The 144,179-nt window shown below is 47.0% G+C and overlaps 1 protein-coding gene across 3 annotated transcripts; it reads right to left on the reverse strand.

The window, feature by feature from the left end:
• Positions 1-21,742: 21,742 nt before the first annotated feature.
• On the reverse strand, positions 21,743-105,318 carry HUNK (hormonally up-regulated Neu-associated kinase). 3 transcript variants are annotated; one of them, XM_075593896.1, is made up of 11 exons: positions 105,187-105,318; positions 88,184-88,427; positions 49,424-49,716; positions 46,175-46,230; positions 44,765-44,900; positions 37,079-37,206; positions 35,499-35,634; positions 28,054-28,222; positions 27,789-27,869; positions 26,178-26,346; positions 21,743-25,137 (listed from the first exon to the last, which is right to left on the reverse strand). In XM_075593896.1, the coding sequence occupies exons 1-11, from the start codon at positions 105,288-105,290 to the stop codon at positions 24,464-24,466; spliced, it is 2,190 nt and encodes a 729-aa protein (XP_075450011.1). In that variant the 5' UTR covers positions 105,291-105,318; the 3' UTR covers positions 21,743-24,463. The 3 variants fall into 3 exon arrangements, with proteins under 3 accessions (XP_075450011.1, XP_075450009.1, XP_075450012.1); XM_075593894.1 differs by having other exon boundaries at positions 21,744-25,137; positions 27,789-27,872; XM_075593897.1 differs by lacking the exon at positions 105,187-105,318 and adding an exon at positions 89,893-89,982 and having other exon boundaries at positions 21,745-25,137; positions 27,789-27,872.
• Positions 105,319-144,179: the final 38,861 nt, after the last annotated feature.

Consider the following 144,179-nt stretch of genomic DNA (forward strand, 5'->3'; position numbering starts at 1 on the left):
GTTCCAGTGGCTCCGAGAGACGAGGATGACCGCCACCGTGAGACCTGAGAGGCGGATGAGCCTGACAATCTTGGAGGTGCTCAGAGGCCTATCCAGGGATTCTCCAGTGTCATGGAAGTACCTTCCGGTGCCGGTGTCCCTGCGGATGACGACAATGCCACACCCGTGCAACGACCGGATGTCGACGTGCTGCCGGTGAGGGATCTGGAGCTGTACCAGGACCCCGCGACACCTGCCAGAGATGATGTCATAAAACTTGCGACCATTGGAGCGGAGGAGAAGACTTCGATTCCCGCTCTGGTGAGAACTGCTACCCCTTCAGAAAAAGGAGCTGCCTTTATGCAGTCATTAAAGGAGCGCCTAACACGTAAGAAAGCTATGCCTCCGGTGTGGCCTGAAGTCCCTACTCCCACTTTTCTGAACCAGTATAAGGACTATGTAATGGCTCCTAAACCCACACTCAAACCTGTGGTAGAACCACATATTATCAGTATCACACTGGTGTCCGGTCCGGGGAGGGGACAGATACAAGACTCTGACCAAGACTTTGTTACCTCAGCCCTGAGGGCACAGGCCCTTTTTAAGCCGGCTATGCCTTCACAGGACTACCTGGATTGGGACTTTGGGGATGGGAATTATGAAAGTGATGAGGATGTGTGTAGTGTGACCAGTGGGGTTAGTCATTATGCGATGTCCATAATGTCAGACACATCTGGATTTTCCTCCGCTACCTCCTGTGCTGGGTCTACCTCAGCAAAGCCAGATCCAACACTTCCATGGTGGACCCCTCAGTTTCAAGGGTATGTGCCGTACATGGACCGCACCCGTTTTCTGTTAGAAACAGAGGACATAATAGATTATTGGTGGGCGGTAGGAAAGTTCAGCCCAGAGGAGGCCGCAGAGGCCATGAGACGCAGAGAGCAAGAGATAAGGTTGGGCATAGTGCAGCCCAAGGGAGTGGCCTTAGATGCTTACGAACCCGTGGTGCGGGAACCATTGTTCTGGGTTCAGCCAGGCCAGGCTCAAGGCCGCAGGTTAACTAAAAACAGCCGAGCTGAGTGGCATGTAGTACAAAAGTATCGACATTCGCACGGGTTCGAGTATCCGTATGTCCTTATGGAACCGTTGATGAGGGAGATTGACGAGAATCGGGAGTGGTGGCTGAGAGACCTATGTTATAGAACACAGTAGGAGCACCTTTCATAATTTGGAGGAAAGGGTAGCTTATTTAGTGAGGGTCTGGAAAGTGGGGAGGTCAGTATACATGGACCGGGGTGGAGTAAATGTCTGAACAGCACCCTAAGAGGGTGCTGATGATTCCTAAGCTCTAGTACGTAAACCAGACCCAGAGCACTATTATTGATGAGGTGCTACATGTTGGGAGGGACCCATGTTTCAGATAAAGCTGTAATGGGCTGTGTTCACAGGAGTATTATCATGTATATCTAATGTGATAATCATTATGTGAATGTTATGCTGTTATGTTCAGGTTATCTTTAAGGATGGTACCCCAAAATTTCTTCAAACTCACGAAATACCAGTTCTTTTAGAGTTTAGATCCTGGATTTGGGAGCCAGATGAAGAAAATCCCCTTCTCTCCTCTTACCGTGACCCTTCTCGTCGTCCGTGCCAGCGTCTGACGTCACTTTCGTGGCTCCGGTCCTCTCACACTTGTAGAGTTTATCCGTTTAAAACCATAACGATGTCTTTTTGTACCATGAGGCTGCTTTCCTTTCTTCTTTTTGTCCTTATGTGCGCTGATTTCTTTTGAAAGTATCATCTATTGGACTGGGAACAGCTCTTTTTCATGAAGCACTCATATTGTGTAGTTTAGGTTATTTATATCCCTGGGTTAGCGCTTGTCATTTTTTGTCTATTCAATTTTGTTTTAAAGAAGCTTTTAAAATGATCAGCTTCTGCTACATTTGTGGAAAATCTCCAATTTATATAGTTTCCCAATCCCATCTCTCTCTTCAAACCAAACATAAAGTTATCCATATGTAGCCATGTAACCTCTTGGCTACTAATCTGCCCTACCTAACACATAAGCCCTGGTACCAGCGCAGGCAGTGTTAGGGTTAAATCTATGCCCTTGCTGTTGCGGCAGTAAACAACTCCCTTGAGTGACAGGGGGTGGGCCTAACGCCTGTGTACTGCCCTATCAGGGGCTCAGACCTAGGACCCTCCCCCGGGTACATAAAGGGCTGCAGACCCTAAATTTAGTAGGGTTCTGTGCTGAGAGTTGGAAGTGTGGAGCCAGGGCTCTGGCCACCTTCCTTCCCTTCCCGCAGGGGAGTGGGATACTACCCCTTACTCCACCAGGGAGTAAGGGAGCAGAGGAGGACCTTTGGGGCCTCAAGCTCCTTGGATTGATTCCAGGGACCAGAGAGAGAACAGTGTAAAAGAGTGACAGTGGCGCTCCCTGTCCATACTACATAGGTTAAACCAATAGTCGTGATCTGTCTAAAAGATCAAAACATAAAATCTCGTTAATAAAAAGTAAAAATAAATAAAATACAATGGAATAACCAGATGATAATATCAATTATACTGGCCCTTGATACAATCTGCAGCTCAACCTGGAGAGGGTCATCCCTTGATCATCGTATCAATTTCTACTACCAGAGAACCGAGTGTACATGTTGGTCTGCTGTATGAAGAATAAAGAACCATCCTCTGTTTTATACTCCTGCCTGAGACTGCAGTTTATCAGGGGAAGCACCGGGGAGTTGTTCTGCAGGAACTGCACCCAGCTCTGTTGGGGCCTGCTGGAGATGGAGGCAATGCACCAAGTAAAGAACTGAGAAGAACCCTAAAGTCTGTCCTGTTAGTCCCCATTTAACACCGGCGGACACTCAGTATCCTGTAAGCCTAGCAGGTGAGCAACACCAGGTAACTGTGAAATCTCCCAGAGGGTGGGGGACACCTGTTACGCGTACTGAACAACAAGTGCATGATCTGACAGCAGCATATTATCTATCTTGGCTCCTAGGATTCCATGAAATCTTAGCATCAGTCATTGTGTCATTTATCCTGGACAACATTGGCTTTTGATAGAAAAGTACAGCAGGGCCCCGCTCATATGGCGGGTTCCGTTCCAGGCTGCTGCTGTAAAGCAGAAATCGCCGTAAAGCGGGGCCCTACTGTACTGTATTTTACCTTTGAAAACTGAGATGCAGAGCTGTAAACCGGCTGTTTCCCTGACAAATGGCATCTGACAAGGAGTTGCGCACGCACTAAAAGTGCTGTTTGGTGACAGCCGGATACTCAGCTGCTGTGCACATCATGCCGAAAATCGCCGGAAAAACGGAACAAGCGCCGAACCCAATGAAAATGGGTATACATTGGGAAACGCTGCATGAGCGGAACACTGTAAAGCGGAGCGCTGTAAAGCGGGGCCCTTCTGTATAGGCTAATTCTTCTGGCCACATTGCCCTCCATTCATCCCCCAGATGTAAATATTTTTTCAACCATGCATTTCCCACTGGGTGCTTTTTTTCTTTTGTTGTTGCTTGTTCTCTTTTTGTTGACATTGTCTATTACTGTATGTTAGCGTCACCTCCCAGTATGAATGAACCTTCTGAGAAATTATTGATATTTTCTATTAGCTTTAGAACACAATATTCTGAGTATTCATTGGGGGCGTAAATATTATAGAGACTTAATTGTTCCTGTTCTATTTTAACATTCCGTATTATGAATCCCTCTTGGGGGTCTGCATGCTCAGGTCTTCTAGTTGAAAGACTTTTTTGATCAATACAGCTACACCTCTAGATTTGCTATTGTATGAGGAGTACTTAATCTTTCACCCATCTGGTTTACATTTTTCATGTTCTTTATTTACTAAATGTGTTTCTTGCAGAAATGCCACATTTGTTTTAAATGTTCCTAAATAACTTAATATGTTGCTTCTCTTAATTGGGGAATGAATACTCCCCCTATGTTTCGTGTGATCAATTTTAACAATGTCATGTTACTATTCTAGCTTGATTTGAGCTTTTAGCAGATACATTTTCCCCATTTCTTCCTCTCCCTTTCGTGGACATTTCTCCCCTTTGTTCCTGCACAGTTATATGTTTTGATGCACTGTTTTTATTTTCAGATTACCCGTTTTTTCCCCCCAGTTTTTTTACGTATGTCTTTTTTGGTTGGTATGCCTTAACATTTATAACCAGAAATAACAAACTCAAAATATACATATTCATAGTAGACATATCTACTTAACAGATAACACAAGCTTAGAAAAGAAGAGAGGGGATGGCTCAGTGAGTAAAGACACTGACTGGCACTGAGAGTTTGAAGCAGGGGAACCTGGTTCAATTCCTGGTGTTGGCTCCTTGTGACCTTGGGCAAGTCACTTTATCTCCCTGTGCCACAGGCACCAAAAAACATAGATTGTAAGCTCCACAGGGCAGGGACCTCAGCCTGCAAAATGTCTCTGTAAAGTGCTACGTATAACTAGCAGCACTATACAAAAACATGCTATTATTATCATTATTAAGATAGGTAGAACCAATGCCCCAGCAATGAAAAAAAAACAGATAACGCACACGTTTTCTTTTCAGATTAACCTACAGCAATAGCCGTCTCTTCTAACATATTTTTGCTCTTGAGAATTCTGATTTCACTCAAGCGCCTACTGGTTAGGGCAGTGGTTCTTAATGTTTTTGAACCTACAGACCCCTATATCATCAAGTTTTTAACTACAGACTCCCACACTATTATATTTTCATTAAAAAAGTGTGAAGAATGAGTGAAAAAAATATGAACTCAGAATAGTATAGCATAGCCTCCCGGCCGCTATGTCTTTTCCTGGGCCCTATCAATGTAAGCCCTATTAGGTGCGAGCAGTGGATGGGATAATTCCTTCCGAAGGCCTTGTGTGCTTTTGCAGACTTGGATAAGTAACGTATCCAAGGGCGGGCCTTAGCAACAGCCAGAGAGTGCCAACCTGAGGGGTGGGTACTGATTGGACCACGCACTGGATGTGAGGGCCTATCAGTATCCAGATCTAGCTTGTTATGAGTCAGAGTTACAGCCACTCCCCAAAGGATATAAAGATTGGCACTCTCCTAAATTCTGGGTCTCTTGTCATTTTCTCTCCTCCCTCTGTGGAGTGAGCAACCTCTGCCCTCCATCTCATAAGGAGAGAGTTTAACAGGCCTGACCAGGGCCTAAAGCCTGAGTCAGGGCAATGCCATAAGGGAAGAATGTAACTGCTCTGTTATGTGATCTGCGTGCAATAAAGACCCTGAAAAATAAAGGAGTGTAATTCACTGTCTTATGCTGTGAGAAGAAGAGGTGTCAGTATGGGCCATCCCTGCCATCACAGAGGATTCATGCTGACTGGAGGCGCTGCACCAAGCAAGAACGAATGTAACCTGTGAACCTGCCCTGTTTCTCCCCACAACATCGTGGAGCACTCAGTCATCCTGTTTACCAACAGGTACAGCCCAACACCTGAAGTAGTAGCTAGAAGAGCAGACGCACCTCAATCTCACTTAAGGGGGGGGTACAAGGCCTACATTTGGAGGCCCAGCTGAGATAGTGAACTACTCACAGGACAGGTTTTGCAGCTGCAGGATTTTGGGACTTATTGTGTGTGCAACAGAAACTGTTTCATGCTCCCTCACTGAGAAAGAAAGAAAGGAAGGGGGGGGGGGGGGGATTTCTCCTTGAGGCTACACCAGGGAGGTGGTTACCCAGGCCCTTGAAAAGAAAATATGTTGGGGCGACCCCCTAGGCTTCGTGCCAGGGAGTGTGGGCAACCTCATATCAGCGAAATATTAATCTGTGGGGCGATTCCTTGAGGCTGCACCAAGGAGCGTGGACACCCACATTCAATCCTAAAAATATGATTTGGGGCTACTACCTGAGGCTTCACCAGGGAGGAGTGGGTACCCTCCTGTAACCCGAAGAAATATAAGCAGCAAAGGGACAGGGCCTCTGAGGCATCACCAGGGACCCCTGTGCACCCACGCTATAATGAACTATTGCAGAAAAGAATGAGGCGTTCCCTGATGCTTTCCCCAGGGCGCGTGGTCCTCATATAATTGCACAAGAAAAGATGTTCTATTTTGTGTGGCTCCTTAAGAGCAGGAGTTTCTGTCGGCGCAGTACGGCGGATCCCCCTCGCAGCGGGCCCGGACACCTTTGTGGGGTGGCTCTTGTCCCTGCAGCATCCGCCAGTGGGGACCTGGCCTTAGAGTTCTCTTCTTCTAAGGGAGCTCTTCCAGTGGAGCACAGGACACGATCTGTAATGCAGGGAAATGAACAGGATGATTCCTCTCCCCTTCCAGGTTAAGGGAGACCGCGGTTATGTGACCACTCTGAGGAGCGGCTACATGATCGCCCGATGGCGGTTTGTCCTCCGGCTCCAAAAAGGTTAAATATTTCATGAGAATATACTTGTAGGTAAGAAGGTCCCTGCTCCAAGGATGATGATAGAACAATGTTAGTTTTACAATATTTCAGTATAGAATAGCTACTAATGCCAAGGTGTATTATTTACAGTACAACAAATATATATACTGTATGCCCTACGTTAGGGGTGGCCAGCTCCAGTCCTCAAGGGCCACCAACAGGTCAAGTTTTCAGGCTACGCCTGCTTCAGCGCTGGTGGCTTAATCAGTTGCTCAATCATTGATTGAGCCACCTGTGCAGGAGCAGGGATATCCTTAAAATCATACCTGCCTGTGGCCCTTGAGAACTGAGTTGGCCACTCCTGCTCTTCGGACATCCTGTTCTTGTGTCTTAGGATAATTCCTTCTCAGTGAGTTTTGTAACATATCACTGTCTACCATCATAATAGTTACTACCTAGGCTTGCAACAGCAAAGACTTTCAAACTGTCCCAGGTTTCTAATCCAAACAGCATTGCAAAGAGCTATTCACTATACCGGTACTGAAATAATTCCAGTAGACCGATGTGAAAATGTGTGGCCCGGTTTTGCCCAGCTGTGGAATGAACATGAGAGAAAAGCTGCCACTAACAGAACGCTCCTTCATTATTCTGTGAACATGCTTCCATTGATAAGTGATGACATTAAATTGAACCAGCTCCCAACCATGCAATTAATTATATGTACTGTCCCGTCAGGATATAAGCAACACATGCTATTACCACGCTCTCTGAACATTGTTTAGGTAGGGCATCAGTTCATGTTACCTGATGAATATTGACATGCTACCATTGTACAAAGTTCTAGTAGCTATATATTTCTCCAGAAGAACTGGAGGTCCGTTGTAGGCTATAATACCCTTTATTGGACCGGTCAGAGCTTTCTTCATAGATGATTGTTCAAGTGCCTTTAAAAATGTTTTGTGCCATCTTTCAAGAGCTGTGTAATAGGGCAGGCGTGAGCTTATACGGGTCCATGTTAAACTGGACAAGAAGCAAAAGGTGACACTGTGCGCTCATTTGTATATCCTTACCCAGAATCCCTGGCTGCAGTGGAAGCATTGCATGCTAAGAGATAATGGGGAAAGGCAGGGTTGCAGACCTGAGATGTTAATGTGCTCACAAGTAGTATTTTTATTTGCCATATTTCAAGGAATTTAAAACCTATTAAACATTGGCACAAAGTTCTTTTGACCCAATATTAGGAAGGATCGGGCCCATGCTCTCAAACAGAAAGTGAGAGAGCCATTTCATAATAAATTAATTTTTGTAAAGGAAGTGGAACTGTAGGAATGTAAATATGAAAGTCACGGTACTCCTAGTACATCACACCCTGACCTCTCTTCATGGGTGTGATTGTCTTTTGCAGCGCAGCTTTTCAAAATCGTACAATACTATCGTTAGTTACAGCTCCACATTAGAGACAGTTAACTCCACCACACACAGTACTGTCATATATGACTACAGTCTCTAAGCAACTTCAGCCACTGGTTTCCATATATTATAAGCCTTTATTTATAATGGGGTCCAGAGCTTTGCTCCCAGATATGTCTCTTCTGAAACCACTTAGCTGAAGAAGCGACTTAGTGGAAGTGTCACTGTCAGTTCAACTCCCAGTGTCAACTTTATTTATAAAATATTTGACAAGGACGTAATACATTGAGAGTTACCTCTCGTTTTCAAGTATGTCCTGGGCACCGAGTTATGATGACAAATACATGGTTTCTTTGGCTTTGGGGGCAAGTCTCGTTCTCCTTGTGCTACAGGCATCAGCAAAATATATGTATGAATGTATTTATTTATATAGCGACATTAATGTACATAGAGCTTCACAGCAGTAATACACTTGACAATCATATAAATAACAAATAATATAAATAACACAAAGGGAAGAAGTGCTTCAGACATAAAAGTAACATTTAGGAAAAGGAGTCTGTGCTCCGAAATCTTACAATCTAATTGGTAGGAAGAACGTACAGAGACAGTAGGAGGGCATTCTGGTAAGTGCGTCTGCAAGGGGCCAAGCTTTATGTATCAGGTATATAGTATTAGCCACAAAGCTACGCATATGCTTCGTTAAGCAGGTGTGTTTTAAGGTGGGTCTTAAAGGTGGATAGAGAGGGTGTTAGTCAGGTATTGAGGGGAAGGGCATTCCAGAGGTGTGGGGCAGTTGGTGAGAAAGGTTTAAGGCGGGTGAGGGCTTTTGATACAAAAGGGGCAGAGAGAAAACATCCTTGAGCGGAACACGAGACTCGGGATGGTGCATAGCAAGAAATTGGAGCTGAGATGTAAGGAGGAGCAGAAGAGTATAAAGCTTTAAAAGTGAGGAGGAGAATTGAGTGCGAGATGCGGGATTTGATAGGAAGCCAGGAGAGGGATTACAGCAGGGGAGACGCTGGGACAGATTTAGGAAAGAGTAGAATGATTCTGGCAGCAGCATTTAGGATAGATTGTAGGGGAGACAGGTGAGAGGCAGGAAGGCCGGACAGCAGGAGGTTACAGTAATCGATACAGGAGAGAATGAGGGCCTGTGTCAGAGTTTTAGCAGTGGAGCAACAGAGGAAAGGGAGTATCTTTGTAATATTGTGGAGGAAAAAGCAACTGGCTTTAGAAACATTTTGAATGGGAGAGGAGAATGTGAGAGAGGAGTTGAGTGTGACCCCTAGGCAGCGTGCTTGCGCTACTGAGTGTATGACAGAACTTGCACAAGTAATGTGGAAGGAGGTAGTGGGGCCAGGTTTGGGATGAAATATGAGGAGCTCCGTTTTTGCCATGTTGAGTTTAAGTCAGCGGAGGGCCATCCAGGATGATATCGCCGAGAGACATTCAGAAATTTTGGTTTGTACAGCAGGTGTATGGTTGGGGGTTGGAAAGTAAATATGTGTGTCATCAGCATAGAGGTGATATTTGAACCCAAGAGATGTGATTAAGTCACCTACTGTAGAGAGAGTGTGTACAGAGAAAAGAGGAGAGGTCCCAGGACAGAGCCCTGGGGTACCCCCATAGAGAGATCGATAGAGGTGGAGGAGGTGTTAGCAGAAGAGACACTGAAAGTACGATGGGATAGGTAAGAGGAGATCCAGGATACAGCTTTGTTACGAATACCAAGAGTATGGAGAATGTGAAGGAGAAGAGGGTGGTCCATAGTATCAAATGCTGCAGAGAGGTCAAGTAATATGAGCAGAGTGTAATGACCTCTGCTTTTGGCAGCATGGAGAATACAAGATGGAGAGTTCAAGGTGTTTAGAGGCAAAAGGCAGGAGGGAGACAGTACAATAGTTAGAAAGACAGGTAGGGTCAAGCTTGCTGTTGCTGAGTAGTGGTATGACTGTTTCATGTTTGAAGGAGGCAAAGGTATCCGAGTAGAAGGAAGAGTTAAAAATATGTGTGAGCGTAGGGATTATAGTAGGAGCAAGAGGTTTTAGGAGATGGGAGGGAATGGGGTCAAGAGGTAAAGTGGTACAGGGAGAATAGGAGGCCAGCAGTGACACATCCTCCTCTGTGACAGCGGAAAAAAAGACCAGGAAGGCAGGAGGAGTGTTAAGAAGATGTAGGGGTTGTCCTGACGTATGGATTCCACCTTTTCCTTGAAATAGTCAGCAAAGTCCTGAGGTGAGATGGAGGAAGAAGAGGCCGCTGAGGGTGGTCTGAGTAGGGAGTCAAAGACAGAGAAGAGTCGGTGTGGGTTAGACTCGTGTGTGCTGATTAGTAAATTAAAGTAGGTTTGTTTAGCCTGAGAGAGGGCAGATTAGATTGGAAGCTCTTTGGGGCAGGGACTCATTATGCCTGCAAAATTCCTTATAGAGGGCTGTGTACATTGCCAGCGCTATGTAAGAAATACTATACAAGAAATGGTATTATTATTATTAATATTAGAACCTTGCCATTTTTAAACGATCCCAGGGTCCACCACAAACCCTGATAAAAAATAAATCATGTTTCCTACTGTAGGTAGCGGCCTTGCTTTGCAATTTTTCAGTACGGGATATAATACATGCATTTTATTCTTGTACTGTACATTACAAGATCTTACTAATAGCCAAAACAGATGTCAGCGTAAAACAGGAGTCGAGTGTTACTCTGGGGAGAAATTACTGTGTGAAACTAAGCCATGAAAAGAAACTGTATGCCCCAGCTTTTACAGTCATGCAATATTTGAGCGAGCAATGTGTTGGAAAATATTAGGAGCCCCTAATGAAGTCAGATTTGCATTTTAACAGGTACCGTATGTCAAAGGCAGTCAAGTGCAAGCATACTAAATCTGCTCTGACAGTAACAGCAAAATTGGCTGATGCCCCCAGGTGCAAGAAGATGTGAAAGTTTAACTCAAGTAGACAGACAATATCTCTCTCTATAGGTGATAAAAACAGCTCTAAAGTAATCTCCACGCACAGGAATGAGGAGCTGGAGAGAAGTTGAATCATTATTCCAGCGTAGTCATAACAACTTGCCGATTTGTGTATTATTTAGATCCGGAGCTGTTACTGGCGATACATTTAGGAGCCTTAAATTGTCATCAGTCTCCAAATACAGGTACAATGAAAATGTGTCAAAAAATATAGTTTAAAGGTGCAATCTCTCTAAAATTGTTTATGAGAAAGACACATGAACGCAAAGTACTTTAAAGATATTCAACACATTTATTTATTTCATTTCTCTTTATAACTCATATTATCAAGATTGCATCAAAACCATTATTTATTCAGGCAGGAATGGTGGCCATTTTGTTCTCTCGATAAATAAAAAGAATATCCCTGACACGCTACATCATAAAAGAAAGCTAAGAATTACTACACAGAACTTATTGTTACATAGACATGTAACTGTAACATGGTTAGTCTACTCTGTCAGTCATTCTGTGGGCTTTTGACCCCCCTCATGCTCCTCTCTGAGTGACAGAAGTGTGGTGGTGACACATGGCCTGAGTATAGACTATCAGGTATAGGTACAGACCTTGAGCCCTCCCGTTCTGGTTCCTCGGTGAGGCAGTGCTAAATTTAGTTCTCTTCCCTTCCACCCTTCCAAACGAGTGGAGGTGTGGGGCCTGTCTCTTCTCCCTGTGGGAGAGAAAGGCCAGCCAGGCCCTCATGGCTGGCTGGCTCAGGAAGATCTAAGGCTCCACACTATGAGAGCCAGCACCATACAGAGGTGGGATCCTCTGATGACCCTATGCACCGCTGTAAGTAAGATCCACAGGGACTGCTGAATAAAGACCACTTTGCTTTCATCATTCTTCTGTCTGAGTGTCAGTCCCTGGGCAGGAGGAAAGAAGTGTGCTTTAGTGGGGACTGATCTCCAGGCTCCCTAGAGCCCACTACAGCTGGAAACGCTAAGCACCCTGAGGAACATCAGAAGACATCCAAAAGCCTGTCCTGGTCTCTTTAACTTCGCAGATGACTCAGCTCTCCTGACCCTCACAGGAATGTGCACCACAAACACCTGTAGCCACAGCAAGTATCTCCTATAGGGTGGGGGTACATGTGCTACATAACATTAACATAAATATGTTTTCGACACTTGTGTAAAAGTACGTTTTTGATATGCCTTACTTTCTTGTCAGTAGTCAGAGGCAGCCATCTTTGATTTCATTTCTGACCCTAGTACTGTAGGTTGAAGTGCATTGAGATTAGGTGCTGATCCGTTTGGCGTCTGGTTCTACTGATACCGAACAACCCTGTTTATTCCCTAAAGCTGCCCTACTTCATTACCTATTGTTTTAAATTGTCGTGCTGTTCTAGAAGAAGCAGAGGCCAAAAAGATTAGTACTGAATCACAATTCACAGACCCAATCCCTGTATTGCAAATGAGATCAGCAATGGCTGCCCCCTTGAACTTTGAGAAGAAAATGCAAATATCTCAACCGTTTGATTGAAATTGAAATTTCACGTTGAATTTACAGACACCTTTAAAATGATCTATTATCTCATTTTTATTATTATTTATTTATCAGAGCTTACATTCTATAAGGACGGGACAGTGGAGACATAAGGTGAAGGTGTTGTGTGTTCCGAAAGCTGCCTCCTATAAAGCAAGAAGGCGGATACTTCTAGATTTATAGTAGATAATGGGTATTATGGTAGGAGGCAGGAGTTACGATTGAAGATTTCAGGTGAATAATGCATAAAATTCCTTGAACTGAGTTTACCGAGTCTCATGTTCCAGGTCAGGGAATTTAATAGGTGGGGCGCAGGAGGAGGAGATGATGGGCAGAGCTTAGAGGGTATGTGAGGGAGTATTTGGAGGGGGGTTCTGGGATATAGAGGCCACACTGTGAGAACCAGAATGTTACATTTGATTTTAGATGGTATTGGTAGCCAATGTAGGGACTACAGAGGAGGCAGAGAATGAGCGATCTGTGGGAAAATGGTTCTGGAAGTAGCATTTAGAATGGATTTGAAGGGGGATTGACGGTAGACCAACAAGGATGAGATTACAGTAGTCAAGGCTGGATATTAGGAGAAAATGGAGTAGGATTTTGGTTGACTCAGTGGTGAGTAAAATGGTTAATTCTGGCAATATTACAGAAGTGGAAGCAGCATGATTTGGTTAGTGACTGTATGTGTATGATAAAGGCGAGGGAGCAATCGAAGATGACGCCCGGACATCGGGCTTGGGGTGTTGTACCTATGGTGGACTTAATAATGTTTGTAGTCCATGTCAATTTAGGGACAGAATTGGTGGGGAGAAGGTGAGAAGTTTTCTCTTGGTTGTATTGAGTTTGAGGTATCGGTGGGAAACGATGAAGGAATGGTTAGAAAGATAGGAAGTCAACCAAGAGGAAGTTGTCTAACGAAGGCTAATAGAGTGAAGCGTACGGAGGAAGATAGAATGATCTACAGTGTCAATGGCAGAGGAGAGGTCTAGTACAATGAGTCATGAGAATTTCCCCTTGGATTTTGCTGTAAATAGTTTTTTGAGGAGTGAGTTAGCAGACTGTTGTATTCAAGTAATTCTAGCTGTTTGGAGGCAAGAGGGAGATTGCGTATTTGTTCTGTTTTGCCCTGTTGTGTGTGTGCTTTCTGTGGCTAGCCTGTGGGGTTGAGAATGACAGAGAGGGGGGTGGGGTTGAGAATGACAGGGGGAGGTGAGAAATACAGGGAGGGGGGTGAGAATGACAGGATGGGGGGGTGAGAATGACAGGATGGGGGGGGCTGAGAATGACAGGATGGGGGGGGGGTGAGAATTACAGGATTGGGGGGAGGGGCTGAGAATGACAGGATGGGGGGGGGTGAGAATGACAGGATTGGGGGGGGGGTGAGAATGACAGGATTGGGGGGAGGGGCTGAGAATGACAGGATGGGGGGGTGAGAATGACAGGATTGGGGGAGGGCTGAGAATGACAGGATGGGGGGGTGAGAATGACAGGGGGAGGTGAGAAATACAGGGAGGGGGGTGAGAATGACAGGATGGGGGGGTGAGAATGACAGGATGGGGGGGGGGCTGAGAATGACAGGATGGGGAAAGATGAGAATGACAGGAAGAGGGGAGTGAGAATGACAGGGGAGGTGAGAGTGACAGAGAGGGGGGAGGTGAGAATGACAGGGTGGGAAGGGGTGAGAATGACAGTGGGAGGTGAGAATAACAGGGAGGGGGTGAAAATAACAGGATGGGGGGGCTGAGAATGACAGAATGGGGGGTGAGAATGACAGGTGTTGGGTGGGTGAGACAATGAGGCTTAGGGTGTGAGAGGATGAGGGGAGGGTGTAAGAGGGGGGTGAGAGGATGAAGAGGGGTGCAATAATCGTGGAATTTGTGCGAGAGAAGCATTAAGAGGAGTATTAAGATCAGTATTGCTCACCATGGGTCTGTATGACTTGAGGTATGTTATTTATACAGTACATTATTTTTTCAAAATTTCACCCCAAGTATGCACCAATTTGCACCATTTCATATTGTATTTCATAAGACACCCAGCCTCCTCCCCACAATTTTCGGACAAAATAGAATATGAAATAGTGCAAATTGGTTCATATTTGGAGTGACATTTTCAAAAACGATGTAGCGGTCAGATCATTTATAAATAATATATCTCGCAACTGACTTTTCTTGAGCGAGTTGCACCTTTCACCATTGTATACAGTATTTTTTTTAGAAGCCACCTGGCAACCCTAGTCATGTGTATGGGTGGGGGGGGAGAGTAATATGCATATGGAGGAGGGGGGGGTATTATGTGCATAGAGGAGAGGAGGGCTTAAGCGTATTGGGGAAGAGAGAAGTAGGGTGTGGTAGGGTGGTGGCATGAGGGAGAGAGAGGTGGGGGCGTGAGGGAGAGAGAAGTGGGGGAGAAAGAGATGGGAGAGTAGAGTGGGGGTGTGGGAGAGAGGACAGAGAGGTGGGAGATCATGAGACTGGTGAATGGGGGTGTGAAAGATAATGAAAGGGGTCTCGCATAGCTGCCAACACTTGGTGGGTGGGAGTAAAGGGGGCCCCAGTGTAACCTCTAGTCTTGGGCCCTGGATAGGGCAGCAGTGTAGAAGAAAAAAATGCTCCTTCTTTAGAGTTAGGGCTTGATTATACCAGATGCCGAGCGGCAGCGCAATCCGGTGATGTCACCCTCACGCTGCTGCCGAGCGGCATCTGATCATGCAGGAGAGACCGCATTGGCTGAACCGCTCCGGTGACACGACCGTCGCCAGTGAAAAATAAATTTGGAAGTCTCTCCCACAGCTGTCCGCTGTGCAGTACGGCGCACTACGACCGTCGCCATCAGTATGAGCACTTTAATTGTATTTATGCTAGTTGTTTTGGTGCCGCGGCGCTGCTCCATGCGATGCCGCATGCATTTTTCGGTATAATCACGGCCTTAGACTTCCTCCGGTGACGTTCTGCAGTGCAGGAGCATTCCTGGAATTAGCGAGTTGTGCTAACGTGCAAGGGTTGGGCCTAGGAGAATGAGAGGCGGCAGCTTGGTAAAGGGTAGACGAGAGGGTACTTTTGTAAGTAGATGTTGCTAGCTCCGGGCAGGACGAGGTAGATGAGAGAGAGGAGAGGGGCTAGAGAGTTGGTGTTTAACCAAGTCAACGCAAACCAATTCCTTCTTATGAGATAAAGAAAATAATACATTTTTTTTAATGCGCCCAGACAAATCTAGCATTTCCAGACAGTAATCTCTGGAGTGCTAAACACAAGAAATAAAGAAAAATAATCTATGCAGATTATTATGCTATTTCATAAAGCAGCATAGATTACATACTTACAAAGTTTAACCGCTTCAGTGCTTGAGGGGCCTGCCATGCATTGCATAGCGCTTGACATCAAACAGGTTACTAATAAGGAAAGAGGTGAGTCAAAAATGATATCATGTGTCAGCAACCTCTCTAATATTAAGCAATTACCTAAAATTAAAGACCCAGTCCTAATCGGTATTGAGGTTTTTAGGGCTTAAAGTTAAGGTGTGTCCTCCATTGAGGGATAGCTCTAATAATTATTCAGAACATTGCATCAATATTACACAGCGCTAGTATAGCAGCAGTAGGTGTACAGGTTCTGGGAAGTACAAAGTGTATCGATAAGTGCCGGCATGTCATGTGCAGGTTTAATGCATGAGAGGTTAGGATGTAGCATTCAATAACCATCATCATCCTAATAATTATTATTAGGATTATTCGCATTTATTTACAAGCATATACTACAGAGCAGAACATGAGAGAAGCTGTGACGACATTAGCAATAAAATAACCTATCCTGGTATAGTGAGTAAGAAGGACTCTGCTTCAAGGAACTGACAATCTAAAAATACGACTTTTTTTTTATTTACAAACTATTGGGCCCGTTAACGTGTTCCATTGTTTCCCAAAGATGGAAAAGCAACGAAAGAGGAAATCTCTTGTGGCTTTTCCTTTGTGACAAACAGCAGGCACTGTCTGGGGTACTTAACACTCCGGGCACAAAGATTCTACTGTACTTAATTCATCACAAACCGACAGGTTAAATTAAAAAAAATAGGATACAATTTAATACGGTTCTCTCCTTGTCTTGTTTTTATTCTTACAATCAGCCACACGAAGCTGCTGATTGAGCCACCTGTGCTGAAACAGGAATATCCGTACAACCTAACCTGCTGGTGGCCCTTGACGACTGGAGTTGGCCATCCCTGCAGTAAGCCCCGGGGGTGCTCAAGTTCGGACCAGGTTTTCATGGCAATACATACCTAAGCAAGTTATCTTAGTGACAATTGGGGTTGGGTTAACTAATGAAGTGTGTTAATTTGTGAAATCTTAAAAAAAACATGGCCTGTTGGTAGCATTTGAGCACTAAACCAACAGAGGCCGCACTGGTGACTGTAAAATGAATAGCATGTAACAACTCACACAAAATAAACATTTCAAATGCAAAAATTAAGAAATAGCTCATTATGATTAAAATATATTATATCTTGAATCTGAATATTAATGAGGACTGATGCTGCAGAGATGGAGTTCCATGTAGCAGCTCCCATCAGTGTCATCTGCCCCCTTATATTTACACCCCTGATGAAGAACCCGAGAGGCTGGAAAGCTTGTGACATATCAACTACTTGTTGGTCTAATAAAAAGTATCGTACCCCCTACGCCCTCTCCCTCCCTTGTTACTATGTGGAAGAAAGGGCCAACACGGCGACCCACCCTTCTTTGCTTGTATTTGTTATCTTTTATGTGTATGGCGTGAACATATGCCACGGTGCAGTACAATGTGGGAGGGAGGACAATAACATTGAATGATAAGAGAGTACTTATGTGTGAGGACAAGCAGAGACCTTTTCATTCTGCGACAACACAAATGTTTTTTTGGTGTCGGCTCAATTCGAGCACTTTAGCTGCTTATCTTCATCAGACTAAGGCCTGGGACATAGTGGTTTAATCAGTGCGGAGGCGCGCTGAGGCTCAGGGAAAGCAGTGCTTTCCCTGGCCTTACACAGCGCGCCGTCCGTGGGCGTGTCGGGGGGTGGGTCTGGGGGCGGGCCAGTGACGTCACGGAGCTGGTTCGCCCTCATTGGGCGAACCGCTCACGTGACCGGCCCTGCGCTCTGGCGAGCGCCAAATTTGAAACCTTCGTGAGACACACGCTTCCCCAAGCGTGCGGACGCGTGCGCGAGCCCCTGCTAAAGCCGCTCTCATTGTGGCTGCAGGGGCTCAGTGCCGAGTGTGAGCGCGGCTCAGTCTTGCTCACACCACTATGTCCCAGGCCTAAGGCTGCGTCCCCGCTGGCACAGTGCGCGCTCATGCTTGGAGAGTGCTCCAAGCATGAGCGCCGGGTGTCCTGCATGTGCACGCGTGGGGGAGGGTGGCATTGCGGGTAGTTGAGCGTGCGGGTAAGTATAGTTTTTGTTTACTTAAGTGCCGGTGAGCGTGTGTGCCCGCGCACAAGCGCCGCACGCACAGCGTGAGCGTGGACTTACATATAGCTATATATGTAAATAACCGCCGCAAGCGCCGCCCGCTCAGCGCTAGCGGGGACGCAGCCTAATGATGGTTTCATTACGATACACAAAAAGGACAAAACAAGAAACAGCAATTCACCTCTTTTGACTCGTTTCACACAAATACATGAGCCTTTTCAGTGCCCGGGAGCCAGATCCCCCACAATCAGGAAAGGGGAGTGAAGGGAGCACTTACTTCTGTTTTGGTCAGGCCGTCCATAACTGTGTCTGGTTGGAGCCACTACCAGCTTCACGTTGCAAAGCCAGTATAACCAGCCTGATGAGACCCAAAAGATGGAAAGTGCTGTCTGTGAGGAGGGTTACTGGCTCTGCACTTCTTTACCCAGGCTGTGCTGAAAAGCTGTGTAATGCGACGGGCATAAGCTTATAGGGCTCCATGTTAAAATGGACCAGAAGTAAAAGGCGACACTGTGTGCTCATTTACATGTCATTACCCAGAATCCCTGGCTGCAGTGGAAGCATTGTATGCCAAGAAATAATGGGGAAAGGCAGGGCTTCAGACCCCTCTGAGACGTGAATGTGTCCACACGTGGGATGTTTATTTGCTGTACACTGTATGCGGGTGGGGGGGTTGCCACTTCATTAACTCCCCATAAATTATACTGCATAAGTAAAAAGTTTGATAACAATAAAATATATATTTTTTAAGGCGTCGATCATTTAACGTGTCACTGTCCTTAGCTCACTTTCATTCTAGGTGGGACTGCCCCTTTAACAGTATGACAGCTGGTACAGTGCAGGAGCAAAGTATCACATGTCTCCTCTGAATTGCCTTTGAGAGAGAGGTAAGGTTTGCATTACATAAATGAAATGCGGGTTTCATTGTACATTACACAGAGCAGAGAAGGTTGCCAACTAAACTTTAATGCTCTCCTCTCTCTGTAAACTAAACGGCTATAAATCGCACAACACCGTGAGAAAGAAGTACCCTAATAAAAGAGGAATGATAGGACATTAACGGAACACAGTCGAAAATGAATGATGGCATCTGTGTAATGAGAAAGGCCAGATCGCTGCACGTCTGTCTGCACAAACCTTACAGGGGCTGCACATGTGAACCGCCGACCCAGCACCTTGAATTCATCATTCACAACAGATTGTGACATTTCAGGAAAATTACAAGGTTGTGGATGAACATTTCGTGGAGAAACTAACTGATTGAAGAACCGTGCCAGATTACACAAATATAATAAGAAGCCAGCCAGCAGACAGATGATGTCTCAGTTAAATTACAATGACCAGGCAATCCTCAGTGTTCTTTCAGTAAGTATGTTAACAGAGCTGATTGAAGAGTAATGTTACTCAAGCCCAGGCTGCAGATCCGTGTGGCCCGTTTCCACTTTGAAGAGCACCAATTCTGTGTCTAATTTTGCTTTCCTGACACCACTAAACAAAAAAAAATGACATAATGAAAATGCTAAAATATATAGTGATTAGGGTTGCCAGGTGGCGTCTCCAAAAGTACTGGACTAAATGGTGAAAGGTGCGTCAGGTCACTATGTCCAGGCAGGAAAATACCGGACACATACATGTCCAGTATTACAGTACCGCTCATTTTTTACTGGACAGAGTATCCAAATACAGGACAGTCCAGTTCAATACCAGACACCTGGCAACCCTAATAGTGATACGGACCATCTCCATGGTATACACTGGTAAATCCTACAGGATTAGTTGGTCCCTCCCATGGGTCCTGACCCCAGTTGGCAGGTTCATGTAAATAATAGGTCTTGAGCATTCCTGTCAACAGTCTGGGTGTCTGGGAGCTTTAAAGGGGCAATCCCTCCTACGACCAAAGCGTATTAATGGAAGTGACATGTTTAAGGGTTTCCGATTGTTTGTTTCTTAACCACAATCTAACATCTATAGTGGTTTGTTTTTTTTAAAGTGGAAACAAGCACAACCTCCACGAATGGAGCTTATTTGTAAACGCATCAAAGTCAATGATAATGGAAAAACTGGTGTATTCTCAATGGGTCCTCGGACAAGTTCAGTAACCCCTGGAAGTTGGAACCCATGGATGACCCAACTATTCCTAATCATTAAATATATTAGTGATCAAATATTAAACCAATGACACAATAATTGTATATACTGTAAGACGCTGTATATATGCCTAGTTAATGTGAATCCTTGGTGTATTTTCATGAATTATAGAACAATGTCTTGACATGTTTGTATCACCATACCCCTTCCCCTTAGTTATATCCTACTCCCTTTTCCCTGAAACCCACAGTAAGGCCCTGCTTTTCGGCGATCCACTGATACGGCGGTACCGAGAAGGGGGCCGCCATGTCTGCGCACGCGCAGAACGGGGAAGTCAGAGGTCGCGAAGTCAGAGGTCGCGCCAGTTCCGGCGATTTTCGCTTTGCGGCGGGCCCTTAGAACGGAACCCGCTGCATGCCCGGGGCCCTCCTGTTTTTGAAAAATACGCAACAAACAGTAAAAAAAATTGGGAGAGTTGGGACTTGAGGAGGTGGGGTGCAGTTTGGTTGGATTTCCTCTAACTACTCCCTTTTGTCAGTGTGTTCATCAGGAATTTCCGTGCTTCACTCTTTCATGTTTGGCAATGTGAGTTTAAAGACTTGAAACTACTCCCCGCGGCGAAGTACAGCGCTGACGCTGCCGCATCTCAGGGAGACAACCGAATTTGTAATTTCGTGTGGCAGCAGCGTCACGTGCCAGCCAATGAATGAAAGCTCCTTTTTTTTCTCTAAAAAGAAGAGGACGTCTTCCCCTGTCTCGCCTGCGATCAGTTCATTCAGTCGGCTGGGAATATTCACACATCGCCCAGCAGACAGAAGCGCGCCACCACAACGTGGGGTAGCAGGCAGAGTGAGCTCAGCCTAAGCCGCTGCTTTCTGGGTGTGAAACGCACGAGTCCTCGTTGTCCAATCGTGTATGGCGATTTAAATATATTGCGAAGCTGATCTCCTGAACCCAAATATTCTGCAGCAATGCAGTGCGACCTCACTTTGGAAGTATGCGTATCCCTTACCCTTGCTTAGGCACAATTGCTCTGGTTTTACAATGCACTGAACACAACAAGTGTTTATAAGGAAACATGGTTTTATGAAAACAGTTTAATTACAGTCAAAAAAAAAAAAGTTTGTGACAAATAGAGGGGGCACCATGTCTCACGTATTGTATAAGCGCACACATTGCAGCAGGAAGCAGACATACTCACAACATGTAATATGTGACAAAGTAAAAGGAGGAACAATTTTTGCTACATCTTCAGTAAATCTTTTACAACCTCCAACGATAAAAAGTTGGTTAATATATATATATATATATATATATATATATATATATATATATATATATATATATATATATATATATATATATATATATATATATATATATATATATAATACTGAGTTAAGTTATGGTGAGTAAAAAAAGTGACAAAAACCCTCCACAGGGAACCATGTTAAAAATGGTTATTGAGGCAAAAAGTGACACTGTGTGCTCATTTGCATGTCATTTCCCAGAATCCCTTGCTGCAGTGGAAGTGCTGTATGCTGGGTGATAATGGGGAAAGGCGGGGTTGCAGACCTGCCTAAGACATGCAGATGAGCATACAGCTATATTTGCATATATATATATATATATATATATATATATATATATATATATATATATATATATATATATATATATATATATATATATATATATATATATATATATATATATATATATATATAGTGGTTGACAAATCACCAAAAAATCTACTCGCCACACAAAAAAATCTACTCGCCACCTAGTACCAAACGTGTGCTGCTTGGGCCAATATTTACTCGCCCGGGAGTTAAATCCACTCGCCCGGGGCGAGCAAATGTATAGGTTTGTCGAACACTGTATATATATATATATATATATATATATATATATATATATATATACACACACAGTGTTCGACAAACCTATACATTTGCTCGCCCCGGCCGAGTGGATTTAACCCCCGGGCGAGTAAATATTGGCCCAAGCAGCACACATTTGGTACTAGGTGGCGAGTAGATTTTTTTGTGTGGCGAGTAGATTTTTTGGTGATTTGTCAACCACTGTATATATATATATATATATATCACATATTTCTGCCTAAATTACAGACAACTTCTACAACATTCTTTGGTTCAGACAGAGAATTAGGATTCATCAGTAAACAAAAACAGTGTCGCTTACAGTTCTATCCTAGTAGAGATACAATCCCCTGCTTTCTAGTTACGCACAAAGAATTTTTACATAGTGTGTCAATAGTAAATTCCAAGTAAAACATAGCCCAGCTGCATTTCCTGAACCCCTTTCACTGGCAGAGTTGTGCAACAATCCACATGCTCTAAGAAACCCTAAGTTTATTTTGAAACATACCATTTGTTTAAGGAGTGGTTGAAACCTATCCCAGCTTCAAATTGCAAAGCCAGTATAACCAACCTCACACTGAGGAGACCCAAAAGGGCGTAACAGCTGTCTGCGAGTAGGTTGACTGGCTATGCACTGTGTAAATGTGGCAAGCATAAGCTTGTAGGGGTCCGTGTCAACATGGATTTGAACCAAAAGGCACACTGTGTGCTCATGTCATTTCCCAGAATCCCTGGCTGCAGTGGAAGCACTGTATGCTAGGAATGGTGAAAAGCAGGGTTGCAGACCTGTCTGAGACATGTGACTGATCACAAGTGGTATTTCCATTTCTTAGAATGCAATTTTAGACTTTATTTAAAAAAAAAAATTTTTTAGAGCCGTTTCTGCGATTTTTACCAACTAGGTTGGGAAAGGATTCACTGACCAAGTTACGAACGCCTCTGCTGTCAGAGGGCCCTGCAGCGCAGCGCAGAGAACCAACCAATGGAAAGGCAAAGAAGGCAGAGTACTAAACTCATATAAAGTGTTGTAAATTCGGCTTAAGTTGAATGTCAGGACCAAACCAGGGCCATTCAATACACTGCTGCTGCGTGGGGGTCTGTGTCTCGTCTTGCATTCAACAGCAGATAAAGTCAGACAAATGGATACTCCTTTTATGTGCATGTAAATGGCAAGGTATTAGAGTTCAGCTCAAACCTATAGCTGCAACCCCATCACATAACAGGACGAGAACACAACCCTAAACCGTAAAATCATGGTGATATTAATAGAACTGAGACATCAGCGTTTGTTTCATTTATCATTTCAAATGGATTACTTTAAAGCCTTATCTTCTTACCTAAATTGCTGCGACAATGCAGTGGTTGGAAAATAAAGTCACGTCTGCTGATCGGGACTGTGTATACAGTTACAATTTTAAAAGGACACTACAAATGTCAACAACTTTGTGTGAATTTTCTAATAACTCCACCCTCATTACAACAACTTTTAAAAATCACTTTAAACTTGTTGTCCTTCATTACATACTGTATAATGCCCCTAACTAGCCTGCTATTAAACAGTTATTTTGCGGCTTGTACATTACAGTTAATGCATGGGACAGACTTAATATATATTTTTGACATCTCTTCAAATAGGAATACCAAAGGCTGTCACGGGGTTTTATACTTCAGCTTTTTTTGCAGCTCCAACATGTTGGTAAGAAGGACCAAATCTAAGGAAAACAGAAAAAAAGACTATACACTAAACCAGGGGTGCGCAAACTGGGGGGGGGGCGGGTGCGGGTGATTTTTGTAGGGGGGCACGGTGGTTGCTCTACCCCACGAATGCCGAGGGATTGCGCGAGGCCTCTGCAACCTATTTCTTACCGAGATTCAGACAGCTGCCGATGCGTCGCCGTGGCGACAAATGACGCCACGGGGTCACGTGACGTCACATGAGCCGCGCCGTCATTTTACGCAGAGAATGGAGGCGAGGGGGGCGCGAGCACAGCTGCAAAGAAAGTTTGCGCACCCCTGCACTAAACAATATCCTGTTATACTGTCATATCCCCTCCCTAACACACCAGCATATCATCTGAACCAGAACACTTGGCCCAAAAATTATGATATATTCAGTATGTAGTTTTCATTAGTCTTGTTGTCACATCGCTGGTTAACAACCTCCCCCGCCCCCCCAGAAAAAGAATGAAATATTATTGTTGTTCAACTGTCATGTGCAATGAGAGCTCCTATGAGATTTACAAGCCAGAAGTGCTTATGTCCATGTAGTTCCCACGACTCTCACTTAGCTCTAGTTCTCTCACATTTCCATAGAGCTGCCTTTGTCATGAGCCAAGAGCCTGCAGGCCAGTGCACGAAGTGTGAAATCAAGAGCTGGAGAAATGCATGGTCCAAATACCCCAATCTGGAGCTTGATGAGCCCAAGCTCGTAGGGTTCTTGTTCTTTCAATTCATTTCACATACATCTTTGCATTTCCAAACATGTTTACAGAAAGTCAAAATTTGTATCCGAGTTGCACTTGGAAAATATAACATGTCAATTTGTAACTGCCTAAAACGTCAGATGGGGCACTTGCAGTTTAAGGGCAGTTATGAAGGATGACATATCATGTACCATTGGCTATGTAACAAAAATCACTGGGTTCGACTGGTTTCCAAACTGTGGCGTTACAAAAATCACATTTACAAATAATATAAACAATTTCCCCCTTTCTAACACGATTTAGCCCTCGAAATACACGACTGTTTGAAAACATTGTCTGTCGATAACGCCCAGTTAACAAAACCCACTAATCTCGCTCGAGTTAAAGCCAGCATAGCCTGGGCTCATTTGGTGCAATGCGGGCATTCGAGCTTCGAGGGGCTTTTCGGTTTTGGGTGATACCACTTGATTTCTTTTCCGAAGCATTTGTCCAATTCCCATCATGGGGAACCTACCCCTGCTCCTTACACAGTTGGGGCTTCCCAAATTGCTGGAAAAGTTATTGTTACCAGATGGGGAATCAGGAGAAGCTGGAGACAGGGATTCAGAACCAGATGGGCTGCTTTTGTCTTCGTAAGTGAAAGAAGCCTGGGTGGAGAGAGCCAGACCCTTTACAGGGGTTGTGTTGTCAAACTGGAAGATTGGGGACAGAGTTCTTGCATTTGAATGCCTGGGAGAGAAAGACACGGGGGACCCCAGAACTCTGTACTGGTGGGAGGGGGACATTGATTCCATTTGGTCCTCCCTGTTGACCGATTCGAAGGAACGTACAACATTCGGATGAGTGTCCTTCATGCGGCTTACGGCATTCACAGCCTCTTGGGAGTGGGAATCTTGCCGTTTCATTATCTTTGGGGTCCTTGGATCTGGGCTCTGCATTTCCAGATACTCTAGAGAACAGGAAGCCACACATCCTGCCTTGGTTAGCCTGACCTCATGGAAAGGGCTTAAACATCCTCCAATTGATTCTGTAAATAAAGAATAAATGCATATACTGTCAAAAATTGGGACAAAAAGTTATTGCCCCTAATTACATTTTAAAAAACACATTTTATTTTTTCAGTAGCTTTTTTGCAAGAATTTTAATGTTTTCCATAATTATTCTTTAGTTTATTTTTTTATGCAACAGTACTCTCAAAATAGCAGACATGTCTTTGACCAAAGACAAAATGAAATAAGACCAATGTGAATAAATGCTCCTTATTTCAAATTAGACTTCGAAGAATGGAAAAAACCCCAAAAAGAAACGTAAAGAGAGCCTCAGGTTTTTCACTGTTCAATATTTTCACTTAGTTTTTTTTTTTTTTAATACTGATTTTTTTAATAGTGTAAAAAAACGTAAAACTTCTCATCATTCTGAAATACTTATTGCAACAATATTTCTATAACAATATAGTTTTGGTTCCAATACAGTGGCAGACAATGGGCGTCTGTACTTCCATGTCATATAAATGTCATGAAGATGGATAGGTTACATCCAGGGGAGACGAAACAACCTTAGGAGGAGCAATAAAATCTCCTTTGTGCAGCTTGCATAGTCTTTCTCATTTTAAACCCATTCAATAGGAGCCCACTGGCCACATTATCACTTGTTTCTGCCTCCGATGGGTCAACATTGGTAGCGAGCTGTAGTCTTCGCTACAATAGGGCCACAGACATTTTGTCTCCTCTATGATACCGTGGCCTAGGTTATGGGTGTTATGCAAAATCATCACATAAAGTCAACTCTGCAGCCTTGTAACCCTTATTAAACACCTATCTGAATTAGCACCTGGAAATGTCCTAGTGCAGGGGTGGCCGACTCTGGTCTTCAAAGGCCACCAACAGGTCAGGTTTTAAGGATATCCCTGCGTCGGCACAGGAGGCTCAATCAGTGACTCAGTCTTCGACTGCACCACCTGTGCTGAAGCAGGGATATCCTTAAAACCTGACCTGTTGGTGGCCCTTAAGGACTGGCGTTGGCCAGTGTGGTCGTAGTGAGTTACCTGCCGCTGGTTTGAACACTTACCTCGCTCAGGCTTTGAGGGTTTCCTTTCTTTGAGAGGAACTTTAGGGTTGTGAACCTGGGTCGCCAGGCACGAGGTCTGTTTGTGAGAGGGTGACAATTTGTCCGGCTTTTTCTGCATTGCGCGCTGGTGAAGATCCCCTCTTTTTTCTGCATCTTTAGGTCTTCTTTCCTGCATGTAAAACGATCAGAGAATGAGCAAACACCATTGCCAATAAACATGCGATGTTCGCTATTGGACACAGTTCCTGAGCAGCAGGAAAGGACGAGTTTAATGTTACAGAAAAACCTTTTGCTGCACGTTAGTAGAAGGGAAAAACAAGGCTCAAGAAACTCCAAATAGCGATCCTTAAAATGATCTGGATGTTTCTTCTGCCACATTTCATTATTTCACACGAGATTCCTCGCTTTAATGGAAATATAAATGTTTTTATCTTTGCCAAGGGTGTCGACACCTTTGGTCCATGCTGAACCGCCACTGGGCAAAAACAAACCATTGCAATACTCCAGGGGAGGCCAACTCCAGTCCTCAAGGGCCACCAACAGGTTAGGTTTTAACGATATCCCTGCTTCAGCATAGGTGCTCAGTCAATGGCTGAGCCACCTATGCTGAAGCAGGGATACCCCCAATACCTGACCTGTTGGTGGCCCTTGAGGACTGGCGTTGGCCACTCCTGCATTAGTCTAACCTGCAACCTTGTAAGATGCTCCACTTACACCGTATCTATGCTTCATATTTACCAACAACTTGTTCCACCCAATTTACTGGTGTTTAAGGTTTCAGGTGTTCTAGCATTAATATTATTTTTTGGGCTGCAGAGACAGACGTTGATTTACAGCTGGGGGCGGAGGATAAGCTTCCTTTTGCCATATGGATCCGGCACATCCTCCACTTTCGTTATGGTAGAAAGTGGAGATCTCTGTGCTTCCTGTCCCTTTTACAATGAACAGGAAGCGACTCCCTTGACCACCGCTGACAAATTATTCATCCGTCTAACCCCAGACACTTTTCATCACTTGGCTATTCTATTACATCCTGAGGAAGCAGATGTACCGATTAACTATATTTTGTCTAAAGTTGGTACTTTATTACTAATCATTATTTACAATGAGCAGCAACACTGAAAATCTACACTTCTAAACTTTTTTATTTGCTCTATTCCAGGTTTTTATTGCCCTTAATAAATATAGGAGCAAGATGTTTTCGCTGCGGCTCTGCAGATGTGTTTTATTAAGAAAAAACACCAGAGTTAAATTCTGCTTCACTCGGGATCCCTGAACATCCCCCTACACCAGGAGTGGCCAACTCCAGTCCTCAAGGGCCACCAACAGGTGAGGTTTTCAGGATACCCCTGCTTCAGCACAGGCGGCTCAATCAATCAGTCAACGACTGAGCCACCTGTGCAGAACCAGCGATATCCTGAAAATCTGCTGGTGGCCCTTGAGAACTGGAGTTGGCCGCTCCTGCCTTACACACTTACTAACTGCACGACTCCAGTTTCTTCTTAATCTGTTATATTCAAGACAGGACAGACATGTATGTGTCCGCATATTTCATTTACCCAAACCACGCTTTCAGGCGGAAATAAACGTTCCGATGATCAGGACCCTCACCTCATAGGAGTTCTTGTTCATCTTGTATTTTTCGATTTGATGGAACTGGTTCTTGTGGCAAATGTTGTCATTAATGTCGGGCTTCTGGCAGTAAATGAAACAGATATAAATGAAACATAACATATACTTTATGGACCAAAAGCAAATAACAAATGGGTCCCCCTGTGTCTTGGTAACCACTGCTGTTCCCAACCTACCCCATCTCTAACGATTTCCCTTGTTCCGCTGCCCTCCCCTAAAAAGCAGGATATGGCGGTGAACTCACTCGCATGGTTATTAAATAGCGCTCCAGCTTTCGGTTTAACAGGAAGTAGACCGCAAGCGTGTGGCAAGCCCTGTTGGAGAGTATAACATTGATGACGTCGCTGTGTTTGAAACCGAGCTTCTCAGACATGTGGAGGACCACACTTTGGCTAAGATCTTCTAGGTGAATCCTAAACAAGAAAAACGAACAACAAAAAAAAAGTATGAAGGACACAAATAGATAACATCGCGAAGCAGCTTATCAGGATCAGGGCTGACCTTCTAAGACAGGGGTCTCCAAACTCAGTCCTCAAGAGCCGCCAACAGGTCGGGTTTTATGGATATCCCTGTTCAAACACAGGTGGCTCAGTCAAAAACTTAGCCACTGATTACCTGTGCTGAAACAGGGGTATCCATAAAAGCCAGCCTGTTGGTGGCCCTTGAGGACCGAGTTTGGAGACCCCTGTACTAGGAAGTAAAAGAAAATAAATCTGAGCAGTGTTCCAGAACGTGGAACAAAGATAAATAATATATTCTTTAAAGTTTTATGAAAGTGTGAATTTTCCACCAGGACTGCAGCAGTTGTAATCCTGCAGCAGCTGAGTTCTCTTGGCTCTTGTGTAACATGACAACGTCACAATTGTACACAAAGATTATTTTTGTTTGGTCCATGCAATCTATACTTGAAATATGAATGTGTCAAATGTTCCAAATCCCATAAAACTTGTGGGATAACCCAGCCCTGTTTCCCATCTGAAAACAATCAAAGTGTATTCCCCTCGGTAAAACGTGGTTTCCAGCTGCTCCAACCCAAATTTATAAGGGCCTCATGCAAAGAAAGAAAGAAAAAAGGCAAAGGATACACGTCAGTTATGCCATTTGTACCAATTATATGCAACTGTATTATACCACAATATACTTTCTAAATAATTAGGCATTAAAGGAGTGTAAAAAGATATACTGAAATGACAATTAACTGGAAGCCCGCAGCAATATAGCATGCTCATACTATTTTAATCATGTCTGATAATTGAATGGAAGTTTTCAAATGTGGGTCTGAACATATGACAGAACCAAGAACCTAACACATGCTCCTATCTCTTATATACTCATTAGGAGCTCCTTACTGTATATGGAGACAGACACTGGGGACGCAGCACTGCAGGAGCAGGCAGCGGCCCATCTTTAAAGTGGACCAATTTTAAGTAGAGTTTAACAGGGAATGATAGAGGGCTCATCTTGTAAGATCCTAACAGATCTCATCTTTCTTTCCATAGGTATGCACTGGGTGACTTGCTGCTGTCTCTGCTATTAACACCTGCTGTGCTGATCTGAATTGTAAATCCAACAGCTAGCATAGGTATGAGAACTGTATGATTACAAATAAAAAATTTCTCCTGTGCCTCTTGTGTGTTAATTGAGCAGTGTCTTGGCAGAACTTAAGTGGGATCAGGTAACTTCTTAGGCCTACTGTATATATTAAGGCTAAGGTCCCGCTGAAGGCTGCCGCACACACGGCTGGCATTCTGGCAGCACGTGCACAGCTGAAAACTGCGATCTGTGGTCTGTTAGCAGCTATCGGAGGCGCGGGCGAAGCCTAAACAGGGCAGGTGGGTACGGCCAGGACGGGGGCAAACCACAAGATGCAAGGTTGGAGCACAAAAGAACTATTACTACACATATATTATTTCCCTCCCATTGGTTTGAACTTGCTAGGCTGCCATTGGCCTACAGTTGCTGCACTCCCACTGGCTCAGGCAATCTCCCCTCTTGATTGGCTCACAGCACAACATGTGATCACATCACTGCACGGGAACACAATCTTGTTGTATCCCCTGCTGGCTGACGCGCCACAGCGCCTTGTGAGCCTAAACAGAAGGAGACACCGAGGCAACAGAGGATAATGACTGGTGTGCGGCGCGTACGCCGCCACGTGCGCTTCCGTCACCCCCGGGGGACCTGGCCTTAGAGACACATTCAGGAAGCAGCATTGTAGGAACAGGCAGCGATCCATCTTTAAAGTGGAGTTTAATATTGAGTTCAAAAGAAGTGAAATAAGAAGTGGACAACTTTACAACTACTGGCCCTGGATTCTGGGACTTAACGGCGCTGGAAAAGAGGACATTTTCTATCACAGACTCAAGACACAGCGCCTTCACTCTGCAGAACCACCATTCATATATGGCTTTTCTGATAGTTTGCATATTGCTCTTATGCCAACTCCATTTTTAGTGCCCACCACTCTGGCTACTCAACACTGAACTTCCAACACTGCCATGCCTCCTCTGCTACTTATATTCGCTCAAACCACAGTTCTCTTTCAACAAGCCTTATGTCGTTAACTCCATTCATATTTCCCCATCTCCGCTTTCTTCTCCACTTCTCGGTTCACATGAACTGCTTTCCTATCTGTGCCCTTGGACTATCTCGTGCTGTAAAACACACCCCTACAAATCCTCCTCACACACCCACTTTCTTTCCTCGCTTCTGGGGACATCTCTCCCAATCCTGGTCCCAGTCTTATTTCTACATGCGCTCGTCCTTACCTCTCACATGCAACCTCACCTCTTTGTGGAGTAAACCCCTCTAACCTCATACCCATCCCCCACCACCCTCCCTCCTCTCTCCCCTATTCCCTTTGGAATGCACGCTCACTCTCCAACAAGTTCCTCTCTATGCACGACTTCTTTTTTTCTCACGCTCTGCTCATCTTTGAGTGACCCAAGACTCAGTTATAGCAGTCTGACTCTGAACTGGAAGCAGCCCTCTCTTAGGCTGCGTCCATAGACACCGCAGCCGTGCAAGGCTGAGGGAAAGCGGGTTCTTACCCTGGCCTTAGTACACGTGCCGTCCAGGGGCGTCTATGAGGGGGCCAGGGACGCTACGTAGCTGGTTCACCCTCATTGGTCGAACCGCTCACGTGACCGCCCAATCGCGCGAGAAATCAGTTTTGACCAATTTCACGTGCATTGCGCGCCCCCTCCCACACGCTGTATAGACGCGATCACTGCCTTTAAGCAGTCTGATTGCCCAGCGTGCGGACGTGCGGTCTCCCCTGTATAGACGCAGCCTTATGGTGGCCTTTCTTTCTGCCTTTCTTTCTCCCACACTCCTCGCCCTGATGTCAGAGGTGGAGGTGTGCGGCTTCTCCTCTCCTCAATCTGCCGTTAACGAACCCTTCCTATTCCTCCCTCTCTTTCCTTTCCTTCTTTTGAGGCGCACACTGTCCAGATTTTGTCTCCACTACCTTTCCACGAGGAGGTTATCTATTGCCCACCTACCTCTACTCATCACCCTTCTTAATTCTCTCCTCAAAGTGAGAGAGAGACTGGAGAGCCAGGATTCAGACTCACCTGTTCTTCTCCTTGGGGACTTCAACTGCCATATTGATACTGCCTCTCTCCCTTGGGCTTCCCGCTTTCTCTCCCTAACATCTTCTTTTGGCCTTCAACAGTGGACTGCAGCCAGCACTTTTGCTCTCTCACTTCTACACTACCTCCTTTCCTCTCTCTGACCATCTTATCTCGTTTTCGCTCATCTCTCCCTTTCACCCTTTGTTTGTGCAACTTGTTTTCCATTAACCTCCCAGCTCTCGACTCCACTTGGCGCTCCACCCTCAGCTCTGCTACACTCTGACAACATGTTCAGGAACTACAACTCTGCCTTATCCTCCTCTCTTGATCTACATGCCTCTCTTTTCCTCTCCTGCTCTCGCCGTTCTAATCTCAGACCCTGGCTAAAACTGCCAAACACGTATGCTCCACTCCTGTATTCGCTCCTCGGGAGGAAATCACATACTCCCGCAGACTTCCTTCACTACAAATGTATCCTATCCTGTTTCAATTCTGCCCTCTCACAGGCTAAACAAACCTACTTTTCAATCACTAATCAACACACACAAGTCTAGCCCATGCAAACTCTTCTCTGTCTTTGACTCTATACTCGGACCACTGTCTGTTACTGGTGTTTCTTCCTCTATTTCACCGCGGGACTTTGCTGACTAGTTCAAGATGAAGGCTGCGTCCATTGTATGGCAGACCGCGCGGACGACTGCCTTAAGGCAATGTTCATGTCTATGCGGCGTGCGGAAGCGGGAGGGGGCATGTGTTGCGCAAGAAATCAGTTGAAACTGGTTTCTTGGCGCGACAGGCCGGTCACGTGAGCGGTTCGCCCAATGAGGGCGAACCAGCTCCTTGACGTCACTGGAACGCCCCTAGACACGCCACGGACGGCGCGCTTACCATGGCCAGTGAAAGCACCCGCTTTCCCTAAGCCTCCGCACGGTTGAAATTACCATGGACGCAGCCTATAGTGGATTCTATTCGACAAGTCATCCCCTCTGTATCCTCCTCACATGCTACACCTCTTCCTAACTCACCTCCTGCCTTCTTCGACTCCACCTCTCACCGACGAGTACATTTCACTACTGATCTCCTCTTCTTCCTCTACCACCTGCCCTCTTAACCCCATTCCGTCCCATCTCCTCAAACCTCTTGTTCCTTCTCTAATCCCTACACACATATTTACTACTCTTCCCTCTACTCTGTTACCTTTCCTGTCTCCTTTAATCACGCAACAGTTATACCCTTACTAAAAAACAGTAAGCTTGGCCCTACCTGTCTCTCTAATTCCCTGTCTCCCTAAAATCCTTAAATGCATTGTGTTATCTCGCTTGCTCCACTTTCTCACCATCTACTCTCTCCTAGACCCTCTACGATGTGGTTTTTGCACTGCTCACTCCACCGAAACAGTCCTCACCAAAATAACTAATGACCTCCATACTGCAAAAGACAACGGTCATTACACTTTGCTCATATTATTCAACCTCTCTGCAGCCTTTGATACTGTGGATCACCCTCTTCTACTTCACATTCTCCATACTCTAGGTATCTGTAACAGAGCTCTATCCTGCATTTCCATTCATGTCTTCCATTGTACTTTCAAAGTCATTTGCCAACACCTCCTCCTCCTCCATTTCTCTGTGGGCATACCCCAGGGCTCTGTCCTGGAACCTCATCTTTTCTCTCTACACACTCTCTATAGATGACCATATCACATCTCTAGGGTTCAAGTATCACCTCTATGCTGATGACACACATTTAGATTTCTATCCCTGACCTTACCGCTACTGTACAGACCAAAGTCTTCGAATGTTTTCCTGCTATATCATCCTGAATGGTCTTCCGCGACTCAAACCTAACATGTCAAAGACAGAGCTCCTCGTACTTCCAAAGCCTGGTCCAACTGCCCCCTTCTACATTACTGTTGGCAGTACCATCATACACACAGTATCACAAGCACGCTGCCTAGGGATCACACTTTACTCCTCCCACACTCACAATGTAGCTAAAATCTGTTGTTTTTACCTCCGTAACATTGCAAAGATAAGCCCTTTACTCTGTCCGTCTACGGCTAAAACTCTAATGCAGGCCCTTATTTTCTCCCTTCTCGACAATTGTAACCTTCTACTGTCCGGCCTTCCTGCCTCTCACCTGTCTCCCCTACAATCTATCCTAAACGCTGCTACTAGAATCATTCTACTTTCTCCTAAATCTGTCTCTCCTGCTGCAATCCCTCTCCTGGTTTCCTATTAAATCCTGTATCACTTACAAAATTTCCTCCTCAATTTTAAGGCTAAACATTCTTGTCCCTCCTTACAGGTCAGCCCTAATTTCTATGCACCTACCGACTCTTGCGTTCTGCGCAAGGATGTCTTCTGTGTACCCCTTTTGTATCTATCTAAAGCCCTCTGCCGCCTAAAACTTCTCACACTCACTGCCCCCGCACCTCTGGAATGTCCTTCCCCTCAATATCCGGCCGGCGCCCTCTCACTCCACCTTTAAGACTAAAAACACACCTCTTTAATGAAGCATATGGGTAGCTCCGCTGGCTGATACTAAACATCTCTCATGCACTAACCTTGACCCCTCGCAGACGCACGTACCATAACACCCTCCTACTGTCTATGCAAGGTCTCCCTAATTACCACTTAGATTGTAAGCTCTTCAGGACAGGGACCCCTTCTCCTATTGTTACTTTTATATCTAAAGTGCTTATTCCCAGTATGTGTTATATTATGTTATGTGTATTACTGTTGTGAAGCGCTATGAACATAAATGACGCTATATAAATAAAAATACACATACATACATACAGCTCAATCCGTTTATAACGCGATGCAAACGTGGCTCCCAATTTTCGTATTTATGAATACTTTACAACACGATTATTGGTATCTTAAATACTTTATTGTACAATGCGTACAATTGTACATTATTTCTAACGCGATCCGCTTATAACGCGATGTGATTCTTTGGACCCCAAGCACAGCGTTATAAGGGGGTTGAGCTGTACATACAAGTACAGGATGCAGCAAAAATGCTGGAGCTGAAGTGGTCAGCAGAAAACCAAACTCCAATTACTTGTGAGGGAGAGACTCAGAATTTGCTGAGAAAAGTTTAATTTTCCTACTTTCTGCCTGAACTACTAAATGATTTAACAATGACCCATGTGACCAAGTAAAACAAGAAATGGAAGGTAAATGCAATTTGAACAGATGCCCCTCTAACCCCCATACAAATAATGTATTTTGACGGACTCATTGCATAAGAGGTCTGTCAGAGAAAGGAGTTGGGCGTTATCCTGCCAAGCCTAAAATACTCATACTATCTTTCCTCAGTATATGTAATTAACCCGAAGACCTGCCTGTTTAATGCTAAACAAACTCACACACTGCCCCAAAGTCCAAAAATCCTACAGCTGAAGAAGAACCTTCAAATATGCTAGTTGGCCAACAGTAAATACAAATATCACTTGTGAGCACATTCACATCTCAGACAGCTCTGCAACCCTGCCTTTCCCCATTATCTCTTAGCTTCCACTGCAGCTAGGGATTCTGGGAAATGACAATCAAATGAGTACAAAGAGCCACCTTTTGCTTGAAATCCATTTCAACACGGACCCCTAGAAGCTTATGCCGCATTACCTTAATAGCTTATTCAAGGTCTAGTTAGCGAAGAATGTTTTTTTTCTTTCCAATGTCTGTTTTTTGGGCTAGGTCAGACAATTGGTTTGCTTGACTGAGCGAAAAATATTCGCTATCCTTAAAATATTGTTCTGAACAGCAGCGCAGATATTACAAAATACATGGTCACAGCCGAGCTCCAGCCTGCCCAAAACGTAAAATCTATGATCAACGTTGGGGCGCAGGGGTGGCCAACTCCAGTTCTCAAGAGCTACCAACAGGTCAGGCTTTCAAGATATCCGTTTCAGCACTGGTGGCTCAAATCAGTGGCTCAGTCAAAGACTGCACCATCTGTGCTGAAGCAAGGATATCCTGAAAGCCTGACCTGTTGGGGGGGAGGTCTTGAGGACTGGAGAGACAGCTGGTACCTGATGAAATGTCATAATACATTCCAGTGTGCATAAATGCTGTCTAATTTAGACGTTGGTTATTCATTGATTTACCTGTTTGGGTATGTGACAGTGTGGAGTCCTTTCCCATGGTAATTATCATTAAGCCAGCGATTTGCTAGGGCTTGCTTTGTGCTGGGCCTTTTTAAGGGGTCCGGTTCCAGCAAAGAACGGAGAAAATTTATGGCAGCTGAAAAAAATAAAAATAAAAAACGTGAGAAAAGTGAGAAACTTTTGCAAATAATCAACTTCGCTGCATGAGACAACTGAAAGATGTCAACATAGAGCTAAACCATGCATACATGAGACCAAGGAGCGGCTCAGCGAGTAAACCGACTGAAAACAATGGCACTGTGGCAGGGGAGCCTGCTTCAAATCCCGGTGTCAGCTCCTTGTGACCGAGAGCAGTCACTCCCTGTGTCTCAGGCACCAAAAGCATCGATTGTAAGCTCTACGGGGCAGGGACTGTGTCTGCAAAAATCCTATATACAATGCTGCGTACAGGCATACCCCGGTTTAAGGACACTCACTTTAAGTACTCACGAGTAAGGACATATCGCCCAATAGGCAAACAGCAGCTCACGCATGCGCCTGTCAGCACGTCCTGAACAGCAATACCAGCTCCCTACATGTACCGAAGCTGTGCGCAAGCGGGGAGACTATAGAGCCTGTTACACATGCATTATTTACATCAGTTATACTCGTATATGACGATTGCCATACAGTACATGCATCGATAAGTGGGAAAAAGGCAGTGCTTCACTTTAAGTACATTTTCACTTTACATACATGCTCCGGTCCCATTGCGTACGTTAATGCGGGGTATGCCTGTACTGCACACTATACTATAAAGCGCTTTGAGTCCCATTGGGAGAAAAGCACTATATGAAATAAAAATGACTATGCACAAAGCTTTTTTTATTTTCAATTTTCCAGCCATCTGAAAACTACAGTGTAAAGCATTGTGGCCTCAAAGGATTCTGGGTATGCTTGTGCAAATGAAGCATTCATGTTTTACTCAACATGTTACCATAACATATTAATCAATTAGAATTAGAACAATGATTGCCAATCTGTGAATATGATTACCCTGCAACAACATTTCTCGTTTTTATTGACACGAGTTTTCAAAATGTTTTTTTTTTTAATGTTTTTTGTATTTCCATCCATCAGGATGTCTGAAAACGCAACGAAACAGCCGACTAACACGGCATTACAATTTCTCATCACGTGTAAAATGGTTGCAATGAAAGTTGGGGTAATCATGTTTTATACAGAAAACAACCTACATACAGTACACAGCACAGTCCCTGGGGATGTCCGTCAAAAAAGAGTCTCGCCATTTCTATAGGGCAGCATTTAATCCTCTCCCCATAGAGCTGTGCTGCGAGCGAACAATATCCCCGTATAAAAAAACCCCTCACTGCAGGCATTTCACCGCAAACAGAGTGTGCAGCAGCTTCATTTCCCGCAAACACACTTTGCAGAGAAATAATGAAATAAAAAAAAAAAGTACTCTTGAAATTGGTTTGTGAAGTATACAAGCTCTCCAGTCATTCAGACGCATGTAGTTACATGCGATTCTTCTAGCTGGTAGCATCTGAATTGCCTCAGGGAGGTGTGGTGCTACTTACCCGGAGAGATGTGGGTGGGTAGCGGATTCATGTCTTTGTCTACCATCTTCTGGTACAAAGCTCTCAGGCTGAATGGCTCCACAGTGAATGGCAGCGTGCCAGTCAGCATGGCATACATATTAACACCGCTTGAAAAAGAAAAAAAAAAAAAAAAGAGCAAAATATACAGTTAGGACGCTGGCGGAAAACAGGGTCTCGGCATTCTGCACCATTCACAACAAATATGGATTGTTCCTCCCCCTTAAGCAGTTGTTTTGAAGTGGTGAATCTGGTATGAAAGCAGTCACGTCGCCTGACATGCAGAGAAAGCCGGAGTACTGCAGGGCACGGTGATGGAAATGTGCGGAAGGGACATCACGTGCAGGGGAGCCGAGGACTTGTACTCTGGATTACGTTATGCTTTATGACTATGCAATACCGGGCAGGCTCTCCACTTAAAAAGACACCCTGAATAAAGCAGTGTATTTTGTTTGAGAACGGATTTCATTTACTTGGACCACTCTACTCCGGTCCTCAAGAAATCCAAACAGGTCAGGTTTTCAGGATATCAAAGGCGGAGCCATCTGTGCTGAAGCAGGGATATCCTGAAAAACCTGACCTGTTCGAGGGGGAGGGGTGGGGGTCTTGAAGATTGGAGTTGAGCCCCCCTGACAGACTATGGTTCTCAACATAAACCCACGATAGCACCCAGAGAATGTGTTACAGCAGGGCCCAGCTTCTCGGTGCTCCGCTTTTCGGCGATCAGCCGATTCGGCGGCACCGAGAAGGGGGCCGCCAGGTTGGATCGTAAGTCTCGCATACGCAGAACGGGCGGTTGCGCCTGGCGCGCATGCGCAGACCGCAGTTTGTGCGCACAGACCATAGGTCGCGCATGCGCAAAACGGAAAATCGCCGGATCCGTTTTCCGCCGATTTTCACTATACAACGGGCCCCTGGAACGGAACCCGCCGTATACCCGGGGCTTTGCTGCTGTATTCAGAAAACACCGCAATATACTCTCGACATATTCAGCACTTTGTTTTAATCTCTGTAAAACTGTTTTTAAAAAAGCATGGAAATTAAAGTGAGAACGTTGGTCAGCGATACGCCGGCTTTCCCTAACCTTTGATACGGGTTTAGCGCCGAGATCCCACATTAACGGACATTAGCATATATGGGAGTTAACGCGCTGACCCATATCAGAGATTTAGGAATCTCACACTAAATTATTAGACGCTTAATTGTCAACTTTTTTTTTACACAATAACTAAGATATAAAAAATGCAAGAAGTACTCTCAGGAGTGCTAGAGATTAAAAAAAAACACAAAAAACGTACAGGGTTATTTATATTTTGTAAAACATTTGCTAAAAGTTGACTTCAATAGAAGATGCATTTTCTTACGAGTAGTACAGATTACATTTTAATTTTTTGGCTGTGAAGTAGAAGACTGGTTGGAGTCTACGTGTCAGGGGACATCATTTTTTTTTGGCACCCGATGCACCCAAATTAAAAATTGTAAATCTTCAGGCAAACGCCCATTGTGCCTGTATCATTTTATTATGCACACTGCGGCTGTTACACCATATACAAGAAAAACTATTTTCATTATTATTGCAATGTATCATTGTACATAAGCAACAGTGCTACATTAGGGGGCCATATACAGTATATACAATTATCTAAAAAATATCTATACTGTATACAAAATAAACAGAATATTTACATGCGTGAGGACTGGCCCAATTATGCTGTGTTCTGTTAGTAGAGGGTGTCCTATATATGATCTTATGAACAAGAATACAATACTCTCTCTGCGGCCCGCGGTGAGATTTAAAAAAAATAAATAAAAAAAACTTGAAAATAAAAATGGCGGCGATTCCCCGCGGTCCCGGCGCGAATGCGCAGGGCCTGCTCCCCCTCCCTTCTCCCTCCCCCCCCCGCTCGCAACGATTGGAGGTGCAGGGGGGGGCGATTGGAGGTGCAGGGGGGGGCGATTGGAGGTGCAGGGGGGGGCGATTGGAGGTGCAGGGGGGGGCGATTGGAGGTGCAGGGGGGGGCGATTGGAGGTGCAGGGGGGGCGATTGGAGGTGCAGGGGGGGCGATTGGAGGTGCAGGGGGGGCGATTGGAGGTGCAGGGGGGGCGATTGGAGGTGCAGGGGGGGCGATTGGAGGTGCAGGGGGGGCGATTGGAGGTGCAGGGGGGGCGATTGGAGGTGCAGGGGGGGCGATTGGAGGTGCAGGGGGGGCGATTGGAGGTGCAGGGGGGGCGATTGGAGGTGCAGGGGGGGCGATTGGAGGTGCAGGGGGGGCGATTGGAGGTGCAGGGGGGGCGATTGGAGGTGCAGGGGGGGCGATTGGAGGTGCAGGGGGGGCGATTGGAGGTGCAGGGGGGGCGATTGGAGGTGCAGGGGGGGCGATTGGAGGTGCAGGGGGGGCGATTGGAGGTGCAGGGGGGGCGATTGGAGGTGCAGGGGGGGCGATTGGAGGTGCAGGGGGGGCGATTGGAGGTGCAGGGGGGGCGATTGGAGGTGCAGGGGGGGCGATTGGAGGTGCAGGGGGGGCGATTGGAGGTGCAGGGGGGGCGATTGGAGGTGCAGGGGGGGCGATTGGAGGTGCAGGGGGGGCGATTGGAGGTGCAGGGGGGGCGATTGGAGGTGCAGGGGGGGCGATTGGAGGTGCAGGGGGGGCGATTGGAGGTGCAGGGGGGGCGATTGGAGGTGCAGGGGGGGCGATTGGAGGTGCAGGGGGGGCGATTGGAGGTGCAGGGGGGGCGATTGGAGGTGCAGGGGGGGCGATTGGAGGTGCAGGGGGGGCGATTGGAGGTGCAGGGGGGGCGATTGGAGGTGCAGGGGGGGCGATTGGAGGTGCAGGGGGGGCGATTGGAGGTGCAGGGGGGGCGATTGGAGGTGCAGGGGGGGCGATTGGAGGTGCAGGGGGGGCGATTGGAGGTGCAGGGGGGGCGATTGGAGGTGCAGGGGGGGGCGATTGGAGGTGCAGGGGGGGCGATTGGAGGTGCAGGGGGGGCGATTGGAGGTGCAGGGGGGGCGATTGGAGGTGCAGGGGGGGCGATTGGAGGTGCAGGGGGGGGCGATTGGAGGTGCAGGGGGGGCGATTGGAGGTGCAGGGGGGGCGATTGGAGGTGCAGGGGGGGCGATTGGAGGTGCAGGGGGGGCGATTGGAGGTGCAGGGGGGGCGATTGGAGGTGCAGGGGGGGCGATTGGAGGTGCAGGGGGGGCGATTGGAGGTGCAGGGGGGGCGATTGGAGGTGCAGGGGGGGCGATTGGAGGTGCAGGGGGGGCGATTGGAGGTGCAGGGGGGGCGATTGGAGGTGCAGGGGGGGCGATTGGAGGTGCAGGGGGGGCGATTGGAGGTGCAGGGGGGGCGATTGGAGGTGCAGGGGGGGCGATTGGAGGTGCAGGGGGGGCGATTGGAGGTGCAGGGGGGGCGATTGGAGGTGCAGGGGGGGCGATTGGAGGTGCAGGGGGGGCGATTGGAGGTGCAGGGGGGGCGATTGGAGGTGCAGGGGGGGCGATTGGAGGTGCAGGGGGGGCGATTGGAGGTGCAGGGGGGGCGATTGGAGGTGCAGGGGGGGCGATTGGAGGTGCAGGGGGGGCGATTGGAGGTGCAGGGGGGGCGATTGGAGGTGCAGGGGGGGCGATTGGAGGTGCAGGGGGGGCGATTGGAGGTGCAGGGGGGGCGATTGGAGGTGCAGGGGGGGCGATTGGAGGTGCAGGGGGGGCGATTGGAGGTGCAGGGGGGGCGATTGGAGGTGCAGGGGGGGCGATTGGAGGTGCAGGGGGGGCGATTGGAGGTGCAGGGGGGGCGATTGGAGGTGCAGGGGGGGCGATTGGAGGTGCAGGGGGGGCGATTGGAGGTGCAGGGGGGGCGATTGGAGGTGCAGGGGGGGCGATTGGAGGTGCAGGGGGGGCGATTGGAGGTGCAGGGGGGGCGATTGGAGGTGCAGGGGGGGCGATTGGAGGTGCAGGGGGGGCGATTGGAGGTGCAGGGGGGGCAATTGGAGGTGCAGGGGGGCGATTGGAGGTGCAGGGGGGCGATTGGAGGTGCAGGGGGGGCGATTGGAGGTGCAGGGGGGGGCGATTGGAGGTGCAGGGGGGGGCGATTGGAGGTGCAGGGGGGGGCGATTGGAGGTGCAGGGGGGGTGTGATTGGAGGTGCAGGGGGGGGTCATTGGAGGTGCAGGGGGGGTGTGATTGGAGGTGCAGGGGGGGGTCATTGGAGGTGCAGGGGGGGGTCATTGGAGGTGCAGGGGGGGGTCATTGGAGGTGCAGGGGGGGTCATTGGAGGTGCAGGGGGGGTCATTGGAGGTGCAGGGGGGGTCATTGGAGGTGCAGGGGGGGTCATTGGTGGTGCAGGGGGGGTCATTGGAGGTGCAGGGGGGGTGGTGGGTGGTGTGAGGTGCAGGGGAGGGTGGTGGGATGTGCAGGGGAGGGTGGTGGGAGGTGCGGGGGGAGAATGATGTGAGGTGCGGGGGGAAGAGTGATGTGAGGTGCACGGGGGAGAGTGATGTGAGGTGCACGGGGGGAGAGTGATGTGAGGTGCACGGGGGGAGAGTGATGTGAGGTGCACGGGGGGGAGAAGGATGTGAGGTGCAGGGGGGTGGGATGTGTGTGGTGTGCAGGGGGGTATTGTGTGTTTGATGTGGAGAGGTAGTATTATGTGTGTGGGTGAGGGGGAGAGATGGGGGTATGAGAGATAGATGGGGAGTATCGCAAAGGTTGATAGTGAGGGGTTCTGGGGGAGATATGGGGATGATGATGAGGGGTGCTAGGGGAGATATATGAGGATGATGATGATGATGAGAGGTGCTGGAGGAGAGATGATGATGATGATGATGATGATGATGATGATGATGATGATGATGATTTTACCCGTGCGGCCCAATTTTTTTTTCCTTGGAGCAGTTCGGCCCTTCTCGCTTTACGAGTTGTGCAGGCCTGCTCTAATGGTTCACATGCAGCGATGTCTGGGTTTAGCACCTAGATTATTTTATTCTTGTGCTTGTCTACGGTTCCAAAGAACTTCTACTTGCTTCCACGTGTATGTTTTATATTGTTTCCGTGGAAGAACCAAACCACCACTTGTGAATGTGTGCAGATTGGAGGGGTCCTCGTGTGACTGTAGTGGGCAAGATGTAAACTCATTAGTTGTCCACCACAGTGTTAGCTATTTCCACCTTAACAGCAGACATGGGGTTCTCAATTGCTGTCGTCAATACCCCCCCCCCCCCCCAACAGGACAGATTTTCAGGTTATCCCTGCGTCAGCACAGGTCAATCAAAGTTTGAGCCACCTGTGCTGAAGCAGGGATATCCTGGAAACCGGACTTGTTAGGGGGGGGGAGGGGGAGTCGCGAGTACTGGAGTCGAGAACCCCTGCAGCAGCTCTTTTTCTGTTTCATGCCACGTCCATAGTGCAGGATACGGAGCGAGCTCGCGACCGAACAAACACTAGGACGCCAATGCATGTGCGCAAGTTTGTATTTGCGGCGCAAGGGTCACAGAAGAGTGCGGAAGCTAGCGCGTTCTACTATGGGCGTGGCCTCAGTGGTCAGCAACATGCTACTCTGCTTGACATTTCTCCAGCAGTAAACTGGTAAGCATAGCTTGGTCAGCAAGTAAGCTGGAGTGCCACGCATGTCATAGTTGAGTGTTAACTTTTGGTGAAGGACATCTGTGCATGCAAAAGGTCAACTGGCTGGCAGAATACTGTTTATCTACATTCCAGTCTCAGTGTGTCTGCATTCTGCGACTCCCCAATCTCACTCGGGGCAAGACAGGAACTAGCTTTTGAAGAGTTCAAACTAAACATGTAGTAGGAAAAGGTCCTTCTTATCGGAGCCCTGTCCTGCTGGAGCAGAGCACTGCTAAGTGACTCGATACAAATGTAACGGCCTCAAGCAGGGGCATAGGGCTAATTATTACAGATTTCCAAGGGAAACGGCTCACGGAGCAGAGTTTCGTCTTTGGAAATCTGCTGGTCTTTTGGATAACTAATCTGTGATCCTCTAGTAAAATAGTTACTCATTTCACATTCTAATAAACATATTTTATGATCTGTACAGTGACTCTTTAGAGTCCGTTTAATAAAAATTTTAATGCGAAATCCATTATTTCTGAAATAAAACGGTATTTTGGGGGGCGGGGGTGGTTGCCAGAATTCGATATGGTGAACAAATTCATACAGAAAAAAAACACATTAGATCAGCACAAAAAAAATAAAATAAGATAAAATGCTGGTCACTTTTTCCTTTTGGACACACCAAGTTTCTTCTTTAATGTATCAAACAAAAGCTTTACACTCTTCTGCTCCTCCATACGTCTCAGCCCTAATTTCTCGCTATGCACCATCCCGACTCTTGAGTTCTGCTTAAGAATGCCTTCTGTATCTAAAGCCCTCTCCCGCCTTAAACCTCTCTCACTGACTGCCCCTGCCTCTGGAATGCCCTTCCCCTCAATATCCGACAAGCACCCTCTCTAGCCACCTTTAAGACCCACCTGCTTAAGGAAGCATATGAGTAGCTCCATGGCTGATAATTAAACACCTCATACATAAATCTTGGCCCCTTGCAAACACACTTGCCAGAACCCCCTCCTCCCCTCCCCCCCCCCCCCCCCACCCCCCACCGTCTCTGTACGTTCTTCCTACCAACCAATTACATTGTAAGCTCTTCGGAGCATGGACTCCCTTTCCTAAATGTTACTTTTATGTCTGAAGCACATTATGTGTTATTTATAGGATTGTCACGTGTATGACTTCTGTGAAGCGCTATGTACACTAATGGCGCTATATAAATAAAAACATACATACAAAAAAAACCCAGCAACAATACAAAAAATATACAGTACCAGAACACACAAGGAAAGGTAATTCTGCAGACACACAGTTACATGTGCAAACCAGAGCAACGTTTCAAGGTCTCCTGGCCCCTTTGTCAGGCCGACCTTGAAACTTTTGCCTTGATTTTATCATTTTCTCTTTTTTACTTTGAGTGCTGATCCAATATATGTTCCCCCCCGCAACCCCCCCCACACCCCCCCCCCCCCCCCCCCCCCCCACAGTTGTATGCATCCAGCGGCATGGCTGCAGGATCCTAGCACCTCTATCTAAATTATATAAGACAGGGCGAGAGCACGCTCGTTCCATTTGTTTATGAACAAATACACAGACACGTCCAAACTGCGACTGGGTAGAAAAACCCAGATGAGACTTCCCATGAAGCACAGAAGTATGTTTCCATGAGAAGTAGAGGGATTCCTGCAGTTTCACTCATGACGGTTATTTTTGGTAATAGGTTAAATCTAGTTGTGCAATGCTGTAACCGGAGGTTCAGAGCCTGCTTTACTACATGAATATCATCTCTCTCGCCGCTAACCTCTCATTTCCTAGTTCATTGTCTGGCAGGAGGAGACGATGCAGTACTCTTATGAACAGATTTTTGGGGTGGAGTATAAAAAGCGGTGTGATCCCACCCCTCCCCCCCCCCATTCAGAGCCCTCATGAACACCAGCATTTTCCAAAATTGATTTCAAACACACTAATAGCCATCTGCTTTATATTTTTTATTTAAGACAATCACTAAAACTTAACCTGGCAAAAGAAATCACTGCCGTATGTGGAGTTTGGTTCTGCATGTGACTTCTACTTTAAGAAAATACTGCTCTGAAAGGGAAAACTGCTGCTACTTACATAGACCAAACATCCACTTTCGGGCCATATTTCTTCCTTGCAAGTAGCTCTGGAGCAGCGTAGGCAGGACTTCCACACTGTGTGCTGAAAGGATCAGAGTAACCCAGTATACCAGCACAGTTGCTCAGTCCAAAGTCTATAAAAACAAAAAACAAACAATGCGTTAAAGCTGCAGTTCAAGGTGTTGTTTAAACAAAAACAACTTTTTTTTAATGCAATACGTGCATCAATACAATCTGCACACTGACAAGGGATTAGCTAAATTGCCGATTGATCCGTTCTCCTGTAATCGATTGCTGAAATTCGGCTGGGGGTTCACTAAATGCACCTTGGGTATTCTTCTGCTGCACTGACAGCCAAAGTTCTGTGAGGAAGATCATGTGACCAGACAGGCACTAGATTCAATTGGTTCACTGCTAGCGAGGGCAGGGCAAAAAAAGGTGATGCTGTTTCAGAAGGGGAAGGGGGTGTGACTTTGTATATGGTTGCTATAGGAACAAATATGCTGGTTACATTATAATACATTAAAAATGTCTTTAATTCTACAAGTATTTTCTCATAGTACAGAACTGATTTCTTAAAAAAAAAAAAAAAACCCACCTAGGATATTGCTTGAACTGCAGCTTTAACGCAGGGCTGGACAAATCCAATCCTCAAGGGCCACCAGCAGGTCAGGTTCTCAGGATTTCGGTCCTTCAGCACAGGTGGCTCAATCAGTGACTCCCTGCTTCAGCACAGGTGGCGCAATCAGTTGCTCAGTCGTCGACTAAGCCACCTGTGCTGAAGCAGGGGTATCCTGAAAACCTAACCTGTTGGTGGCCCTTGAGCACTGGAGTTCGCCTACCCTACGTTAAATAAAAAATAAAAAGCGTTCTTTTTTCACTTTGTGTTCTTTATCTCAGCAACATCCAGACAGATTCCACTGGATCATCAAGATAAAGTTTTACCCCCCCCCCCCCCCCAAAAAATGTGTGCTTTAGTCTGGGTTGGGTTACATGCATGAACCTTCATATATGATTTGTTTAGGGTACCGTTGGTTACTCCCAGCGCAGTACTTTCCTGGCAAACACCCCAGCCAAATAAATGCTGGTTTTATTGAAGAAAAAAAAAAAAAAAAAAACATTGGCGGAGCCAAAAACACCAGCAAAGCATAATGCAAATATGTTCCAGTGCCCCATTCATAATGTACACCCAGCACCACAATGCCAGCACTGTCAGCTTCGTGTACAAACAAAGCGTGGCACAGTCAGCAGCAAGAGTTGGTAATGGGAAAGCGGGAAGGAGACACAACACAAAGCAGACGGCCTGATTGTATTCGGGCCGCACGGACTGTTGTGTGTAATCTCTGCTTGGACAGACCACGTGCAAGACAACGATGCTTAGGGGAGGCTGATTAAGTCATTTGCATACCGATGAGCTTGATGTTGTTGTTCTCATCCAGCAACAGATTTTCAATCTTCAAATCTCTGCGGGAGAGACGACAATTAATGACTGCGCACCAGTGCCGCTGGATTAGTTAATGAGAGGGAAATGGCAAGCCACTGCTGAAGCAGCGGTTCCACTCAGCAAGACATGCGAACGTGGCAATAAAGTGAAAGCAGTCGCCCCCTTAACACGGTATACATTGGAGGTTTGAATAGTTTATTGGCGTCACACATTTCTTTGGTCGTACACACAGACTCTCGGCTCTACAGGGCAGTAGATTTATTGTATAAGCCACGTGCGTGTAACTATTTTCATTTATTTTAAGCAGTTCTCAGCACACTAAATGAACCAGATAATCAGAATGCCAATAATGACGATCGTCCATGTTGCAGACCTGACACCATGTAAACACTCAGCAGTTCTGTAATTCCAGAAGTTACAGCTGCCACGTGTTAATCATATACGTATATTTTTATCCACTGGATTTGTAAGATTTTTTTTTTTTTAATGGAGAGAAATGCAGGAACAATGGAATCGGGCAGATGTACTGTGTGTTTTACACTAGTGAAGCGCGCTGAAACTGTCCAACATCGTGACAATAATTGCACAGAAAAGGATGCATTTGGCAACGTCTTATCGTGTCGAACGTTTCCTGTGGACTGCTGCAGATCACGTTTTGTTTTCAACATTATAAAGTTTGCGTTTCTTTTCCTCTGTGTGATATAGCTAATTTCAAAGAAAAGGAGCGGTGGTTCTATGTATATAATAACTTTAATAATAATAGCTTTTATTTAAAAAAAATAAAAAATATGGCGCTTTTCTTCCAATGGGACTCAAAGCGCTTCACAATTGCAGTATAGTGCGCGGTACACAGCACATAGGAATTTTTACAGACACAGGCCCCGCGATGTAGAGCTTACAATCTAGGGAGATAAAGTGACTTGCCCAAGGGCACAAGGAGCCGACACCGGGAATTGAACCAGGTTTCGCCGTGTTTTTTTGTTTTTTTAAACAGAGTTTTTACTCACTGAGCCGCTCCTTCTCCATTAACCACACGTTGCAATCAATTTAAAGCAGGGAGTGGCCAACAGCAATCCTCAAGACCTCCCAACAGGTCAGGTTTTCAGGATATCCCTGCATCAGTACAGGTGGCTCAGTCTCCGACTGAGTCACTGATTCAGCCACCTGTGCTGAAGCAAGGATATCCCCAATACCTGGCCTGTTGGTGGCCCTTGAGGACTGCAGTTGGCCACCCCCAAGTTAAAGCAATCTAACCCTCTACGGGTGCAATGAACCCCGTGACCCCAGTATACCCCTACTATCCATTTCTCCTAGCTGGGACACAAGGGGTCCTTGGAGATGAGCTGTATTAAGTTCAGCTCCTCGGACCACCTGGTTTCCAAGATACATACCGGGAAAGGTTAGCAAAATCCATTGAAATTAAGATAAAATGTGCATTTCTTGCCCACGTCTGCAATGTGATTCCGCAAATTGTCAAATGCATGTGTGACCTTCTGAAATGTATTCTTTATATTCTCTTTTACTCAGGGTCACCCCATATCCCCTTCAGTGCCAGAAACAATGTGTTGCAGGCAACTGGAAATGAAGAGGTTTAAATGCAGCGTTTTAAAAGGCAGAATCACCGCACTGGAAATGAACATGGAATAATGAGTGTCTAAACACAGGGAGTGTGTATAGATTTGCATCTGTCCACTGACAATGTAGGGGAGAGAAAGCCAAAAGCCATCCCTGTAAAAATCCTTGTTGCATGCCGACTTCACCCAGAACGGGTCCCTTAACCTGCCCTGATGCTAGAAGCATAGGCCGTCTATTCACTGTGTATAACGTTGAGGTTTTTATAAACTGCTCTTAAGCCTGTTTGAGAAACCGTTACACATCTCTTAAACAATGAAATAAACATGTTTTATTGCATTGTTATATGCCTCAGTTTATGGCATGCCCATTCTAGTTCACTCAGTGCCACTGAACGGGCCCATTAGCCACAGAGAGTTTTACTTCAGCTCCTACTCGCATGGTAAATATTTGACAGACCGGGATTTACCACCCAGAGGACTAAAAACCTCTTTGTGAAACGTGAAGCAAAAATGAAGTGACGTGAATGAATTGCCGGCGTCGTGACAGCCTCAATGATGGTTGCACATAGCTATTTGTGATACATCTGTTTTAATGTAACTGCTCTGACAATAATTACACTGCCGGCAAAAATTCATGTTTCACTCAAAATAGCAAATAGGGGTCACACATTCTTCTCTGTTCTAATAGCATTCTGAGGAGTTGGTGGCATACTGGAACGGCTGAAGCTTTTTGTGCATCACTAGAATATCCTTTCACATAGTCCCCTGTCTATTATTTTATTTATAACCACGGCTTCTATACAAAAGGACCAGGGTGAATCCTCGTCTGTCGTGATGTATCTTCCTTTGTATTTATAGCTGACGTCTTTCATGCCATAAGAAACTGATGCTTCTATAGAAATGCCTGAATAATTAAAACTTCACACACGTTATGTTATGATATACACACACACACACACACACACACACACACACACACACACACACACACACACACACACACACACACACACACACACACACACACACTATTTTATGGCAAGACAGAGCAGGGGGTGAAATATACACTATGTTATATCCAACACAGACTTATGCCATGTGTAATGCTGCTGTTGTACTTAATTAGTCCTGGTATTTATTTCTACAAATAGTTTTTTTTTGTTATTTTGCCCATCACAATTGCACTTTAAGGCACCAACAGAATACAATATACAGCCATTATGTATTAATGCAATTAATAAACGAGACAATAATAAATATTTCTGGAAAGGTGCCAAGAACTCTTGGAGTAGTATCTCCTGCCACAGGAACCTCTGGTGACCCAGAAAGTTATATGGTGGAATAAAGACTGGGAAAATTCCCAGAATGCCAACTAATTGTGAAGCTGTAAGAGAAACCAATGAGAAATATCTATAAGACATTCATCATCTCCACTGCTACAACACATGGCTGTATACTCAATTCTCAACCAGTGTTGTTACCACCTATGCATAAATATACTACATTTACAAAAAACAACACAAACAACAGCACTTGAATGTGTCTCAAACAGGAGCCTGTTCCTGCCTCTTAAAACTGCTGCTTGTGAGACCAAAGTTATTATAAATGAGCAAAAGTACTGTAGATTCACTATAGTCACCTGTGTACGACCCCTGCCCGATGCAGGTGCTCCACTGCCAGAATCAGCTGCCGGATGTACTTGCGGGTCTCGTACTCCTCCAGTCTCTTCTTCTCGTATATCTTGTGCATGAGGTTGCCGCCAGAGCAGAGCTCCATGACCAGGTAGTAGCTGTTTTCGGTTTCCAAAATGTCCAGGAGCTGGGTGATGTTGGGGTGTCTAATCATTTGCTGGATCTGGCCCTCCCTGCGGAGATTCTTGGTCACGTAGGAGTCCTTTTTGGCTTTCTTCTTATCGATGACTTTCACTGCCACCTGCCAAGAGAAAGGATGTAACGTTTGTGTTGGGAATGAGCAGCCTGTGGTTGGGATAAGAGAGGTAAGCCTGGCGTCCAGTCAGCAAAACCGAGACAAGTCTTCCTCAAAATAAATGGCATTTGGCTGACACACAAGAATGTTCTTCAATTAAATATATATTTTTAAAAACATTGCAAAGGGTAGAGATAGACATGGACCTACTGTAATGGTACCACCGTATTACCTCTACCAGGCTGAGATAACCGTGCATAGGCTTATCATGAGACCAAAAAGTGATTTATACCATATTGGCCTGAATATAGTGCTATGTTTCTTTCCTAAAAATGTCCTTCTGAAAACTGTCCTCGTATTATATGGGCAGCCCAAAACCTTTCATTTTTCATGTAGAACACCTTCCAAACATTAGGGTCGTATTATGTGCGAGGCCGGACTATATTCGGGGCAATACGGTATAGGACTTTTCAAATCACAAGAAGTCTCCTTTAAAATGTGACCTAAGAGTATCCTAAAGAAAAGTCCTGATAATTGGGGGTGGATCTCTATGTGATTGTGGGTCAAATTCTATAGGTTGTTGAGAACACCTGAAACTATTCTTCTTATAGCCTTAGGCCAGCGTTGCGCAAACTCAGGGGAGGGTGGGAGATTTTGCTGGGGGGGGGGGCGGGGGCCATTGCAGGGGCCCCACGCTCTTCCCCACGGCATTTAATTTAATACCGGGGGATCGGGTGAGGCCCCTGCAATGCTATACTTACCGGGATTCAGGCGCTCTGTGACTCGTCGCCATGGCAACGCGGCGCGGGGCCATTTGACGTGACGTCACACGCGGCAAAAGATGCCGCGGGTCACGTGACCCCAAGCATCATTTTATGCGGCTTTAAGGTAGGGAGGGGGGGCGCCATCACCGAGGCAGGGAAGACAGGGAGACGCAGCTGGAAAAGTTTGCGCTCCCTTGCCTTAGGCTACGCTTATAGTGCCGGTGACGCAACGGTCAGGCGGCGGTCGCTGGAAAATAAAATAGAGATGACTTCCAGCGATCGCGACCAATCCGTCGCGTCGTGCTTACTATAAGCGCACACGACAGCGGAAATGCCTTTGTTTTACCACGACGAAGCATCGCTGTCGCCGGCCCTATAAGTGCAGCCTTAGTGCTGTGGAGGAGTGTGGTAGTATGAGATATCACTACTTTTTATTGTCAATGTAAAAATAATCAGCAAAAAAAAAAAAAATTATATATATATATATATATATCTATATATAGATATATATATCTATATCTATACAGGCATACACCGCATTAACGTACGCAATTGGACCGGAGCATGTATGTAAAGCGAAAATGTACTTAAAGTGAAGCACTACCTTTTTCCCCACTTATCGATGCATGTACTGTACTGCAATCATCATATACGTGCATTACTGATGTAAATAACGCATTTGTAACAACAGGCTCTAAAGTCTCCCTGCTTGCGCACAGCTTCGGTACAGGCAGTGAGCCGGTATTGATGTTCAGGACGTGCTGACAGGCGCATGCGTGAGCTACCGTTTGCCTATTGAGCGATATGTACTTACTCGCGAGTGTACTTAAAGTGAGTGTCCTTAAACCGGGGTATGCCTGTATCTATATCTATATATAAAAAAGCTTTGTTTGACAATTTTAAAGTGAAACTTCTTTGCCGGCACCAAAAGCTGCCCTCACAACACTTACCTCACCAACAGTTTACGCATGTGCAGAGCCGTCCGCGGCAACCAGCACAAGCAATGAGGCTGGCGAAGAGGCAGTTCTGCCGGCAAACGCACAGAGGTGCTCATGTACCTCATACGCGCCCGGCGCATGCGCAGAAGAAACCGGCAGCACAGACATGCGCAGAGCCACCCATAACCGCTGGCACATGCGCAGAGCCACCCATAACCGCTGGCAAATGCGCAGAGCCACCCATAACGGCTGGCACATGCGCAGAGGCGCTCATGTGCATGTACTCCGGTGTCTCACACACACACCATTTATAATAAAAAAAGCCAGAAGTGAAAAACATACAAGGTGTGTAAACATATAACACATGAATTGTATATAGATTCCTATAGTATAGTCACTGTAATGATATATATATTTTAAAAAAGGAGGACGATGTGTGCCGAGCACGCGCCTTCGAAATCAAACTTCTTTGCGTTTTATCACTAAAATTGTATTTTTATATTTATGTTTTTGATTGAATGAAAGACTTTCCAGACTGACAAAGAGCAAAGAAGTTGCACTTATAACGCGTGTGCTCAGCACACACCGCTTTTTCCCCCCATTTGTTGCAGGTGCAAACAAAAAAAAATTTACTTATTGGGAGGTTAACAGCCCCCCAAAGTATCATAGTTTATAAAGAATGTATTTTTGTCAACACGGGTCACTATGGCTACTAAATCCTTGCATTACAGACTGCCCCACACAGTGAAATCAAACACTCATTGTTGTACCCAAGTCTTTGGAGGATATAGGGCTCGTGTCTGATGTTCATTCACTCACAACGAGATGAAGGCAGATAATTGTAATATTAATTCCATAACGGACTCAAACGTTTAAAATAATTATAAATGGTATCGTTTAAGGCAGCGGTTCTCAACACCCATCCTCGAGACCACCCAACAGGTTAAGTTTTCAGGAAACCCCTGCTTCAGCACAGATGGCTCAATCAGTGGCTCTGCCTTCAACTGAGCCCCCAGTGCTGAATCAGGGATATCCTTAAAACCTGACCTGTTGAGGGGGTCTTGAGGACAGGAGTAGAGCCCCGCTGGTTTAAGGTAATAAAGTTTCACTGCAGCCTGAACGCTGGAGGGTTTTCCCAATACAATGCTTGGTGCAAAGTCTCTCGCTCTCCCTTTCTGCTCCCTAAGGCTAAGGCCCCGCTCCCTCTGTCAGCGCGCCCGCACTGCAGACAGGCGGGGCGCTGACAGACACAGACCGGTCTGTAGGGAGCGGGAGCCGGGGCTGGAGTGGGAGGGAGGGGCGTGGTTTAAGCAGGGGGGGGGCGTGGTTTAAGCAGAGGGACCCACTACCCCCCCTCCACGGGCTCGGGCTGCAGGAGGGAGCTGCTGCGGGCTGCCCTACTCACATGCTGACACTCAGGCACACACAGACACACAGACAGGCACTCATGCACACACACACAGGCAGGCAGGCACTCATGCACACACATACACACTCACACACACACACAGATTGGCACTCAGACACACACATACACACACACACACACACACACACACAGACAGGCACTCACGCTGCTTTCCCTCCACACTCTCCTCCCCGCTCCCCGAAGCCTCCCCTCCTCATTGGCTCACAGCCACACCACGTGACGCGTCGCCGCTTGGGATTACAATTCTCTTGAATCCCTTGCCGGCTGACGCGTCACAGCGTGTAGTGAGCTGTGCCGTGAGGGGGGACTGGGACCGGCTCGGGAGGATTCCCCTGCTGGTGGGGAACGCTCGTGCGGCCGCCCGCGCCGCCGGGCGCAGCGGGTCCCGAGTCTAACAGAATTCCGGCTGCAGCTCTGAAGATGGACAGCAGGAGCAGATTAGTAATTAAGAAGCGGATATGGAGTTGCTGGAGTGGAGGTTAAAACGTCCGAGGCCGACATGATCCCATAATAGCTCACAATCTGCTCTGTTATTTCAAATGAGCTTTTTCTCTTTAGTTTTTCTACAAACGAGTCAAGTGGAAATGACAAAACAGATGGAAGTTCAGCGAGTGTTTATGAAACCTTCCAAATCTGTGTACTTTTATTATAGCAATAACTGTTGAAGTATTGTGCCCAGAGAGCAGTTGTCTCTAGGTTGTAAAATCGCAGCTTCTTGTTTTTCGTTTAGATCGTTGGAAAAGACCCTAGTAGGTCACATGGTTGCATCTAAAGATGACTGGACCTGGAAAGCTTATGTAGAGCATGTAAACGTGAACCTTTATTCAACTGGCCCAACGAAAATATATCACAATTCTAAAAGGAATCCAGAGCCGACCAGGACTATCAAAAGCCCGCTGTGCCTTATTTTAGATTTCATGCTCGGTCGCAGTGATAATTGCTCAGAGATGTTGTTACATCCAAGTTTCAAGAAACCATTTCTTGGGATGCAATTAGCAGGCATTTTTTCATACCATCCACAGCCAAACTCCTGCAGCACTTGAGTCTTTAAGTGGCAAGGCATGAAAAGGATAAACCCTGCAAGTACAAGATTTTAGAGTCCATCTATCACCACTGACATTAAGCGGGGCAATGTACAGGAGAACAACCAAAAGAAGAAAATAGCCTACATCCACATTCTTGCTTTTCAATGGCCCCGCCACTCACAAAGATTTCTACCAGAGGTTACACAAGAACCTAAATACCAAGTCAAGGCTGATGTAGACGACGGTGGTGGGAATGAAATTAGAGCCAACCAGAACCTGTTTTAGCGCCTTGGGTGCTCTGCAAAGCAAGAAATCTCCAGGAAAAGCAAACATACAGTCATGAAGGGGATTCATACAGGGGTAACGCCTCTCCTTAGGCAACAGCAAGCACCATCCCCATTAGGTAAGGGACACTGGAAACACAGTTAACATCTCCCAATCTTTTTAATTGCAAAATTCCAACACAGAAGCAAAATGGCTTCAGGTCACATGGCCTTTAATATACAGCCATGTTTGCCAAATTCTAGTGAAAAATGCACCAGTCTCCATTTGTGCGCGTTCCCGAGCAATGTGAACTCTCGCAAACATTTCACAATAATGGAGAAATTTAAGAGAAAACTGCAAAAACGTTGGCAAATTACTTTTGCAGACATTCGCCAAACTCTAGTTAAACACTGACCTGGTTCTCCATTTAATTGTAGTTGGAAAAAAATAGACTAAAGATTGTTTAAGCACTTATTTTATGCGGTGGATGAAGTCAGCTAGAAAGGAGCGGAAACCCGATTAGACAAAGCCCAAGTATAGCAAGCTAGAATTACCGTCACACTTATCATTATGGGTGCCAAACAGACCTCTATACTGATGAAACATTAATAACTGTTACATGACTGGCTTCTTGGCTGTAATGGTAACAACTTTATTGCCAAAAGGACGTGCGCTGCGTTGTAAATCAAAATGGAGATTAAATCAGGAGGCTGACAACGAAACCATACTTTAGGGGGTCCATTTTTTTTAATGGCACAAGGAATTGCATGAGCTTGGTAACCACTAAAGAGACATGCACAAGTGATCTCAACCATTTCAGTGTCCTGATGATGTGCAGTGAACATCAAGCAAGATGACAACACTCTTGCTGATGCCACACACTGAATGCCATACCACTTCTACCTGGGTCTAGGGCTGATTGCACCCAGGGCTCTTAGAGGTCCACAGATTTGATGAGACTACTAGTGGGCAGACTTCTATCAAAGAATCACTGCAATAGCAATCAAGTGGCACTAGAGCCAGGTGTGTTCTGCTGCCACAGAAAAAAGTTCAGAGCTGTATCCCATATTTGGATCCTGTTTAAAAGGAACCTTCCGCAGCATTAAATAACAATGAATATAGTGTAGCCAGGTCCCCTGTGCCCCGCGACCCCCCCCCCCCTCGTTACCTCCGCTGCCGGGGGTCACTCGACAGACCCACCTGCACTTCTGGAGGGTGGGGGCCGAGCAGGGAGCACTCCGGTGCTCCGGAGGTCCCTGGCGGTCCCGAGCAGGGCGCCGTCATCTTTGTTTTGCTCGCTCATGCGCAGCAAGTCCCCGCATGCGGCGGCCAGCCAGAGACATTGCGCATGCGCAGTGATAGCGCGCGAACCCTAGCCTACCAGGGACAGGCTCTTGGAAGGGACTACAAGTCCCATGAGCCTGAGGAGCGCCCCACATGACGTCAGGGAGCCAATAGGGCTGTAGAATCTCCCAGGACAGGAGATTTACAGTAGATACATTTTGCGGGCTCTGAACGGCAGTCAGGACCAGGAAGCTAGGGGAAGGAGGTGAGTGCAGGGGTCTGTGACCTACTGCATTAGGCCAGCAGCCCCCTAGGCCCCAGTTAAGTCCTGAGCCCCTCACAGCTTGTGGTGCAACAGGGACAGGCCCTAGGTTAGGGACCTTGTCACATTAGTACCAGTGTTAGATAGGGACACTATCTGTGTCCAGCACGAGTCCAGCACGAGTGCAGCATCGTCACAGATCCAGGACCGGCGGGCCAAGGGAGCGGACAGAGAAGACACCGGGTGGGGCATGGCGGCAGGCTCTGGTGATCCGTGAGTACAGGAGAGTGGTGGTCTAGGCTACTCCTCATCCTGCCTCTATCTATTTCCTGCATATAGCCTCCCACCCTGGTTTAAAGTCAGTTCATGTCCCTTCCGGTTATTATTTCATCATTTATCATACCTCAGTTGCAAGGGGGATTGCCATTTCAAGTATCTATATTTTCTGCAAAGTTTATTCTAATCCCTACAATCCACCTATAGTCTTGTGACCTGGTAAGGAGCATCGGACGCCACGAGGTTCACTCCTCAAAACCATACATTAGATAGAGACACAGCGGACGCTGCGCTCCCCGAGGAAGAGACTTGGGCTCAAGTCTACGCCCCAAAGAGACAAAGACTATCTCCAGGGTGGGATTGTCCCTGGCGGACCCTCGTGCAAGGAAGGACCAGACACAGACGGGATCACCACGCGGCAGATCCTTTTCGAAGTTGCTTGCAGGCCCGAGTGCAGGAGCACTCGGCAGGTACCTTTATAAGTGCACCAACTAATCACCTAAATATATACCTATACTCTCACATAGTGGCAGCGCTGACCACGGGACAAAAGGGGTTAACTGTGGACACGGTGTGGGGGTACATGGTGGTGGGTGTAAGGTACACTTCCTAGTGGAGTGAAAGACACTTTGAACTGCGTTATATGCTGTGGAGTTACTCCGTAGGGGAAGTATTATTATAAAGTGTGTGATTATTCTGCATTTACAGTAAAGTGGTTATATATATATCTCCGTCTATGTGCTTATTGTATATGTGGGTCCTGTGTATGCAACCTTCTACATTCCTAGAACCCTACACAGGTGGAGGCGCTGAAACCCAGAACGTTCCAGAGATTCACCCCAGGCTCTCACTAGCGGAGGCTCAGGCCTCCTGTGAGCCTGACAGGTATAACGCACCACACCTGGTAACATTAGGTTCCCCGCACACACACACACTATATGCGATTGGGTGGGGGAATACCCATTACAATAGCTACACACTGTTTGGGACACATTGCCCAAGAAGGGTTTTTATTGTTACAGTATTTCCCTATGTAGGATGGTAGGCGGCCGTTTCACATTGTATAAGCATTATGCACTAGCTAGCATTTTACAGTACAGGCTATTTATTTTAAAAGTGGTCTCTAAACTGTAGTCTGTGTTTTAGTACTTTGAGGTACCAATTAAACTAATACTGCATTTCCAAAGCTACAATTCAAATGTCATTTGTTTCCAGGATTTCTTTCTACTTCATTAAAAGCTCATTTACTCGACTTTCTATAATGCACTTCTAGTAATGCCCAGGAGTGAGACAAACAATAATCGGTCGTCTTTACAAGCAATACTGTGGCTGAAAACCCCAATATCACTTTAACATGGCATAGCATCGCCAATTAGAACAAATCGTCCACAAATGTATTCCACCTTCCATATCCTCAACAGATGCATGTGAGTTTTATTAATAATTTAGCGCGAGTTAAATGAACCGCGCTGTTCAACGTTACGAATCAAGGAGACATGATTACTCTAATATGTAGTCATTTTGAATAATTTAACAGTATCTGCTTTTAACCTCCCAGTGACCCTATTCAAGCATTCAAGGACTGGGACAATATTAGCAAAGCCTATTAAAGCAGCAAAACGTTAATAAATCAGTTCTGTCGTATTAGCTCACACAGTCTGCCTTTTTGTTTGTTTTCTAACTCCTGCCATTTTTAATTATTTTTTTTGTTTTTAAATGGACTGATCATCCTTTGGTTGCTACAGCAACCATTTAGAAAGTCATATCCACTTCCTCTTTTGAAAAAAGGCCGACACACCTATTTGAGCTCTGCTCTTTGGCAACAAAGTATCACAAACAGATATGTTGCCTGTTCCAAACAGCAGACTGTCTACTGCTTTGAAAGCTCTAACAATAACTTGGCACAAAGTTAGAGGGGCGGCCATTTGGTTAGGCACACAATCAGGATTTTTACAGATTTAAAGCAGGAGTAGTATATTTCTAGCATTTTAATTATGTTCATTAACAACATCTTTAAAACACAATTTTAAATCGTGTAGATTTATGTCAGCTGGACAGTGCAATGTCTGAAGGACACTAAACAGTGACTAATTATAACGGCCCAACATATAAACTGCATGTAAATGTTACTGCAGAATGACAAAAGACCCAATTTTTGGGATGTCAAGTGGAGACTTGAATCAGCTGTTCATTAAACCACATGGTATTGTAGGTCCCACAAGGGCTGGAAGGTGCATTGTTTATCCTAGGGAATATTACTTACTCCCATGAAAATGATCATGATACAACATAGTATCTCCGTCATCGACATGTCTCAGGTCTGCCACCCTGCCTTTCCCCATTATCTTTATGAGCATTTGCCTGCTGCTCTCATCAGCATGAGGTTGGTAACTGGCTATGCCATGTGAAGTAGCTAAACCCAGACAAAAGAAGTTATGGTGAAACCTGTTATTTTTATTTGCTGTACATTGTATGGGGGGGGGGGGGGTGTGCTGGGTGTCAGCACATGCTAAATTTATTCTGTCATGTACTTAACCCACTACTCTTCTAACTCCCATTAACAAGCAGCAGGAGACACATTCTCCTAGTCACTTTATGTAATCCGCATCAACAGCCATCATTTCTGTAGACACCCCTCTTCCCCCCCCCCCCCCCAAAAAAAATGTGTTGGGTACGTCTTAGGGAAAAATAAGCTTTAGGCGATTGTAATATTATAGTGTGGCTCTGCATTTCTTCATGCTCTTTTTTTCAGGAGACATCAGTATTGGCTTTCACATTTCTTCAAGCAAGAAATAATCTTCCCATTTGCAAGGCTTACTGTTAATTCACTACATCTGGAAACCGCACATCCCTCATTATCTCTGAACAGAAGATCTTGTTCTCGGTGGCTAACAGGACTCTTTCAGAACTGATGAGCAGGAGCACCGCCATATTCCATGTCTGTCTCCTCCGATGAGCGCGCACACACACTGATGAAGCTCAGATCCTGTGTTGACTCATTTCCAGTCGGTTGAACCCCATCATGTTTTATCATCAGGTGAGGGGTGATAAGTAGGTTAGCTGTCTAAAACTATTACTCCTCAACATGGCGGGCTGGGTTTGTGAAGTTCATGCAATCCTATTTTCACATGATATTGTGGAGCAGCCAGAATACACAAATGCCACCGCGTAATTTGCAGTGGCATTGGGACAGGCAGTTTTTGCATGGACTCTCGGCCAGCCAGGGAGGCTGCCACGGGTTACGTCTAGATACTTCTCCAATATATCTTACCTGATTTCACAACATACAAATGACAGATCTGGACCAGAGAATCCCTTAAAAAAAGTTTACACTTCCTAAAGAGAATTTTTAGATTTAAAAAAAAAAAAAAAAAAAAAGAAGGGTAAATCAGTGTATTTTACTCAATCCAATTTGAAACTAATAAACATAACATACATTATTTATCAGGCCCATTTGCATTTATTGTTTTTACTTGCTTACCTGCCCTTCCCAACGCAGTTTTATTGATGTTCCCATCAGGAGATGTGTGTTGGTTTTAAGTGTCTGGGGGGTTTAAAATGGAGTTCTCCCCAGAGCAGTGTAAAGGTTACTCTGGTAACCTAGGACACTAGAAAGAAAAGGAAGAAGGAGCAGGACATGCTCCGGGAGCAAACTACTAACATTATATGAGGTAAAGTTATATAGGCTTCGGAAGGGGGGAGAGGGGGGGGTAAGGGATTGCTGCATTAAATGGCAGATAAAGTGTATAGGGTGTCTGAATGCTTCACTCGTTGCAAGTTCATTAAAAGAGGCAATCCAAGCCTGCATTTTTTTTTTTTACATTTTATTCTATAGGATTGAAGCAGGGGGGCTCCGGGCAAACCCCAGTTAATTTCACCTGCAGGGACCCCCTGCTTCCAAAGATACTTACCCTTGTATTTTAGCCCCTCTGATGCTTAAGAGGTTAATGAGCTAAAGTTTGACGTTTAAAATACAAAATTTGTGGTCTGTCTTTTCAGGAATCTGTGGGAGCTTCAAAAAGGGCTGGATTGAAGTTGGGTGTGAAAAGTACAGAGTGGGTTTATTGTATGTTAACACCTTTTTGCAGGCCTAGTGATACAAACTGATATAGTCTTGATAAGGGCGGCAGACATGGGAATAAAATCTGGTCCCTGTGACAAGTTTATAAACACGGTCGCTTTACAGCTTAGCTTCAAACACATTCTCTAGATGGTTCTGCAAGGTTCCAGAGGCGTGGCTACAGAAGGGATCAAACCAAGGGCGAATTTATTAAAAATGAGAATATCCTGTGATGTCATCGCCTGTGCATAATAAAAGTAACAAAATCTGTAACGTGTCACCGAGGGGCACGTTCTGGCACCACACACTGAATGTTTAAGGGATCCTTAAGTGACATATCAAGTTGTCTCTTGAATCTAGGACCAAGATGGTCATATTTATACTTGTCGCGTCCGCCATGAGTGCCTAAATGTATTGATGTGTCTCGTGTGTGTAAGTATTACAGGAAGTGAAGTTATGAGTACATTTAGATATTTAAAAGGAGTTTAAACGTCATGTGGTGGGACGTGTTTTACTCTGTCGTAAAACCGACAATCTCCCAGCTGATTTACGACAGGGGCTGGGTATTTGTGGTTTACATGGGAAGAAAGAAATGTATCAAAGTCTGAGCAAGTTTATGGAAAATGAGATCTCACCAGAGGAGTGCTTTGAACAAAGTACGTGAGACCTCTTAATCTGAACCAGCGGCCTCTCTGAGGAAAATCTGTGGCATTTGGTAAAGTATAGGTTTTCTTTTATGTTTTACCCTTTTATTTTAAGAAGCCGTTCTGCATTTTATTGTAACTGTATGTTTCTTGTAATACCTTTTCTGTAGCCTAAGCACTGTATTTTTATGTATATTAAAACATTTAATAAGTAATCCTTTGGGCTCTGAAGGAACTATTGCACGCTCTGGGGAGAGTATTCTAGTGTTTGGACACATTCGGCTACAACTGATTTAGCTGTGTTAAAGTGCAAAGTTTTTTCTATAATAAAAAGGTACCTGGGGCCCTGGCAAATATTAATCTGACATCTCTTATCATATTTGCATACCCCCAGGTGGTGGCAGTGGATATATATATGATTTGCAATTGAGTAGGGGTTAATATTAACCCAGTGGTTCCTTGCAGAGGAGAAAGGTGGGTTGGCTAGAGATTATCGTGTGTATTAACCCTGGTTTTATATCCAAGTCACGTGCTCACTTGTGTGCGGTGCGGGGCGGTGGTATATTGGGACGGATTGAGGAGAGATACAACTCATTTGAGGGACCTTTGCGAGGGTGAAGGGTGGGGCAGCTTGCGGGTTGTGTATTGATCCTGGTTCCTGTGGAGGAGATATTGTCCATTTGACGGACCTCTGCGGAGGGGAAAGGTGGGAGCGCTTGCGGGCATCAGTATTAACCCTTGTCCCATATGCAGGTCGCGGACTAGCTGGGTGCCGTATGGGACATCTTCTTTTCAAAGATTTCCCGCCCTGCCGACCAATAGGAAGCCGTGATGTCATCGGTGCGGCTTCCTATTGGCCCATGTGACGCTGGAGCGTTAAACTTTAAAGCCCTGCTTATTCAGCCGAAACAGCTACTTCGGAGGTAAGCATCTCCGGAAGCAGAGGGTCCCCGGAGCTAAAATTAAAGGGGGTTTCAGCTCCGGAGACACCCCCCCCCACCACTCCCATGCTTCAATGCTATATATAAAAAAATGAATTATTTCCAAAAAAATTCACAGGCTTGGATTGCTCCTTTAAATGTTAGCACGTGAGACTGCGCCTGCCAATACTGTAGTATCAGAACCAATGTCCACACGATACCTCACATCTGGACTCTGCAATTCGCCAACCAAAAAAAAAAAGAAGGACTTCCATCGTCTTTTGTGTATCAAAGCAAATCTTCCCAACAACCATTGTACATATGCAAGAGAAACAGGGACCGTGACAAATCGGTCAGCTGGTTTACGTTAAAGTGTAACTTTTGCTTTGAATGTAAAAATAATGTCCTGCCATGTGAATTCTGCTACGTTTTACACCAAAGACAGACGAAAAGTAAGGGTAACACGCCATTTTTTTTCCTGCAAAGCAAATCCTTAGATTGTAAGCTCTTCGGGGCAGGGACTCCTTTACCTAATGATTCTGTTATGTCTGAAGCGCTTATTCCCATTATGTGTTATATACTATTAGGTCACGTGTATTACTGCTGTGAGGCGCAATGTACGTGGATGGCGCTATGTAAAGATTATACATACCAACTTATAACTAAATCCCCATCACATCCCATCTGCAACGCCTGGTAATGTGCCATGCATTAGACTGCCAGTGTTACTGCCGAAATGCTTAAGCAAATGTAGCGGTCATGTAAAATGGCTACAGTCATCTCTCCTGCTGACAGTAAGGCCTGGTAAGTTGTGGGCATGCCAGCAGTAATTATGGAGGTTTGCCCTCACACCCTGGTGGGGTGCCCTGTGTATGGATGGGAGTGGTCACATGCTCTGACTCCATGGTTAGTGATGTCAGAGGTGTGTCAGCTTCCAGAGTGTACATAAGGCACAGCACTGTGTCAAAAAGTAGTTCTAGTACAAGTTCAGCTAAGAGGAGGAGTTCAAGTTTCAATCCTAGTCTGAGTTACTGGTTATGTTGTAGTAACTGTAAAGAGACTGTGTCCAGGGACCTGGCACAGGGTAGAGATATCCCGGCTGGGATAGGGAATCCCTATTAAAGGAGAGCTCACCTTTCAAAGGGAAGCATTGACTCAAGATGAGTGGCTAGAGATTCTACTGCGTGGGGCAGCTAGCCCACTTCAATCAATAAAGATGCTCTTATTCGAACACCCTCTCGTGTACGTGTGTGGAGTGAATGTACAGAGAGGAGCACCACCGAGGAGTTCCTCACCAGGACCATCCCCAAGTGACCGAAGGGATCCTGATGAGGTGGAGGCGCTGCACTGGAACTAGGTAGGACTCAGCACACTACCTCAGCTGCCTGTCTGGACGGGTCCTCCCCACACACCATCATGCGGGAGACTCAGGAGTCCTGTTGCCAACAGGTGCACCACCAGACACTACCACACTGTAATGGGGACCGGTTAGACCACAGGGGCCAATGTGAGATTGGGTGGGTCAGGCCGGGCCACAAATACCGTTACATTTGGAGGCGAGCTGCTGAGATCAGATCTGTCATCAGGACAGGCTCTAGCTAGGCACACTGGGAAACAGGGAGAGAGTCTGCTGCCACTCTGTGCTGCATAGGGACGGACCTAGGGGTGGTCAGGGGGCTGACGGGATATTGTCAGTTCGCAGGGACGACCTAGGGGCCTGAAAGGAGTGAGGGGTTTGGAGCCGGGCTATAGCTGACCGAGTCACCTTGAGGTAGTGCTAGTTGGTAGGAAGCCAGAAGGGATAGCCTGTTAACATGGTCAGGAATCCTGGAGAGGGTCTGCGCTAGGCTGACCAAGAGAGGTAGACGCCCCAAGTACTGCATGGCAGAGCCAGGGTACTCTAGCCCATTCCAGACACTTACCATAGGGAGCACAGACTGGGACGAAGGAGTTACAGCAGACACTGAGAGAGTGAGCCTAGCCTGAGGTAGTGCAACATGAGTCCAGCCTAGATCAGGTACACATGTGGTGGTGCATCTGAGCAATCTTTATTGTACTGGTGTGGTGGCTGCCCCGCAGAGCGGAGCCCCATGTACGATAATTGGTACGAGAGCGTCACAACCCAAGAAATGGAGAATCCGCGTGGTGCGGAGAGTCCAAGATGGCGATCAGAGGCTGATGGGGAAGGCACCCGTAGCGTGCGCCCCACTGAAGAGCAAACTGTCGCTGAGTTGTCGCTAACGAATCTGCTCTGGAGTGGAGCGAAGGCGGTGGCCGCCCCGTTTTTGTCCTGTCTGGGACACCGAGGTACCCCCTTTGAGGAGTGTGAGGACGTTGTTATAACTGGGGTGGAGCACAGTGAGGATGGATGTCCGCGGACGTGCAACCAAATGAATGCTACCTCATCTGGAAAAGCTAACCAAAATGGCGGCTCCCGCTTGCTAGGGAGACCGCGTGGGCTAGTCACAGAGTGTGTGGCTGGTGCAGGACTTGCAAAAAGCTGGCCTGGAATGGCGCGAACAGCAGAGCCCCGCCCTGATGGGGGGCATGGCGCGAAAGCTACGGCTGCGCCTACGTGGACAGTGACTCACTCGGCCCCTGTGCTGAGTCAACCGCTTAGTCTATGGGACCCTCCCCTGATTTCCACCAGGGGGAGTGACTTTCAATTATGGCCTGTGGGAATGCACCCACTGGGCCCAGGGACTGATATCCAGACGGCGCCACTACAAGAAGTAGTTCCGGCCGCGGAGGTAACGTGCAAAAAGGAGGGATATTTTGCACAAAAAGCAGCAGCTAGGAGAAGGCGGGAACTAGCCGCGGCCCAAGAATCCTACTCTGATGAGGAAATTGGCGCGAAAACGCAGACCGCGCCCACCAGGACTGAGAAAGGCGCGGCCTTAATTAAGGGGCATGATATTCCCCTGTGGGATCCGCCCATAATTGCAACCCCTGGGGGCGGGTTCCAGCTATGTCAGTGGAAGGAGGAGCCGAAGCAGGGAGTGGCGGATCCAGCAACTTCTGGAGGAACTTCTGCGAGGAACCACTGAACTGAAGAGACCTATACAGGAAGTGGCTCCTGTGAAAAGAATGGCCTGCCCCTCCATGTGGGTACGATGGTCTCCACCCAGCCCTACTCGGTACCCGGCGGGCTACTGGTAGTAAGGGTGGCAAATACCGAGACGGTGGTCGGGCTCTGCCTACAATGCGGGCTGCCCGGAGGCACTGTCAACACGGTGGCACGTTGCCCACATTGCGGGACATTATATTTGTGGCCCATGCCCACATTTATACCTATTCAACCTGCTGACCCCCCGGGGGATACGGCTAGGCGCTCCGCCGAGTCCCCTGGCGCACTGTGGATCAGCCGTGCGAGTCCCGGAGAAAGGGGACTGGAGTCGACCAAGTCGGCTGGGTCAGTAGCAACCGAGACGGTCGGGTCACCCCCCGACCGCGCAGAGAAAAGACTTTCGCCACGCTCGGTGACCCCGAGATCAGGGAAGGGAGATTACTCCGACGAGGATCTCCGTGAGCTAGCGGTGGCGAAATCGGGACCCAAGAGGGACCCAGGACGGACGACACCCCGTGGGGTGAGTGGCAGTCTGGAGAACAGGGCGTCCCCCGCAGATCGGCGAGCCGAGAGACGGAGTCCCGCCGTCCCAGGACCTGGCGGCGACGGGAGAGAGACGCCAACGCCCCTGCGGACTGGTAAGAGAAGCAGCCCCATCACTTACCTTGTCCCGGCAGACAGCGCAGCGGAGGAAGGGCCGTGCCAGGCCCGAGACGCACGTGGAGAGGCGGCATCACTTCCGGTGAAGACGACGGCGGAGCTTCCGGATGTCGTCATCGAAGAAGAGATCCCGAATGGGGATCCGACCCGAGATGGCGGCGTTTCCGGTTCCGGGGAGGACATCACTTCCGGTGGCGACGGCGGAACCGCTGGGAACGACGCAGCGATGCTTCGGCGATCGGGGGAAGGTCCCCGATCACCTCAAAGGCCCAGGAGTTGGATGGGCGATCCGAGGACTGAGGAGGGTGAGATGTCCTCATTGGACCAGTCTACGGACAGCCGGGAACGGGTCGTAACCCCGTGGGGTCCCATCACTTGCCCTTATGCCCCATCCCATGCCCTAGATAAAACCCCTGCCCCTGTCACCTGTTCCACGGGATCCCCGCCTAGCTTGGAATCGGTGGACATACCCTCGGAAGAGGAGGTGAAACGGACTGGGGGGAGACAGCGCAGTTGCGCTACGGAAGGCACTTCTCGGGGGGGGGAGGAGAGTTGAGAGTGGCCCCCTGTAGCTCCCGACCCGGTGAAAAAGGCCCCGGGATCTTACAGGTGGTCTGTACCGCGATCAGCACGGACATCGGGGGTATTTTCCCTGGAGGATGATAGTGATTCAGGGGAGTCACACAAATTCAGAGAGCACCGTTGGTGGGCCCCACTATTTGAAGGGTACTCCGCATGGATGGACCGCACTCGGTTCCTCATCCGGCGAGAAGATATAGTGGATTACTGGTGGGCTGCGGGAGAGTTCACCCCTGAGCAAAGGGATAGAGAGTTGCAAGAGCGATGGCTGCAGATCGAGCATAGGGAGATAGAACCCATGGGTCCCAGCATCCTGTCAGATCCCGTGGACCCTGACGAGCCCCTATCATGGGTGTTACCTGGGAGGGCCGGTAGGGCTGACCTGACCAGGATAAGTAGGGCCGAGCGGGCCATAATGGCTCGTTATAAGTCATCCCACGGGTTGGAGTACCCGTATGTCCCTGAGCCTCTCATGGACGAAATAGAGGAAAACAGAGGGAAGTGGCTTAGGGAGGCCATTGAAATGTACTTAGTCGGAAGGGGAAGTGCAGTGGTAGGGAAGAATGCCGAGGAGCGCATAGAGCACTTAGTACGCATATGGGGCATAGGAAGGAACATCTACAAACATAAGGTGACCTATAGGCCCGAGAGGGGACTGCCGAGACATTACTATGTTACGGTCCTGGATATGGGTGGTAGGGAGGTAAGAAAACCTGACCCCAGTCACTACTTTTAGGAGGTACTATGTATTACGCGGGTTCGTGGCTGCTGGTCGGGGCGGACTTGGCGGAGTGTACTGTAGACATTTTGTGTGCATTATGAAAATTTGTAAGATGTTCTAATTATGTTTTGTGTTTCAGTGCTTCCTGGAAAAGGGTATATAAATTTAGGTCCCAGCGAGGATGATGGGATTCACCAGGGGGAGAATGTAGCGGTCATGTAAAATGGCTACAGTCATCTCTCCTGCTGACAGTAAGGCCTGGTAAGTTGTGGGCATGCCAGCAGTAATTATGGAGGTTTGCCCTCACACCCTGGTGGGGTGCCCTGTGTATGGATGGGAGTGGTCACATGCTCTGACTCCATGGTTAGTGATGTCAGAGGTGTGTCAGCTTCCAGAGTGTACATAAGGCACAGCACTGTGTCAAAAAGTAGTTCTAGTACAAGTTCAGCTAAGAGGAGGAGTTCAAGTTTCAATCCTAGTCTGAGTTACTGGTTATGTTGTAGTAACTGTAAAGAGACTGTGTCCAGGGACCTGGCACAGGGTAGAGATATCCCGGCTGGGATAGGGAATCCCTATTAAAGGAGAGCTCACCTTTCAAAGGGAAGCATTGACTCAAGATGAGTGGCTAGAGATTCTACTGCGTGGGGCAGCTAGCCCACTTCAATCAATAAAGATGCTCTTATTCGAACACCCTCTCGTGTACGTGTGTGGAGTGAATGTACAGAGAGGAGCACCACCGAGGAGTTCCTCACCAGGACCATCCCCAAGTGACCGAAGGGATCCTGATGAGGTGGAGGCGCTGCACTGGAACTAGGTAGGACTCAGCACACTACCTCAGCTGCCTGTCTGGACGGGTCCTCCCCACACACCATCATGCGGGAGACTCAGGAGTCCTGTTGCCAACAGGTGCACCACCAGACACTACCACACTGTAATGGGGACCGGTTAGACCACAGGGGCCAATGTGAGATTGGGTGGGTCAGGCCGGGCCACAAATACCGTTACATTTGGAGGCGAGCTGCTGAGATCAGATCTGTCATCAGGACAGGCTCTAGCTAGGCACACTGGGAAACAGGGAGAGAGTCTGCTGCCACTCTGTGCTGCATAGGGACGGACCTAGGGGTGGTCAGGGGGCTGACGGGATATTGTCAGTTCGCAGGGACGACCTAGGGGCCTGAAAGGAGTGAGGGGGTTGGAGCCGGGCTATAGCTGACCGAGTCACCTTGAGGTAGTGCTAGTTGGTAGGAAGCCAGAAGGGATAGCCTGTTAACATGGTCAGGAATCCTGGAGAGGGTCTGCGCTAGGCTGACCAAGAGAGGTAGACGCCCCAAGTACTGCATGGCAGAGCCAGGGTACTCTAGCCCATTCCAGACACTTACCATAGGGAGCACAGACTGGGACGAAGGAGTTACAGCAGACACTGAGAGAGTGAGCCTAGCCTGAGGTAGTGCAACATGAGTCCAGCCTAGATCAGGTACACATGTGGTGGTGCATCTGAGCAATCTTTATTGTACTGGTGTGGTGGCTGCCCCGCAGAGCGGAGCCCCATGTACGATAATTGGTACGAGAGCGTCACAACCCAAGAAATGGAGAATCCGCGTGGTGCGGAGAGTCCAAGATGGCGATCAGAGGCTGATGGGGAAGGCACCCGTAGCGTGCGCCCCACTGAAGAGCAAACTGTCGCTGAGTTGTCGCTAACGAATCTGCTCTGGAGTGGAGCGAAGGCGGTGGCCGCCCCGTTTTTGTCCTGTCTGGGAAACCGAGGTACCCCCTTTGAGGAGTGTGAGGACGTTGTTATAACTGGGGTGGAGCACAGTGAGGATGGATGTCCGCGGACGTGCAACCAAATGAATGCTACCTCATCTGGAAAAGCTAACCAAAATGGCGGCTCCCGCTTGCTAGGGAGACCGCGTGGGCTAGTCACAGAGTGTGTGGCTGGTGCAGGACTTGCAAAAAGCTGGCCTGGAATGGCGCGAACAGCAGAGCCCCGCCCTGATGGGGGGCATGGCGCGAAAGCTACGGCTGCGCCTACGTGGACAGTGACTCACTCGGCCCCTGTGCTGAGTCAACCGCTTAGTCTATGGGACCCTCCCCTGATTTCCACCAGGGGGAGTGACTTTCAATTATGGCCTGTGGGAATGCACCCACTGGGCCCAGGGACTGATATCCAGACGGCGCCACTACAAGAAGTAGTTCCGGCCGCGGAGGTAACGTGCAAAAAGGAGGGATATTTTGCACAAAAAGCAGCAGCTAGGAGAAGGCGGGAACTAGCCGCGGCCCAAGAATCCTACTCTGATGAGGAAATTGGCGCGAAAACGCAGACCGCGCCCACCAGGACTGAGAAAGGCGCGGCCTTAATTAAGGGGCATGATATTCCCCTGTGGGATCCGCCCATAATTGCAACCCCTGGGGGCGGGTTCCAGCTATGTCAGTGGAAGGAGGAGCCGAAGCAGGGAGTGGCGGATCCAGCAACTTCTGGAGGAACTTCTGCGAGGAACCACTGAACTGAAGAGACCTATACAGGAAGTGGCTCCTGTGAAAAGAATGGCCTGCCCCTCCATGTGGGTACGATGGTCTCCACCCAGCCCTACTCGGTACCCGGCGGGCTACTGGTAGTAAGGGTGGCAAATACCGAGACGGTGGTCAGGCTCTGCCTACAATGCGGGCTGCCCGGAGGCACTGTCAACACGGTGGCACGTTGCCCACATTGCGGGACATTATATTTGTGGCCCATGCCCACATTTATACCTATTCAACCTGCTGACCCCCCGGGGGATACGGCTAGGCGCTCCGCCGAGTCCCCTGGCGCACTGTGGATCAGCCGTGCGAGTCCCGGAGAAAGGGGACTGGAGTCGACCAAGTCGGCTGGGTCAGTAGCAACCGAGACGGTCGGGTCACCCCCCGACCGCGCAGAGAAAAGACTTTCGCCACGCTCGGTGACCCCGAGATCAGGGAAGGGAGATTACTCCGACGAGGATCTCCGTGAGCTAGCGGTGGCGAAATCGGGACCCAAGAGGGACCCAGGACGGACGACACCCCGTGGGGTGAGTGGCAGTCTGGAGAACAGGGCGTCCCCCGCAGATCGGCGAGCCGAGAGACGGAGTCCCGCCGTCCCAGGACCTGGCGGCGACGGGAGAGAGACGCCAACGCCCCTGCGGACTGGTAAGAGAAGCAGCCCCATCACTTACCTTGTCCCGGCAGACAGCGCAGCGGAGGAAGGGCCGTGCCAGGCCCGAGACGCACGTGGAGAGGCGGCATCACTTCCGGTGAAGACGACGGCGGAGCTTCCGGATGTCGTCATCGAAGAAGAGATCCCGAATGGGGATCCGACCCGAGATGGCGGCGTTTCCGGTTCCGGGGAGGACATCACTTCCGGTGGCGACGGCGGAACCGCTGGGAACGACGCAGCGATGCTTCGGCGATCGGGGGAAGGTCCCCGATCACCTCAAAGGCCCAGGAGTTGGATGGGCGATCCGAGGACTGAGGAGGGTGAGATGTCCTCATTGGACCAGTCTACGGACAGCCGGGAACGGGTCGTAACCCCGTGGGGTCCCATCACTTGCCCTTATGCCCCATCCCATGCCCTAGATAAAACCCCTGCCCCTGTCACCTGTTCCACGGGATCCCCGCCTAGCTTGGAATCGGTGGACATACCCTCGGAAGAGGAGGTGAAACGGACTGGGGGGAGACAGCGCAGTTGCGCTACGGAAGGCACTTCTCGGGGGGGGGAGGAGAGTTGAGAGTGGCCCCCTGTAGCTCCCGACCCGGTGAAAAAGGCCCCGGGATCTTACAGGTGGTCTGTACCGCGATCAGCACGGACATCGGGGGTATTTTCCCTGGAGGATGATAGTGATTCAGGGGAGTCACACAAATTCAGAGAGCACCGTTGGTGGGCCCCACTATTTGAAGGGTACTCCGCATGGATGGACCGCACTCGGTTCCTCATCCGGCGAGAAGATATAGTGGATTACTGGTGGGCTGCGGGAGAGTTCACCCCTGAGCAAAGGGATAGAGAGTTGCAAGAGCGATGGCTGCAGATCGAGCATAGGGAGATAGAACCCATGGGTCCCAGCATCCTGTCAGATCCCGTGGACCCTGACGAGCCCCTATCATGGGTGTTACCTGGGAGGGCCGGTAGGGCTGACCTGACCAGGATAAGTAGGGCCGAGCGGGCCATAATGGCTCGTTATAAGTCATCCCACGGGTTGGAGTACCCGTATGTCCCTGAGCCTCTCATGGACGAAATAGAGGAAAACAGAGGGAAGTGGCTTAGGGAGGCCATTGAAATGTACTTAGTCGGAAGGGGAAGTGCAGTGGTAGGGAAGAATGCCGAGGAGCGCATAGAGCACTTAGTACGCATATGGGGCATAGGAAGGAACATCTACAAACATAAGGTGACCTATAGGCCCGAGAGGGGACTGCCGAGACATTACTATGTTACGGTCCTGGATATGGGTGGTAGGGAGGTAAGAAAACCTGACCCCAGTCACTACTTTTAGGAGGTACTATGTATTACGCGGGTTCGTGGCTGCTGGTCGGGGCGGACTTGGCGGAGTGTACTGTAGACATTTTGTGTGCATTATGAAAATTTGTAAGATGTTCTAATTATGTTTTGTGTTTCAGTGCTTCCTGGAAAAGGGTATATAAATTTAGGTCCCAGCGAGGATGATGGGATTCACCAGGGGGAGAATGTAGCGGTCATGTAAAATGGCTACAGTCATCTCTCCTGCTGACAGTAAGGCCTGGTAAGTTGTGGGCATGCCAGCAGTAATTATGGAGGTTTGCCCTCACACCCTGGTGGGGTGCCCTGTGTATGGATGGGAGTGGTCACATGCTCTGACTCCATGGTTAGTGATGTCAGAGGTGTGTCAGCTTCCAGAGTGTACATAAGGCACAGCACTGTGTCAAAAAGTAGTTCTAGTACAAGTTCAGCTAAGAGGAGGAGTTCAAGTTTCAATCCTAGTCTGAGTTACTGGTTATGTTGTAGTAACTGTAAAGAGACTGTGTCCAGGGACCTGGCACAGGGTAGAGATATCCCGGCTGGGATAGGGAATCCCTATTAAAGGAGAGCTCACCTTTCAAAGGGAAGCATTGACTCAAGATGAGTGGCTAGAGATTCTACTGCGTGGGGCAGCTAGCCCACTTCAATCAATAAAGATGCTCTTATTCGAACACCCTCTCGTGTACGTGTGTGGAGTGAATGTACAGAGAGGAGCACCACCGAGGAGTTCCTCACCAGGACCATCCCCAAGTGACCGAAGGGATCCTGATGAGGTGGAGGCGCTGCACTGGAACTAGGTAGGACTCAGCACACTACCTCAGCTGCCTGTCTGGACGGGTCCTCCCCACACACCATCATGCGGGAGACTCAGGAGTCCTGTTGCCAACAGGTGCACCACCAGACACTACCACACTGTAATGGGGACCGGTTAGACCACAGGGGCCAATGTGAGATTGGGTGGGTCAGGCCGGGCCACAAATACCGTTACACAAACAATACAACTCCCACAGGGAACGTTCCAACAGAGAAGTAACAAATGCGGATCTGCTAATAACATGCAGAGATTTGAGGTGTTGTCCAAGTGTCAGGCGAGCAAAAATGCTGTTCTTATGCAGCACAGGTAAATTACAGCTGCATTACAATCAAAGCTGTTCCCTGTTTAGAGCCCTCAGCTTTTGTTTATGATGATCAAAAGAAAAAATGATACGGTAGCAGTCGCAGACGTGTGTGCCGCTTTATTTTGACCTAAACAAGGTGATCTCACACAGTAAGACTGTGTCACGTGGCCCTTTGTATACTGCATTTTTTTACGAAAGTTGCTAAATTTCCCAGTAATCTGGCAAAAGTGTTGAAACCAAAGCTACTTTTCCAAGCAATGTGAACTTTCAAGACTTTTTATTTATTTATTTATTTTTTTGGAATGATGCAAAATTGAAAGGCAAAAAACAAAACAAAATACCTTTGAGAAGAAAATGAAGATATTCGGCACAAACCCGAACCACCAAACTTAATTAGAAACGGGGGAAAAAACCCTGACAGAATGGTATATTATTCACAGCTTTGCTACAGACTATCACACACAGCAGAGTGGAAAACATCAGCAAGGCTCAAAGCAGATTATCTTCAAGAGGATGAGTCACTGTCCAGCACATGGACAGTCCTACGGCACCCAATGCTAAACAAGAGCTGGGCCACAAGGTGCCAACATATGTAATACTTCTATCTCCAGTGCAAGTCAGTTTAGCTTGACGTTCTCACGGCTTTGCTCTGCTACCAATCCATCTTACACATGGTTCCATTTTGACTGGGCTAACCATGTGCCTTAAACAAACCAAAGCAATAGCGTCCTCTTCAACAGTACAGTCTGCCAGACCGTGAGCACCCCAGTCTTGTCTTAGGCCCATGGTGCCTTCGCCTGCGCGGCGGCGTGCGGAGGCTGTGGGAAAGCGGGTGCTTTCCCTGGCCATGGTCGACGGGCCGTGGGGTAGCTAGCGTTCCTAGGGGCATCACAGAGCTGGTTCGCCCTCATTGGGCGAACCGCTCACGTGACCCGCCAAGAAACCGGTTTCAACTGATTTCTTGCGCAACAAGACAGAAGATGAGTCTGATCGCGCCGCCGTGAGGACGCCTCCACGCAGTCTCCCACACCATGGACTTACCCTTACATGCGCAAAACCCGCGCTCCACCCGCTTTCTGCTGTTCTCCTGGCAGAGCCTGGAGAATAATATGGCCACGGGAATAGGAGAGCCAATGAATAATGACAACATGGCAAACTTTTTTTTTTAATTGGAGTGATCTATAGTTCTTGACATTGGGAGAATAAATATGGAAGAAAATACTTGCACAGGGGGGGATCTTATCTAAAGACCTCCTGAATCAAGTAATACTGTACTCCAAAAGAATTCTGGGGGGGAAGTGTACACAATTCATGCTTTAATAAACCAACATGGGAGCTCTTTGCCGATATTGTTATGCACAAGTTTACTAGTCCTCTCAAGTCTCTACAGATGTCCAGTGCATGGGAACAGCAAAACTTGTGAAGGCTCCACAGCCGTTGTCCAGCCCATCTCTGTGCAGATCGCTCATGTTGATCCATTAAAAAGTGCCCACAACAAAATGACAAGACTTCCTTTACTATGTACAATTGAATCTTCACAATAGAAAATCAGATCACACAAGGTTTGTGTTAAAATGTGGCTTTAGTTTGTCTTACACAAATTATCTAATATTTTTTTTTCATCTTGCTCCCTCCTGTTTCCCTTACATTTCACCGCAGTAAGACATAGCATATTACTACATCAATATTTCCTTAAAATCTGTCTTTTCTATACATGAAGGGAAACAGCAACTCGATAGCTTGTAATAAGAGGGTTTCTGCTACGAGTGAAACTCAATCCTAAAGGAAAACAAACCACCATGAGTTTACAAAGTGATTTCCTTCTGGTAGTCATTTGGAAAACTCAGGTTTCCTCACACATCGAAACGTATTTTTCAGATTAAAAATAGAAAAGGACAGTTTTGTAATAGAAAACTAAATGTAGATCTAAGATATTTAAAACATATTTTTCATTGCATCTGTGCTAAAGGTGTTATCCTACTCAAAATTAAAGTTTGAGCTAAAACACATTGCATGAAAAAAGCCAATAAAAACTACCATCCTAATGTTCTTTTCAGGAAAATATATTTCAAAATGTGTAGCATCCGCACTATTTTCCCCCACAGCCTGGCACATGAGTCCTGGAAAGAGCAGGCAGTGCTAGGATTAATAGTTAGCTGGTGACATCACATCTCCTCAGTTACTGAGTGTAGCAACTTAGGCCCGGGCCATGGGGAGGCTGTGGGAAAGCGGGTGCTGTCCCTGGCCATGGACGAGGTGCCGTGCCGTGGGGGGCGTGCTCGGGGGCGTCACGGAGCTGGTTTGCCCTCATTGGGCGAACCGCTCACGTGACCGGCCTGTCGCGCCAAGAAATCAGTTTGAACCGATTTCTTGCACAACGCGCGCTGCATCCCGCTTCCGCACGCCACATGGACGCGAACACTGCCTTAAGGCAATCTGACGCGTCCGTACGGTCTGCGGCACCATGGCCCCAGCCTTACTGGCACAAGTCTGCGCTTGTGGAGCTGCTACAAGAGGGGGGGGGGGATAGTTTGGCTCCTCCTGCTGTATGTCTAAGTGGGTTCTGCAAAAGGGAGTGAGTTGATCTCTCAACTAGGGGTGAGTGAGCAGGGAAAGTATAGACTGCCTGGGAGTCTCAAACCTTCCCAAGTGAAGTTCAGGAAGGAGTATTCTGGTATGCAGGGTGCCAAGGACTAGGAAGCCAAAAGGTGACCGCTCTGGCGGAGGAGGTTGGTAACTCCTTGTTAGGTGTGGGCTTGAGGTGGAATAGGCTAAAGCCTGCATGGAAATCCTTATCTGAATGGGTAGGGTCAAGAAGGAAAAAGGTACATTAGGAAAAGCCTGCCTAATGATATGCTGTGTCCTATGATATGCTGTGAGAGTCCACTGTGTATTAAGAGAGTGATCATTGATCCTGTGCAGTCTGGGGCTGTTGTGCCTGTTAATACGGGACCTTTGAGTTGCAGAAGACCCTGCACCCTATTCTTTACCCTGTACTCACAACCACCAACTATCCTCCATTACAGCCAAGGCCTGAACCTGCCAGAGGGAACCCTGAGATGACAGGTAATTGCCCGCAGAGCTAACACTCTAATTCTGTTGGGAACGTTATCTCCTGCGGGGGGGCAGGTGGGAGGGAGCGTAGGGGTGTTACGTATGCCAATTTATAAAATTAATGTTGGTTTTAAGGACTGCCACAGTATCAAGGAGAGATTATGGTTCACTCCTCCGTTTGACTCGTTCACACTGTTAATGACCTCGTGATGGTGATGGCAGTAATATAATCAGACTGGAATAGAAGTGCATCAGAGATAATTGAAGGGACGTCTCCCCATTTATATAGGAGGTGCAGTAGTATAGCAACATGCTTGTTGAAAACGTAAGGAAAGCACGTGATGTCCATGGGGCCTGTCATCAATTAAATTATTACATAATTAAATACATTCAACTATTTCTCTATAACTTGGTAAAAAGAGTCCCATCAATGCGGTTTTTAATTCTGGTTAGACATTTTGTAAGACACTTGATTTATTACTGTGAAAAGGGGAGAAAAACAAGAGAGTTTTTCATAGATTAAATGATGGTGCAGAGCTTTGGAAATCTCAGAAGTGTACTTGAAAAGGAAACTTACAGAACAAGCCTGCTTGGTAGTTTCATAATTCACGTAACTTCATATATGAAAAACGCTCTTTTTGATCCCTCAAGTCATTAAAACCTGCATTTTTTTCCCAGGACCAAAATAACTATGTGCCCTGAACAAACAATGTAAAACACACACACACACACACACACACACACACACACACACTAAAAATAAAGGAATTTCAGAAAGATTAAAAGGCAACATGAACTATGTTTTTCATAAGGTAGCATCTTGGGCAGCACAGTTAACGTGTTAATTATAGATTAGTTTTACAAACCCCATGTTGTGTGCTGACCCACTAACCCCGACAGCAAAGCTCCATGGAATAATTAAACAAACAACATTCATAAGACACTTAAGGGGCCGTTTCTATATCCACTGAAGCAGCTGATCGGCCGTTTTCAAACAAAATTCCCTATTAAAAAATCTATTGGGGAACGTCGGCCGAAAACAACCTAAATATCGGCTGCTTCGTCAGCTATAGAAAAGAATAAGGGGCCTTTTTTACAACCAATTGTGAAGTGACCGCCTACAGTATGATGGAATAAATAAATACAAGCCATTTCCTTGTATGCAAGCTTAAAAAAGGAAGGGATGATTTTAGTACACACACACACACATATAGCACATTGTGCTCATTTGCATGTCATTTCCCAGAATCCCTTGCTGCAGTGGAAGCGCTGTATGCTGGGTGATAATGGTGAAAGGCAGGGGAATGTGCTCACAAGTGAACTTTTTAATATATATATATATATATATATATATATATATATATTTATATATATATTTATATATTTATATATACACACACACACAGTGGTTGACAAATCACCAAAAAATCTACTCGCCACACAAAAAAATCTACTCGCCACCTAGTACCAAACGTGTGCTGCTTGGGCCAATATTTACTCGCCCGGGGGTTAAATCCACTCGCCCGGGGCGAGCAAATGTATAGGTTTGTCGAACACACATATATATATATATATATATATATATATATATATATACACACACACACACACACACACACACACACACACACACAGTAGACTGGATATAGAAATGTTTGTAGTATATAGAAATGGAAATAAAATGCCTAGCTTTAAGGAACTTAGAATCTCATAAACGGATCAGGATTCTCAGTAATACTTAGCGTTTTCTTACGGGACCTGTGCTGGACACGCAGATATATTGAAGTGATTCTTGTCCTTACTGCAGCCTGCCCGGCTCCAGCATTGTGACACTTTTCCACCTTCCCTAATCTTACGTGTCCGAGTGTCTGGTTCAGAGCAGCCGTGTAACTGCGTGGTAATCACGGCTACAAATTGCTGCGCTGTTCTTCCTTCCGTTTAGACTTGATGCATCCGTGACAAAACATTATGGATCTCCTAGTCCAGGGGGGGCCAACTCCAGGCCGCAAGGGCCACCAATGGTCAATGACAGCCATCTGTGCTGAAGCAGTGATATCCTTAAAACCTGACCTGTTGGTGGCCCTGGAGGACTGGGGTTGGTCTCCCCTGGACTAGTCTTTGGATCTGCACGTGGTGTTAAATAGAAGAATCAGTCTGAGTCTGGTACAAGCAGTTGAATTTTTTATTTTAGATCTTATTGGAAAACGTATTTAAAGACAGGTCCGGGCAGCTGAATTGTTATTGTTGTTGTTGTTGTTGTTGTTGGTCACTGCATTAATCTCATGTCTTTTCTGATTTCGTTTTTACAACACATTTTGAAGGGGCCCAAAACAGCATAATTTTAATTAGAAGCAAACATAAAATGAAAGTAGAGAAGTTGCCAATTGAGTCGGGGTATGTTGGCTTTATAACACGGGGGCTCAACTCCAGTCCTCAGGGCCCCACCCCATCAGGTTTTCAGGGTATCCCTGCTTCAGTACAGGTGGCTCAATCCGTCCCAGCTTCTGCACCGGTGGCTCAATCTTCCACTGAGCCACCTGTGCTGAAGCTGGGATATCCTGAAAACCTGACCTGTTGGGGGGGGGGGGGGGGGCTTGAAGACTGGCGTTGAGCAACAATGGTTTATAACATCCTAAGTGTCCTTACTAATAAGAACAGGCAGCTAAAGGGGCCAGTTAAACGTAAGCCAGTCTAAAAAAAAAATGTTTGCATATATAATGCCCTTACCATCCACTTTCCCTTTCATCTTACAAAATAATACCCCTGAAGATTTTAAAATCTATTTTGAAACCACTGTAGTATTCTGGCTCAAACAAAGCAGTAGGTATATATACACTAAATCCCTTCTTTTTGGGGGGGCAGAGGGAGGAGGTACAAATCAGGGGAGTCTTCCTTGGTAGTGAGGGAAGGGGGGTGGGGCTGGGAGAAATAATTAGATTTAAGAACATGGATTTTGCACCCAAGATAACCAGCTTCTTAGCGGACGCCCAATCCCTTTCATTGTCAGGGGGATGCTGCACATTGCTGTAGGCATTTTGAATTCCCGAAAATGCTGTGACATTGGACCTGGACGGGTCACACCCCGGCACGGGTAAGTAAAACAAAAATCCTCCCAAACATTTCCCCTCGAGCAGTTACTGTATTAAGTATTTTATTTCCCCCACATCAACAAGCACCTCATACAGATGTGATTAAGTGTACGCAGTACAGCATTAACGAATGTAATGACTGCGATTCAGGGACATTGATTGATAGTTCTGAGGGCGCTAGTACAACAGGTTTTTCCAATTTTAGCCTCTACTTAATATGCCGTGAACCCGCTTCCCAGCGCTGGAGAAGAGATCAACTCCATACAAATAAATAGGACTCAAGTCTTCTCCAGCACAGAGAAGGGGCTTCACGGCGTGTTGAATAGGGACCCTCACCTGGATTTTAGTAGGCAAGAGCATGCAAATGTATGAGCCCATGCGTATTCCCCTTCTGGTGCTAGAAATGCCTTTCGGATCAATCGCCTATCCCTTAGGCTGGGGTTCTCAACTCCAGTCCTTAAGAACCCCCCCAACCGGTCAGGTTTTCAGGATATCCCAGCTTCAGCACAGGTGGCTCAATCAGTGGCTCCCTGATTCAGCACAGGTGGCTCAATCAAAGACGGAGCCACCTGTGCCGAAGCTGGGACATTCTTAAAAACCTGACCTGTTGGGGGGTCTTGAGGACTGAAGTTGAGAACCACAGGGGAGCGCAAACCTTTGGAGCTTCGCCCCAGTCTACTTCCGCAAGTGCTCGCGCCCCCCTTACTTTTTTACTGGCGTCAAATGACGCTGCGAGTGATGTCACATGACATGTGATGTCACATGGCCCCGCTGCGTCATTTGACGCCGCAGCACAACAAGGCTTCTGAAGCCCGGTAAGTTGGTTACAGCGCGATCTCCCCGGCATTTAATTTAAATGCCTTGGGGAAGAGCAAGGGGCCTCTGCAACCGCCCACGCCCCCCCCCCCCAAAAAAAACGCGCCCCCTGGCCTAAGGCATCGAAAGGTCACCAACAATTGAATCTATTTTGTGGCTTAATTTTATATTGTGCTCCTCACATACATATTATTATATTACTTTATTGTATATAGTACACGCTCCTTCATGGAAGATAATGAAATTAATTCTTCCACTGCAAAGATCAATTAGATTACCTGCCTTGTAGAAAACACGGTAAAACATTTATCCCAGCGGTTGTACATTATTGTATCTTACATCCGCCGATACGAATTAAGAGTCTGTGCATCAAAAAATGTGTTTCATAAATCTCTGGGGAAGAGAGAAAAAAAACCCACAGTGTGAGCCAGGATAAATATGCGTTAGCCAACAACTGGGGATGACAGAATTAATCATGAACGAAATGACGAGGAAGAGATTCATCGTGCTTCTTATAAGTAACGCTGCTCATACGTGAACAGCTATCCTAAGTTATATAACAGGGTTACTACTCTTGGACTCATAGGTGCGAAATGTATCCGCCAAGAGAAGCAGAACTACATGAAACATTGTATGGGCTGCATCATTTCCATGGCTGTTTTCAAGTGTCAAGGCGAAGCCTGTTGGGTTTCTCAATAGGTTTAATAGGGTAAAACTTGGTGATATATTACATTTTGCTGTCTTATTTAATAAAGAAGAAAGGAAAAAAAAAACAGAACTGTATTTTAAATACTTTTTTGAGAGTCTGGAAATGTGGTAATGTAGGTCTGGACTTTGCGTCACGCATACCACGGCTAAGACTTGCTCAGGGGTCAGTGGGAAACTTTTTGTAAAGTATTACAGTTCGTGGTCACTGCATTTTGTACACCTCCAACATTTGTGGCTTGGTGACTGAAGACAGCCTGCAAAACACAGCTGGGCATCCCCAACTAGCACAGGGGAGCCACATGGGAACACACACACACTTCCTAGTGATACTCGGATTACAAAGTACCCACAGGAGTCAATGTTAATTATGGTGCATAATATACATTTATTTATCAAATGTTTTACCGGGAAGTAATACATTTAGAGTTACCTCTTGTTTTCAAGTATGTCCTGGGCACGTGTGTGTGAGTGTGAGTGTGTGTGTTCCACTTGTCGTTTGTCCCTTTTCTTTCCTGAATCTCATAACAAGAAAGAACAGTGCAGCCCAAAGAGTAAAAGAAAGTACAGAACATGTATATTTAATAGCAAATCGAAAAGCACTTTCTAAGTGTGATTGTTGAAAAGAAGATGACACCACTTATGTTCTGTGAATCCAGGTGAAAAAGAAACTGCCCAGGCTTAAGTGCCTTTCTTTCAGGGCATAATAAGAAACACCTTCTTCTGCCTTTGTGAGAGCCAGGAGCCCATCACTATCAATGTTACAAACTGTTGATCGGATCTGTTCTGTACACATCTCGTAATAAGGAAGAGACTATTATTAATCATTCCACCAGACAAGTTCCATGTGCCCCATTTTTAGAATCTATTTTAAAAAAGTGTTTACAAAGATATATTTTGTTATCTTGGGAAAATATCAAATGAGCAATAAAATAACAAATATGAACATTTCACAGATGTTAAAACACTTAGACATATAGTTCTGCCATCCAGCAAATGAATATTTTCCGTTACATAATGATATGGGAATATCCCAAGCGAGCTAGAACATTTCTGGGATGCTGATGTTCCTCGCAGAAGGAAAGGATTTCTCTATTGGTGTCTGTGAGGTTTAAAGGCCATAAGGGACAAACTGTGGGGTCTGCAGCTGTAACCATGCCATGTGGCCTTAATAATGTTTAGTTTGGGGGGGGGGGGGGGTTGCTTCACTCTCTGGGGGTGTGGGGTGGAAACATGCAACTCTGCCTTAAATATCAATATACATAAGCAATTCCAGCTATTGCACAAAGATTTTACTTGCACAATAATGAACATATAAGTTCATACATCTATAATTCATCCAAAATTCATTCCAGATGAACGGTGCTGGAAGGAGTTATACTCCAGAGGACACAGCCTTTATGGCTTGCATTATTGCCTTAAGGAAATATATCCTTTTAAAATCTACTTTATGGGATATTTCTTACCATTTGGAGTACTTACTGTACAACTGGTCTGGCCGCGTCCTCAATGCGGTCAGTCTGAGAGTCATCTGGGACACATTCTGCATTTACTTACAGTTTATAAATACGACTGAACCATACATTTGCATATTTAACTTCCTACGGTTTTTCTGATTTCTCTCTGATAACACAAAAAGACGGCAGCATTCGAAATAAATCCTTTTTTCCATGGTTTCATGTATCGGGTCGCCCGAGATGTTCTTGTGGAAGAGAAAATCATTTCGGAAGAAGGACTGGGTTTGTGACACACTTACAGTATGTAGAATGGCGGCTGCTCACTGTATCTGCCACAGTACGGGATAACTGTGCACAGAGATAGATAAGAAACGGTTTGATCTCCAAAAGTACCCGATACATCTACAGAACTGTCCCGCAATAAAGAGGGGCCAACATCGGTAGGGATAAAAACGTACATTTATTTCTTCCAGATACACATCACGCAAGAAACTGATCAACAAGAAACTGAAGACATGTAACAGTTTCTTGTGACCAGACCATTTGAGCAGATAGTCAGTGTCATCTTTAACCCTTTGAGTGCCGGGTGGGTCATGGTGCCCGAGAGCGCCACGGCCCCTCCGGCACAGTGCGTTCACGTGACCGCCGGGGGCCATTTTGCGTTCCCTCACTGGACAGATGGCATCATGCTCTCCATGGGAACACAGGACGCGATCTAAGCGGCAAAGAAAAGCCTCCGCTGGGCATGATGTAGTCACTATGTCAACGGAGACTCCAGAGTGCCAGTCCCCATGATGTGATGACTACAGCCTGTGATGCCCAAAGGGTTAAATGACTGTGCTATGCAGCAAGTATTTCACATGCAGATATCTTCAACAAAGCCCCACAAGTAAAGACCACAACCTGCATGAGTTCTGCCAGCTAGTGACAGGATACCTTCTCAGAACCTTATCGTTAAACCATGGGAAGCAACGTTTCGGACTTTTAAAGCTGCAGGCCAAGCAATATCCTACTTGTTTTTTTCCCCCCTCTAAATAAATCAGCTCTGTACTATGAGAAAATACTAGCATTTTATTTTTTTTAAACAACTCTGAATGACATTTGTAATGTATTATGATGTAACAAGCATTTTTTGTTTCTATAGCAACCAATTACAAATGCACATCCCCTTCTTTTTCTGAAACATGCTCTGGCACACCCCTTTTTGAACCCTACCCTCTCTCTTGCAGTGCACCAAATTGTATTTAGGGACTGCCTGGTCACATGATCTTCCCCACATTTCTTTGCATCTTTGTTCCTCTTCTGCTGCACTGACAGCCATTTAGTGAACCCCCGGGCAAAATCTTTGTCGATCGATCACAGGAGAACGGATCGATCAGCAACTTAGCTAATTACTTATAGTGTGGATTGTATTGATGCGCATAATAAAGGGGGGGGAAATTATTAAAAAACAAAAAACACAGCAGCTTGGACCGCTGCTTGAAAGGTGCAGAAGATTTCTTCATCCTAATGTACAATAGTGTGCCTGTTACCATCGCTCTTTTTTTTCCTTCTTCGACTCACCAATTTGTAAATTGGGGGCGGGGGGGGGTTATACCTAAATGGAGAACAGTACACTGTGGCACTCAAAAACTGTGTGACTGAAGCCAAATAGATATTTCAAATCTTTTTATTGGTGCAGAGATAATGCTCAAGGTTTCAGTGAAATCCTTTCAGGTGATAAACACGTACGTGTTCAGGATTTCCCCAAAACGTTGAGCATTATGTCGGCATCATTAAAAAGACTTTACATGTCTATTTGACTTTTCTCACACAGTATTTGAGGGCCACAAGGTACTGTTCTCTATTAAAGTCCATGGAGCGATTCTGCAGGGATTCTCGCTTCAAACAAACACAAACAGAGCCCAGTGCTACACCCAATGGCAAAAATACACAGTGAAATATCTATCTATATCTATATCTATATATATCTCGTGAAAAAAAGGGTCATTTAGTTTAACACTTTGGCCAAAGCATTGTAAGCCTGTGAGCCCCTCAAAGCCATGACCATAATTCACAGGTCCTAACACTGATTACAATTCTTAATAACATGTACAATACTAGGAAGAATGATCACAATTGATCTGTCATAATCAGCTGCATGGTTCTTTCCTGCTAGAGCGCCATCCACCATTTTGAAAGGAGCGGCATGCACCCACCATGTTTGGATCCGTTGGGGTTTTTTCCCTATGTACTGAATCAAAGCCTTCAATTAATATGGCTACTAATCCCCTCACAGTTCGTGAAATCGCTGGACTTTAAAGGGCTATATCAGGAGAGGTCAGGATCAAGCTTTTCCCGAAAGGTCTGCATGGAAAACAGCTGTGTGCTTCGTGGTAGGGTGGAGCGAGAATAAGCGGCAGCATGGGAGTACTTAACATTATTCATTCCTTGTGGATAGGCCTCAACAAATGGGGGAGCGTGGTATCGACCCAAGTAGAAAGACAAGAACACACGCAATCGTATAGCAGTTTCCACAAATCAGTAGTAAATACTACTCACATGTTCCTTAAAATAAAATGGCAAAATCCACACTGGGGCAACATCAACAGGAGTATATCTGGGAGCTGCTGTAGTCTCTACATGCCTCTCCATTGGCAAAGAGGGGGAATCCCTTTTTCCTTCTTCAGTCATTAACCATTTCATGTCTGAACCAAGGCCACAAGCCAGCCTTACCCCATAATTGTACAGCATACCGTGCTTCCACTGCAGCAAAGGATTCTGGGTGATGACATGCAAATGCGCTCACACTGTTACTTTTTATTCACTTTAAAATGGATTCCTATAAGTCAGGGGGGCGCGGCAGTTGCAGAGGCACCCGCTCTTCCCCAAGACATTTAAATAAAATGCCATGGGATCGCGTGAGGTCTCTGCAACTTCACTTAACGTGGCATTATTTGCCGCTGGAGACATGGTAAGGAGGGGGGCAAGTTTGTGCACCCCTGCTATAAGTGACCAAAAAGACATTCAGACAGGCAGTCACATCTTAAGAGCTGCGCATCTGTAGGTAACAACCTCCCCCATAAGCCTATAATACTGTGAGTGACACCCCCCTTCTCCTCCCCCCCCCCCCCAATGAATGTGTTGCCCCTATTAATGCATTAGCTTACATTTTCCACAAGACACCAAAGAATGGATCTGTATGAGCAACAGCAATGAAGTTCTCCCAGGTGCAGGATTAATAGTGAGGTGACCTGAACAGCCGGCAAATCTGCAACACTTCAACAAATAACAAGGATTGAACGTTTTAAAGCACTTGAGCTTTTCCTGCGATCCACAGACTCAATCCCGGAGATGCTCTCAGGATATAACTTTAAATAAGACATCTGGAAAGTTTATAGACGGACACAACCCTGGTCGTAGATGTCTTATAAAATTATTCACTAGTAAGGTAAATCATTTTTTATGATGATATGCTATATCTCACTTGAGACATTGAGTGTACTAAACATTGTTAGCTATTTTATAGTAGTTTGGGGGGGGGGCGACGACTATAATAAACACTTTGCATATGGAGTATAGAGTTCAATTAGATTGTAAGCTCTTCGGGGCAGACACTCCCTTTCCTAAATGTTACTTTTGTGTCTGAAGCACTTCTTCCCATTATGTGTTACAGCAGGGCCCCGCTTCTCGGCGCTCTGCTGATACGCTGGCACCGAGAAGGGGACATCATGTTGAATCTGAAATCGCGCATGCGCAGAACGGATGGGTGCGCCCGGCGCGCATGCGCAGACCACAGGTTGCGCGCGCAGCGCATAGGTCGCACATGCGCAGAACGGCAAAAATGCCGGTTTGCGCATGCGCAGTACTGAAAATCGCCGGATCCGCTTTCCGGCGATTTTCAATATACGGCGGGGAATCTGATCATACAGTATGCGTTGTGCATCACAGGTTTGATGGAGTATTGGAGCCCAATAGGAAGCTAAAAAGCATTATATTGTAAACCAGGGCTCTTTAACTAGTTCTCCAGAGCTACCAGATCACATAATTAACTTACAAGTACACCAGTTGTAGAGCTCTGGTGCAACCCAATTTATTTGACTTCCGTCAATGCACAGTTTAATACCATGCCAATTTTCCAACCGGGTTACTAGATACTGGTGGATTTCTCACGATTTGTAATGCTAAAAATCGGGTGTATTTTCTTTTGTTAGTTGTGAAAGTGGATTCACATCGTCAAGTGACAAGCTGTGTTTAGGATGATTTACTGTAGGACAAGAAGTTTATCAACCGCACTGCAAAGCCAGGGAGCCCCAGCTAGAAGCCCAGACATTCCTGGGGACATACCTGACAAGTCACTGCAGTCCCACTTAATTTTTTTAGTTATTTATTTTGACTTACATTGTTTAATTCTTTTAAAAGGAGAAAAAAAAACTTTAAATTCAATAAGTATTTATGCACCAGGACAGAACAAAAACAACTGTTCTGAAAACTGAAGTTGGAACATGTACCCGATACCAATACTTTCCGAGGCAATGTGAGCTACAAAAGCAGATTTGACCGAGCTCAGTTATAATCTGGAGTCAGGTGATCACACTGCCTGGATCACAAATCTTCGATAAAGTTCGTCAACAACATTTTGTCCCTTCCACCCCCCCCCCCCTCTCGCTGAACTTTTTTTGCGAAAATGTACAATATGTGCCCACTTTTTTTATTTTTTGGACAAGTATTAACTGTTAATTTCCCCAATTCAGGTCGGTCACAACGCTGCCATGTTCACAAAAAGTCGAGCACATTTAATAACATTTGCACATCTGCAATCCTACAGGTGAGAACGGACTGAACAAGGGGTTCCCAACGCCAGTCCCCTCCCCCCAACAGGTCAGGTTAACAATATCCCAGCTTCAGCACAAGTGGCTCACCTGTTGTTTCGAGCCACCTGTGCTGAAGTTGGGATAGCCTTAAAACCTGACCTGTTGGGGAGGGTGTCTTGCGGACTGTGGTCGAGAACCCCTGTACTAAACCATTAGTATTTTATGCCAGAACATAAAACAAGATTTCTGGGAGAAAAATTGTTTAAATGCATAAAATATTTAATATGCAAAAGATTTTTTTTTTCCACATTACAGAATCTGCAAGGAGCGCTCTAGGAAATCAGAACAGCACTAACACAATGTCCATGAACAGGGGAGTGCTACAAGGGGAGCTCGCTGAATGCTGATCATTTTCAACAAATCAGAGAATAAAATAATGTTTTTGTAAGATGTCAATGAATAAGTAATATAGTGAGTCACATTTCTGGAGGTACCCAAATGTATACTGTATATTGGTATACTGCTGTTTCTACTTTACTATGTGACAGCAACATATGATGTGCTGCTGTTCGCCAGGTTTACCCAGTCCTGAATAGGGGGTAGAGCTGTCTGCGACATGCCAAAGCACCACATGTGGAGTTTTTATTTGCAGTTGTGAATATGCACCTCTCACCCATCAAAGAGGGAAAATGCACTTCCTGCTATACATAGGGTGACCATCGGAATCCGAAATACATATTACAGAGAGATTTTCCCTTGAAAAGTTCAATATGATGTTGGGGGAATTTTTCAATAACAATATCACAGCAAAAGTGGGGCAATGTGGTACAAAAAATAAATAAAATCTACACACTCCATAGGCACCTTTAAAAATCAAATCAAAAACCCATTTAAATCAAAAGTATTTTTTCTCCGATACATTTGTTTTAATCGCATAATCGCACCACGTTTGTGTTTATATATATATATATATATATATATAGCCCCACATTAATTTATCAAAGCCTTCCCGCTGCAAAACAGCTGCACCAAATGCATCAAGAAACATTATTCCCATTGAAACCAACTAGAATTTATCGCTCTGGTAAATTATTGTTATGGTTTATTAGTGATGCGCAAACGTATCCAGCGCAGCGCGACAAACACCCGGCGCAGTACTTATTGTTTAACCAGATTTGCAGCTGGGAGACTTTGACAGATAACCCGCAATGTGTCTAAACACCATTTATCCCTGATCATCCAGAACAAAAACAAAAGGACAGGGGTGCTCAACTCCAGCCCTTCCCCACACCCCCCCCCCCCCCACCCCCAACAGGTCAGGTGTTCAGGACATCTTTGCTTCAGCACAGGTGGCTCAATCAGTCCCTGCTTCAGCAGGAGTGGCTCATCAGGGGTTCAGACTGAGCCCGATTGAGACACCTGTGCTGAAGCTGGATATCCTGAAAACCTGACCTGTTCGGGGGGCTTCAGGACTGGAGTTGGGCGCCTCTGCGTGTAAGAAATGGCATTACCATAATGTAACATTGTATAGGGCTGTAGCACCCTCCTCTACTTCCAGAGAGAGTGTGTGTGTGTATGTGTATATATGTATATTTTATATAACCCCCCCCCCCCCCTACTTCCAGAGAGAGTGTGTGTGTATGTGTATATATGTATATTTTATATAACCCCCCCCCCCTACTTCCAGAGAGAGTGTGTCTATGAGAGAGAAATATATATATATTAAAAAAAACTCTACTTCGTGTATGTATGCATATAAAATTACAGCTATATATCCCTACATCTTTGCACCTCCCTGCCCGAGAAAGGTGTGAGCTTCCTCATCATCAGGTGTCAGCCCAGATCTGCACAGCCCACCCTGGGCGCACACACACACACACACACACACACACACACACACACACACACACACACACACACACACACACACACACACACACACACACACACACACACACACACACACACACACACACACACACACACACACACACACACACACACACTGCATATCACAATGGCCAGGTAGGTAAGAGAGTGGAGTTACCTGTTCCCCGGTCACCACGTGCAGTCCCTCCCTGACCTTGGCGAAGGAGCCCTCTCCCAGCTTGCTGCCGATGAGGTAGCTCCCCACCCTCTTGCTGTGCTGGAAGCTGCGCAGCCTCTCCCGGGACACGGAGCTCACACCGGCCGGCAGGAAAGTCTCCTCCAGGGGGAGGGGAGGCGGCTTGTCCCCAGCCAGAAACCCGCTGGGGGAATCGCTCAGCCCGTCCCCAGCTGCAGCCGGCATCCTGGGGGGAGACAGAGGGTCCAACAGGGTGATCACCAAAAAAATAATAAAAACCCCTTTCTGCAAACAGCCTGGAGTGAGCAGATCTCACTCAATCACTTTACAATCCATAATCCGGAGTATGCAATCCGGAGTATGCAATCCAGGGCTAGGAAGGAAGCTCGGGCTCCCCAGCAAGTTTGGGGGGTAAAATCCCAAGCAGTCAGTGAGGGGGGTGGGGGTCTGGGTTACTTGCACATGGTCTCCAAACAGAGTGTTAGACCCCTGTAATAAATGTAGGGTTCAGAAAAGGGTAAATTAGCAAATTTGGGGGGAATCCAAGGCAAGCTGGTCCTGCAGGAGTTGTGTTTCCTTCTCTCTCTCCCTGTGTGTGAGTGAGTGTGACAGGGGTGCTGCCTCTGTAAACAGCCTCATTCACTTTGAATGTGCAGTCATTGAATCCGATCACAGGCGGCAGGGGGAACAGATGTGATCTAAGCTCAGGGAGGGGAAGGGAGAAAAAACTTCAAATCCTTCCAGTTTCTCTTAACCCCTCCTCCTGCCTCTGCTACCACTGCATCCAGTGCAAAGGCACGCACTGCATCCAGCCACCCCAGCACAGGCTGTGATCAGCTGCTTGGGATACACTGGTCACACTTGTTTGGTGAGCAACACACAATAAAAAGTGGTTAAATTGGCTCACCAAGAAGTTGAGTTGTACTTGCATATATTTAAAATTGGGGAAAATCGCTTTTAGTAAGAAAAATAGGTATACAATATTGTGGTATGAAAGCTGAAAGGGTAAACATTTTTCTGAAATTCCAATTTCTTAAAAAAAAAAAAAAAAAAAAACAAGTGGCCCTGAAAGGATGTAAGTAAAAAGTAGTGATACTGTTGTTTTTGTAAATAAAGTCGTGCTAACCCTCTGCATTTCGACCGCTGATTTTGTGCGGCTAATTCACATGGGCGTTACGGCTACAAAGAAATTGTGTGACTTACCAGGTACTCATATCTGTGGTATATTTTTAAAGGCAAATGGCTGCAAAAATATACCACTGGCTACACGGCAGTTGTCTTGCAAAGTGCCGCGAACCCCTCTGGCAGTGAAGGGTCTATAGCAGGGGTGACTAAATTCCGTCCTCAAGGGCTACCAACAGGTCAGGTTTTCAGGATATCCCTGCTTCAGCACAGGTGGTGCAGTCTTTGACTGAAATCCTGAAAACCTAACCTGTTGATAGCTCTTGAGGACTGGGAGTTGGGAGTAGCCTACCCCTACCCTACAGTTACTAGGAATACAGGTCAAAACACTGAATTTAACAAGGTATGTATCAGGTGATTTCCCCAAATGTTTGGGTAGCTTTAATCCTGCTGTTTTTTAACCTAATCCTGGTCACATTAGAAGTTGTCTAAACAAAGTAATAATACATGACTATTTTTTAACCTATAATTTTTCTATTGATAATTGTATGGTTGTATTAAAAACTCACCCTAAAAATGGTATGCTTTCATAAAAATCATCAGAGGGTCTTCTCCTTAGAAAATGCTATTATCCTACTTCTGAGATACTTTTCACACAGTCGACTACTGTAACTAAAGCCTGTTAGCTTAGAAGTTGGAGACAGTGACTAAAAGAACAGGAACTGCAGAAACACACCTGAAATTCATGACTGCACCACTGTAATTAGCCTACAAGCACAGCAGTGACAGGCAGCGCGCGTGAGTTCATCTGCAGGCTCTGTTACCTTTTTTCCTCCCGCGTGTGAATGTTTTGCCTTGAAAATTGCCCGTACTGTTTTCAATTTCTTTCTGTAAAGAAAACACTTTATGTCGTGTTTCGTGACTTAGAAAAGCCTGCATGGCTTCATTTTCCTGTGTAGTCCCACGTGGTGAATGTTAGGATGCTGTACTTCATTGTGTTTTTTTTTGCTGCTTAAAATGTATTTCTTACAATTCTCTTTGCTACCTGTTTTTCGTTTTGTTGTTATTTTCATCTTCAAACTGCCTAATACAAATTGTATTGTGTGTCTACATGTTGTTGACCTTTTCCTTTGATGTACACCCAGTGAACACTACACACCTTTTGCGTAAAAAATTACCCTTTACTTTTAAGATCTGAATTGGTACATATATACTGCAACAACAAAATATAATTTGTGCGCACGTTAACATGTCTCAGACGGGTCTGCAACCCTGCTTTTCAGCATTATCTCTTGGCATACAAAGCTTCCACTGCAGCCAGGGATTCTGGGAAATGACATGCAAATGAGCACCCAGTGTCACCTTTTGCTTCATGCCCATTTTAACACAGACCGTATAAGCATATGCACATTACACAGCTTTTCAGCACAGCCTGGGTAAAGAAGAGCAGAGCCAGTAACCCTCCTCACAGACAACTGTTTCAACCTTTGGGGTCTCTTCTTTAACCCAGGCTGTGCTGAAAAGCTGTGTAATACGGCAGGCATAAGCTTATAGGGGTCCATGTTAAAATGGACATGAAGTAAAAGGTGACACTGTGAGCTCATTTGCATGTCATTTCCCAGAATCCCTGGCTGCAGTGGAAGCATTGTATGCTAAGAGATAATGGGGGAAGGCAGGGTTGCAGACCTGTATGAGACATGTGAATGTGCTCACATATATTATATTTTTATTTGCTGTACACTGTACTGTGAAGGGTTTTTGTCACTTTTTTTTTTACCCACCATAACTTACCTATGTACTGAAATTGTAATAAAAGGAGAGGCATTCACCCATCTTACACCTGCTATATAATTTGACACATTATGACATAGTTGAAAATACAGTAAGTGGAAGCTTTTATAATGTTGTCATAAATGGCACAATGGGGTTATATTACAGGTACCATAAGTGCTGTAGTTGCGGTCACACATGTAATAGAATAATGACAACTGCACAGTAATATTTAATACATGTGCTTTTGTATGGCTTCCAGAATAGCTCGAAGTAATTGTGACAAACTGGGACACATTTTCTCTTCTTTCTCAATGCCTTATGTGATTTTGTAATTTTCCTTTGCAGAATACGGTCTCTATCGAAATGATTGCAATCTATTGATAACCTTATCTATGAAGACCTCAAATGTCTGTTCTTGAGAGCTTTTGTGAGGTGTGAAAAGCTGACTGCCATAGACCAGTTATGTGCCCTGCTTGAAGATGCCTGTTACATATTGCAAGTGAATGCTATATGGTGGAGTGATATAGAATCTTGACTAGTGATGGACAATTAGGATCAAATCCTACAGGTTTCCAATCCATTCCATAAATACTGCAATAAGGTATATATACGATGTGGCAGTATAGAATTCCTGTGCGATCCTTGGCTATGAAAGCAGATGCGCACATTTAAAGTGAGACATTTATTTCGGTACATAGTGTAAGGTAAATAGTTGAACTCATTTAACATCATCATCTGCCCATTAGATTATAAGATCATTGTGGATTGATGCATCCCAGTGTTTTCACATGTGCAGAATTATTGGTTGTCCCTGAGAATTAACGCAGTTCTAGGTTCAGGAACTGTATTAATGGGAAAGGGAACAATATGCCTGGCTTATGTAATGGGAAAGAGATTGTGTGGGGTCACTAGAGCTGTAGAAGACCGCTGAATCAGACAAGTTAATTTGAGGCTTAAAATATGATTTAAATACAAATGTTAAATACAGTAGTTGGAAGTCTGAGGTATATGATATTACTAATGCTAAAGATGACTAGAGCTGCCTTCCAATGACACGCCTAAAACAGCCATTCATGTTCATTCTCACACTGGTCAAGCTGCAGCTTAAAACCATATTGAGCATGACTACTTCCCAACATGGGATGCCTTTTGTTCTTAGTGAACAGGGCTGCAATGCGTTGCAAGGCCACTCCGGCAGTGAATGGGTTAAGGAATTCTGCTCGGTTCTCTTGGACCATGGTATTAGAAGGCTTGAGATAAAGTAGACACAACAGAATGTGGCGCCCGCTCAATCTCAGGTGCACTAGGGGAATAATATATTTAAGAGAAACATCCCTCACAGATGAAGGGAATGATAGTCCAAGAAAGGCCCCAATTTTATGCACTCGAATCCTTCACGATAGTTTTCTAGCGATGGGGGATAATGCTCATTTCCACGTCCAATAGAGAGAATAATGACATCTGTGAGGGTTGATTGTCCTAAATGGTTCTATTGATACAAAGTAACATGCATAGCACAGTATGTAATGTATATTTATTACATGGTTGTGCCAACGTCGCGTCTTGCTGTATTGAAGTTAGCACACATGCTGCAAGACTGTCCTCTGCTTTGTGACGTCAGCTTTGCTAACTGGGCCACGGTTGGAATGCTGGGAAAACAAGTGTTTAAATGCAGGCGCTGAGCTAACGTTCATCATTGAAAACATTCAGCAGAAAACAGGCGTTACTTCCATTGGAAACAGCATAGCTTCATGTTGTAGCCTTGATTGACTTCGAACACTTCAGTTGCACTTTTATAGAATGTGATCACACTTTCACAGCACAACACTGAAACTGCCTGGTGAGAAATCTTACAACCTTTCTATGTGTTATTTGCTGCAAAGTATTCCAGTGTTTTAAAGCTCCAGTGTCACAGAGTTAAAGCAGTTTTTTATTTTTTATATACCTTCAAAAAGTAGTGTGTTGCTGAACTCTTTGGCTATGACAAAGGTTAAAGGCGCAGTTCCACTTATCAATATCAACATATTTTGGCGTTTCAGTGCATTAAAAGCACTTAGGGCCTCATGCAGAGAGCAGCGCTATTTAAAATTGGAGAGGGGAATAAAAAGTAGGTTACATGGAGAGTTTTATTCTCCATATGCAGAAATGGGCGAAATCCGCTATTTTTAGCATTACTGCACGTGGAGAATTGTAAATGAGGAGATGCGCGCAGCTGAAAGGGAAGAAAAAAAAAATCGCGAATTTTTTTTCTTTTCCCTATAGCCGGCGAGCTCCTGCTTCTTGCCAACTCTAGTTGGCGGAGAAAATTGAAGAAAATCGCGCCAAAAACAGCCGCTAGATGGCGAGAGCGCCTTTCTGAATTCGGATATTTTTCAGACTGGCGAGATGTAGTTTCTCGCCAGCCGCGCGGCGAGATTTTAAATAGAAAAAAAAAAATGGCGCGTTTTTCCTACCTCTCCATTTTCAGCTGTTTTTTGCGCGATTTTCTCCGGAAAATGGCGAGATTTTAAATAGCGCTGCTCTCTGCATGAGGCCCTTAGTCATGTAACACCATCCCCACCTTTTTCACGGTTGTCATGTCTCAACCCTCGAGAGCTTTTCAAATGTAACACACAAGAGCAGGGGTAGCGAACTCCAGTCTTCAAGGGCCACCAACAGGTCAGGTTTGAAGGATATCCCTGCTTCAGCACAGATGGCTCAGTCAATGACAATGACAGTCAATGACTGAGCCACTGAGGGATATCGTTAAAACCTGACCTCTTGATGGCCCTTGAGGACTGGAGTTAGCCACCTATGCCCTAAAGCCTAAGCGTGAAACAGGACAGCAAACGGCACACAGTAAATGATTCTGTAAAGCAGGGGTGGCCAACGCCAGTCCTGTAAAGTCTGCACTGCTTTGGGACTCGTACGCCCATGCAGCACTCAAATGGTTAAAGTGTTATTCCTTTCCATCCTGAGATCAATTAAGGAAAAACACCACCCACGGTTTTTTTTTGTACGATGAATGATTTTTACTTTCTTCCTTTTGGTATAGACTGCAAAACAATCGTCTATGAAAATGTTCTTTTCTATTCTTGGGTTCTGTCTCTTTATTCATCTTTACTCACAGAAATATCAACATCCGAGGACTGAAATCGGTGACATTTCGGGGTTCCCAAACAAAATAAACCTTTTGTGGAAAAGAACAGATTTTTATCGGCACGATATTATTTAACTGTACCAGCTTTAAGTTTAGGCTATAACGTCATGTTTCTTTTTTTTTTTTTTTAAACTGCACAGAAAATATACTGTATTTCCAAGTTAGTACCAGTAGTTGTTTAACATTATTTGACACCAGAAGCTCACATTTTAGTAATGCAGGAATGCAGGCTTATTATAATACTTTTCGGAAGGCAGCTGCATGTGAAATGGTAGGATAACTAAGTAATGTCAAATGAGTTTACTTGCTAATTACTATGCTATAAGAAGCCGGCTAATGACCCTGGACGAGTTCTTAATTTAAGTTTATTTGTGCGTTTCTCAGAGTACAAACAACACAAATCTTCATTACACTTAAAACATCATTTCAGGAAGCAAAGGATAATAACCTGTGCTGGAAGGGCTGTAATCTGATTCTCTTTCCCCATGGCAGTATCATTACTGAAGTATTACCAGCTGTTACACAGGAACCATTTGTAAAGCCAAATGCATAAGCATATCCAGCATGGATTTAGCCAGAAGTTCCTATTGGTTGGGTTGTTTTTCTTAACCTTGATGTCTCTGTGTACTCACTGGAAAAGGCTGACACACAGTTCATAAGTAGCAGCACATATTTATCTTCTGGTTTACCTGGGACATTCATGGTTTGCAAAGGTCAGTACAGAGGCATAAAAGGCTTCTTTAATCACCAAACTGTTCAGAGCACCTACTCTTTCCCCACTAGATATTCCAGAGTTACGCTAACTAGTACGAATTAAGCATTCAAAAAAATTGCAACCCTGCCTTTCAACCATTATCACCTAGCATACAGTGCTCCCACTGCAGCAAGGGATTCTGGGAAATGACATGCAAATGAGCACACAATGTGTCACCTTTTGCCTTGGGAAATCCATTCACATGGATCGCATTTAAGCAAATGCATCACCGGTCACACAGCTTTTAAGCACAGCATGGGACTAGCAAAGCAAGTCAAACCACTCACAGACATGTTTCAACCTTGATGGGTATCATCAGTGTGAGGTTGGTTTATACTTGTGTAGCCAGGTCCCCCTCCTACCTCCGGGCTGCGCGAGAGGGGGATGGCTCCGTGGGGACTCAGGCAGGTGTCGGGTGGCGCCGGAATGGCAGGCGGACCCGGCACAGGTACTGCGGGCAAGTGGGTCGCCGGAGACCCACGGCGAACAGCGGTTAAGGGCGCCGCCATGTTTAGGAGGTTGGCGCATGCGCAGCAAGCACCCGGCGATCCTTGCAAGCCTGAGCATGCGCAGTGAAAGAGGAGTACGGTGGCCCATATGACAATGCTAAGGAAGGGGACTACAAGCCCCGGCATCCTATGGGGCGGCTGCATATGTGTTGCGGGAGGACCAATAGGGCTCCTGGAAACACGGAGAGAGATAGATACATTTTGCGCACGCGTCAGTCGTGATCCGGACAGAGAGGGTGAAGGTAATGTCCAGGGATCAGTGCTCCCCTGGACTAGGCCAGATTCCCCCCCAGGTCCAAGGTAGATCCCCTGAGTCACTGTAGTTTGTGCATGCTGTGTATACTGCAGGGAAAGGCCTTAAAAAAAAGTGACAACCCTCCACAGTAAAGCATATAGCAAATGGAAATATTACTGTATGCTCATTTGCATGTCTTAGACAGGTCTGCAACCCCGCCTTTCACCATTATCACCCAGCACACAGTGCTTCCACTGCAGCAAGGGATTCTGGGAAATGACCTGCAAATGAGCACACCATAACTTAACTAAGTGTGGTGAAACCTATCCTAAGCTTCATTTTGCAAAGCCAGTATAACCAACCCCACACTGATGAGACCCATTAAGGTTGAAACGGATGGGTGTGGGCTATGCATTTTAACCCAGACTGCTCAAAGCTGTGAAATGCAGCAAGCAAAAGCTTACAGGGGACCATGTTATATGGTTTTGAAGCAAAAGGTGGCACTGTGTGCTCATTTGCATGTCATTTCCCAGAATCCCTTGCTGCAGTTGAAGCACTGTGTGCTGGGTGATAATGGTGAAAGGCGGGGTTGCAGACCTGTCTAAGACATGCAAATGAGCATACAGTAATATTTCCATTTGCTCATTTGCTATATGCTTTACTGTGGAGGGTTTTTGTCACTTTTTTTTTACCCACCTTAAATATATATATATATATATATATATATATATATATATATATATATATATATATATATATATATATAAAATCATTAGCGCAAAAACGTAATGAAACCCCTCCAAAGGTATGTCGAACCATGTAGCCAGAACACTGCTTACTTTTGCTGCTAAAATATAACCTTTAGTTACCTTTGTTGTACTGCCATCTAGTGGTACAAAGTGCACTATACTGTGGCAATTTTTAAAGTAGCTCATTGGTCGTAACAACCTGTGCAAACCAACCACAGCTTTATTTTTAATGCAGCATGTCCAGCGTTTAGTCGCTTTTGCCGGTGAGCCTATTAGCTTGCAGTACATTCAAAATAAAATGCTACTTATGTAACGGTGTTTCCCCCACCCCGGGGGAGATTTGGCCATTACTACGTATGCGGTGCATAATACCTGCTGGTAACACAAGGGCTGAGTCGTCCGCCGGTGATAGTGGAGACACAGGAACAGGCTTCTGGGGTTCATACCCCACATATCTCTTTAGCAGTGCAGCGCCTCTATCTGCTGTAGGCTCCAGGGAACTGGATGATCTCCCACGGTAGAACCGATTACCTCTCCCCCTAGTAAGATCACACACCAGGCCGGAGGTATATGCAAACAGGAACGGTTTATTGTCTTCACTGTACAGCACAGTAACAAGGCAGAGTTCTGCGCGATGCAGTTTCTCAGCTACCACTTTAGGATGGTCCCTGGACCTTCACTACAGGCCAAGGGCACCCGCAGCAGTCCCAACTCTTCCCTGCCTCCCTAGCAGAGGCAGAGGCATGGTCCACACTCACTCTCCCCCGGAGGGAAGAGGACCAGATCAGGCCCAATAATCAGCCTCACTAATGTGTGACCTTCCTTCCTCAAGTGGAGGAAGGCACTGCTGAATTTGGGGTGGCACTGCCCTTAAGTACAGGCAGGAGGAGGGCAACAGGTCAGTCCCATGATTGGTCATGCCCAGTCCTGATGTCACCGCCTCCCGCTGTCACTCAAGTGCAGTTCCTCGGAGGGGGAAAACTCCATAGCAACTACTGGCAACCTGATTGTACCAGGGCTTACTGCCAGGAGGGAAGCAAACTAGTAGCCACAGATGGCATGGCTACACTTTGTTTACAATAGTGTATATAATCATAGTATATAGTCATTGTTTTCAAAGTCCGGCCTTTACTCACTGACCCGCTCCTACAGTCCGTGATACGATGGAGCAGGCATTTAGCATGTACAAGGCATAGAGGGAGATCTGTGTAATGCTGCTGCATGTTTACAGGTGGAAAAATCTGCAACTGTACAACTGCAAAGGTTTGAACTTCACTTTGTAACTGTAAGATGTTATTATTAGATGTGCCTTGCAACATTACTGCCATTTATCCAAACCTTGGTTTAAAACACACTGGTGAACTCTTTGAGCTGTCCACTCGTGGCTCCCCCTCTGCTCCCACGTTAAGCTGTACATGCTGTCATTCTGCTGGATGGAGGTTAAAGGAATACCTGTGAAAGTGAATGGATTTTTGAAGCTAATTGCACCGTGGCCTCTTTTTCTTGTTGCCTACCATTGTAATAGCACATTCTCTGCTCATTTGACCTTCCTGGGCAGACACCTTTGTCTTGGCACTACTGAACATATTGCGATGTTGAGGGTCCTGGAACATTTTCTAACAGGCTAGATGTGTCACACAAATGAAGTCTGGAGAGTTTAATCAGAGAATATGATACTGTATGTGTTCAGACACTAGTTTCTCAGCTAACACCTTATCAAATGGCAACCTTGTGACATCCTTTTATCAACTGCATCGATAGCCTATTCAAACTGGATAACATCAGAGAAAAAGGAACATTTAATGGCTTTATAGGGAGTAGATGTGCAGTTTATAGGGTTGTCAAGTGTCCAGTATTGAACCGGACTGTCCTGTATCTGAACATCGACCAGTAAAAAAATTAGAGGTAATACCGGACATGTATGTGTCTGGTACTACCTCTCTGGACATGTATGTGTCTGGTACTACCTCTCTGGACATACTGACCTTACCGGCTTGGGGGAGCAGAGAGAGAGCAGGGCTCTTGTTAGGGGGCTGGGCAGATTCCTCCATTCTGATTGGCTGCATTACCCAGCAGCAGCCAATCAGGAGGAGGTGTCAGGAGCCCGAGGATGGGGCCAAGGAGAGGAAGAAACAGCATTGAGCAGAAAGCGGACAGAGAGAGGTGTGTGTATGTGACGAACACGTCGCACCTTTCACCATTGTGTCCAGTATTTTTGGAGACACCACCGGACAACTATATGTGTGGGGGTGATTTAGCACCCGTTTTATTTTAACATAGAGATGCTGAGCTCCTTCTTTGCTATGTGCTTTTTCAACTGGCAAAGTACTCAGTTGACTTGCAATGTCTATCCATGGCTGACTTCCTGGGTATCCTATGTGCGAGCCAGTCCTGACAGAGCTGCTGGACTCGTAACATGGCTCACAAGACATCCTACATTTCCCATAATAGCCCAAGTACTGAGTGAGCCTCTTCTGCACAGTATACTTCCAGCAGCCCTGCATAAATGGATTATTATTTTATTCTGCTATCTCAAAATGATATATAGAAAGGAATAATGACCATGTGTCACTTTTTTTTTCTATTCTGGCATTTCCTCTTTCATTTAATGACTCGACAGCAGGAGTCTGGGTTGGTTTTACTGAAGTGACGCCAATTATTCGCTTACATGTGGAGTGAAACCACGTGTAGAATGAACCCAGTTAACTAACCCCCTTGGCGTTACGATTTCGGGTTCAGATGTTGATGTAGAGCAGGGATTTCACTCGCTACTAAATAGGAGAAGCGTCTAAAGATATTTGTTAAAACAATAAAACGAGTGGAGACACGGTATATGAGATTTCACCATTAGCTGTAGGTTTAAGCGGCATTATAAAAGATGTGCTTGCGTGCTTGCGTGCGTGCGTGCGTGCTTGCGTGCTTGCTAAAAGAAAGTATGTCAATATTTTTAGAATACTTTTTTTTTTTTTAAAGGTGCCATTTTTTTATGAAGAACCTAGAGATGGTGCCTGTCTTAAATCTCCCTCTGTAAAAATAATAATAATACGTATAAGAAGTGATTATCTAGGTATATAGGAAGGAAAAAAGTAGCGGTGCATTGTGTTATAGCCCTTTGGCTACTGATTATTATCTTATCACCAAAGATGTTATCAACAGTTTACGCTGCTTATTTTAACCTACACTTCTGTGTCTCTGAATCACAATCTAATGCCAGGATTATAGGGTCTGCTTGCTTGTGTGAGCGTGCGCGTGGCGTGCAGTGCGGCCCTAGCACAAGCGATCTGTAAACTCTCCTTCCTAGCGATGTTCAGACGATGGGGAGGGGAGGGGGGAGCATGGCGGGGCGCGGCCCTGACATCACGCGGCTGGTTCGCCCTCATTAGCTGAACCGCCGCCATGATGTGCCCATTGCTCGGTCGCCGCGCCAAAAGACAAAAAAATCTTGTCTTTTTGAAAACGCGGTCTCGCCATCACACTCCGTCGTTTGCGCGCGAGCAGTAAGAGCGGCCTCATTGGGAGTCTGCAATTTGTTTTTGCCGCCCGCGCAAAGCACAAACGCACGGACTGTAGCTCGGCCTAAGGCTGTGGCCATAGTGCATGCGACCACGCTCGTAGCACAATCATACTGTGTGCAATGCGCACACAAGCGCGACGGTGCGGCAGGATTTTCAAGAGGAATACATTTGTATTTTCGCGCAACGGCCGCATCACGTGAGCATTTGAGCCAATGAGGACGAACCAGCCTGGTGACATAATGGCCACGCTTCCCCATCAGAGCTCACAGATCGCTCAGGCGACATTGCGCTCCGTCCGCCGCACGCCTGAACTGTGTCTGATGCCTAAAGCCTCGGACACGCTTACCGCTGGCGTGATGAGGTGCGCTGAAGCTCAGGTAAAGCGGGTGCTTTCCCTGTCCTTGCGGTTGCTTGCCCGGCGCGCCGTCAGGGAGCGGGCTGGGGGCGGGCTGGGGCGGGCCGGGGGTGGGCCAGTGGCGTCACAGAGCTGGTTTGCCCTCATTGGGCGAACCGCTCACGTGACCGGCCTGTCGCGCCGGCAAGCAGGGGAATTTTAAAATTCCCTAAGACCTGCGCTTCCGTGCGCTTGCGGAAGTGTAGTGTAGGCGAGCCCCTACTTAAGCCGCTCTAATTGCAGCTGTAGGGGCTCAGTGCTGAGCGGGAGCGCACCTCAGCGCGCTTCCGCCAGCAAGCGGTAAACATGGCCGAGGCCTAAGGCAGAGTCCACGCTAGCGCTGAGCACGCGGTGCTTGCCGGTTTTACTTCTTTTAATCCTTATGTTGACGTCCCCGTTCAGGTGGCGTACGGGCACAAACGCTCTCCCAAGCTTGGCGCTTGGGGAGACAAAAAAAAGAGAGTTTGAAACGCACTCAACATGCCCCAACACGCGCGCTTGCAAAATAGACAGGACACCCGATGCTTATGTTTGGAGAGTTGGTGACGTCACCGCTCTCAAGCATGAGCGCGGTCAACGCCAGCGGGGACGCAGCCTAAGGCTAGGGCCATGGTGCCTTCTCCCGCACGGAGGCATGCGGAGCCTGGGAAGTGACCCGCGTGAAGCAGGTGCTTTCCCTGGCCATGGTGGGGGGCGTGCCTGGGGGCGTCACAGAGCTGGTTCGCCCTCATTGGGCGAACCGCTCACGTGACCGACCTGTCGCGCCAAGAAATCAGTTTCAACTGATTTCTTGCGCAACGCGCGTCCCCTCCCGCTTCCACTCGCAAGCCGCATGGACGCGATCACTGCCTTAAGGCAGTCTGATTGCTCAGCGTTCGCACGGTCTGCGGCACCATGTCCCCAGCCTAAGCTGCTAACCTTCCTGGCCAGGAGGGATCCGTCTTTAATATTTCTCCTGTAACTGCGCCATCTTGTGGACACAATTGCGATTCTATTGTGTTTTATTCTCTGAAGGGCAAACTGGGTGGCTACCTAACTGAAGGTATAAGCGATGTAATACAGTACAACTAGCATTTAACTACTTATCCCCAACAACAGCCACAACAGAAGGTGGTAGTATTCTGCAGGCAAATTTAGTTCAATTACGAGAAAAGCACTATGTAAATAATGTTATTATTAAGGGACAGAATCGCATTTAGTTTGATGGTTCTCCCAGTCACTGTCTTTTTTATTAAAAAAATATATATTTGAAATATTTTGTAAAGAAGCCTTTATACTGCTCTGCTTTTTAAAGATCTCAGCTCCTGTATTGAAACCTCTTTTCTATTGTTTTATTATTTAGAACAATGCTTATTTACTACATCTACAAGAATACTGATTCTTTTTTTTTTTTTATCACTGGGTTTCAATAAAACTTCCTTGTCAGCACCCTTCTCCTGAAACTTAGCACGTATAGTGTGTATCTGCCATGTGCGGCTTGCGAATGTTCTAGTAGTTGCCCTAAATGGCATGGCTTTTGTACATCTTATTTCTCGGTTACAGTAAAGATGAAAAAATCAAAACACCAAGGAGTTAATAAAGACTACAGCACAAAATAAATTATAACTTGTAAACGATCCATTTATGGGGCATCTGATACATTTGTTTTATAGCATAAGTATACCATTCAACATCCTTTGAAATGGTTATATTCTCTTGCATTTAACTGTAGTACCTGTCATGTATAGAGGTCTCTTTGGCCACTGCTTCAGCTAATGATATCTATAGTTATAGTAACCACTCTAGGTCTCTTGAAAAGGTGCTATACAAAAGGTATGCAATTCAAAATAACTGCAAAGCTGGGGAAAGAAACCCCAAGACACCTATTGTTTGTGTTCACACTTAGAGTAACTAATTATTCAGGACAGCCTATAAACTTGTGACCTAATCACTGAGCGTGAAAATGAAGATACTTTAAACATGACATTTAACCAAATATTCATTAAGTAAATGGTGCAAATGATACCTGTTGCATGCATTAGGGACATACTTGGCAATCGTTGTTTATACGTAGTTCTTGTTACTCAGAGATTAATAAATGTGAACATCTCAATGTTATGTTTGATGGTCCAAATTGTTGTACCCTTTAACATGATAACCCGCTCTGACATTTAAAGACATCACAACCAGGTTATTGGTTTATTTAATTATCTGTGACCTCCCATTTAACAGGAGAACTATTCTAATGTATCTCTTGGGTAAGTGTTTTTTTATTCTGACTGTGCTTCATGCAGCATTGTTGGATGAAGGTTAGAGTACAGAAAACACTGAGTAGGCTTGTTGAGCCAATAAATGCAACAACCATGAGACCTCTACTATCTCAGAGAGCACTGCAGCATAATGCTGAACAATGAGTTCAAAGCCCCTCTGGCAGTGAAGTGGGTGTTATATGTACAGTATGTATATATAAATAAAACAATGGCTATAACTTCTGGCTGGGAAGTGGGTTATATACAAACTGGCTGTACCCGACATAACATACGCAAATCTACCAGATCTTAAAGATATTAAACATTCACACATTTATTTTATTTTTTTTAACTTTAAATTTTTTAATCAAAGATTACTCCAGAGCAGGGGTGTGCAAACTGCAGCTTAACTGCGGGGGGGCGCCGCATTTACAGAGGCCCCACCCGCTTTCCGAAGGCACTTAAATTAAATGCCGGGGAAGCGGCGAAGGCGTCTGTAAACCTTACTTACCGTGGTTCAGCCGGCATCTGGAGACGCGTCGCCATGGCAATGCAGCGGCAAATGACGCCGCAGGGTCATGTGACGTCATGATGCCCAGACGCCAGGAACCACGGTAAGGAGGGTGGGGGGCCCACAGAGAGGAGGACAACCGGGAGGGGGGGGGCGCAAGGAAAAAAAGATTGTGCTCCCCTGCTCTAGAGACACAATTGTCAATTGCTGGGTTCTTTTCCGACACTACACTAAGTGAATCAAATGATCTGACCCTTGATAGAGCAATATATAATTGTCCATGACTAAAAATCAAAAGTTTGACCTTGTGGCTTATTGATTGATTGTCATTGAAAAGGCCAATTGTATGGGAAATAGTTTTCGTTTGCAACTGAATGGTGAATTTGAGTCTGATGGAATGAGTGGGATTCTTGGACTAAGTGCTGTGCCTGAGTTTGCTGCACTGATCACTTTTGCTTTGACTATGTGTGTTTGTATTTGAGTAACAGCAAGTCTTGTATGATTACATCGTCCTCTCAATGGCATTAGGTTTCTAAGGAGCATGATAACGGCTTTGAGTTAGACTGTTTAAGAATTCTTCCGTGAATGCAAGTTGATGAGCAGTATTATCCCTCACAATAGTATCCATGCTTTGCTGTAGTGATCAGTATGATGATAGTATAATATAAGTATTATAAGTATCTACCCAATTTGTCAGTTTTTTGATACAACCGCATCGTGATCTTATAATCATTATCTGACGCTATACTTGATATTACAAAATATTAATACTTAGTTGGCAAAACACACCGGTTCTTGTCCGATCACCGAAGTTAAGTTGAATGTTCTTCTTATAGAAATGGCTTTATTTTGGAAAGTCTATCTCTCCAGTTTTGTTTCTAGAGCATAACTATAGTATAAACCTTTTTTAAATGAGATCCAAAGCGTTTTGCCCAAATGTGTAGAATTTCTTAAAACCAGAGATGGAGCCACTACTTTTTTTTGCATGGAACTTTATCACCCTGTGTTAAATAAAAGCCAGCATTTAATAAGAGAGCACAATCATCAAAAACTCATGCTCATTGTGATATTGGAAGATAATTTTGACGTGACATGAGTATTGCATTATGTTCGGGATGATATCAAAAACATGGTTTTAATTGCAGCACTGCTGTCCTCTACTAAGTACTATTTGTATATCGTGAAATGAATTCTGTAATAATTAGGTTTGGCCTGAATAAGAAAAAAGAATTGTTTTAAAACCAGTGATTGATTAAAGCAGGACAATGGGTGCTGTGAGATTGGATGAAATATCCCAATGAACCAAACATTGGGACCAAGCCAAGATATCACGATCTACTAGTTTAAAGAAGACTGTGTGCTATACTAAATAATAATGCCAGCATGGATAGGAAGCTGCTCTATTCTGATGGCATGAGAACATATCGTGAAATGGTAAACTAAATCTACAAAAGAACACGGAATGTCTAATACCCATCTACCCAAAGGGACAAATAGGTGCTGAGCTTCGTGTGCTTTCAAACTTTTTATACTTTTGGGCAATTGAAATATTATTAAACAATCCCTGCACCTTGCAAAAAAATGGGTCTAAAATCTGGTTACAACGTCACTGCAAATACACTGTGACCCTATGACAGTCCCTCCTTCTCCTAGAGCCTAACCCCAAATGTCATGTAGGCTCTTCCTAACAGTCAACTCACACTCCGGAGGCAAGCAAGCTTTCGGGGCAATGACATGGTCTTTGCAGAAATACCACTGTGAGATGCTAACATCTGTAACACAAGATCTGTGCCATGGAGATTAATCCTATTATTCAGTAATAATAATAAAAAAATAAAAAAGATGTACCATAAATACATTAAAAAAAAATTAAAAGAAAGATTTGCCATAAATAAATAAAATAAAAAAATGCACCCGTTAATGTTAACTTGATATGTGATCCACTTTGAGAAGAGAAACAAAATAATAAAATATTATTTAAAAAAAAAATGTTTTACGTATGATACTAGTAATGAAATAAAATGAAACCTTAAAATAAAAGTAAAACCCCTTTTACCTGATGATGCCAAGAGTATCTTCCTCCACGCTCCATTCTAAAGGCTGGTGTACTCTGGCATTCTCAGTAATGCAAGGTGATCTCAGGGTAGTTAAAACAACCATTTTCCTTGGTGTTACTAGTTCAGCAGCATCGGTGGATGTGCAGCGCCGAGCCCTCGCTGCTTGAAATACAAGACAACTAGAGGCGGCAAACAATGAAACCTGGAGGGTTCCTGGTTGGTTAAAAATAGTCACATTATCAATTTCGATTGCACGATTTCCTGCATACTAAGAGAGGCCACGCTATGGATCATGGAAACAGACATTAGTATTTTGTTGCTTAGCAACTGCTGGATGGGAACACAGGATTCCGACAACAAAATAGTGGGGTGATGCAGTGGCATATCGTGCTCGTGCACAGCCAGGAAGAAGAAAAGCGAAAGAGTAAAGAGAATGCAAAGCCAGTCACGGGGGGAAACCGGCTGTTTTATAATTTGTTAAAAACCATTAGAAAATATTGGTTGTTATTTCACAGTTTAAATAACACTGAATGGGAGCTATAAGCAGTGTTCGACAAACCTATACTGTATATTTGCTCGCCCCGGGCGAGTGGATTTAACCCCCGGGCGAGTAAATATTGGCCCAAGCAGCACACGTTTGGTACTAGGTGGCGAGTAGATTTTTTTGTGTGGCGAGTAGATTTTTTGGTGATTTGTCAACCACTGGCTATAAGTATAATAATATGTATGTAAAATGCAAGTCTGTATGACACGGCCTTAAACATTGATCAGGATTAACAACCCCTTATCAATACCCCGGTTCCAGTTAAGGCAGAGGGTAAAAGGGTATGTGACCAGCACAATCTCAAAGTAGGAGGCTGAACTGAACCCTGCAAACCGTTGTAAGGCTGGTAAATGTAATGTATTCACTCCGCTTCTCTCTCTCCCTCTCTTTTTGTTAAATGTACGTACACGGTATCAAAAAGCCCTATTGGCCTCCTTAACATTTGTATGCACACATAGGACAATCGTTACAGGGTATTATTTAACCAATTTTCTTCTCTGGCAAGTTGGGCAATGAAGGTGTTAAATGGTTTTCTTTTATCCAAGCAACAAAATGTGCCTGCTAGCAGATGGTGTCTTTCCTGCTTCTTTATAAATACTTGTCACCCATCTGGTAAAAGCAAAAGAATTTAACACTCCTATCGTCAGTAAATCAATAATTACATTTAATTATCCAATATTTGATACCCCCTTCTGGGGTCTGTTTTTTTGGTGTAAGACTGGTTTAAGAGTCAAGTCATGGCCATACATGATAAAGTGTGCAGAGTTATTCACCATCTGAATTCCGTGTCTGACCTACATACACTATATGATGAAGGTTGGTGTATTACTGATATCTTTGAGTATCTCACAACTTGCACTACCAGTGGTTACTACAACTTTGTATTGCATATTGTTTGAAATACTGTTAGCTGTCAGGCTGGACCACAAACTCCATCCTGATGGCACACTCCATCCCACTATGAGCAGCCACTTCACCTTTTTGTTTCAACATTGTCCCTCATTCCCTCTAGATTGTAACCTCTCAAGAGTCTGTTCGTTGTATAGCAAGAAGTTTGGGCTGAGATGTTAGGAGGGGCAGAAGAGTGTATAAAAGTGGGGAGGAGAATTTTATGTGTGTGATATACAGGAGTTGATAGGAAGCCAGGAGAGTGATTTCAGCTGGAGAGACGCTGAGACAGATTTACAGTAGGAGAGAGTAAAGTGATTATAGATTGATAGATTGAAGGGGAGACAGGTGAGAGGGAGAAAGGCGGGACCGTAGAAGGTTAACCCAGCATGCTTGTGATACTGGGTGTATGATGGTGTTACCAACATTAATGTAGAAGGGGGAAGTAGGGCAAGGCTTGGGAGGCAGTATGAGGAGATCCGTCTTTGACATGTTAAATTTGAGTTGACGGAGAGCCATTCAGAGACATTGGTCTGTACAGCAGGTGTAAGGTCAGGGGTTGAAAAGTAAATGTGTGTGTCATCAGCATAGAGGGGATATTTGAACCCAAGAGATATGAGAAGGTCACTGTAACAGGGACTTATTACTGTTTGAGAGAAACTGCCTTTAAAATCCAGCAGTGTGCTGGTTACTTGCACACAGGCAATCAACCAGACTCCACGTGTCTGATTAGGACTTTTAGAAAAGCCTGATGTGAGAAACAGGAGAGAGATTCCTTAGCTCACATGTGGGCTGACATAAGGAGAAGAAGGACTGTAGAGATTTCCTTAGCCCACAACTGGGCTGACCTGAGGAAAAGATGATGTCTTGATGCACACAGGACTGTATGCTGACAGACAAAGGGACAAGACACAGAGATCCATAGCACACAAGGATGCTGCTGACTCGGGAGAACAGAGTGGCCGTCCCCTACAGCTACAGAAACAGATAAGAGACTTTCTTGAAGGACTGTTGTGTGTGTATGTGTATATATATATTGTTTGGGGTGGTAATCAGCTTAGCTACCCCACCCATTTAGATAGGGCTGAAGTAAAGGTTTAGTTATTTCTCCAAAGTGGAGTAGGCCTTTATTTAGTTTTTTTGTATGTTTTGTCTTGTTAAAGGAACAGGCGCAATAAAGCCAGGATTTAATTTCACCCTAATCGATCTCCATTAAATACCTCTGCACACATCCCTTACAGTCACCTAGAGAGATTGTATGTAAAGAGAAAAGAGGAGAGGTCCAAGGACAGACCCCTGGGGTACCCACACAGAGAGGTCGACAGAGGAGAAGGAGGCTTTCGCAAGCGAGATACTTAAAGTACATGGGAGACATGAGAGGAAATCCAGATTAGAGCTCTTTTGCAGATACTAAGAGTATGGAAAATGTGACGGAGAAGAGTATGGTCGACAGCATCAAAGGCTGCAGAGAGGTCGAGCATTATGAGCAGTGTAATGACCTTTGTCTTTGGCAGCATCGAGGTCCTTAGTTATTTTAGTGAGGGCTGTTTCGTTGGAGTGAGCAGTGTGCGGAAGCCAGGTTGTTGAGGATCTAGGAGAGATTAGTAGGTGAGAAAATGGAGTAAGTGAATGAATACAAGGTGTTCAAGGAGTTTAGAAGCAAAAGGCAGGAGGGAGACCGGCCAATAATTGGAGGAACAGGTAGGGTCAAGCTTGCTGTTTTTGAGTAATGGAATAACTGTTGCATATTTGAAGGAGGAAGGAAAGGTACCCGAGAATGGAAGAGTTAAAAATGGGAGTGAGTGTAGGGATTAGAGTAGGAGCAAGAAGTGGGAGGGAATGGGGTTGACAGGGCAAGTGGTAGAGGTAGAAGAGGAGATCAGCAGCGAAACATTCTCTGCTGTGACCGCGGAAAAAGATTCAAAGAAGGCAGCAGGATAGTTACTGTGGGAAGAGGTGTAGAATATGAAGAGGATAAATAGGGGATGTCTTGATGAATGGAATCCACCTTTTGTTTTGAAATAATCAGCAAAGTCCTGAGGTGAAATGGAGGAAGAAAAACAGGTAACAGACGGTAGTCTGAGCAGAGAGTCAAAGACAGAGAAGAGGCAGCCTGGGTTAGACTTGTGAGCATTGATTAGTGAAGAAAAGTAGGTTTGTTTAGCCTGGGAGAGGGCAGAGTTGGGATAGGAGAAATTTGTAGTGAAGGAAATCTGCGAATGTGTGAGATTTCCTCCAGAGGCGTTCAGAGGAACGAGTGCAGGAACGCAGCATGCGCGTGTGGGAATTTAGCCAGGGTCTAGGGTTAAAAGGGCGAGAACAGCAGAGAAAAAGAGATGCATGTAGATCTAGAGAGGAAGTATAGAGCAGAGTTGTAGTTCATGACCAGGTTGTCAGAGTGTGTAGTGAAGCATAGAGAAGAGAGGGAAGGGCGCAAAGTGGAATCAAGATCCGGTAGATTAGTAGAGCGCAGGTCTCTGCAGAAACAAGGGATAGATGGAGGTGGAGAAGAGGAGAAGTGAGAGAGATCAAATGAGATGATGGTTTGAGAGAGAAAAAGGTGAAATGGAGAAATCAGAGAGAAAAGTTTTGTGAAAACCAGGTCTAGGTAGTGGCCGACCTTGTGAGTGCTGCTGCAGTCCATTGTGAAGGCCAAAAGAAGAGGTTAGAGAGAGAAAGCAGGAACCCAATATGGCAGTTGAACTCTCCAAGAAGAAAAGAAGGCGAGTCTGAGCAGAGAAAGAAGGAGAGCAAGGATTCAAAGTGAAAGAGAAAGACAAAATGGGATAAGTAGAGGTAGGTGGGCAATAGATGGAGAAGAGAAAAAAGCTGGTCAGTGTGAGTCTCAAAGAAAGGAAAGAGAGGGAGGAATAGTACGGGTTCAGTAGCAGCATTGAGGAGAGGAAGAGCCCCACTCCTCGACCCCTGCCATCAGTTTGTTTATGTTTGTTCTTATATGTACTTGTATGTAACTCTGTTTATGTCACTGTCAAATCTCTGTACCCCCATTGTATCGCGCTGCAAAATATGCAGGCGCATTACAAATAAGCGCAAATAACATACAGTTTGCTTTTAGTTTATATTTAAAACCCATACTATTATCAAGGGTTAAATATTTGTATCCACTTGTTCTTCTCGCACAGCCTAATTTATCATGATTGACTGTGATATGGGAAGACAACGCATGGCAAGAAATGAATTGCATATGTGAAATTAAGTAGGGGACATGATAAATACAGGCATACCCCGCATTAACGTACGCAATGGGACCGGAGCATGTATGTAAAGCGAAAATGTACTTAAAGTGAAGCACTACCTTTTTTCCACTTATCGATGCATGTACTGAACTGCAATCGTCATATACGTGCTTAACTGATGTAAATAAGGCATTTGTAACAGGCTCTATAGTCTCCCCACTTGCGTACAGCTTCGGTACAGGTAGGGAACTGGTATTGCTGTTAAGGACGTGCTGACAGGCGCATGCGTGAGCTGCCGTTTGCCTATTGAGTGATATGTACTTACTCGCGAGTGTACTTAAAGTGAGTGTCCTTAAACCGGGGTATGCCTGTAATACAATATTGTTGATCTCTCCATAAAGCAATCATAGGCAAAATCTAAATACACTACCAATCCATAAAACTGACGTCGTGTCCATATCTTTATAGCAGGTGGTAGTGGGGACACAGGACTAGGCTTCTGGGGTTCATACCCTACATATCTCTTTAGCAGTGCAGTGCCTTTATCTGTCATAGGCTCCAGGAACTGAAGGTGATCTCCCACGGTAGAACTATTACCTCTCCCCCCAGTAAGGACACGCACCAGGCAGGAGGTATAACAACAGGAACGGTTTATTATCTCTTCTGTACAGCACAGTAACAGGGCAAACTTCTGCCCGATGCAGCACATCTCAGCTACCACAGAAGGATGGTCCCTGGACCGTCACTACAGGCCAAGGGCACTCGCAGCCGTCCTAGCTCTTCCCCACCTCCCTAGCATGTATGGTCCACACTCACTCTCCTCCGGAGGGAAGAGGACTGGAGAAGGCCCAATACTCAGCCTCTCCAATGTGTGACCTCCCCTTTTTAAGTGGAGAAAGGCACTCCTAAATTTGGGCGGTACTTGCCCTTAAGTACAGCCAGGAGGAGGGCACCAGGTCTGACTCATGATTGGTCATGCCCAGGCCTGATGTCACGCCTCCTGCTGTCACTCAATTACCAAGGAGGGTGAAAATACCATATCAACTACTGGCAACCTGATTGTACCAGGGCTTACTGCCAGGAGGGAAGCAAACCGTCACAGATAGCATGGCTACAGCAGCTTTTATCAGAGCTTCAGTATAGTACTGGAACCTTTAGCAAAAATTACACGACTGGCTTTGTGAAAGTGCTATGCTCCATGCATTATCTGGCCTCTGGGTCTTTTCAAAATTACATGTTTGCAGTTGATGGAATTTCATAGACATTTCCACATTGTTTTCACGGAGCACTTATAAGGGGAAATAGCTGTCTTCCCAATGATGGGTGCAATTGATTTTCCACATGTACCTCTAGCACCACCTAGCGCGAAGGAGCAAATCTTTTGGAAGTAGGCTTTTAAGAAAGTTCTGATTTTCACTACTGCCCTAAATAGCTGATTGGAGTGCCAAAATACTTGTAAAAATGCAAATATTTTTTGCCTGGACAGTATTAGGATAGGGCGTTTAAACAGAGAAGGTTTGGAAATGCAACTAAGAATAAACCGGAGGGATGATACAAAGAAACAATGAGGGTGTGCCTTAGGATTAGAAACTATACATTCAAGGTACAGTATTCTTTTTTGCTTTCTTTGTAGTTACAGGATACAGTCACTATGTTCACTAATAAATGGTAATTTTGATCTAATTAGCATGTGTATGTGGTGTCTACTTCACACCACAAGTGACAAGGAATATTTTTACATATAAATACATCATTCATCAGTCTTCTGTAAATGTGCGTTTTGGAGATGAATGGCATTTGAACGGTACTGTACTAAGTAAATGTGCACAGAATCATTGTATGCTACACTGTAGCACTTTGGGCATTTATTTCTGTCCACTTGATTAAGTATTCCAGGGTTGGCTTCTAACACATGTAGGCAATACGAGAACTCAGGTGAAGCAGACATACAACCCAGCACATATATTCATATGGCTAGGTCAGTGGTTTAAAAAAAAAAATTGTTTAAGGAACACTATAATTATATTGGGAAATTCTGCAGAACCCCAACCCTCTCTAATAGCGCGCCTGAGATCAGATGCATTGTAAGGAACCCCAACCCTCTCTAATAGCACGCATGAGATCAGATGCATTGTAAGGAACCCCAACCCTCTCTAATAGCGCGCCTGAGATCAGATGCATTGTAAGGAACCCCAACCCTCTCTAATAGTTCGTCTGAGATCAGATGCATTGTAAGGAGCCCCAACCCTCTCTAATAGCGTTTCTGAGATCAGATGCATTGTAAGGGACCCCAACCCTCTCTAATAGCGCGTCTGAAATCAGATGCATTTTAAATTATTCTGCATTTGGTACAATTCTCAAATGACCTGAAAATTGCAGGGAACTTTTTAGGGATGCCTGGGAAACCCCTGTTGAAAAACACTGGCCTAGGTTTTTATGGTTTTGCAGTCCCTCCTACTGGAATACAGAGGCCCCTCTGAAGAAGTACCAATCATTAAAAACATGACAGTGTAACTATACTTCCATCTGCCAAGAGATGACTTTAATTAACTGCACCATGATTACCGCATTCCAATAATAATTACATATTGACCGACTGTAACTATCGTGACTTTTAAATATTTCTGTAAAATTGTTTGATTTTTAATTTGGGGCACTTCCGCCAAATGACAATGCTTAATGCAGGGGTTCTCAACTCCAGTCCTCAAGGCCCCCCCAACAGGTCAGGTTTTCAGGATATCCCTGCTTCAGCACAGGTGGCTCAATCAGTGGCTCAGTTTTTGACTTGATCTTAATATATAAAATCGAAAGATTGGTACTAGCTGCGGTGAATCTGATTGGTCCTCAGCCTCTGGCCAATCAGATTGATGGCTCTATGACGTCACCCGGCTCTATGACGTCACCCAGAGCTGGTTCGCCCTCATTGGGCGGACCGCTCACGTGTCTCGAGTGTCGCGCGGCAATAACAAACTTGTTTGTTTTACCACGCATTGGTCGCCTTGCCGCTCACGTGCACGCGCGCGCTATGCACATACGCATGGGCATGCATTGGTTTGTTTTCGGCGCGAGTGACATCGCTCCCACCGTCTGCTGCACTGTGGCCAAGGCCTAAGGGCAAGAAAACTGCACCAGATTTTTTTTTTTAAATCATTCCCATTGAAGTGAATTAAATTTAGTTTTCCAGATCTGATGTAGTGTTTTGCTCTGATTGTGTACCTGTGAGATTTTGATAAATGACCCCCAGAATCTCCTAACGCACATTTTGTGAAGAAAAAATCTTGTTGCTTTGAAACATGTGGTCCAGTTGTTAGCCCAGTTTTGCAGTCAGAAGACTTTGATGAATTGTGCACCTATTACATATACATTATATATACATTATACATGTAACATGGCCTCCCGGCAGTTACTTCTGCTTCTGGACCTTTCCTCTCTCAGTCCTGTTAGTGCAGGCAGTGGAAAGGTTAAATCCAGTTTTAGGCCTGTATGTGTACTTCAGCCTTGAATGTTGTAGCAATATTCGAGGGCGGGCCTTGAAACTCTGAGGTTGTCAATCTCAAGGGTGGATATTGGTTGGAACGCCCCATGCTGTGTGTGGGCCAATCTGTATCTGGCTTTGGCTTGTAATGAGTCAGAGTTAGAGACGCTCCCCTGAGATGTTCAAATTGGGACATGCCTCCTAAATTATCAGTTAGTGTTCAGTTAGTGTTCAGTTAGTGTTCAGTTAGTGTTCAGTTAGTGTTCAGTTAGGGTTCAGTTAGTGTTCAGTTAGTGTTCAGTTAGTGTTCAGTTAGTGTTCAGTTAGTGTTCAGTTAGTGTTCAGTTAGTGTAGAGAGTGAGCTGAGAAAGAGAGGAGACAACAGATGAAGAAACTGTCTCTCCCTTCCCCATGCTATCAGGGGGAGGGAGGAGATATTCTACAGCTTAGGCCCAGAAAGCAGGAGAGCAGGAATGATGATTGCTGCATGAGAGATATGCTGCTACTGCTTCTTTATCATGGAGTCTGCTAAATAAAATACAGAAAGATATTGCTGTGTGGCTTCCTGTATCTGCATGAAGGAGTGTCAGTGGGGGTCCATCCTCTGGAGACCCCAGAGGATCCTTACTGGCTGGAGGCACTGCACCATCTGGAGAAACAAAGGTAATCTATCCCCCTCCTGTCACTGTCCTGGTTCTCCCCACACCACCACGGAGCCCTCAGCCGTCCTATTGCCAGCAGGTTACAGCACCCAGACCGCTTGTGGCAACCCAGAAGGAAAGTACCCCCATCTCACTTAGGGGAGGATGGGATAAAATGGTTGCATACATATAATATATAATGTACACACACACACACACACAGTGGCGTAGCAATGCATGTATGGGCTCCCGGGCAAAAAATTTGTATTGCATTTGGGTTCAGCACTTGCCTACTGTGCATGCGCGACCGGCACTTGATTGCCGATTGCACATGAACAGCCGGCACTTGCCGGTTGTGCATACGCGATCGATTGGCAAGCTCCGATCCGGCAACCGCCGATCATGCATGCGCTGTTGGCAAGTGCTGATCACGCATGTGCACAAGCAGCCAGCAAATACTGGTGGCATAAACAATGACACCAAGTTGGAATGAGGGGAACCTGGTTCAATTCCCGGTGTCAGCTCTTTGTGACCTTGGGCAAGTCACTTTATCTCCCTGTGCCTCAGGCACCAAAAACATAGATTGTAATTGTCAGGAATCGGCGTTCTCCTCGCTTCCCACACAAAGCACTCCCTCTCCGCAGGGAGCCCCTGGACACACAAAACAATCCTGCCTCACCGGCCTCCACGGCTCCTCGCCCCTGCCGCCGTCGCGGGATCACTCCCCTCGGCGATTCCTCTGCTCAGCGCCGGGCGCGCCCACGCCCTCCTGCACGCACACCTACATGCACGCCAGCCCCAGACGTTATGTGCATGCATTCCCAGCTTACAGAGCACACGCCTAACAGAGCACTTTTAACCACTGCTCCTGCAGTGAGGCGTCGCCCCCAAGCATCACACAGTTCCATGCAAATCAATGACTACACTCAGCTGGGCTGTAACCCCTCCCTCCCATCAGGGACGACTCCTTGCAGTCCTCCAGGCCTGCCCCCTTTTTCCATTGGCCTGCCCAGCTTTATTATGCCTGTGCTTCCCATCACTCGTCGCTCGACATAGTCTCTCAGTGACTCCTCAGGTATTGACGCGGATTGGACGACTACCCCCTCTGGCTCTCGACTTCGGCTCTACTTGGACTTCGTGACTTCTGGCATCCCTGTAACACGGCTTATACCTTTGACCATCCGCAACTCTCCAATCCCTGATCTTGGCAACGGCAATAACTACTCTTCCTCTACTACCGGTACCGGCAAGTATTGTCTTCCTTACTATATCTGGCCTGGCAACACTAACACCACACTCCGGACGCGCTCCCTTTGCTGCGGGTGCGTGTATCCCTACGTCCCACCTCAGCACAGGGGACGGGTCTGGTCTGCCGGCAGCACCGGCGTAACAGTAATCTCATCTGGGAAGGGACTGTATCTGTAAAAAAATCCTATATGCTGTGTACTGCGTGCTATACTGTAATTGTGAAGCGCTTTGAGTCCCAATGGGAGAAAAGCGCTATGTGAAATAAAGTTGTTATTATAACACATCTGTCAGTCTTCCTAGTTCTCCTTCTCCCCTTCTGTTCCTTGTCTGTCCACGGGGTGTGCTGCTGTTTCTGTCTGCTCTGGGGTTCCTCTGTCTGTTTGTCTCCTCTTGGTGCTCCTGTCCTCTGTCCTTATAGTTTCCTGTTCCTCCCTTGCCTTTGTTTTTGTGTCCTGACTCCTTATGCCCATGCTTCTGTTCCTTGTAGAGTCCTGATTCATATTAAAGGCCCTTGCTAGTGTTCTGTCTTGTCCCCATTTGTTTCCTGCTTGTGCGTCCCTAGTCTAAGTTCCTGCTTGCCTGCTGCCGACCCCTGCCTGGAGCCCGACGATCCTTGCTTACCGCCTGCCACCGACCCCTGCCTGGACCATGACGATCCTGCTTGCCGCCTGCCACCGAACTCAGCCCGTGAGACCAACAATCCCTGCCTTCCCTGCTGTTTTGGTCACCGAGGTCCTACCTGCTCCTGGAGTCTCCCTCGTGACTGAAAACAAAGGCCATCTTTGGACCTCACCGGAACAGATTCTCTGCCTTCTTGCTTCAACAGACCCCATCCGCTTGTATTGGAGGAAGATAAGTACTTTTTGTTTTGGTTTTTGGAAAACCCCGTTTGGGATCTTGAAGGTTTGTTTTTTTGCGACCATGTGTTCTGCAGGATTTATTGTGCCTTTTCTCCCTGAGAAAAATTCCCTTATATATATATAGAAGAAAAAAAAACTTGCATTTTTCTGTAGTACCGGGTGTCACCATTTCAGACTCTCAGACTTTTATTCCCTAGACAAGGCTTGTCTCTCTCTGCATTTTTGGTTGGGCCACTGCAGATTATTAGACTTGCATTTCTAAAAACAGATGTGCTTTAGATTTCTTTCTTGGGTATACCAATGCTGGTTCTCAGGGTCTATTTCCAAAAGACAAAAGTGCTCCCATTGTTTTTTGTTTTTGCTGTACGCTGTGATTTTCCTGCAATCTGTGATATTTCTATGCTTGATTATAAAAGTTTCAGATCTACCTGCAAGTTCCTTTGTCTTTAGTTACTCACAATCTGTGATATTCCTATGCCTGATTCTAAAGTTTCATTGTAACTGCAAGTTTCTCTGTCTATGGTTCCCTTGCAATTATTATATTTCTAACACTTATGCTAAGGTAGCAATTCTAAAAGTCAGCTCTCCAATCGTTTTGTCTCCCTGTTTATGTCTATATCTGTTGTTCATTCCTATGCTTCTGCTTTAAAGACACTTTTCCTATTTACTGGTTTTCTTGGGAAGTTTGGTTTCCCAATGTCTGAAACTATGGCTCCTACTTTGAAAACAGTCTTGAGCAATAAATGTAAACACAGTACCACAGATTCTTCAGAGTTTCTCAAGGGAAAGAAAAAGAAGGGAGGCTGTTCAATTATAGTGGAAACTGCAGAAGGAATTAAGGATGACCCTTTAAACTCAGGAAAGCCTGTATTAGAAGGGAACAGAGATATGCTGCAGCCTAAGGCAACTCACAGAATCGTTCCGGGGTAATGGAAAAGAAAAAGGATGCCTTTAACCAAGGTAAAGATGCCTTAACTCAGGCACTTCAATCTGCATGGAATGAGATTGATTGCTTCTAAGGACGACTTGATAAAGAGCAAGAGGCCAAGGCTGCACTACAAAAGTGTCTGTCCACAGCAATTGCTAAGTGTGTACTGCAGAAGAAAGAAAAGGATCAGTTGGAGAGTGACAGGTTAATCTTGTCAAGTAAGCTGGAGAAGGCATACGCTGATTTTGCCCAGGACCAGAGTTTCATTGATCAAGTTGGCACAGCGCTGGAAAACTCTCAGAACAATGGAAGAAAAAAACACCAGATGTAGCAAAGACACTGTCGTTTGGATAAGTCCCTAAAAATGCTCTCTATGTCTGGAAAGGGAGTAGTACCTTAATCATCTGTGAATGTGCAGTAAGAAGCAAAGTACTGGTCCAATGTGTATTGCAATATGGTTGTCTTAAAATCCTTTAATAATAATAATTAATAAAATAAATTAGAACCAGACAGTAGTAACAGTGAAAATAGATGAAGTAATTATAGTGCGTCATGCATATGTCCACTTAGTGGCTCGGGCATACGGCGTGGTAAGCACCACAGCCCAAATCTAAGAGTATACCCCTGTCCTAATGTGGACCAGTCAAACAGTTACCTGTAAGTAACTAGTAATGCAGCACGACGGACTGGGAATTAAGAACCAGAATCACGAATAAAACATATCAAATAGATCATTGGCTGACAAGTGAGTTTGCTATGGTCACAACGTCAATGCATATAAAACCCACCAGCATATATTCTGGCACCAACATATGGATATAGTAGCCAGAGCAGCCCAATGCCCTGTTACAAAGGAGATAACATGGACAGTGTGGGATAAATGAAATAACGCAACATGTCCCACTGTCTTGTGACACAGAGGGAAGAGTGATCCACGCTCATGAGCCTGGGTCTACAGATGGTGTTTAAATGCAAAATAGATAAGGAGCACCTATAGCTCCACGCACATGATATACACAGAGAAAAAATGGGATTAATGCTAAAACCTGCCAATTGGTATGGTAACTTAACTGCTGAGGTGCTTAGCAGAAAAGTGCACTGGCAAATGGTATTGCAAAATAGATAGGGAGCACCTTTAGATCCATACATATGATACACACACAGAAAAAATAGGATTCATGCTAAAACCTGCCAATAGGTATGGTAAACTAACTGCTGAGGTGCTTAGCAGAAAAAAATGCACTGGCAAATGATATTGCTATGTGGTGAATAGTACTAAACCCTGCATAAGTTAGCCCTGAATACTACTAACTACACACAGGGACGGGAGAGACTAATGGAAGTCCCTACAAACCGATATATACTGTCCCTGCGGGGAATGGCAGCAATGGTAATGCTGAGTAAACAGATCACTGACTCCCAAAATGCTCTCCCTCAAAAACATACCCCTATGTCACAAGGGGGGAGGGAAGGGGGGGGGAGAGAGGAAAGAACAGAGGGAGAGAGGTCCCTAAGTACCTTGTCTGTGCTATCCCTGCAGGGAGCGTGATCTGTGGTGCCTGTGTGCCTACACTCATGCAGCTGATGCTGCTCCACCAGCGTCCCAGTACAGCCTGTGTTCGTCTGCAGGCTGCCGGAGTGCGTGTCAAGGTGCGTGACGTCACGGCGTCGTGACCTTTGCCCTCTGACGTACGTTTCACAGAGGCTTCTTCTGGAGAGGGATACTCTCTTCCATTGTTTATTCATTTGCCCTTTTTGCACCTGTCTGTTCTAGTAGGTAGAGTGGGTTCAATTCTCTTTTGCTAAAACTCTCAGAAGGAAGTACACAGGCTTAGTACAGAGCTGGAAGCCTCTAAGGAGAGGAGTTGCCACTTCAACACCGAGCTACGTTCAATGAGAGAGATCTTCGAAGGGTTAAATAGTGGTTTTGAAACTGTAACCCAAGAGTGCAAGAATCTCTATGTCAGTCAGTGAAGGAGATAAAATACTCCATGAATTAGAAGAGGAGAAGAAACAATTGGCCCAGGAAAAGTTAGACGTACAGGCAGCACTGCAGAATCCAGAGGGAGCGCTGCAAGAAGAACGTGTCTCCCTGGAGCAGCGCACACAAGCAGAGGACATGCTGCAGAGGCAGCTGCAAGAACTGTGCGCGAGTCTGCAGGACACCAAGGAGAAACAGGTGAATGCTGAGGAGAAGCAGCGAGTTCTGCAGGAAGAAAGAATCCAGACTGCTAATGAATTAAAAATTCTGCAGGAGCATTTGAGTACCCAGTGTGTCCCCAGAGAGCAACATGAGGAGCTGAAGGCTACACTGAGCATAACCAGAGCCTTGCTGGAGGAGGAGCCTAGAGGCCAGGTAACTCTGTATGAGAGGGAGCATGAGGCGTCCAGAAACTGAAGCAAGAGCTAGAGGAGCAGAGACACTGCTCCATCCCTAACAGTCAGTACACCCAGGAGAAAGAAACCTGAAAAGGCAAGCTGCTGGGACCCTAGCGAAGCAATTGGCAGAGCTCCAAAATGTAATGAAAGATGCGTGGAAGCAAGCTCAGAGTGAGCACAGTGAAGAGATGAAGGCCCTGAGAGGAGAATTGCAGGATGCACTCAAGAAACAGGCGTCTTCCGCTGAGGAGTGGAACTTGCAGAAGAGCTAAAGCTGGCAGCAGAACACACATCCCAGCAACTCACAGCGCTGCAGGCACAGATCGCTGAGCTCAAGATACAGCTCGCCAAAAAGGAAGAGAGGGAGGTGGTGTCCGTCAAGTGGCCGGCCTGACACTGCGCTATGAGGCCAAAATGGCAGATGCCTGTGAATTGCTGGACCACACGGCCAATGAGAGGGCACGGCGGCAGCTGGAGCTGGACAAGGTATGGGAGGAGGACTGGCAGGCAGGTCAGAAATAAAGAAAAAGAAACAGATTTAAGCCTTGCTCTGAGTCAGCTGAGAGATGTGGAATCGCGACTCAACTCCAAAGAAGCTGAACTGCCAACTGCATTGACTGGGAAAAGAAATGCAGAAGGACAGCTTCAAGAGCTGAAAACTCAAATAGCTGGTCTTAAATGCTCTTTAAGTGATACCAGGAAACGGCACAAGACTAGGACAGTAGAAATAGATTCCGGACATCAGACAGAATTCAAAAGCAAGCTGGCAGAAGCTTTGCAAGACCCGAGCAAGGTTTACAAGGAACAGAGACATTTAGTGCTAAATTGGAGTCTGAAAAGATGAAGCTGGAGAAAGAGATTCCAAAGCTAAAAGATACATTGGTCACAAAAGGAGACCACAGAAAGTGAACTCAATGCCCTCACTGATTGTTATGCAGAGCCTGATTGACTGGTTCCTGTGCCGTCACTGTGGGGACAAGTACTTTGCCTGTCAAACCACCAGAGATGGGTCACTCCGAGTCTGCCTTTGACCAAGGTCTCCCTGAAGAGCCCGGAGAACACTCCTGAGAGGGGGGAGTAGTGTCAGTCTTCCGAGTTCTCCCTCTCCCCTTCTGTTCCTCGTCTGTCCACTGGGTGTGCTGCTGTTTCTGTCTGCTCTGGGGTTCCTCTGTCTGTGTCCTCTTTGTGCTCCTGTCCTTATAGTTTCCTGTTTCCTGTTTCCTGTTCCTCCCTTGATTAGTTTTGTGTCCTGACTCCTTATGCCCATGCTTCTGCTTCTGTTCCTTATGGAGTCCTGATTCATATTAAAGGCCCTTGCTAGTGTTCTGGCTTGTCCCCATTTGTTTCCTGCTTGTGAGTCCCTAGTCTAGGTTCCTGCTCCCCTGCCCTGTTCCTGCTTTCCTGCTGGCGACCCCGGTCTGGACCTCAATGATCCTTGCTTGCCGCCTGCCACCGACCTCAGCCCGTGATCCCAACAATCCTTGCCTCCCCTGCTGTTGTGGCCACCATGGTCCTACCTGCTCCTGGAGTCTCCCTCGTGACAACATCACATTCTAAGGTTGTGATATGAATGTTTATTTGGTGTTTATCCAGTTGAAACCATAATAATAACAATTAATTGCCAAGCGTTTCCTTTTTCAGCAGTTACGTGTGTATATGTAGACAGAGGGATCCAAATAGTTGTGTTTTTAAATACAAGCATCTATGTAATCTCCATATCCTCAGGGAAAGCAAAGCTAAGAAGACTTCTAGCATATCCCTGAATAAAACGGATTTGCATAATTAAGTGCTAATTGCATTTAAATGTAAACTGGACTAGAGAGGATACACACAAGCACTTTTAAGTGTAGTACTTGTCTCTGCTCAATATGTACTTCTTTACAAATAAACCCCTATTGTAATGGAGACCCTCTCTCTGGAGAGCCTAGATATCCACATTGGCAATCAATATTAAGCTTTAATTTAAAAAATACATTAACAATTAAATGACATTAATACACACCCTCCATTACCTTAGTGGCTAACCCCTAAGGTAATAAAGTGGTTAACCCTCCTGCTACCTCACCAGGAGGCCTAACCACCCTCCCCGGGGGTACCTACCCCATCACCCACCCCCTCTATCCCCAACAAACACCCCCCCCCCCCGCCCCCCCGATTTGACTAATAGGGCTATTGCAGATTACTGTGTGTGGTGTTGGGGGGGGGGGGTGGGGGGTTGTTGGAGGTAGAGGGGTGGGTCATGATGGCGATAGTGGGGTGTCCATTGATTGCCAATGTGGCCCCTGTTGAGGGCATTGATAACCATAGTGACAATGGATTTGATGGCTATTGTTTGATTTTATTGTGATGAATACTGTATTTTATTGTATTTTGTCATGTGTATTTTGTTATGCTTCTCATTGGGCAGGAGTGCTATTAGCCAGATCTGTCTGTGTGTGGTGGTGGGGTGTTTTGTTGGGAGTACAGGGAGTGGGTAATTGGGGAGGGGGAGAGGGTTGGTTGCAGCCAGTCAATTAACCAGTCTCCACCTGGCTAATCAGAGCTGTAACAAAGCCTCCTGTGGGAAACTGCTAGAGAGATTCCTAAGCACACAACTGTGCTGACACAGGACAGAGACACTCCTTGGCACACAATGGTGCTGACACAGGAGAGCAAAGAAGCCTGCACAAAGACTCCTTAGCACACAACTGTGCTGACAAAGGAGAACAAAGATAGAGGAGAGAGTCTTGAGCACATACCAGAGCTGTATGCTGACAACAGACTACCTGGTAGCAGAAGGATTTGCAACGTCTGCATCTGAAGTTTGCCTGGAGAAACCGGAGACGCCAGACCAGCACAGTCAGATAAGACATATATATATATATTTTACTCCCTGATAATGTGTTATATGTTTTAGGCTGGGAACTGGCCTATCCAGCCAGCCACAGATAGTTAGGACATGTACTGTCTATTTAGTCTCCAAAATGAAGTAGGTGTTTGTTTGTGTTATGTTTTACCTTAAACTGCTGTTTAAAGGGACAGGCTAAATAAAACAATGTTTAATTTTACCCAAATCGGTCACCATTAGTGTACCTCTGCACACATCTCTTACAGGAGGCTTAACCCCTTCATTACCATAGCGGTTCGCCACTAAGGTAATGAAGGGAAATTTATTGATGTATTTTAATTGTTAATGTATTTATTTAATTAAAGCCATATAGAGGCCTGTACCTTAGAAAGCAGGGGGTCCCCGTACATGAAATGAATGTGGTTCAGTTCAGGAGACCCAGTGCTTCAATCCTATGTGTAACAGGGTATGTCCCATAATACCTCTCTTTCCCCCATAATGCATCTGTTATGTAAGCCCCTAGTACGTTCAGGGCAGTAACAGGTTAATATGTGGCCAATGACCCCCCTTATGCTCCACGTGTAAGTGAAGGAAGTAAGGTGGTGACTCATGGCCTGTGTAAGCCTATCTAGGATAGGTACAGTTCATGAGCCAACCCCTTCCAGAGACTTCCAAGTGGGAGTATCAAATTTAGGAGTCTTGCTCTGAAGCTGAAGGAGAGAGCACAGGCTGTGAGTTTCTCCCATTGCGTGGATGAGCTGGCCACCCCAGGCTTATGCCTGGGGACCATCAAGACTAAATACCCCACTACTATTGGGGTATGCACCCTCCAGAAGTCTGGGACTTCGGAGATCATACTCTGCTGTATGAAGATGCAGTGATGCCAAATAAAGACCCATGTTCAATATACCTCTCCCTGGGTGTCAGTTCCTGGGCAGGCAGGGTAAAGGGTGTTGTGGTGGGAACTGATGTCCTGAAACCCAGGAACCCACTACAGCTGGAGGCACTGTACCATGAAACGAAACTAGCCTGTCCTGTTGCCCCTTACCATCGCGGCTACTCAGTTCTTCTGAAACAACAGGTATGGCTCAACACCATACACACACAGACCAAGTAGTAGACTCTAAAATCTCCCAGAGGAGGGGGGAAACAGGGCTATATATGTACTAAAAATAATAATGAAAATAGTGAGATCTGCTGTTAGAGCTGTGCGGGGAGACACAGAGAGAATGACTGCTTCTCTCTGATCTCTCTGCTGTAAGAACTCTGCAGGGAGACACAGAGAGAAGGACTGCTTCTCTCTGATCTCTCTGCTGTAAGAGCTGTGCGGGGAGACACAGAGAGAAGGACTGCTTCTCTCTGATCCCTCTGCTGTAAGAGCTGTGCGGGGAGACACAGAGAGAAGGGCTGCTTCTCTCTGATCTCTCTGCTGTAAGAGCTGTGCGGGGAGACACAGAGAGGGACCGCTTCTCTCTGATCTCTCTGCTGTAAGAGCTGTGCAGGGAGACATAGAGAGAAGGACTGCTTCTCTCTGATCTCTCTGCTGTAAGAACTCTGCGGGGAGACACATAGAGGACTGCTTCTCTCTGATCTCTCTGCTGTAAGAGCTGTGCGGGGAGACACAGAGAGAAGGACTGCTTCTCTCTGATCTCTCTGCTGTAAGAGCTGTGCGGGGAGACACAGAGAGAAGGACTGCTTCTTTCTCATCTGTCTGCTGTAAGAGCTGTGCGGGGAGACACAGAGAGAAGGACTGCTTCTCTCTCATCTCTCTGCTGTAAGAGCTGTGCGGGGAGACACAGAGAGAAGGACTGCTTCTCTCTGATCTCTCTGCTGTAAGAGCTGTGCGGGGAGACACAGAGAGAAGGACTGCTTCTCTCTGATCTCTCTGCTGTAAGAGCTGTGCGGGGAGACACAGAGAGAAGGACTGCTTCTCTCTGATCTCTCTGCTGTAAGAGCTGTGAGGGGAGACACAGAGAGAAGGACTGCTTCTCTCTGATCTCTCTGCTGTAAGAGCTGTGCGGGGAGACACAGAGAGAAGGACTGCTTCTCTCTGATCTCTCTGCTGTAAGAGCTGTGCGGGGAAACACAGAGAGGGACCGCTTCTCTCTGATCTCTCTGCTGTAAGAGCTGTGAGGGGAGACACAGAGAGAAGGACCGCTTCTCTCTGATCTCTCTGCTGTAAGAGCTGTGAGGGGAGACACAGAGAGAAGGACCGCTTCTCTCTGATCTCTCTGCTGTAAGAGCTGTGCGGGGAGACACAGAGAGAAGGACCGCTTCTCTCTGATCTCTCTGCTGTAAGAGCTGTGCGGGGAGACACAGAGAGAAGGACCGCTTCTCTCTGATCTCTCTGCTGTAAGAGCTGTGCGGGGAGACACAGAGAGAAGGACCGCTTCTCTCTGATCTCTCTGCTGTAAGAGCTGTGCGGGGAGACACAGAGAGAAGGACCGCTTCTCTCTGATCTCTCTGCTGTAAGAGCTGTGCGGGGAGACACAGAGAGAAGGACCGCTTCTCTCTGATCTCTCTGCTGTAAGAGCTGTGCGGGGAGACACAGAGAGAAGGACCGCTTCTCTCTGATCTCTCTGCTGTAAGAGCTGTGCGGGGAGACACAGAGAGAAGGACCGCTTCTCTCTGATCTCTCTGCTGTAAGAGCTGTGCGGGGAGACACAGAGAGAAGGACCGCTTCTCTCTGATCTCTCTGCTGTAAGAGCTGTGCGGGGAGACAGAGAGAAGGACCGCTTCTCTCTGATCTCTCTGCTGTAAGAGCTGTGCGGGGAGACACAGAGAGAAGGACTGCTTCTCTCTGATCTCTCTGCTGTAAGAGCTGTGAGGGGAGACACAGAGAGAAGGACTGCTTCTCTCTGATCTCTCTGCTGTAAGAGCTGTGCGGGGAGACACAGAGAGAAGGACTGCTTCTCTCTGATCTCTCTGCTGTAAGAGCTGTGCGGGGAAACACAGAGAGGGACCGCTTCTCTCTGATCTCTCTGCTGTAAGAGCTGTGAGGGGAGACACAGAGAGAAGGACCGCTTCTCTCTGATCTCTCTGCTGTAAGAGCTGTGAGGGGAGACACAGAGAGAAGGACCGCTTCTCTCTGATCTCTCTGCTGTAAGAGCTGTGCGGGGAGACACAGAGAGAAGGACCGCTTCTCTCTGATCTCTCTGCTGTAAGAGCTGTGCGGGGAGACACAGAGAGAAGGACCGCTTCTCTCTGATCTCTCTGCTGTAAGAGCTGTGCGGGGAGACACAGAGAGAAGGACCGCTTCTCTCTGATCTCTCTGCTGTAACAGCTGTGCGGGGAGACACAGAGAGAAGGACCGCTTCTCTCTGATCTCTCTGCTGTAAGAGCTGTGCGGGGAGACACAGAGAGAAGGACTGCTTCTCTCTGATCTCTCTGCTGTAAGAGCTGTGCGGGGAGACAGAGAGAAGGACTGCTTCTCTCTGATCTCTCTGCTGTAAGAGCTGTGCGGGGAGACACAGAGAGAAGGACTGCTTCTCTCTGATCTCTCTGCTGTAAGAGCTGTGAGGGGAGACACAGAGAGAAGGACTGCTTCTCTCTGATCTCTCTGCTGTAAGAGCTGTGCGGGGAGACACAGAGAGAAGGACTGCTTCTCTCTGATCTCTCTGCTGTAAGAGCTGTGCGGGGAAACACAGAGAGGGACCGCTTCTCTCTGATCTCTCTGCTGTAAGAGCTGTGAGGGGAGACACAGAGAGAAGGACCGCTTCTCTCTGATCTCTCTGCTGTAAGAGCTGTGAGGGGAGACACAGAGAGAAGGACCGCTTCTCTCTGATCTCTCTGCTGTAAGAGCTGTGCGGGGAGACACAGAGAGAAGGACCGCTTCTCTCTGATCTCTCTGCTGTAAGAGCTGTGCGGGGAGACACAGAGAGGGACCGCTTCTCTCTGATCTCTCTGCTGTAAGAGCTGTGCGGGGAGACACAGAGAGAAGGACTGCTTCTCTCTGATCTCTCTGCTGTAAGAGCTGTGCGGGGAGACAGAGAGGGACCGCTTCTCTATGATCTCTCTGCTGTAAGAGCCGCGCGGGGAGACACAGAGAGGGACCGCTTCTCTCTGATCTCTGCTGTAAGAGCTGTGCGGGGAGACACAGAGAGGGACCGCTTCTCTCTGATCTCTCTGCTGTAAGAGCTGTGCGGGGAGACACAGAGAGGGACCGCTTCTCTTTGATCTCTCTGCTGTAAGAGCTGCGCGGGGAGACACAGAGAGGGACCGCTTCTCTCTGATCTCTGCTGTAAGAGCTGTGCGGGGAGACACAGAGAGGGACCGCTTCTCTCTGATCTCTCTGCTGTAAGAGCTGTGCGGGGAGACACAGAGAGGGACCGCTTCTCTTTGATCTCTCTGCTGTAAGAGCTGTGCGGGGAGACACAGAGAGAAGGACTGCTTCTCTCTGATCTCTCTGCTGTAAGAGCTGTGCAGGGAGACATAGAGAGAAGGACTGCTTCTCTCTGATCTCTCTGCTGTAAGAACTCTGCGGGGAGACACATAGAGGACTGCTTCTCTCTGATCTCTCTGCTGTAAGAGCTGTGCGGGGAGACACAGAGAGAAGGACTGCTTCTCTCTGATCTCTCTGCTGTAAGAGCTGTGCGGGGAGACACAGAGAGAAGGACTGCTTCTTTCTCATCTGTCTGCTGTAAGAGCTGTGCGGGGAGACACAGAGAGAAGGACTGCTTCTCTCTCATCTCTCTGCTGTAAGAGCTGTGCGGGGAGACACAGAGAGAAGGACTGCTTCTCTCTGATCTCTCTGCTGTAAGAGCTGTGCGGGGAGACACAGAGAGAAGGACTGCTTCTCTCTGATCTCTCTGCTGTAAGAGCTGTGCGGGGAGACACAGAGAGAAGGACTGCTTCTCTCTGATCTCTCTGCTGTAAGAGCTGTGCGGGGAGACAGAGAGGGACCGCTTCTCTATGATCTCTCTGCTGTAAGAGCTGCGCGGGGAGACACAGAGAGGGACCGCTTCTCTCTGATCTCTGCTGTAAGAGCTGTGCGGGGAGACACAGAGAGGGACCGCTTCTCTCTGATCTCTCTGCTGTAAGAGCTGTGCGGGGAGACACAGAGAGGGACCGCTTCTCTTTGATCTCTCTGCTGTAAGAGCTGTGCGGGGAGACACAGAGAGAAGGACTGCTTCTCTCTAATCTCTCTGCTGTAAGAGCTGTGCGGGGAGACACAGAGAGAAGGACTGCTTCTCTATGATCTCTCCTGTAAGAGCTGTGCGGGGAGACACAGAGAGAAGGACTGCTTCTCTCTGATCTCTCTGCTGTAAGAGCTGTGCGGGGAGACACAGAGAGAAGGACCGCTTCTCTCTGATCTCTCTGCTGTAAGAGCTGTGAGGGGAGACACAGAGAGAAGGACCGCTTCTCTCTGATCTCTCTGCTGTAAGAGCTGTGCGGGGAGACACAGAGAGGGACTGCTTCTCTCTGATCTCTCTGCTGTAAGAGCTGTGCGGGGAGACACAGAGAGGGACCGCTTCTCTATGATCTCTCTGCTGTAAGAGCTCTGCGGGGAGACACAGAGAGAAGGACTGCTTCTCTCTGATCTCTCTGCTGTAAGAGCTGTGCGGGGAGACACAGAGAGAAGGACTGCTTCTCTCTGATCTCTCTGCGCAGCTCTTAGACTGGTGGTGGCCCGGTAGGTGTAACGCAGCGGGAGTCCCATTCAGAAGAAGGGACCCCTGGCCACGTTAATCCTTTCAGGGCAGCCACTTTACTGGGCTTTTGGGCGCAGGGGACCTACGATCGTCCCGCGGTCAGGCTCCGTTCATCAGCAGCTTCCTCGCACCCAAAGGGAACTTCGATAGCACTGCATCTGTATGTCACCCTTTGGTGAAAAAGTACCTCTCTGAGGTTGTATAATTTTATGTTTTGCCAGAATGATGACTGCTTACAGATTTCTACTGGAAATAAAGCCTTTTCCCAAACCAGCAAGCAATAACAATATTTTTCATGGCACAGTACATCAGTTTTTGGATTATACTTTATATGCCAAAGATATCACATTTCTGCCACCTGCTGGTTGATTATGTCCCAGTAAAAAGCATACACACTCAGATACTCTCATGTGGAAAACATATTTTGTGCTAATGTTCTCCTTCTGCTGAATACTGTGGTAGGTAGTAGACATGATCAATTGACATCCTGCTCTTGAAATTGAAATGTTGTTTTTTTTTGTTTGTTTTTTTTTTTTTTTGTTACCTGGTTTCAAGAATGATTAATTGCATTACGGATGCGAATGAGTTTATTGCTTAGCTGTTTATATAGTTTTTTTTAGAACCGTAAGGAAGTGCCCATTTAACTGAGGATGCACTGTGGCAGATATTTGAAAGTTGGAATGACCAGATGTCGGTTACAAAGCAATTGTTAGACAATCACAATGATGCCAATACAAAACGTTTGCCAATATGCAGACTGCGGCACAATTTCTGTCATGGAACAAGAATCAGAGTTCTGTTCCTTTTTCCCCTTTTTTGCAGCTCTGCCTGCTGGCCCTTTATGCAGTTGTACTTTCCCTGCAGTTATTATTCTCAGTGCAGGCACTATGGATACATTAGTTTCTTTCCCTATCTCCTGGCCTCCTGCAAGTGGTTGCTATGACAACCCCTGTCATTCCCCTGGCATAGTGGACTGTTCCATTACCCCCTGCCTGTAATCACAGTTCCCTTAGCCCAGGCTCTGTTCCTGTGAGACACCCTCCATTTTGCTTCCTTTCACCTCAGCAGGCTAGCAAGCACTACTCATGCCTCCAGTATCGTTTTTACTTTTTGTCCTTACTATCAAGCACTATTACTGCAGAAACTCTCTCTCACTACACCATCTACAAGTATATTTGTGATCTGCTGCTTTTCAATAAAGTGAAGAAAACTCATAGAACTTGTAAAAGGAAACTAGTTAAGCTGTCTGACCATGCCTTCTTCCTGAAGGCATTTAAATTAAATACCGGGGGGGGGGGGGGGAAAGCGCGTGAGGCCTCTGTAAGGTCCCTTACCTTATCTCCAATGGCTTCGGGCGAAGTGTCGCCGTGGGGTTGCCATGGCAATGCGGCATCATTTGACGTTGTGATGTCATAAACACCGGGGACAAGGTAAGAGGGGGGGGTGTGCGCATGCAGGAGGGGTGGAGACCAGGTGAGGGGCGCAGGGGGGCCACTCCTGCTCTACAGTACACAAATATCAACTCCACAACGAGCAAAATCCGTGAGATTTGGCAGTCACGGAACAAAACCTTGCAATTCTAATGGAAAAGCAGAGATCAACCTCAAGCACATAAATCAAGGAGACTTGTAGGGCCTGGAGCAAATGATAGATTTTTTTTTAATGAAAATGTGCTGATTTCTATCAGTGAGACTTCATTTTGTGATGCCACTTATGTTAAAAATCAGCAAAATTGACAAATACAGGGAGACTCGCAGAAAATCTGTAACATTTGATGCCTGGAAACGTTGATTTTTTTTTTATCAGCGAGACTCCACTGAAGTCTATGAGATGACTTTTGCCAAAAATCAGTGAGACTGACTCCAAATCAATGAAACGCTCAGAAAACCAGTGAGTTGATACAGCAGTCTTCAGAAATCACAGAGAAATAGAAATAAAAGCAAAGTTAACTTCCTGAATTACTGTTGTTTTGTGGCCAGCCTGGGCAGTGGTCTGAATTTGTGTGACACCATTACAGCAAATAAAAATACCACTTGGGGGTACATTCACATGCCTCAGCTTTCACCATTATCTCTTAGGCCGCAGCCATAGTGCAGGAGACGGCGCGAGCGATGTCGCTCGTGCCGAAAACATACCAATGGCCGCCAATGCGTACGTGTATAGTGCACACATGAGCAGCAAGGCGACCAATACGCGGCGAGACAAATAATTTCGTTTATGTCGCGCGACGGCCGGGTCACGCCCCCCGTCACCTCTGTGACGTCACGGTCACGCCCCCCGACACGCCTCCCTGTCGCCTCTGCCTGCAGGGCAGGAAATCTCTCCGGCTGCAGGCGAGCGTGCGCCGTGCCAACACGTGCGCTCGCTTCCACTATGGCCGTGGCCTTGGCATACGGGGCTTCCTCTGCAGCCAGGGATTCTGGGTAATGACATGTAAATGAGCACTGACAGCGAGTCACTCTTTACTTCTCATCCATTTTCTTTATACTGTATTCATATAATATGATCCAATCCAATTAATCCAATCCAATTAACATGAATCCCTCTAATTTTATGCCTGCCTTATTACCCAGCTTTTCAGCACAGCTTGGGTTAAAGAAGTAACACTAATGGAATATAGGAACAATGTATTACAGGTCTCTTTGTCAACAAGAGATAAAAAAAAAAACATTGCAGTTACTAAGTTAAATATAGCTACAACCACAGTATATGTCTTAGGTGGGATGTGACAGCCAGTCAATTTTATCAGTAAATGTGCACATCGTGGGAACATTTGTATCTGTTTGCAGAAGTCTTGGTGATATATGAAAAAGGACAATTTTATGATTTTTTTTTTATAGCAAACTTTAAAACATCACTGCAGGGAAATGACTTGGAGTAGTGATATACTGCTGTGCAAAGCCTATGCATATTCTTCTTGGATACATCCTTTTTTTCTTCTTCTGAGAATTGCCCAGAAACCATTAAAGACTTGTCGGCATGCAATTCAAATAAATATGAATTATGATGTATAATAATGATAGTAGATGCAGAAGAATAACTATTTTCTAGGTAATCCTCACTGAAATGCATTTGGAGCTCAGTTTATATTACAGTGTTTATGCAGTGTAGCCTTGTGCTTGAAGCGTAACTGTTTTCCAGTATTCGTTCTAAAAAATGTCTTCATTTTTCTATACCTTTGCCATCATGTTGTTTGGGGGCTCAACAACTGAGGAAAGGAAAAGGATATGAATATAAAGACAATACAATGAGCGACCAGCAGTTTGAAAAGCTGTCAAAACAAAGAAACTCTACTTTTCAGTTCAGTAACACAGAATGTAACTTTAAAGGTGCAGAATCACATAGCTCCTGAGGCCAGGACCATACAGCCTTTGCCCACGCGGAGGATGTGACGTCACCCGCGTGAAGTGGGTGCGTTTTGTGGCCAGTTTAGACGCGCTGTGGGGGGCGTGCGGAGGGACGTCATTGGGCGAACCGCTCACGTGACCTGCCTGTTGCTTCAAGAAATCAGTTTGAACTGATTTCTTGCGCAACGTGTGTCCGCGCCCATGCGCCGCATGGACGCGATCAGTGCCTTAAGGCAATCTGATCGCGCCGTGTGCGGACACCTCCGCGCGGTCTGTGGCACCATGGCTCCAGCCCAAGAATCAATAGCAGCAATGTATTTAATTGGTTACATTTTGATGATTGGTGCTTTTTTTTTTTATCTGACAAGTACAAGCATTTCTAATGTCATTTTAAATAATATTCGAGAACAGATTGTTCCCAAGGCAACCTGGTACTTTGAAAGCATTTTTCTTTACTTAATGATTACCTTGAGTGATACGTCTTCCCCAACCACAGACAAAGCACACTTCCCCTCCAAAAACAGTTGTCCTGCATCTTCCACTGCCCTGGCAAGGAAGTTCACTATTCTGATGATGCAGGTAATGTACAATATAATCTATGGAATTTCGTCTAAGCAATATTAGAAGTAGTAACAGTATTGCAACAAGGAAGATATTATTAGCAATTCACAAGGTGACATATACAAAACGTATTCCAGATCATCACCGTATCGCCAATGCCCAACACAGTGGAGATATATAATATATATACAGGGCTCGACAAATATACTCGCCCGCACGCCAGGGGCGAGTGCATTTTACCCGCTGGTGAGGTGTTCCGGCGGGTATTGCGGTGGCGTGGTTCTGCGTCTATCAGCATTTTCCTCCTTCAATGCATTCTCCTCTGCATTGAAAAAGCCGCGCGTTGCCATGTCATGGAGATGAGGAGGCAGCCTCGGAGCAGACGCAGCACTGCAGCTGAGATCGAGCGGGCAGTCGGGGAGCACAAGACACTTGGAGCGCGAAGGTCCCGCACCATGGAGGATGGGAGCTGATGTGACAAGAGCCAGGCTTGCCCGGCATCGTGCCCATGCGCTGGCCCAACGGCGATGCGTGGCATGTGCAGGACCCCAGAATTAGGCCGCAACAATGGTCAGCCACCTGGACCACACCGAACTCTCTGCTGCACAGATGGGCCCCCTCCCTTCTCAGCAGTCAGTCACCCACTGATTCAGTCAGTCACCGACCCAGTCAGACTAGTCACACACTCTCACGCGCACTGTCCCACACTCTCACGCACACTGTCCCACACTCTCACGCACACTGTCCCACACTCTCACGCACACTGTCCCACACTCTCACGCACACTGTCCCACACTCTCACGCACACTGTCCCACACTCTCACGCACACTGTCCCACATTCTCACGCACACTGTCCCACACTCTCACGCACACTGCCCCACACTCTCACGCGCACTGTCCCACACTCACACGCACTGTCCCTCACCCCTATACTGACCTCGGCAAAGTACCATGACGATCCGCTTCTCTCCAATCCAGACAACAGCTAAGTACATCATCTGATCCGTTACTCTCCAACACGACCTCTGCAATTATTATTAAACATCTAGACCTCTCCTATCCCAAACCGGCTACCTCGACCAATCTACACTCCAGACACGCCCATGCGGCTGTGGGTTGGTGTTATATCAAATCCCCACCTTGGCCTCACGGTCACGTCTTGTTTGTGTGTGAGCACTCCGTTACAGTAAGTGAAAATGTCGGAATGACCTCACTGTCAGGAATCGGCGTTCTCCACGCTCCTCACACAGAGCACTCCCTCCCCGCAGGGAGCCCCTGGACACACAAAACAATCCTGCCTTACCGGCCTCCACGGCTCCCCGCCCCTGCCGCCGTCGCGGGATCACTCCCCTCGGCGATTCCTCTGTACAGCGCCGCGCACGCTCACGCCCTCCTGCACGCACACCTGCACCATCCACTGGCTCGGTTCACGCGCGTACACGAGTTACGGAGCACGCTCAGTCTGCACACTCTTCTTCCCGTCCCCCGGACCTCAGGCTCCGCCCCCGCACACTGCACGAGCATACTCAGGTTACCAACAAGACTCACCTGGCCTGTTATGCCTGCACCAATCTGCAGTGTCTCCCCGTAGCTCTTCCTGTCCCGCCTCCGTTCCTAATTGGACCTTCCTGCTTTATCTAGCTCCTCTCTGCTCTCAGTCTTTGCTCGACACAGTTTCTGTATGGAAGTACTTCTGGATTCTCTCAGTGTTTTCACAGGTTCTGACGCGGCTTGTATGACTACCCCCTCTGGCTCTCGATCTCGGCACTCCTTGGACAACGCTCACTCTGGTAACCCCTTGAACAAGGCTTGGACTACGACCTATCTCCACTCTCCACTTCCTGACCTCAGCAAGGCATTCATCACTCTATCTCTACAACCAGTACCGGCAAGTATTGTCTATCTTACTACACCTGGCCTGGCAACGCTTCATACCACACTCCGGACACGCTCCCTTTGCTGCGGGTGCATGTATTACCACTTCCCCCTTCAGCTCAGGGGACGGGTCTGGTCTGCGGGCAGCACCGGCGTAACATTATGTCGAGCCCACAAGACGCAGACCAGACCGAACTACAGCAGTTTCTCTCTAATCTGCTTCAGCAAAACCAGGCCATGGCGGATCAAATTGTGGCACTTACACGCCAGGTCGCAGTACTCTCAGACAGGGTACAGACCGTGACCCCGCCAGATGTAAGCCCCCACTCCGCAAGCGCAGTTAGCAGCTCAGATGTAAGGATTCCTCCCCCTAAGCCTTATGCAGGTGAACCGCAAGATTGTAGGGGTTTCTTAAACCAGTGTGAGGTGCAGTTTGAAATGGCCCCCCATCTCTACAATACTGATCGCAAGAAGGTAGCCTACATTTATAATCTCCTCACTGGCAGCGCCCTGGTTTGGGAGCGACGTTCTAACCTTACCCAAGATTATCCGGCATTTAAAGCCGAGTTTCAACGGGTATTCGATTCCCCCGCTCGTCGGGAGATGGCATCTGTTTCTCTCCTCCAGATCACTCAGGGACGGCGGATGGTGACACAGTATGCTGTGGAATTCCGGACTCTAGCAGCCGAGACTAACTGGGGACAAGTGGCTCTCGTCTCCGTATTCTGGCAAGGCCTGGCAGATCCCATCAAGGACGAACTCTCTCGCCAATCCAGGCCGGATCAACTGGAGGTCCTGATTGATTTGGCCGTCCGAGTGGATCAACGCATCCAGGTACGCCGCTCAGAGCGTCAGCGCACTCGCTTCCATAACTTTCAAGTTACGTTCTCCAGTACTCTCAGCAGCACTCCTGCTCCCCCAAGTGCTACCACACCTCTTCGTCCTGCACTGGAGTTGCCAGAGCCAATGCAATTGGGGGTACAACGCATCCGCACACCGATACGGCAGTTCCGCCACGCCGGGGGATTGTGTTTCTACTGCGGATCCATGGAACATCTGGTTCGGGAGTGTCCTCTGTGTCCGGGAAACGGGAACACCCAATGAGTACAGAGGGGCTCTCTCTGGGTGTAATATCTCCACGTCCCCTTCATAAAGATGAACTCCCTAAGAAACTTACATTTCCAGTTTTCCTTTCAGGCGATAAGTTCAAGACTTCTACCGCCGCTTTCATTGACTCAGGAGCTGGAGGAAACTTCGTGGATCTTGAATTCGCCAGTGTAAACCGCATACCACTAGTGAGAAAGAAGGTTCCCATCGCACTCGTCGGTATCGATGGACGTCCTCTTACCCCGGCCCACATCTCCTTAGAGACGGCTCCCTTGCTTCTGTCTTCACATCTGCACAAGGAGACCTTAGTTCTCGATGCCATTGACGCTCCTGGGATACCATTCACCCTTGGTCTTCCTTGGCTACAGCTTAACAATCCTCTCATTGACTGGACTTCCTCCGCTCCCATTTCCTGGAGGCCGAGGTCAGGCGAGACTCATGAACTGCTGGCCAATACCTCTGTTCCCGAAGTTATTCTACCTTCCGTTTACCATCAATTCCGGGACGTTTTCAATAAGGTACAGTCAGACCTCTTGCCGCCACACAGGACTTACGATTGTCCAATCGATCTAGTTCCTGGTTACTCCCTACCCAAGTCCAAGACCTACCCCTTGTCGTTACCAGAATCTCACGCTATGGATGAATATATCCAAGAGAATCTCAAGAAAGGCTTTATTCGTCACTCCAATTCCCCAGCAGGGGCTGGGTTTTTCTTCATCAAGAAAAAGGACGGGTCGTTGAGGCCTTGCATCGACTACAGGGGTTTAAACCAGATAACTATTAAAAATCGTTACCCCCTTCCCCTTATTACCGAACTGTTCGATAAATTACAGGGGGCCAAGATTTTTTCCAAGTTGGATCTGCGTGGTGCCTATAACCTGGTGCGCGTCAGGAAGGGGGATGAATGGAAGACAGCCTTCAACACGCGTAGTGGACACTACGAATATCTGGTAATGCCTTTCGGCTTATGTAATGCTCCCGCTGTCTTCCAGGATTTCATCAACGACGTCTTTCATAAGGTACTCAATATTTTTGTTATTGTATACTTGGATGATATCCTGATTTTTTCCAAAGATCTCCAGGACCACATACGCCACACCTCCTACGTCCTTTCCCGTCTCCGGGAACACCATTTGTACGCCAAACTGGAGAAGTGCACCTTTCATACGACCTCTACTCCGTTCCTGGGGTACATCATTTCCGATGAGGGGTTTATGATGGACTCCGGTAAACTTCAAGCAGTCACTGAATGGCCAAGACCCAACTCTCTCAAGGCCATACAACGTTTGTTAGGGTTCGCTAATTATTATCGTAAGTTTATATGGAGTTTTTCCACCATTGTGGCACCCCTTACTGCGCTCACCAAAAAAGGAGCTGATCCTTCTGCTTGGTCATCCGAGGCCATCTCCGCCTTCGAGACACTCAAGGAAGCCTTTATATCCGCACCTATTCTCCGTCATCCCGACATTGAACTTCCCTTCGTCCTGGAGGTCGACGCTTCTGATTGCGGCGCTGGTGCCGTTCTTTCTCAGAGACCCACGCCCCACGATAAGTTACATCCCTGTGCATATTTTTCTAAGAAATTCTCGTCTGCCGAGAGGAATTATGACGTGGGTAACAGGGAACTTCTGGCCGTGAAGATGGCTCTTCAAGAGTGGATCCAGGACAGGAAGGGAGCAGGATCATCAGGAACACCCAGAAAAAAACATACAATAACAAATCATAGTGTAGTACTTATGGGCAATTATGGGTCAGAATTCAAGAAGAAACTTGGCTCTTACGGATCGCCTACTTACAAGAAGCAGGATAAAAAAACAGCGTTTTTGTATGTAAAGTTGAATAATATATTCCTCCGCCTATGGTAGCAGCATACAGCAGTCACTGATGATTGTACGCTGGATAGTGTGATCGCCGGGGCTTTCGCTCTCACAAACCAGCAACCGCATTCATACAGAGAGAAGAGGGAAACATAGTGTGTACCAGGTAACACTAAAAAATTATAGAAGAAGCATAGAAATGTGTACTCACAATGCAACGTGTGAGCACATTCACATAAAGGTTTCTTGGATATCAGGCAGCTACATACACGGCTTGGCAGTTGGAAATGTCCTCCGCTCCACTCAGAAATCCCCTCCTCGAGGGTGCCCCCTCGTCCGGATAGATGGCGTCTGACGTCACTTCCTGGCCTTCCTGGCCTCAGACGCCATTTATCCGGACGAGGGGGCACCCTCGAGGAGGGGATTTCTGAGTGGAGCGGAGGACATTTCCAACTGCCAAGCCGTGTATGTAGCTGCCTGATATCCAAGAAACCTTTATGTGAATGTGCTCACACGTTGCATTGTGAGTACACATTTCTATGCTTCTTCTATAAATTTTTAGTGTTACCTGGTACACACTATGTTTCCCTCTTCTCTCTGTATGAATGCGGTTGCTGGTTTGTGAGAGCGAAAGCCCCGGCGATCACACTATCCAGCGTACAATCATCAGTGACTGCTGTATGCTGCTACCATAGGCGGAGGAATATATTATTCAACTTTACATACAAAAACGCTGTTTTTTTTATCCTGCTTCTTGTAAGTAGGCGATCCGTAAGAGCCAAGTTTCTTCTTGAATTCTGACCCATAATTGCCCATAAGTACTACACTATGATTTGTTATTGTATGTTTTTTTCTGGGTGTTCCTGATGATCCTGCTCCCTTCCTGTCCTGGATTCATACGTTTTGTGAGGGAATCAGTGTATATTCCCTGGAAGGTTGAGAGTTTCTTTCAGTTACACAATATATCATTTAATATTATTTAAATATCACTATTACTGTGTTTTAGCGCCACACTGAATCACTGGGTTTCACACTGTTTCTCTTCAAGAGTGGAGACACCTGCTGGAGGGGTCGAAAGAGCCGTTTACTATCCTCACGGACCACAAGAACCTTCTTTACATAGAGAACGCTCGACGCCTTGGTCCACGACAGGCTCGTTGGGCCCTTTTATTTCCCGATTCGATTTTCACCTTTCCTATATCCCCGGGACCAAGAACGTTAAGGCAGACGCACTCTCCCAAATACATTCTTCTGAAGAGAGGCCAGAGGAATCTTTGGAGACTATCCTTCCGCATGACAGGATTCTCGCCACGTCTTCTTTTAAGAATCTTGAGAAGATTTTGCACTCCCAGAGACGCATTCCCAAGGACTTGGTCGTTCCCGACAACAAACTCTTTGTACCTTCCAAATTTGTTCCAGAGGTCCTGTCTTGGGGTCACTCCTCTAAATCTGCAGGTCATCCAGGTTTTAAGAAGACTACTGATCTCATTCGTCGGAATTTCTGGTGGCCAAGGATGTCTCGATATTCTGGAGTTTACCCGCGCCTGTCCCACGTGCGCTCAAAGCAAGACTCTCCGTCAAAAGCCTCAGGGTTTTCTGTTACCCCTTCCAGTTCCCGACCGCCCCTGGTCCCACATTTCGATAGACTTCATCGTGGAGTTGCCCAGGTCCAGAGGAATGAACACTATCTTGGTGGTCGTGGACAGGTTCTCAAAGATGTCCCATTTCATTCCACTTAAAGGATTACCCACCTCCCTCGCCCTTGCTGATATCTTTACGGAGCAGATTTTCCGGATTCATGGGATCCCTTCGTCCATTGTTTCTGACAGAGGTTCTCAGTTCGTATCCAAATTTTGGAGAGCTTTCACGAAGAGATTGGGCATCTCTTCTTCTTTCTCTTCCGCCTATCATCCTCAGTCCAATGGACAAACGGAGAGAATCAATCAATCCCTGGAGAAGTACCTGAGATGTTTTATATCCGATTTCCAGGATGATTGGGCTCAACTCCTCTCTTGGGCAGAGTATGCCGTCAATTCTGCCAAAAACGAGTCCACCCAGGAGTCGCCCTTCTTTATAAATTATGGGTTCCACCCTCCCTGTCTTCCCATCCCCAACATTCCTTCTGGAGTACCAGCCGTAGATGAATGCATTTCTTCCCTCCAAACCTCATGGTCCAGGATTCAGTCTACCCTTCTCAACTCCTCCCGCAGGTCGAAACTACAGGCCGATCGTCGTCGTCGTTCGGCGCCCAGTTACAAACCAGGGGATTTGGTATGTCTCTCCTCTAAGAATATCCACCACAAGGTACCATCTCCTAAACTGGCACCCAAGTTCCTGGGTCCTTTCCCTATTTGTGAACAAATCAATCCCGTGGCATTCCGGCTTCAACTACCACCCAGTATGAAGATTCCCAATGTCTTTCATGTGTCCCTCTTAAAACCATTTATCTCCAGTCACTTCTTTCCGGATCAGACTCGTAAACCGGATCCCATTACTGTACAAAATAACGAGGAATACGAGGTTCACTCTCTTTTGGATTCTCGCCTATCCAGGGGTCAGCTCCAGTTCTTGGTGCAGTGGAAGGGCTTTGGCCCTGAAGAGAGATCCTGGGTTCCTTCAAAGGACATTCATGCCCCAGCTCTTCTTAAGTCCTTCAGGAAAAAGTTTCCAGAGAAACCGTTCTTGGACCGTCTTGAGGCCGTTCCTGAAGAGGGGGGTACTGTCAGGAATCGGCGTTCTCCACGCTCCTCACACAGAGCACTCCCTCCCCGCAGGGAGCCCCTGGACACACAAAACAATCCTGCCTTACCGGCCTCCACGGCTCCCCGCCCCTGCCGCCGTCGCGGGATCACTCCCCTCGGCGATTCCTCTGTACAGCGCCGCGCGCGCCCACGCCCTCCTGCACGCACACCTGCACCATCCACTGGCTCGGTTCACACGCGTACACGAGTTACGGAGCACGCTCAGTCTGTACACTCTTCTTCCCGTCCCCCGTACCTCAGGCTCCGCCCCCGCACACTGCACAGGCATACTCAGGTTACCAACAAGACTCACCTGGCCTGTTATGCCTGCACCAATCTGCAGTGTCTCCCCGTAGCTCTTCCTGTCCCGCCTCCGTTCCTAATTGGACCTTCCTGCTTTATCTAGCTCCTCTCTGCTCTCAGTCTTTGCTCGACATAGTCTCTGTATGGAAGTACTTCTGGATTCTCTCAGTGTTTTCACAGGTTCTGACGCGGCTTGTACGACTACCCGCTCTGGCTCTCGATCTCGGCATTCCTTGGACAATGCTCACTCTGGTAACCCCTTGAACACGGCTTGGACAACGACCTATCTCCACTCTCCACTCCCTGACTTCGGCGAGGCATCCTTCACTCTATCTCTACAACTGGTACCGGCAAGTATTGTCCACCTTACTACACCTGGCCTGGCAACGCTTCATACCACACTCCGGACACGCTCCCTTTGCTGCGGGTGCGTGTATTACCACTTCCCCCTTCAGCTCAGGGGACGGGTCTGGTCTGAGCACCGGCGTAACATTCCTGTACAGAGCCGACATCAGGATCCTTTGTGAAGTTCCTTGGCAGGCCCGGGCACCGGAGTGCCCGGCAGGTATTCAACAAGTGCACCAACGAGTCATATCATATTCACACGGGACATAGTGGCTGCGCAGTCACACATATCTATCTCACTGATGGGGTAATACTGTGTGGGGTTACTGGACACTGGGTGGGATCATCCGGTGGGGGTGGAGGTGGAGGTAGCGTCCTGCGAGACGCAGTAGTTAGTGTCTCCTCTAGGGAGGGACACCTGTTGATATATGTGCATATGCTATACAGTAAAGTCATTGGTTGTTTTACATACGGTGTGTGGAGTGAAATATATTTTCCTGCGAAGAGGAGCACGGCCGGGTGCAAGATGAGGAAACGCAAGGGAATGGGTTCTTTCATGCGTCCCTGACTCCTCCCCCTGCCCTTTGCCCCCTGCCCTCCCCCCTGCCTTTTGCCCCTGCCCTCCCCCCCTGCCCTTTGCCCCCCCCCCTTCCCTGCCCTTTGCCCCCACCCTCTCCCCCCTGCCCTTTGACCGACCCCTCCCCCCCTGCCCTTTTCCCCCCCTCCCCCCCCTGCCCTTTGCCCCCCCTCCCTGCCCTTTGCCCCCCCTCCCTGCCCTTTGACCCCCCCTCCCTGCCCTTTGCCCCCCCTTCCCTACCCTTTGCCCCCCCTCCCTGCCCTTTGCCCCCCCTCCCTGCCCTTTCCCCCCCCCACCCTGTGCCGCCCCACCCTGCCCTTCACACCCCCCCACCCCGCCCTGCCCTTTGCCCCCCACACCCCTCCCTGCCCTTTGAACCCCCCCACCCCTCCCTGCCCTTTGCCCCCACCCCTCCCTGCCCTTTGCCCCCCCACCCCTCCCTGCCCTTTGCCCCCCCGCCCCTCTCTGCCTTTGCCCCCCGCCCCTCTCTGCCCTTTGCCCCCCCGCCCTTCTCTGCCCTTTGCCCCTCCGCCCCTCCCTGCCCTTTGCCCCCCCGCCCCTCCCTGCCCTTTGCCCCTCCCTGCCCTTTGCCCCCCTTCCTTTTGCCCCCCTTCCTTTTGCCCCCCTTCCCTTTGCCCCCCCTTCCCTTTGCCCCCCCTTCCCTTTGCCCCCCCTTCCCTTCCCTTTGCCCCCCCCTTCCCTGCCCTTTGCCCCCCCTTCTCTGCCCTTTGCCCCCCCTTCCCTTCCCTTTGCCCCCCCTTCCCTTCCCTTTGCCCCCCTTCCCTGCCCTTTGCCCCCCCCTTCCCTGCCCTTTCCCCCCCTCCCTGCCCTCCCCCCCCCCCTCCCTGCCCTTTCCCCCCCCGCCCTGCCCTTTCCCCCCGCCCTGCGCCGCCCCACCCTGCCCTTCGCACCCCCCCCACCCGCCCTGCCCTTTGCCCCCCACACCCCTCCCTGCCCTTTCCCCCCACACCCCTCCCTGCCCTTTGAACCCCCCCACCCCTCCCTGGCCTTTGAACCCCCCACCCCTCCCTGCCCTTTGAACCCCCCCACCCCTCCCTGCCCGTTGAACCCCCTCACCCCTCCCTGCCCTTTGAACCCCCCATCCCTCCCTGCCCTTTGCCCCCCCCACCCCTCCCTGCCATTTGCACCCCCACCCCTCCCTGCGCTTTGCCCCCCCACCCCTCCCTGCCCTTTGCCCCCCCGCCCTTTGCCCCCCATCCTTTTGCCCCCCTTCCTTTTGCCCCCCCTTCCCTTTGCCCCCCTTCCCTTTGCCCCCCTTCCCTTTGCCCCCCCTTCCCTTCCCTTTGCCACCCCTTCCCTGCCCTTTGCCCCCCCTTCCCTTTGCCCCCCCCCTTCCCTTCCCTTTGCCCCCCCCTTCCCTTCCCTTTGCCCCCCCCTTCCCTGCCCTTTGCCCCCCCTTCCCTGCCCTTTGCCCCCCCCTTCCCTGTCCTTTGCCCCCCCTTCCCTGTCCTTTGCCCCCCCCTTCCCTGCCCTTTGCCCCCCCTTCCCTGCCCTTTGCCCCCTTCTTCCCTGCCCTTTGCCCCCTTCTTCCCTGCCCCTCCTAGTGGGGAAATTTAACTCACAGGCAACGCCGGGTCTCTCAGTTAGTACATATATATATATGTATATATATATAAAGCTGTGACCATGCAGCAAGCTTAAGCCTATAGGGAACCATGTTAAAAATGGTTATTGAGGTAAAAAGTGACACTGTGTTGCTCATTTGCATGTTATTTCCAGAATCCCTTGCTGCAGTGGAAGTGCTGTATGCTGGGTGATAATGGGGAAAGGCGGGGTTGCAGACCTGCTAAGACATGCAGATGAGCATACAGTTATATTTGCATATATATATATATTGTTATATGCAAATATAACTGTATGCTCATCTGCATGTCTTAGGCAGGTCTGCAACCCCGCCTTTCCCCATTATCACCCAGCATACAGCACTTCCACTGCAGCAAGGGATTCTGGGAAATAACATGCAAATGAGCACACAGTGTCACTTTTTGCCTCAATAACCATTTTTAACATGGTTCCCTATAGGCTTAAGCTTGCTGCATGGTCACAGCTTTATATATATATATACATATATATGTACTAACTGAGAGACCCGGCGTTGCCCGTGAGTTAAATTTCCCACTAGGAGGGGTGGGAGACAGTGGACAGGAGGGGGGGGGGCGGACAGTAGACAGGAGGGGGGGACGGACAGTGGACAGGAGGGGGGGGACGGACAGTGGACAGGAGGGGGGGACGGACAGTGGACAGGATGGGGGGGACAGACAGTGGACGGGAGGGGGGGGACGGACAGTGGACAGGAGGAGGGGGACGGACAGTGGACAGTAGGGGGGGGACGGAGAGTGGACAGGAGAGGGGGACGGACAGTGGACAGGAGGGGGGGACGGACAGTGGACAGGAGGGGGGGGATGGACAGTGGACAGGAGGGGGGGACAGACAGTGGACAGGAGGGGGGGGACAGACACTGGACAGGAGGGGTGGCCAGGAGGGGGGGTGGCCAGGAGGGGGTGGTGGCCAGGAGGGAGGAGGGGCCGGTGGCCAGGAGGGGGCGGGGGTGGTGGCCAGGAAGGGGGGGGGGCGGTGGACAGGAGGTGGGGTGGACAAGTGGGGGAGCAGTGGACAGGAGGGGGAGCAGTGGACAGGAGGGGGGGCCCAGTGGACAGGAGGGGGGGGGAGTGGACAGGAGGGGGAGCAGTGGACAGTAGGGGGGGCCCAGTGGACAGTGGACAGGATGGGGGGGGAGTGGACAGGAGGGGGGGCCAGTGGACAGGAGGGGGGCAGTGGACAGGAGGGGGGGGCAGTGGACAGGAGGGGGGGCAGTGGACAGGAGGGGGGGCAGTGGACAGGAGGGGGGGCAGTGGACAGGAGGGGGGGGCAGTGAACAGGAGGGGGGGCAATGGACAGGAGGGGGGGCAGTCGACAGGAGGGGGGGCAGTGGACAGGAGGGGGGCAGTGAACAGGAGGGGGGGGGCAGTGGACAGGAGGGGGGGGCAGTGGACAGGAGGGGGGGCAGTGGACAGGAGGGGGGGGCAGTGAACAGGGGGGGGCAGTGAACAGGGGGGGGCAGTGAACAGGAGGGGGGCAGTGGACAGGGGGGGGCAGTGAACAGGGGGGGGCAGTGAACAGGAGGGGGGCAGTGAACAGGAGGGGGGCAGTGAACAGGAGGGAGGGGCAGTGAACAGGAGGGGGGGCAGTGAACAGGAGGGGGGGCAGTGAACAGGAGGGGGGGCAGTGGACAGGAGGGAGGGGGGCAGTGGACAGGAGGGGGGCAGTGGACAGGAGGGGGAGGGCAGTGGACAGGAGGAGGGGGGCAGTGGACAAGAGGGGGGGCAGTGGACAGGAGGGAGGGGGCAGTGAACAGGAGGGGGGGCAGTGAACAGGAGGGGGGCAGTGGACAGGAGGGAGGGGGCAGTGGACAGGAGGGGGGGCAGTGGACAGGAGGGGGGAGGGCAGTGGACAGGAGGAGGGGGGCAGTGGACAAGAGGGGGGGCAGTGGACAGGAGGGGGGGCAGTGGACAGGAGGGGGGAGGGCAGTGGACAGGAGGGGGGGCATTGGACAGGGGGGAGGGCAGTGGACAGGAGGGGGGGGCATTGGACAGGAGGGGGGGGCAGTGGACAGGAGGGGGGGCAGTGGACAGGAGGGGGGGGCAGTGGACAGGAGGGGG

The sequence above is a fragment of the Ascaphus truei genome, chromosome 3, assembly GCF_040206685.1.
Source record: "Ascaphus truei isolate aAscTru1 chromosome 3, aAscTru1.hap1, whole genome shotgun sequence".
In the NCBI taxonomy this organism is placed as follows: Eukaryota; Metazoa; Chordata; class Amphibia; order Anura; family Ascaphidae; genus Ascaphus; species Ascaphus truei.

Excerpts from the sequence above, each read along its gene's own strand:
- HUNK (XM_075593894.1), bottom strand. The coding sequence starts at position 105,290 with ATGGTTGTTTTAACTACCCTGAGATCACCTTGCATTACTGAGAATGCC. Across the intron at positions 46,231-49,423 it reads CGGGCAGGGGTCGTACACAG|AGATTTGAAGATTGAAAATC; the intron begins GTGACTATAGTG and ends TCTCTCCCGCAG. Across the intron at positions 44,901-46,174 it reads CAACAACATCAAGCTCATCG|ACTTTGGACTGAGCAACTGT; the intron begins GTATGCAAATGA and ends TTGTTTTTATAG.